Here is a 144179-nt window from a genome sequence, read left to right as displayed (position 1 = left end):
AGACCGCCAAGAGAACTCTTTGGTGGCTGTACCATGGTTCTGACATTTCTATAATCCTGGCATCTCCAGTGCAACCCATGGTTTATCCTCTTGGCTCATTCGGGCTCCATGCAGGGACTCCCAACAACCCTGCTTCAAATCACCAAGTAGCCATCTCTGAAAGACTTACATTGCAAGTCAAGATGATCCTCACTCTCCTGTGTTTGTTATACTTTCCAAGCCAGTAGCAAGTGGACTTTGCTACCAATTTAAAAAAAATATTTATTCGAGAGAGAGAGAGAGAATGGGTGTGCCAGGGCTTCCAACCCTGCAAATGAACTCCAGATGCATGCGTCCCCTTGTGCATCTGGCTTATGTGGGTCCTGGAGAGTGGAACCAAGATCCTTTGGCTTTGAAGGCAAATGCCTTAACCATTAAGCTGTATCTCCAGTCCCACTGCCAAATTGTTAACGGAGGGGGCAGATAAAGCCAATCCGAAGAGCAGGAAAATGCCTTTAGCGTTCTTTGTTCAGGTCACCTCTGTTCAAGAGTCAGTGTCCCTCCTGCTGTCTCAGTGCAGACCAGGTGTCCTCATCTCAATGACACTTGTCTCTCAAACAGTCGCAGCTGAAGTGGCTTGCTGTCTCCTACCCAGCTGTCATTTCTGTCTGTCTGTCTTGCTGTCTCCTACCCAGCTGTCATTTCTGTCTGTCTTGCTGTCTCCTACCCAGCTGTCATTTCTGTCTGTGTCACGTCCATCTGGTCACACCAGCCCATTTCTTCTAAATCCAACCCTGCTCAAGTTCTCATGACATGGGATGAACATCTTAGCTAGCCTCCCACACAAACTAGCTCTAGTCCCGTCCAGACAAAGCCCTTTCTTCCCCTCATAAGCTAAGCCCCATAGTCCACAGTTCTTACTGCATTCTGGTTTTTCAGCTCTGACCAGAATCTCATCAAGCTCTGCTTGCAGCACTGCAAGAAATGTCTCCGGCCCAGGTTTCAAATCCTTTAACATTTCTCCCAGGAATCAGATCCAAAAGCTAAAAGTTACACAGAATCTTAATAGCAATATCTCCACTTCTCTGGTACCAATTTTCTGTTATAGTTACCATCTTGTTGCTGGCACAATCAAAAAGCAGCTGATGGAAGGAGAAGTTTTTATTTGGCTTATAGTCTCAAGAGGACACTTCATGATGGCAGGGAAAAGATGATAGAGCAAAGGCTGGACATCACCTCTTTGCCAGTGGCATGTGGAAAACAGCAAGAGAGTGAGGTGGACACTGCAAGGGGGAGCTGGCTATAACACCCCTAGGCCTATCTCTAATAACACCTCCTCCAGCAAGGTTACACCTCCCAAATTGCTATCACTGGGGACCAAGCATTCAGAAAACAAGAGTTTATGGGGGAGACCTGTTTCAAACTACCAGAAGCGTAATGAGATTAAGAGGAAACAATGACAGAATGATGGGGAGAAAGACAATGAGAGGCAGGATGAGCAGAAAGGAATGGATGTGATTCTGGTACTCAAGGAGGCCGAGGCAGGAGTATTCCTGCAAGTTTGGCATAGGCTTGGGCTGCACAGCAAGACCTCTTTCCATTGCTCCCCCCCCCCAAAAAAAAAAAAAAACAAGCAAGAAAGAGCAAAAGGAAGATGAACACATGGAGCGACAATATTTTAGGTCTTTCCCCACCTCTTCCTGCTATCCAGAGCTCCCTGGATTTGGAAGTATTTGGATGGGTTCTCAGCCTCTCACCAGCTGCTGAGGCCTGGTACACAGGGCATAAGGCTCCTCAATATGCTAAGATTTGGGGTGTGGGAAACCCTCAGCCTCATTCTGGGAGCAGATGGTGATGGCCCTTCTCACTCCATTCTTTCTGGTCCATTCCTCTTGCTGTCTATTTCAGGGGGCAGCAAGCCTCAGGGGTGTAGCTGTGGTGGGATGAGGAGAGGACCAGCGTGGGACTGTGGCTCATGGGACCTAAGGGGAAGGGCCTAGAATTCACAGCAATGGGAGTCTGGGAAGCAGGTGAGCCCGGGAGGGTGGGAGCAGGAAGTGGGTGTGGCTTCACCGGGCTAGGTGAGTACAGCCTCAGCTTCACTCTGAAGGCTGGTCTCCAGCTCCTAATGAGCACATGCCAAGCAATCCCCCTCTTATGAAAACAAGAAGAAACTGGACTGTGGCACTTTAGTTAGTGTTAGCCCTCAGCCAGTCAGGATGTTGGAACCATACCAGAGCAGGCAAGGATGCCATGGATCTGGGCACACATCTGAGTATGGCAGGGTTACGCAGGACATAAGGACGCTCAGGGTGGCTCTGGAGGACTGGCTCCCACGAGCTGTGGGCATGGGTTCTGTGAATACCCTGTCAGCATGGTGGCGGTTCCTCTGGGAGGGGAGCATGTGCAGTTGACCTGAGGTCCTGAGCACTGAGGCCTGGAGCCAGAGCTCAAGATCCACAGAGAGGCAGGGAGGGCCCTGTGGTCTGAAAGGGTGGGGACACCTAACAGTTCTGTGCTCTGTCTAGTGCTCACCAGGTCCTGTTTGGGTCCTGATCTCTGTAAGGGCACTGCTGGACTGCCCTCATTTGGCCTGAGTGTGTGTGCATGTACCCCACATCTGCAAAGACACCAGCCACTCAGCCTCCTAGGATTGGAGCATGTTGGCTCTGACAAGGCAGGCTGGTGGAAGAGAGGTCCAGCAGTGATGTTTAAATGCCTGTCACATATCTAACCCTGTGGCAGTGTCATTTCTGTTTCTCTACCATGTTGTGATGTATCCAAGAAGCTCAAATCAAAGGGGGCCTCCAAATGATTAGATGTAGTTTTCTGTTGCTCTTTTTGAGGTAGGGTCTCCCTCTAGCCCAGGCTTACCTGGAATTCACTTGGTAATCTCAGGGTGGCCTTGAACACATGGCGATCCTCCTATCTCTGTCTCCCAAAAGCTGGGATTAAAGGTGTGTTCCACCACTCCCAGCTTGACATGCATGTTTTTGAGCACCCAGCTTCATGTCTAACCACGTAAAGAAGGGCAAGTCCCAGTCCTCCTCTGGCTGTGCCCCACACCGAGAGAAGCCCCAACACTGCTGCCTGTGCCCCTCCCCACAGCTGCTACAGCACGAGGAACCAGACATGGACTCTTGGAGGCCTTGTGGAGCCAACTCTCATCTTGACAGCTCTCTGTGATGGAGCTGGAAGACCAGCGATGGCCTGAGGACAGACCACGAGGAGACTGATGGGTGCAGGTCTGAGAAAGGACCATGCAGTCAAAACCAAAGGGCAGAGTTATAGGAGGAGCTCTGATGCTCCAGGACCCAGATCCCACTATGTGAACACCCAGTGGCGAACAAGATAAGCCCACAACTGGGTGGTTGGCATTAGGATAAACTGAGGCTTGAGACTGGATTTTTTGGAGCCAGCTAGGTCTAGCTCTTGTCCCTGGGTGCCCTGCTCTCTCTGCGTTATTAGGTGCTTGAATCCTCACACGGCACATATGAGATTCTTTCCTCCATGTAAGTGGCACTCAGAGGCTCAGAGAGGCATTACGGTACAGGCGTCGCTGCACAGCAAGTCTGCGTTCTTGGCAGTGGGCAGAAGAAGCAGACTCTGCTGCCCAGAACCTACATGGTCTCTGAAAGCCGCCATGCCTCGGAACACCCCAGCTGCAAGATGAAGAGGGTTACCCCATCTTTCTAGATATGTGAGGGGTAAAATCTGGGGAGGGATGTATGTGGCCTGTGTCTCCTGGTCCATGAAACTGAGCAGATACTGGCTGTGGTAACTGTGGTCTCCCCATCACCCCGGTGAATTCAGTGGAGGAACAACGATGACAGTGTTACAATGTAGCAGCGGCAGTTGGACGTCCCAATGGAGTCCCTGCCATAGCTCTAACCACAGCGTCCTGTCTCTAGTCCAAGGAATCAGGACTGCCCAGATATTTGCCAGGATTTTATTGCTAGAATGGTGCATTGAGACACTGGGCAGCGTGGTTGCTCAGTCTATATGGAGATCAGGCGAGTGGTTTACTTGGGTCTCCTGGCAAAGACGCATCCACTGAACAGTAACGGCTGGTATATATTTTCTCCTGAAAAGAGAGGGTCAGGAAACTGGTGAGGAGCCAGGGGTCAGAAGACGTTAGCCCCTAATGGCGCATGGGACACTTCCTGCAGCCTTGTTTGCAATTGCTTCTGGGTTTGAGCAGGAATCAAGGTCCACCCAGTCCCCACCAGACCACCCCAAGGTGTGCCGAGATACTCTCATGCAGCTCCCGCCAACAGTGCTAAACAGGAGAGGACCACGCTGTGGGTCGCTGTGGTGCGCGTGAGACAGGACAGACAGAGTGGCTGGGGAGGACCTGCTCTGGCCCCAGGTGGGCCTGTGGGCAGCTGGGGCCCCATGCATGAACTGCTCCTTGTCAGCTTCCCACTTCTGCCCCTCAGACTCGTGTCCCACCAGCTCAAGGGACAGTAGAGAGAAGAGTTACTCAGACTTGGGTGTCAGGCCTAAAGAAGAAATTTTGGAGGTTGCCTCCTCTGCCGGCATGTGACCCACACAGTGGCTCTTTGGGATCCAGGGAACACCACCATCCTCCCCCCCCCATGAGTTTTAGTGGGGTGCAGTAGATCTGAACGGTTAGGATAAAAGATCCAGGTTTGGGGCTGGAGAGATGGCTTAGTGGTTAAGCGTTTGCCTGTAATGCTTAAAGACCCTGGTTTGAGGCTCAGTTCTCCAATACCCACGTTAGCCAGATGCACAAGGGGGCAGGACACGACTGGAGTTTGTTTGTAGTGGCTGGAGGCCCTGGAGCACCCATTCTCTCTCTCTGCCTTTTTCTCTCTGTCTGTCACTCTCAAATAAATAAATAAATTTTTTTTTAAAAGACCCAGGTTTGGAGAAGGGGACAGCTCAATGCCATGGTTTGAAGGAGATCCGGACTCTTGTGCTGCCGTGGCTGAGTCAGGGAGGCTGTTGCTGAGGGTCTGGCAGAGGCAACGTGGTGTCATGGGAACAGGGATCCTAGAGAGTCTAGGCTGGCCCTGCAGAGCTGAACAGCTAGAACCAGCCCAAGTGCTCATAGGCTGCTGGAGTGTCCATTCCTGGTCCTTCCCCAACTGTCCATGCCTGTCCTCCTGACATCCTCATTCATGAGGTTTAATTTTCCTTCTAGACCCCAGGAAAGTGCTGTGGTGGGCAGGAGCATGACTGAGCCCTCCCCACTGTGCTGTGATGAGCAGAACCCCAGGCAGGCTCTGAGGCCAGACCCCCAGAAGACTCACCAGAGCACTGCCCACAAGTGCCTTATCTTCCTCTGTCAGCTTCTCGTCCACACATGTCTTTAGTGTTGCAGCATTGGCCAACACAGCAGGATCATTTACATAGTTCTGTAAATATCCAACATATTCACGTTTGGATCCATCCAAGAACTTACTAACATCTTTCCTCACAGCCGGGCAAATGTCACAATCTGAAAGACAGAGAACTTTCCTTGAAAGACACTTATGAGAACGTGTCCCATATCCATCTCCATCTACTCTTCAGAACAATCCCATATCCATCCCTGTCCTTTCTCCGAAACTGCAACCCCCGGAGATCCACATCTCCAAGTTCCTGAACCCACTTCCGCCCGTGGTCAGGAGCAAGGCAGCTCCGAGCAGCCCGAGGGCACCAGCCAGGCTCATGATGCAGGTGGCAGGCGCTTCTACCCAGCCTGGCCTTTATGGTTGTTCTGGGCCACACAGCGGGCTCCTCCTAAAGCTTTTTGGGGAGGAGGTGCTGTGTGTGTGTGTGTGTGTGTGTGTGTGTGTGTGTGTGTGTGTGTTGGCAAGAGCACAAGATCCTGGTCAACAAAGGACGCTGGCTCAGCCCTTGTTCCCTTCTTAGTGCTTGGCTAAGGTCAGGTGACATGAGATGTCCAAAGGACAAAACCAAAGGAAAACCTGACTAGGGAAAGAGGTAAAGGACTTCCAAATAAAGCTTCCAAAGTGAGGACCCATGTCACCTGGTCACAACAGAATGTGACTGACCTTAACGATAACCTGGATGATACTTTATTGTACTTATGTTAATATTTTTACTTATTTATTTGCTAGGAGAGAGAGGGAATGAATGGGTGCACCAGGGCCTGTAGCTGCTGCAAATGAACTCTAGATGCATGCTCCACTTTGTGCATCTGGCTTTAAATGGGTACTGTGGAATCAAACCCAGACCTGCAGGCTTTGCACAAAGTGCCTTAACCACTGAGCCATCACCTCAGCCCCTTTATATGATAATTTTCCAGAAAACTCAATGCTTAGCTCAAAAGTCTTAAAACTAACTGAGCATGGTGGCGCATGCCTTTAATCCGAGAACTCTAGAATCAATGTGAGGTTGAGGCCACGCTAATTCTTCATAGTGAATTCCAGGTCAGCCTAAACTAGAGTGAGACCCTACTTCAAAAAACCAAATAAATAAATAAAGTCTTACAACTAGTAAGCGTCCTGGCAGCGTAAACCCCTGCCCAGCCTAATTCTACCATGGGCGCTGTCCTTTGGATTCCCAGTGGCTTCTCTTGAGCCACTCTCCTTAACACGCAGTCTTGCCCTGTGAACTCACTGGCCCTACAGTTCCAGCTATCTTTAAGCCTGACTAGATAACTCCAAAGCCCTAGCTGTTTTTTTTGTTTTTTTTTTTCCTGAGTTAAGAGTCTCACTCCAGCTCAGGCTGACTTGAAATTTGCTATGTAGTCTCAGGGTGGCCTTGAACTCATAGCGATCCTCCTGCTTCTGCCTCCCAAGTGCTGGGATTAAAGGCGAGCACCACCATGCCCAGCCCCAGTTTTTGTTTTAACAAGCACACAGCTGTGGACATCTAGTTAATTCCTAACTGGCTAATCTTTCATTCATTCATTCATTCATTCATTTTTTTGAGGTAGGGTTTCAATGTAGCCCAGGCTGGCCTGGAATTCACTATGTAGCCTCTGGGTGGCCTTGAACTCATGGCAATCCTCCTACCTCTGCATGCACCATCATGCCAGGCAAAGCCCTAGTTTTTTTAAAAAAAAATATTTTTATTTATTTATTTAACAGAGAAAGGGGAGAGAGAGAGAGAATGGGTGTGCCAGAGCCTCCAGCCACTGCAAACGACTCCAGACGCATGCACCCCCTTGTGCATCTGGCTAATATGGGTCCTTGGGGAATTGAACCTGGGTCCTTTGGCTTTGCAAGCAAATGCCTCAACTGCTAAGTCATCCCTCCAACCCCTAGTTTTTAAAAAATACTTATTTATGCTGGGTGTGGTGGCACACGCCCTTAATCCCAGCACCTGGGAGGCAGAGGTAGGAGGATCGCCATGAGTTCCAGGTGATTCTGAGACTACATAGTGAATTCCAGGTCAGCTTGAAGTGTAGTGAAACCCTACTTCAAAAAACCAAAGAGTAGGGCTGGAGAGATGGCTTAGCGGTTAAGCGCTTGCCTGTGAAGCCTAAGGACCCCGGTTCGAGGCTCGGTTCCCCAGGTCCCACGTTAGCCAGATGCACAAGGGGGCGCACGCATCTGGAGTTCGGTTGCAGTGGCTGGAAGCCCTGGCGCGCCCATTCTCTCTCTTTCCCTCTACCTGTCTTTCTCTCTCTGTCTGTCGCTCTCAAATAAATAAATAAAAATATTTAAAAAACAAAAAAAAACCAAAGAGTAAAAAAAAAATATTTATTTGCAAGCAGTAAGAGACAGAGAGAGTATAGGAGCATCAAGGCCTCCAGCTTCTGCAAACGAATTCCAGATGCATGTGCCATTTTGTACATCTGGCTTTATGTTTTATGTGGGTACTGGGGAATTGAACCTAGGTCATCAGGCATTGCAAGAAAGCACTTTTAACCTGCTGAACAGTCTCTCCAGCCCAAGTTTGTTCTTAAAAATAATTTTTTTGGGGGGCGGGCTGGTGTGCTCATTCTATCTTTGCTTAAAAAATAACTAAAAAAATGAAAAATTAGGAAAGATAATTTAGCTCTAACAGTTTGCTGGTAGAGTCTTTAAGGTCCTTTATGTATAGAATCATGTCATCTGCAAATAATGATAACCTGATCTCTTCCTTTCAAATTTGTATCCCTTTTATGTGTGTCTCTTGCCTTATTGCTATGGCTAAGACTTCCAGTATTACATTAAATAAAAGTGGGGGCAGTAGGCATCTTTGTCTTGTTCCTGATTTTAGTGGAAAAGCTTCAAGTTTTTCTCCACTTAGTATTATGTTGGCTGCAGGTTTGTCATAAATAGCCTTTATTATGTTGAGATATGCTCCTTCTATTCTCAGTCTCTGTAGGAGTTTTATCATGAAGGGATGTTGGATTTTGACAAATGCTTTTTCTGTATCTAATGAGATGATCATGTGATTTTTGTCCTTAAGTCCCTTTATATAATGTATTACATTTATTGATTTGTGTATGTTGACCCATCCCTGTATCTCTGGGATAAAACCTACTTGGTTGGGGTGAATGATCTTTTTCATATATTCTTGTATTCTGTTTGTCAATATTTTCTTAGGAATTTTTGCATCTATGTTCATGAGAGGGAGATTGGTCTGTAATTTTCTTTTTTTGTTTTATCTTTGTCTGATTTTGGTATCAGGGTGATACTGGATTCATAGGAGTTTGTTAGGATTCCTTTCTTTTCTATTTTTATGGAAAAGTTTAAGAAGCATTGGTGTTAGTTCTTCCATGAAGGTCTAATAACATTCACTAGTGAATCCATCTGGGCCTGGCCTTTTTTTAGTTGGGAGATTTTTAAAAAATGTTTTATTTTATTTACTTACTTAAGAGAGGGAGACAAAGAAAGAAAAGAGGCAGCTAGAAAGAAAGAATAGCTACACTGGGGCCTCCAGCCACTGCAAATGAACTCCAGATGCATGTGCCATCTTGTGCATCTGGCTTGCATGGGCCTTGGGGAATCAAACCTGGGTCCTTGGGCTTTGCCGGCAAGCACCTTAACAGCTAAGCCATCTCTCCAGCCCAGTTAGGAAATTTTTTAAATAGTATTCTTTTTTCCCAATATTTCATTTTTATTTATTTATTTGACAGAGAAAGAGGGAGAGAGAGAGAATGGGCCTGCCAGGCCCTCTAGCCACTACAAATGAACTCCAAACACCTGTGTTCCCTTGTGCATCTGGCTAACATGGGTCCTGGGGAATTGAACCAGGGTCCTTTGGCTTTGCAGGCAAATGCCTTAACCGCTAAGCCATCCCTGCGGCCCTACTTAGGAGATTTTTTGATAACTGCTTGGACCTCCATATTTGTTATAGGTCTACTTAAGTGGTTAATCTCATCTTGATTTAATTTAGGTAGGCCATATAAATCAAGGAAATCATCCTTTTCTTTCAGATTTTCAAAGTTAGTGGAGTATATGTTCTTATAGTATGTCCCTGTGATTTTTGAATTTCTCTGGTATCTGTTGTGATTGAGCTTTTTTCATCTCTAATTTTATTAATCAGTGTCTCTTCTCTCCTTCTTTTGGTTATATTTGCTAAGAGTTTATCAATCTTGTTTATCCTTTCAAAGAACCAACTCTTTGTTTCATTGACTCTTTGGATTGTTTTTTGTTTCTATTTTATTAATTTCTGCCCTAATCTTTATTATTTCTTCTTGTCTACTGATTTTTGGTTTGCCTTGTTCTTCTTTTTCCAAGGTCTTAAGGTGAAGCATTAAGTTGTTTACCTGCGACCTTTCTAATTTCTTTCTTTCTTTCTTTTTTTAATTCTTTTTTGTAAGGCAATGATTTTCTTTGTTTTTTTTTAATTTTTCTTTTTTATTTTATTTTATTTTAATTTTTTTAAATTTTTATTAGCATTTTCCATGATTATAAAAAAATCCCATGTTAATTCCCTTCCCCCCACACTTTCTCCTTTGAAATTCCATTCTCCATCATATTACTCTAATTTCTTAATATAAGCACTTAAAGCTATAAATTTACCTCTTAGAACTGCCTTCATTTTCTCCCAAAGGTTTTGGTATGTTGTGTTCTTATTATCATTCAACTCTACGAATTTTTTGATTTCCTTCTTGATTTCTTCATTGACCCATTCATCATTTAGTGGTGTATTATTTAGTTTCCATGAATTTGTGTATGCTCTATAGCTTTTCTTGCTATTGATTTGTAGTTTGATCCCATTGTGATCTGACAGAGTACAAGGAATTATTTCAATTTTCCTCTATTTCTTAAAATTTGCTTTGTGTCCTAATATATGGTCTACTTTAGAGAATGTTCCATGTGCTGCTGAGAAGAATGTGTATTCTGCAGCATTTGGATGAAATGTCCTGTATATATCTGTTAGGTACATTTGTTCTATGACCTCATTTAATCCGGATGCCTCTCTGTTTATTTTTTTTGCCGGGATGACCTCTCAATTGATGAGTGTGGGGTGTCAAACTCACCCACCACCACTGTGTTTGGTGTTATCTGTGACCTTAGTTCTAATAGTGTTTGTTTGTTGAAGCTGGGAGCCCCCATGTTAGGTGCATATATGTTTAGGATTGTAATGTCCTCCTGTTGGAGTGTTCCTTTAATTAATATAAAGTGCCCTTCCTTATCTTTCTTTACTAATGTTGGTCTGAAGTCTACCCTGTCAGATATTAGGATGTGACCCCTGCTTGTTCCCTAGGCCCATTTGCTTGAAACACTGTTTTCAACCTTTCACCCAAAGATAGTGTCCATCCTTTGTAGAAAGGTGGGTTTCTTGGATTGAAGATCCAATTGAAGGATTCTGCTTCTTTTTTTTTTTAAATTAATTAATTAATTAATTTATTTATTTGAGAGCGACAGGCACAGAGAGAAAGACAGATAGAGGGAGAGAGAGAGAATGGGCGCGCCAGGGCTTCCAGCCTCTGCAAACGAACTCCAGACGCGTGCGCCCCCTTGTGCATCTGGCTAACGTGGGACCTGGGGAACCGAGCCTCGAACCGGGGTCCTTAGGCTTCACAGGCAAGCGCTTAACCGCTAAGCCATCTCTTCAGCCCAGGATCCTGCTTCTTAACCCAGTCTGTGAACCTGCATCTTTTGCTTGGGGTACTGAAGCCATTGATATTAAGAGTTATTATTGGAGCTGAGGAAATGGCCTTAGCAGTTATGGTGCTTGCCTGCAAAGTATAAAGACCCCAGTTTGATTCTCCAGGACCCACATTAGCCAGATGCACAAGGGGGTGCATGCATCTGGAGTTTACTTGCAGTGACTGAAGGCCCTGGTGAGCCCATTCTTTCTTTCTCTCTATCTACCTCTTTCTTTCTCTCTCTCATAAATAAATAAAATATTAAAAAGAGTTATTATTGAAAAGTGTGTATTTATTTTTTGCCATCTTTCTTGTTCATAGTTCTTCCAGTTTTACCTTTGTTCTCTTGTACTAACTAGTATTTGAGTATTGTTTGTTTCTTCCAGGTTCCTTATATGTGTGCTTTTCTTCCTCTTCAGCATGGAGGATCCTTTCAAGTGTTTTCTGTAGAGCTGGTTTTGTCTTCAAATATTCCTTTAGCCTGCTTTTGTTGTGGAATGTCCTTATTTCTCCATCTATTTGAATGGATAGTTTTGCAGGATAAAGTAACCTTGGTTGACGGTTGTTATCTTCCAGGACTTGGAATACATCATTCCAAGCCCTTCTGGCTTGTAAAGTTTGTGTTGAGTAATATGCTGTGATCCTTATGGGCTTGCCTTTGTATGTGACTTGATTTTTCTCTCTACCTGCTTCCAGAATATTTTCTTTGGTTTGTATGTTTGGTAGTTTAACTATAATATGGCTAGGGGATGTGCTGTTTGGTATTCTAAAGGATTCCTGTTTCTGCATTGGCATCTCTTTCACAATTTGGGGGAAGTTTTCTTCCATGATTTTGTTGAAAATGCCTACTATGCCTTTGGAGTGAAGTTCTCCTTCTACTGTAACCTGAATTCTTATGTTTGATCTTTTCATAATGTTCTGGATATCTTGAAATTCCCATTCATACCTTCCTATTAGCTTGTCTTTCTCTTTGTTGGTCTGTATTAGGTCTTCCACCTGGTCTTCTAGTTTAAATATACTGTTCTCTTCTTCATCCATTCTACTGGTGAGATTTTCTACAGAGTTTTTTTTTTTTTTTTTTTTTTAATTTCACTGTGTTCTTCATTGCTAATGTTTCTGACTGGTTTTTATTTATTATTTATATTTCCTTATTTATGTCTTGTATTGACCTCCTTATTTCATTAAATTGGTTTCCTGTGTCTTCTTTGATTCCTTTGGTTTCCTCTTTGATTTCTTTGAATATATTTATTTATTTAATTTAATTAATTAATTTATTTTTTTTTTTTGGTTTTTCGAGGTAGGGTCTCACTCTGGTCCAGGCTGACCTGGAATTAACTCTGTAGTCTCAGGGTGGCCTTGAACTCATGGCGATCCTCCTACCTCTGCCTCCCGAGTGCTGGGATTAAAGGCGTGCGCCACCACACCCGGCTCTTTGAATATATTTATAATCATTGTTTTGAAATATTTCTCAGGTATTTCCTCTAAAATGGTCTCACTGGAGGTAATTACTGATGCATTTATACTTTTTGGTGGATTTATATTGTCTTGATTTTTTGTGTTTCTTGTATTATAATGTAGGGATTTTTGCATCTTGGATTAATTTAATGCTTGGGTTTTCTAATTATCTGCAGTACTATTAGATGTATCGATCAATCTGATGTTATATATCTTCAAGGTAGGAGCTTAAGGTGCTAGGTGTGGCTCTTAAGACTCCCAGATTAAGCACAAAAATAACTCTAGGTGTTGGGTTTGCCTGCTATGAGAGTATTCAAGTAGGCTGAGTGGAACAAAATACAGGCAGATTCTAAAATTTAACTAAGCAATGTACACATTCAATGAAAAACAGCACTGAGTATTTATGCAAGAGTAGGTATTATGACAAACAGATCTGCTTACAAAGTCACAGTCCATAAGGATGTGTGTTGCCCCACACCCTTAATCCTGCCAACTGGAAAGCTAAAATTTCTGTTCTGAAGAGGGTTCCAAGTCAGCTTGTGACCAAGTGAGACCTTTTCCCAGCGAATGGCAGAAGAGGAAACAAAAGCACTATAAATCAGGAAGCAACAAATGACAAGCCCAAAATATAGCTTCTTAAGAATGGCAAATCCGACCATCCATCAGATTTAGCATATAATTTACCCTGGCGTGGAAGGTGCAATTAGCACTTCCAATTCAAGCCTATATACCAGGCTTATTTGGTGGGTACTGACCTGGTGTGATCCCAGTTACCTTTTGGGATGGCTTTGGTCTCAGTTATGTTGCATGCCCACATGGGTCCCTGTTTGCTGTGCTGTAGCCTCAGGGAGGCCGGCTGGGTCAGTTGGTCACTGCTCTGATCACCTGTGCTGGGTGCTGTATAGGTGAACTCCCTCCCCAGGTCTCTGGTGCTTGCTGGCGCTTGTGCTGGTGGTGGGGGCGGGGAGGCTGTGGATAGTGGCTGAAGTTCTCCTACTGGTTCTTGCAATCCTCTTCCTCATGACCTGCTCTGCTGGTAGCCTGCCATCCTTCCTCCACATTTCTTGAGTTTGCAAGGAGGCCAGTGTGAGTGGAGAATCCCTTCACCTGGCTTTTCCTGTGGCTCAGTCTGAGCCTGGTGACTGTAGCCACTCAGACCTGGTGCCACTGCTGCTGGAGCCGCTTCTGCCTGCTTCTGTGGTCTCTATACACTCTGGGTCTCTCCTGCTTCTCTGCTGCAGTTGATAATTTATTATACACCCTCCCTATTTAGTAGAAGAGTGTTAGTTTTCTGTTTTTTGTTTTTTTTTTTAACTTCTCCCCTAGGCTGCTTTGGCGTGGTTCCTAAAGATATCTTTTTTTTTTTTTTTTTTTTTTTTTGGTTTTCTAAGGTAGGGTCTCACTCTAGCTCAGGTTCACCTGGAATTCACTATGTAGTCTCAAACTCTCAGCGATCCTCCTACTCAGCCTCCTGAGTGCTGGGATTAAAGGTGTGCGCCACCACGCCCGGCTCAGAAAAGATATCTTTTTTTTAAATTTGTTTTGGTTTATTTTTATTTATTTATTTGAGAGCGATGGAGAAAGAGGAACAGAGAGAGAGAGAGAGAGAGAATGGGCACGCCAGGGCTTCCAGCCACTGTAGATGAATTCCAGATGCATGCGCCCCCTTGTGCATCTGGGTGACGTGGGTCCTGGGGAACCGAGCCTCGAACCAGGGTCCTTAGGCTTCACAGGCAAACACTTAACCGCTAAGCCATCTCTCCATCCCAGAAAAGATATCTTTAATTCGATATAGGGTCTCATACTAGGCCAGGATAACCTGAAATTCACTTGGTAGTTCCAGGGTGGTCTCAGATCCATAGTGAACCTCTTACCTCTGCCTCCCAAGTAAAAGGACTAAAGGAGAGCATCACCGATACTTGGCTTTTTATTTTTTTTTTCTCTATTGAGGTAAGGTCTCCCTTTAGCCCAGGCTGACCTGGAATTCACTATGTAGTCTCAGGGTAGTCTCAAAGTCACAGCAATCCTACTGCCTCAGCCTCTTGAGTACTGGGATTAAAGAAAGGTGTGTTCCACCTGGATTTGAAAAAGAAATTATTTATTTATTTATTTGAATGAGAGAAAGAAGCAGAAAAATAGAGAGAGAGAGAGAGAGGAAGAATGGGCATGTCAGGGCCTCCAGCCATTGCAAATAACTCCAGATACATGTGCCACCTTGTGAATCTGGCTTACATGGGTACTGAGGACTCAAACCCTGGGTCCTTAACCTTCACAGTCAAACACCTTAGCTGCTGAGACATCTCTCCAGCCATTAAAAATTTGTTTTTTTTTTTCGAGGTAGGGTGTTGTTCTATCTTAGGCTGATGTGGAATTCACTATGTAGTTTCAGTGTGGCCTCGAACTCACAGCAATCTGCTTGCCTCTGCCTCCCAAGTCCTGTGATTAAAGGCATGTGCCATCACACCCAACTAATTTTTTTTTTTTTTTGAGGTAGGGTTTCACTGTAGTCCAGGCTGACCTGGGATTCACTGTGTAGTCTCAGGGTGGCCTGGAACTCACAGAGATCCTTCTACCTCTGCTTCCTGAGTGCTGGGATAAAAGGCGTGTGCCACCATGCCCGGCTAAATTATTTTTAATCAACAATTATTATGTATATATAGAATGCATTGTGATCATAATCTCCTCCCATAACTTTCTTTTCTCTTCTTCCTCCCATTGAACCCCTTCTTCACAATTAGTCCCTTGTCTACTTTTTTTTTTTTTTTCCTGAGGCAGTGTCTCACTCTAGCCCAGACTGACCTGGTAGTTCAGGCTGGCCTGGAATTCACAGTGACTTTCTCCTTCAGTCTCCCCGGTATAGGGATTATAGACTTGTGCCACACACCTGGTGCTCTTCTACTTGGATGTCTGAGGGGGCAGGAGAGATGGCTCAGTGGTTAATGGTGCTTACTTAATGTGTGAGGGCCTCATTGAGACAAGTCCTTTCTTTTCTTAAAAAAAGTATTTTTGTTTATTTTTTTGAGTGAGAAATAGGTAGGAAGGGGGTGGGAACAAAAGAGAGAGAGAATGAGTGCAGCAAACCCTCCATTTGCTGCAAATGAACTTCAGATGTGTAACCCCTTGTGCATCTGGCTTACGTGGGTCCTGGGGAATGGAACCTGTGTCCTTTGGCTTTGCAGGCAAGCACGTTAACTGCTAAGCCATCTCTAGAGCCACCTTTTCTTTCTTTCTTTCTTTCTTTCTTTCTTTCTTTCTTTCTTTCTTTCTTTCTTTCTTTCTTTCTTTCTTTTTTATTATTTATTTGCAAGCAGAGGTTGGGAGAGAGCGCGAGAGAGAGAGATTGAGGGAATGGTATACCAGGGTCTCTAGCTGCTGCAAACTCCAACGCATACACCCCTTTGTGCATCTGGCTTTACATTGATACTGGGGAAACAAGCAAGGTGTCAGGCTTTTCAGACAAGTACCTTAGCTGCTGAGCCATCTCTTCAGCCAAGATAAGTCCTTTCTTATTGTAAGCACTTCTGATCTCCATCTTTCTGTAACTAAGCAAACATATTGCAGGTTGGGGTAATTTGACTCTCCTCACGGGCAGCTGCTGGGCTTCGCTGCCCTTACTGCCCCGAGCCACAGGACTGTCAGCGAAGAAGCCAGCCTGACACCCTTAAGGCGGCTCCGGCCATTTTGAATCCTCCAGGGGCACCTTGCGAATACTTCATGATAATTGCAGCTGACTACAAAGGCTCTTTCAGAGTTTTTGCTATCACAAAGCTGCATGGACTCCAGATAACACTGCAACTATTTCCATCCAGGCCAGAGGGAAGCACTTCTCTAGGTGGTGTAGCCGAGGGACGGCGAAGACTGGAGCTAAAGAGGAAAGGCTGTGATTGGTTCAAACACAAGCCTCCCTGGTGTGTGATTGGTGCTAAGGAGAAAAGCTGTCATTGGTGCCAAAGACCAGGGCTGTGGTTGGCTACAAAGAACTAGGCTGATTGGTGCTAAAGAGCCAGGCTAATTGGTTTAAACATTCCTTCCCTAGTTACGTAAACTGCTGCAAGGGACGCTTATTTAGCTGAGAGATACTCACCTAAGGGATCTTCCTTCCTATTGCAGCATCAGGTCCAATGAGAGGCTTCTGTTAGCTGGGCATGGTGGCGCATGCCTTTACTCCCAGAAGTCCAGAGGCAGAGGTTCGCCATGAATTCGAGGCCACCCTGAGACTACATAGTGAATTTCAGGGTAGCCTCTGGTAGAGAGACACTCTATCTTGAAACCTCTATTACCCCCTCAAAAAAAAAAAAAAGTCTTCTCTTGGGCTGGAGAGATGGCTTAGAGGTTAAGAAAAGCCTAATGGCGCAATTCAATCACCCAGTACCCATGTGAAGCAAGATGTACAAAGTGGCACATGTGTCTGGGATCTGCAGTAGCTGGAGGCGGACACATTCTGTGTGTCTCTCTATGCTTGTAAATAAATAAATAAATAAATAAATAAATAAAGTATTTTTTTTTTTAAAAGGCTTCTCTTGGGCTGGAGAGATGGCTTAGGAGTTAAGATGCTTGCCTGCAAAACCAAGGACCCAGGTTTGATTCCCCAGGACCCACATAAGCAGATCCACAAGGCGGTGCATATGTCTGGAGTTCCTTTGCAGTGGCTGGAGGCTCTGAGGCACCTATTCTCTACTTATCACTTTCTCTCCCTACCCCTCTCTCACTCTCTCAAAATAAATAAGTAGGTAAACAAAATAAAAAATATTTTTAAGAAGTCTTCTCTTGAGTGCTCTTGTGTATTTTCTTTTATTTATTTATTTGAGAGGGAGAAAGAGAGAGAGAGAGAAAGAGAGAGAGAAGAGTGAGAATGGGCATGCCAGGGCCTCCAGCCACTGCAAACACATTCCAGATGCATGTGCCACCATGTGCATCTGGCTTATGTGGGCTCTGGAGAGTCGAACCTGGGTCCTTAGGCTTCACAGGCAAGTGCCTTAACCTCTAAGCCAACTCTCCAGGCTGTCTTGTCTATTTTCAGTGACAGGGAGAAAGAAAGAGCGGTGGCAGCTCAGGAGCAGCCCCAGGGGAAAGGCTGACCTGCTTCTTCAGGTGAAGGAGCCACTGAACCAGGGGGGGAGGTGGCCAGGTCCGGAAGGGGGAGGAACAGAGATGGCAGGCACTAAAAAAGGAAGAAAGTTTCAGGAAGCAGAGGAGAGAAACTGTAGGTCCTGTTCTCCACATTAGCTGCAGAGTGCTGCCAAATTTTAGGGACAGGAATCCCAGACCCAAGGCCAAGACCTGAACACCGGTGGTGTTAAGGGCTCAGGAATCCCACCTTGCAGACCCTGCCCAAGAGCTGGAACACTGGGCCTTGTTAGGGGCTGAGGGATTTTGACACCTAGGCCTTCCTGGAAACTGTGAGACCAGTCATAGGCAAGGGCCAAGGAATCCTGACTTTCTCAGCCTACATAAGAACTGAGACACGTGTAGGGCTAAGGGTCCTGATAGCCAGGACCTCCCTGAGGACCAGAACACTAGAGGACACCAGCTGCTGCTGCTCCCGCCTGCCTGCGGCTGCCCAGAGTGGACGGAAATAGAGCTGCCTGTCAGGCCACAATCAATCTCCTTCTTCCCTCCCTCCCTCCCTCCCTCCCTTCCTTCCTTCCCTCTGTCTTTCTTTTCTTTTCTTTTTTTTTTTTTCAAGTATGGTCTCACTCTAGCCCAGGGTGACCTGGAACTCACGCTGTCACTCTAGTGTCTCAGGGTGACCTCAAACTCACAGCAATCCTGCTACTTCTGCCTCCTGAGTGCTAGGGTTAAAGGCATGCACCGCTCACCCAGCTTTTTTCTTTTTCTTTCCCCTTCTTTTCTTCTTTCTCTCTCTCTCTCTCTCTCTTTTTTTTTTCCCCCAGGGTAGTGTGTTGCAGTAGCCCAGACTGACTTGGTATTCAGTAGGTAGTCTCAGGGTGACCTCAAACTCACTGCATTCCTCCTATCTCTGCCTCCCTAGTGCAGGGATTAAAGGCGTGTACATCACACTTGTCTTTTTTTTTTTTTTAATTTATTTGAGAGAGAAGAGACAAAGAAAAAGAATATGGGCACGCCAGAGCTCCTATCCCTGCAAATGAACTCCAGACACATGACAACTTTGTATGTCTGGCTTTACATGGCCTCTGGGGAATCAAACTCAGGCCATCAGGCTTTGCAAAGCAAGTGACTTTAACTGCTGAGCCACCTTTCCACCCTTTACCCTCAATATTTTTTTAAAATTATTTATTTATTTATTTGAGAGCGACAGACACAGAGAGAAAGACAGATAGAGGGAGAGAGAGAGAGAGAGGGAGAGAGGGAGAGAGAGGGAGAGAGAATGGGTGCGCCAGGGCTTCCAGCCACTGCAAACGAACTCCAGACGCGTGCGCCCCCTTGTGCATCTGGCTAACGTGGGAACTGGGGAACCGAGCCTCGAACCGGGGTCTTTAGGCTTCACAGGCAAGCGCTTAACCGCTAAGCCACCTCTCCAGCCCCTCAGTCTTTATCTAGGTAGAGCACAGACCTCAGACAGCTGCTCGTGGACATAACTTCCTCAGTCTCTGGAGTGCTGGGAGTACTGGAGAGCATGAGCACACCGACCTCCCTAGATCCTTTAGACCATGTCCTGTGATCTGATTACGTTGTGCACAGCTGAAACCTGAGTGAGATTGGTCATTTTACCTAATCTGCTTCTCCTATTGAATTTTCCTATTCTATTTACAACACTTCTTGTCCATACTCTTGAACTGACTAGATGGCATGCTCCTTTCAGTGGCCCATGACCTCTGTGGGATCTGACCGTGCAGACCTCAGTCCTGAATCCTCTGTGAACTCACCCTGCCACTCTCCCATCCCTCACCAACTTACCATTTCTTCCTTTCTCATATTTCTTTCTTTCATTTTTTCCTTTGTTTTTTTCAAGGTAGGTCTCACTCTAGCCCAGGCTGACCTGGAATTCCCTATGTAGTCTCAGGGTAGCCTTGAACTCATAGCCATCCTCCTACCTCTACCTCCTGAACGCTGGGGATTAAAGATATGCATCACCACGCCCTGCTCACGTGCCCACTTTTTGGAGTTGTAGTTCAAAAGTATAATTTCAGGCTGGAGGGATGGCTTAGCAGTTAAGGCGGTTGCCCACAAAGCCAAAGGGCCCTGGTTTGATTCCTCAGGACCCACGTTAGCCAGATGCACAAGGGGTGCATGCATCTGGAGTTCATTTGCAGTGGCTTGAGGCCCTGGTGTGCCCATTCTCTCTCTCTCTCTCTCTGTCTCTGTCAAATAAATAAAAATAAAATATTAAAAAAGTATAATTTCCTGTTTTCCCCTTCCTATCTCTTCTTTGGATACCAGCCAAAATCTTATTATTATTATTATTTTTTTCGAAGCAGGGTTTTACTCTGGCCCAGGCTGACCTGGAACTAAGTATGTAGTCTCAGGGTGGCCTCAAACTCACGGCGATCCTCCTACCTCTGCTTCCCAAGTGCTGGGATTAAAAGCATGCGCCACCATACCCGGCCTTGTTTTTTAAAAAGTATTTTTTATTTTTATTTATTTATTTGAGAGAGAGATACAGCAATAGGCAGGGAGAGAGGGAGAGAATGGGCATGCCAGGGCCTCCAGTCACTGCAAACGAACTCCAGATGCATATGCCCCCTTGTGCATATGTCTTTCCTGGGTTCTGGGGAGTCGAATCTGGGCCTTTGGCCTTTGGCTTTGTAGGCAAGCACCTTAACTGCTAAGCCATCTTTCCAGCCCCTTGTTTTTTTTGTAAATTAAATTCAATTTTTTATTGACAACTTCCATAATTGTAGACAATATCCCATGGTAATTCCCTCTCTCCCCTCACTTTCCCCTTTGAAACTCTGCTCTCCATCATGTCCCCTCCCTCTCTCAATCAGTTTATCTCTTTTATTTTGATGTCATGATCTTTTCCTCCTATTATGGTGGTCTTGTAGATAGTGTAAAGTACTGTGAGGTCATGGATATCCAGGCCATTTTGTGTCTGGAGGAGCACATTGTAAGGAGTCCTACACTTCCTTTGGCCCTTACATTCTTTCTGTCACCTCTTCTGCAATAGACCCTGAGCCTTGGAATATGTGATAGAGATATTTCAGTGCTGATCACTCCTCTGTCATTTCTCAGCACATGGTGCCTTCTGAGTCATCCCAAGGTCACTGCCATCTGAAAAGAAACACTTCTCTAACCAAAAGTGAGAGTAGCATTAATATATGTGTATGGACATTAAGAGAAATGCTTACTGGGCAGTTTTGTGAACATAGTATATACATTTAGCCAGACACCAGCAGACGTTACACCCCTGGGGCTCATGACTACCCCTGTTGTAGGTTTTCAGTATCAGGGATGTCTTCCCTCCCATGGAGTTGGCCTGCAGTTCAATTAGAGAGCAGTTGGCTTCCCCCATAACAGAAGTTCCACTATTGCACCTGTTGGCTCTTTTGGCCTGGATGTCCAAATTTAAGGTCTGCAGTGTCCACTGTTGAGTATCTTTACTGGTGATTTCTCTCTCTTCCATTTGACTGAATGCAGTGTAGCTTTTTCTGGCTTTCTGTCAGCTGACCTACATGGAGGAGGTTTTCAGCTCAGCTCCAGCAGGATTTCTCAGTAGCCTTGCAGCCCAATATGTGGAGTCTTCAGCAATAGGGTCTTACCATCTATTCCTGGTGGAAAACCAAGAGCTTTGGCAATGGCATGTACTGTTTTGGGGGCATCAGGAGCCTCCCTGGCCAACAACTTACTGGAAGGTATCCCATCCCTGGCACTGAAAATTTTCTAACAACAATCTATGGCTTCTGAGTGTTCTATTATTCAAAAAAGTAGGTTTCCATATGACTTATTTATATCCTCTTAGGTTTTGATTAGCCCTTCCTCCACCTTTCCTTTACTCAATCTTTTTCCCTGACCTCACTTAGGCCTTTTCACCCCCATTAATCTGTTCCTATATATATATATACACACACACACATACACAATACCATCCTATCAAGACCCCCTCCCTCCCTTTCTATTCCCTGTACAACCCCTTTCTAGCTTACTGGCCTCTGCTGAGTTTTATTCCTGCTTACACAGAAGTCCAATATTTGTAGCTAGGATCCACATATGAGAGAGAATATGTGATGTTTGGATTTCTGGGCCTGGGTTACCTCAGTAAGTATAATCCTTTCCAGAACCATTCATTTTCTTGCAAATTTAATAATTTCATTTTTCTTTACTGCAGAGTAGAACTCCATTGTGTAATGTGCTACATCTCCATCAACCACTCATCAGTTGAGGGACATCTAGGCTAGTTCCATTTCCCAGCTATTGTGAATAGAGCAGCAGTAAACATGGCTGAGCAAGTATCTCTAAGGTAGTGAGACGAGTCCTTAGGATACATGCCTAGGAGTTCTATAGCTGGGTCATATGGTAGATCTATTTTTACCTGTCTCAGGAACCTCCACACTGGTTTCCACAATGGCTGGACCAGATTGCATTCCCACCAACAATGTAGAAGGGTTCCTCCTTTTCCACATCCTCACCAACATTTATGGTCATTTGTTTTCATGATGGTAGCCAATCTGACAGGAGTGAGATGGAATCTCAATGTAGTTTTAATCTGCATTTCCCTGATTACTAGGGATGTAGAACATTTTTTTTAGATGCTTATATGCCATCTGTATTTCTTCTTTTGAGAACCCTCTATTTAGTTCCACAGCCCATTTTTTAGTTGGGTTTTTGATTGCTTATTATTTATTTTTTTGAGTTCTTTGTATGTCGTATATACCAATCCTCTATCAGATATATAGCTGGCAAAGACTTTTTCCCATTCTGTAGGTTGCCTCTGCTTTATTCACAGTGCCTTTGCTGTACAAAAGCTTTGTAATTTCATGAGATCCCAGTGGTTAATCTGTGGTTTTATTGCTTGAGCAATTGGGGTTGTATTCAGAAAGTCTTTGCCAAGACCAGTATGTTGGAGGGTTTTCCCTACTTTTTCCTCTAGTAGTTTCAGAGTTTCATGTCTGACATTAAGGTCTTTGATCCATTTGGACTTAATTCTTGTGCATGGAGAGAGAGATAAGTATCTATTTTCATCCTTCTACCAATAATATGCAGTTTTCTCAGCACCATTTGCTGAAGAGGCTGTCTTTTCTCCAATGAGTATTTTTGGCATTTTTGTTGAATATCAAGTGGCTATAGCTACTCAGATTTACATCTGGGTCCTCTATTTTTGTGCCAGTACCATGCTGTTTTTGTTACTATGGCTCTGTAATATAGGTTAAAATCAAGTATGGTGATACCACCAGCCTTATTTTTGTTGCTCAAAATTGTCTTAGATATTTGAGATTTTTTTGTGCTTCCAAATGAATTTTTGGATTTTTTAAATATTTCTGTGAAGAATGCCATTGTAATTTTGATGGGGATTGCATTAAATGAGTAGATTGCTTTTGGTAAGATTGCCATTTTCACAATATTGATTCTTCCAATCCAAGAACAAGGGCTATATTTCCATTTCCTAGTGTCTTCTGCCATTTCTCACTTGAGTGTTTTAAAGTTTTCATTGTAGAAATCCTTCACTTCCTTGGTTAGGTTTATTCCAAGGCATTTTATTTAATTTTTTAAATGCAATTGTGAATGGGAGTGCTTCTCTGATTTCATCCTCTGTGTGTTTGTTGTTAGCATATAGGAAGGCTACCAATTTTTCTGTGTTTATTTTGTACCCTGCTACATGGCTATAGGTGTTTATCAGCTCTAACAGTTTGCTCATAGAGTCTTTAGGGTCCTTTATGTATAGAATCATACCACCTGCCAATAATGATAACTTGATCTCTTCCTTTCCAATTTGTATCCCTTTTATGTGTGTCTCTTGCCTTATTGCTATGGCTAAGACTTCCAGTACTATATTAAATAAAAGTGGGGACAGTGGACACCCTTGTTTTGTTCCTGATTTTAGTGGAAAAGCTTCAAGTTTTCTCCACTTAGTATTATGTTGGCTGCAGGTTTGTCATAAATAGCCTTTATTATATATATAATATATTTTATGAGATATATTCCTTCTATTCCCAGACTCTGTAGGACTTTTATCATAAAGGGATGTTGGAATTTATCAAATGCATTTTCTGCATCTAATGAGATGATCATGTGATTTTTGTCCTTCAGTCCATTTGGGACCCAAGGCTTCATACGTGCTGGGCAAGCGTTCCGCACTAAGCCACCCCCTGCCTGGCGCCTGCCTCTTCACCATGCCCGGCTTGCCCCTGCAGCCAGCTCTCTGCACGCATCTCCCTCACAGCCTGACCTGCTCTTCCTGGCGTTGCTTACAGATTTACGCTGTTGCCTGCTCATGTTTCTGAGTTCTAATTCAAAACGTAGAACTTCCTTTTCTCCCCTTCCTATCTCTTCTTTGGATACCATACTCTTAAGCAGTCTTGCTCTCACTCTGACCCTCTAGGTCTTCTCAGTGTTCCTCTGCAGATCCCTCTTCCCATCTCCATGCAGATGCCTGCTGACCTCCATTGCTCAGTCTGTCTGCTTTCTCTCAGACATGTCAAAAGGCATGGCTCTCTCTCTTCTACCCACCTCCCTCCTCCGGGCGCTGCTGACATAAAGCTTGTCTGCCCAATTGTTCTCTGAAAACCCACTGAAATTGTCTCTGAGCTTTCCACTTCTAGATTCTTCAACTAATGAGACCATGAACATACAAAAGGGAACCCCGTGTCTCCAGCGATGTACTTGGCAACATCAAAGGGATGTTTAAAGGAGCTGCTCTGAGGACAGAACCGGGGCTGTGTTCCAGGACTCAGTGCAGCCGTGAGGACGTCCAGCGGGGCATGAAGAAGATATGAATTGAATCATTGTTTATCAAGTTCCCTAAGATGTACATTTTGGATGAACAAAGAATAATGATTAAATAAGCTAGATTTGGAGAAGAAAATCTTCTATTTCATTCCCTCCATGAAATCATCCTGGGTTAATCCAGTCCACTGATAACCTTTTCACTTCCAAGTTTCTGTGGTGATATTAAGTGTGATCATGAAGTCAACAGGGAAGTGTCCCCTACTGACTGCTGACTCTAGCAGGAGACATGATATACTTGGATTACTTAAGCTAACCTTCTAACAGCACAGTGAACCCTGTACATTTCTTTTTTTAGATAATTTTTAATTTTTAGTATTATATTTATTCATTTACTTGAGAGAATGAGGCAGATAGAGAATGGGTGCACCAGGGCCTCTAGCCACTGCAAATAAATTCCAGACACATGTACCACCTTGTGCATCTGGCTTATGTGGATATTGGGAAATCAAACCTAGTTCCTTAGGCTTTGCAGGCAAGCACTTTAACTGCTAAGCCATCTCTCTATCCCTGCTTGACTTTATTTATTTATTTATTTATTTATTTATTTATTTATTTGAGAGCAACAGATAGAGAGAGAAAGGGCGCGCCAGGACCTCCAGCCACTGAAAACGAACTCCAGACACGTGTGCCCCCTTGTGCATCTGGCTAACGTGGGGCTTGGGGAATCGAGCCTCGAACCAGGATCCTTAGGCTTCACAGGCAAGCGCCTAACTGCTAAGCCACCTCTCCAGCCCTTGACTTTTTTTTTTTTTTTTTGTTTGGTTTTTCAAGGTAGAGTCTCTAGCTCAGGCTGACTGGGAACTCACTCTGTAACTCCAGGTTAGCTTTGAATTAATGGAGATCCTCCTACCTCAGCCTCCTGAGAGTTGGGAATGAAAGCTTGCACTACCATACCTGTCCCCTGTTCTTTTTTTCTTCATTTTCTTCATTTATTTGGGAGAGAGAGCGAGGGAGAGCAAGAGAGCGAGAGAGATACTGGCATGTCGGGGCCTCCAGCCATTGCAAATGAACTTCAGGCACATGCACCACCTTGGGCATCTGGCTTAAATGGGTCCTGGGTTCTTTGGCTTTCTAGGCAAGTGCCTTAACTCCTAAACCATCTCTTCAGCTCCCTGTACTTTTTTAAAAAAATATTTTTTATGGGCTGGAGAGATGGCTTACTGGTTAGGGCACTTGCCAGTGAAGCCCAAGGACCCATGTTCTACTCTGCAGATCCCATGTAAGGTCACACATGCCTACTAGGTGGCAGAAGCGTCTGACATTCAATTGAAGTGGTTGAGGCCCTGGTGAACTATTCTCTCTCCCTCTGTCTCTCTCTGTCTCCAAAATAAAAATAAAATAAATTTATTTCTTTGAATGAGAGGGACAGATGAAAGAGGCAGACAGAGAAAATGTGATTGTTGGTGCACCAGGACCTCCTGTCACTGTAAAGAAATTTAAGATGCATGCACAACTTTGTACATCCAGCTTTCCATGAGTACTGACTGGGAATTGACCCCGGGCCATCAGGCCTTGCAATCAAGTGTCCATAGCTGCTGAGCCATCTCTCCAGCCCTGTACATTACATATGACTCGGCCTGTTTAATGGTGGAGTAACTAAGACACACAGAGTTGCCTGTTCACAGTGGCATTATTAGGATCTGTCAGTGCACCCCCGCCCCAATACCCTTCCTCCAATGAGCTACCGGATTTGCTGCCTAATTCCTCGGGTCTCATCAAAACTCTCCTTGTCAGCAGACTGCCTGCCATGGCTTGTCCCTCCCTGGGCCTTGGTCTCCCGTGTGGCAGTGCCGAGAGGGAGGCCGAGCGGGAGGCAGGATCCGTGGCCGTCACATCTATCTCCGCGGTCCTCCCTCTGTGGGCTGGATTCCTTAGGAGGGAGTGGGGTGTTGAACAGGAGGCTGTTGCTCTCGGCTTTCTCCTGCTCTTCCCACGTGCCCGGCTTCCCTTCTGTTTGAAGCGCCATGAGGCCGTCACCAGGTGAGCTTGCTCCGTCCTGCACTTCCAAGACTCCAGACCATGAGTCAAAATCAACTTTCTCATAAGCGACCTGGTCTTGGGTATGTTGTCATAGCAACAGAACATGGACTACAAGACTGCAGTTCTGACTGAACCCCTAGTATAAAACAAACCACAGCCCTGTTCTCCAGGCCCTTCCCTGGCCTCTTGGGCATCTGTTGTCTGTCTTCAGAGCCTCTTAGAGCAAAGCATGCACTGCTCTGTCCCCAGGACGAGGACAGGGACAGCACATGAGAGGGGTTCTGGAAGTGCTGGTTAGATGGATTGAAGGGCATCTCACTCCTCTGGTGTCTATAAGTCAGATCTAAAAAATATATATTTATTCAGAGCCTTCCTACACAGCCCAGGCTAACTTTAAACTTTAAAAAAAAATATTTGTTTATGAGAGAGAGAGAGAGGAAGGGAGAGAGAGAATGAGCAAGTGAGGGCCTGCAGCTACTGCAAACTCTGGACACATGTGCCACCTTGTGCATATGGCTTAAGTGGGTGCATGTGAATTGAACTTGGAGCCTTTGGCTTTGAAGGCAAGCACCTTAATTGCTAAGCCATCCCTCCAGCCCTCACCTTAAACTCTTTTTTTAAAAAAATTAATTAATTTATTTATTTAAGAGAAAGAGGAAGAGAGAGAATAGGTGCACCAGGGCCTCTAGCCATTGCAAACGAATTCCAGATGCTTGCGCCACCTTGTGCATCTGGCTTACGTGGGTGCTGGGGAATTGAACCTAGGTCCTTAAGCTTTGCAAGCAAGTACCTTAACCACTAAGCCATCCCTCCAGCCCTCACCTTAAACTCTTGATCCTTCTGCATCCACTTCCTTGTACTTGATACAGATACTTTTATGTAATTTGGCTGGCATTAATTTCAAAGTTTCAATGTTCTGATAAATAAGAATTAAGTAGTTTATTGCTACAGGCACTTGTCTGTTACTTTCTGTTAATCAGCGGTGACAAAATAAGGTTTGTTGAAGCCTTGAGTGCAAGAGAGGGCACAAGCTTGTGACCATGGTCAGAGTCCTGTGCCAAACCGGATTCACATCTGGTAGGCATTTGTTAAAAAGGTGCCAAGTACTGAGCTGCACTTGTCAGTTGTCCTTTATGTCCTCTGGTCTGTGACAGTCTCCCATCTTTGTTTTTGTGGCCTTGGCAGTCTCAAGGACAGAATACACCCCAGCTGAGGTTTTTCTTTAACTTTCTGTGCAGTGCCAGGGATGAATTTAAATAACTTCTTCCTCCTTTTTTTTTTTTTTTTTTTTGGTGTAGTCCAGATGGCTTCAAACTCCAGATCCTCCTGTCTCTGCCAATTCAGCAACATCCTACCAGTTTGTACCACCACAACTGGCTTTTTAATTTAATTAAAAAAGTTTTTTTTGAGGTAAGGTGTTTCTCTAGCCCAGGCTAACCTTGAATTCACTGTGTAGTCTCAGGTGGCCTCAAACTCAAGGTGATCCTCCTACTTCTGCCTTCCAAATGCTGAGATTAAAGTTGTGCATGACCCGCCAGGCATGGTGTCATATGCATTTAATCCCAGCACTTGGGAGGCTGTAGGACTGATTTGATTGAGAGAATGAGAATGGGCATGCCAGGGCCTCCTGCTACTGTAAACAAACTTCAGATGCATGTGCCACTTTGTGCATCTGGCCTTATGTGGGTACTTGGGAATTGAACCTAGGCCTTCAGGATTTGCAAGCAAGTGTCTTTAACCTCTGAGCCATCTTTCCATCCCTATAGGGCTTCTTATATGCTAGGAGAATGCCCTCCACTGAGTGACACCTTCAGTTCCCAACTTCAGTCTTGGTTTTCCGTTCTGACCCTTCAAGCCCATACCTTCTGCTGGAAGTGTCTCATGGAGAATATGCTGGGTCTAGGATGGCAGTGTCCTTGGGGAGGGCAGGGCTCTGTGTAAGACCAATCAAGACGTTTGGACAAGTCATAGTCTGGAGAGACGGCTCAGTGGTTAAAGGTAAATCCTGCAGGTCTGGGTTTGATTTCCCAGTATCCTCGTAAATCCAGATGCACAAAGGGTGCATGTATCTGTAGTTCATACACAGTGGCAAGGGAACCCGGTGACCCCACTCTCTCTAATAAATAAATTAAAAAATTTCAAAACAATATCTGGACCAGGCATGGTGGCAGATGCCTTTAGTCTCAGCACTTGGGAGGCAAAGGTAGGGGAATCACTGTGAGTTAGAGAAACCTAGGACTGCATAGTGAATTCCAGGTCAACTTGGGCTAGAGCAAGACCCTCGTTGAAAAACCAGAAAAAAAAAAAGGATATCTGGACAGATCATGAAGAGTCATGAGCCTCAAACTCTGATTCCCTTTACTAGGGCTCTTTTTTAAAATTTTTGTTTATTTTTATTTATTTATTTGAAAGTGACAGAGAAAGAGGCGGATAGAGAGAGAATGGGCTCACCAGGGCTTCCAGTCACTGCAAACGAACTCCAGACACGTGTGCCCCCTTGTGCATCTGGCTAACGTGGGACCTGGGGAACTGAGCCTCGAACCAGGGTCCTTAGGCTTCACAGGCAAGCGCTTAACCGCTAAGCCATCTCTCCAGCACACTAGGGCTCTTTTTATGAGTGTTTTCTTATCTGTGTTTTCAGCAGGAACACGTCCTCTGCTCTATGAAGTCTTTACCTGTTTGGTCATTGGGAACAAGTCTATTTTTGTTTTTCCTCACCATATGTTCTGGTGTTGGGCTTTTTGTAGACTTCACAGAGGTCAAGGGCTTTTCAGCCTCCTCTCAGATGATGTGACATCAGCACGTTTCTCGTGCTGGCTATTGCTGATCACGTGACCTAATGTCCTGCTAATGTCCTGCTTGCCCCTTCTCTACTGTTTCCAATCTCCATTCTCACTGCTATGGAAACATGTAGTGCACACTCAAGCAAACTCACCTCCCAGGGGGAGAATCTATATTTATATGCTTCTGGAATTCTTCTGTAAAGAGCATTTGTCTTTCTTTTTAAATTTATTTGCAAAGAAACAGAGAGAGAGAAAGAGAGAGAGAGAGAGGGAGAAAGCGAGAGGGAGAGGGAGAGGGAGAGGGAGAGAGATTGCATGTCAGGGCCTCTTCCCACTGTAAACAACCAACCTAGGGTCTCCAATGCATGAGGTGACCAGCTCTCCACTGCTCACTGATGCGACCCCATGGACGATGCTGTTCCAGCCTCGTAGGTGGCACATCTCTCGATGGAGAAAGGGGAGAAAGCTATAAGGGAAGAGCCTGGAGCCACAGGGAACGCAGTAGGGCAAGGAATGGGCTCCCTTAGGAGCAACAGGGAATCTGGTGGCATGACCCAGATGGTGGGTAAAGTGTGAGCAGTACCAGCCAGTGAAGACACACATGGTGCCATCCTGGGACTTCTCTGGCAGTGAGTCACCAGGATCCCAGAATGAAGCCGACATATCCTTAGGAAGCGAATTTACAGACCCCACAGCTACCATACTGATGGGACCCCAGTCTGTCCCCACCACTTCTCCTGAGACTGTTTTCACTCAGGCAGACAGTTTTCTGGATGATCTCTTGGTCACCTACAGTGACTGAGACTGTCCTCAATGACTCTGCTTCCATCTCTGTGGTCAGAGAGCACTGCATTTGCAGGCAGGAGAGGGGGCAGCAGTGTGACCAGGAAGCAGAGGTGACAGTTGGGACTAGGACAACAGAGCATTTGGCTCAGAATGCAGCCACTCAGAAAGGTCAGCCTTTGGCAAAGTCACAACCACTTTTCTCCAACATATGACAGCAACAGGACGAACGTCTCAGGAGATTTGCTCCTCACAGTGGGAGGGGCTCCCCCTGCTTCCCCTCCATGGGCCTGGGGATCATGGGTACCAGCTCCTTGCCCAGCAGGCATTTGGAGTTGCTGGGGGGGGTGAAGGCTGGGGCCCGGATGCTGTCAGTTTATAATGTAGCAAACACCAAAGCTGAGCAGAGCCATTCTGGCAATCTGCACCATGAAGAGGACACTGCTTGTGCTGGCCTTGCTGGTGACCACAGAGCTGGGCATCCAGACAGGTGAGAGTGGGAGTGAGCATCGTCTTACTGGCCGTGCTCACTCATGTCACTCCCATGGAAACCTCTAACAGCTAAGGTCACAGCCCAAACCCCACAGAACACCCCTGAAGCTCTCCTCTGTCGCTCAGGCTTGTAGTCAGGAGGGCTTGGTGATGGAGGGTCCTTAGTTGTGTGCACAGCAGGGGGGAGTCAGGTAGATAGTTGGGGGAAGGTCAGCAGCATGTGCGGGCTGCTGTGCGCCGAGTGGTTAGGGCAGAGGAGTCCTCAGTCCTGGCCTCTCACAGCCTGTCTGCCTTCTGCAGGGAGTGAGCGTCTCATGGAGAATGTGCTGGGTCTGGAGCGGCAATGTCCTGGGGGAGGGAAGGGCTCCCCTTCAACCTCAACACCTGGGTCTCCTTTAATGAGTGTTTTCCTGTCTGTGTCTCAGCAGAAGCGTGTCTTGTGTTCTATGAAGTCTTTATCAATTTGGCTGTAGGAAAGAGGGAATTACTGAACGCCTCCCTTAATAAGCCCAATGCCACTGCAGAAGAAAAGGCAGCCTTTGGAAAAATCCAAGATTGCTACAATGAGGCCGGAATTCAAGCTAAATTCTTGGATGCAAATGCCATGGTAACATCCTCTCTAAACCTGCACTGCCCCACGCGCAGCACGTGTAGAATGCTGTGCAGCGCAGTCTATGTAACCAGGGCCGCAGGTCAGCTCAGACGGCAGTGCTCCACCCTGCGCGTCACAGGCACCGACATGCCGTGCCCACAGAAGGCCTGTGCTACTGCCACCCAGGTTCCACTACACCAGTTCATTCCCAGAAAATCACATCAGGTCCACCCAGGGTGTCAACTCCGTGATTCTCCCCTTAGGTTAGGGGAGTTAGTGGAGCAAGAGGAGAATTTTTTAAAAATTTTTTTCGAGGTAGGGTCTCACTCAGGTTCAGGTTGTCCTGGCATTCACTATGTAGTCTCAGAGATCCTCCTACCTCTGCCTCCCAAGTACTAGGATTAAAGATGTTCACAAGCTGGGCGTGGTGGTGCATGCCTTTAATCCCAGCACTCAGGAGGCAGAGGTAGGAGGATCACCGTGAGTTGGAGGCCACCCTGAGACTACATAGTGAGTTCTAGGTCAGCCTGAGCTAGAGTGAGACCTTACCTTGAAAAACAAAACAAAAAACAAACAAACAAACAAAAAAAAAGATGTTTGTCACCATGCCAAGCAAGAGCAGAATTTTAACCTTTGGCTACCAAGAAAGAGTCCTTAACATGGCTCCCATGCAGACAGCTCCCCTTAGAGACTGAAGACTCCTGCCTACTGGCTGGCTCACTTCCTCTTGTCTTCCCCAGGTTCATCTGGGTTGTCCAAGGCCTCTGGAGGTTTATGCAGCTGCTCACCACGGCTGCTCAGTGTGTCTCCCCCTCAACTGTTTTGTTTATAGTTCTTTTTTTAAAATTTTTATTAGCATTTTCCATGATTATAAAAAATATCCCATGGTAATTCCCTCCCTCCCCCCCCCCACTTTCCCCTTTGAAATTCCATTCTCCATCATATTACCTCCCCATCTCAATCATTGTACTTACATATATACAATATCAACCTATTAAGTACCCTCCTCCCTTCCTTTCTCTTCCCTTATGTCTCCTTGTTAACTTACTGGCCTCTACTACTAAGTATTTTCATTCTCATGCAGAAGTCCAATTTGTTTATAGTTCTTATTACAGGGATGTAAACTTAAAAAAAAGTATATATTTTTTGGTCTTTTGAGGTAGGGTCTCACTCTAGCTCAGGCTGACCTGGAATTCGCTATGTAGTTTCAGGGTGGCCTAGAAGCGATGCTCCCACCTCTGCTTCCCGAGTGCTGGGATTAAAGGTGTGCACCACCATGCCAGGGAAAAACTATTTTTTATTTATTTTATTTTTTTTTTTTGGCTTTTCAAGGTTGGGTTTCACTCTAGTCCAGGCTGACCTGGAACTCACTATGTAGTCTCAGGGTGGCCTCGAACTCACGGCGATCCTCCCACCTCTGCCTCCCGAGTGCTGGGATTAAAGGCGTACGCCACCACGCCTGGCGAAAAATATTTTATTTTAATTTGTCTACTAGACGGTGGGGGGCAGTTGGGGAGAAGGGGCTCCCCAGGGTCTCTAGCCATTGCAAACTAACGGAAAATGCATGTACAACCATGTGCATCTGGTTTACAAGGGTTCTGGGCAATTGAATCTGGATCCTTAGACTACACAGGCAAGCTCCTTAACTGCTAAGTCATTTCTCCAGCCCTACAGTGATCCATATTGAAAATATTTTTATTGCCGGGCGTGATGGGGCACGTCTTTAGTCCCAGCACTCGGGAGGCAGAGGTAGGAGGATTGCCATGAGTTCGAGGCCACCCTGAGACTCCATAGTGAATTCCAGGTCAGCCTGGGCTAGAGTGAGACCCTACCTCAAAAAAGCAAAAAAAAAAAAATATATATATATATATATGTTATAAATATAAAATATAAATATATATAAATATAAATATATATAAAATATATTTTTTTATTAAAGCCAGGCATGGTGGCGCATGCCTTTAATCCCAGCACTTGGGAGGCAGAGGTAGGATAATCACCATTGAGTTCGAAGCCACCCCAAAACTATATAGTGAATTCCAGGTCAGCCTAAGCTAGAGTGAGACCCTGCCTTGAAAAACCAATATCTATATCTATATCTATATCTATATCTATATCTATATCTATATCTATATCTATATCTACATCTATATCTATATATGTGATCTTTGTTTTTTTGGAGAGAAGGAGAGAGACAGAAAGATTGAAAATGAGTTCACCAGGTCCTCCTGCCACTGCAGGTGAACTCCACACACACTCACTATTTTTTGCACCTGGCTTTAAAAGGCACTGGGGAATCAAACCAGGTAGTCAGGCTTAGTAAGCACATGCCTTTAACCACTGAGCAATTTTTTCCAGCCCAAGTGGGGTATGTTTTGAATCATGTGTGCCTCAATCTTTTTTGTTAAAGTGCTTTTAGTTGGAAGTGTCTGATTCTGCAAAATGAAGACATTTAAAAAAATCAGAAATTCTGCTAACGTGCACACATGAGATTGACTGAAACATACTGATGGCATGTTCACACACCTAACACACCTGAGAGCTGGTCTCATAATAACCCCGCTCAGCCATCTTGTCCCTCTACCAGCCCCAGTCCCTACCACACCTCCCAGAGCCTCCCACCTCCTTCCTGCCTGCCTGGGGTGGTCTTTCAGACACCCCTGACAGCTGTGTAAGGGCGGCAGCTCCCTTTCCAGGGGTGAGGCTCTGGGCCAGTGTTGGGTTGCTGGAGAGGGTGCTCCGTCACGAAGGGAATTTCCTTTCCCTTCACCTGTGGGTGAGGAGTAGTGTCATTCTGGGACCTCTCAGACCTGGCAAAGGTGTCGACCCTGCATCTCCCCTCTCTGTGTCTTTGTCTCCCAGTTAGCCATCACCCTCAGTAAGGACTGCAAGGCATTCTACAGCAAAGAAGTGAGAGAGAAGGTGGTGGCATTGTTTTCCTTAACCAGCCATCTCTGAGAAGATGAACCACTGCCAGAGAATCCAGACTGGAGTGAGCGCCTGCTTACTGTCTCCTGACGCTGGGACCCAGACCCCTCTCCCATTGATTCCTTCCATGAGCCCCAACCTAATAAAGTGCCTGCAGCTCTGTTCTGTGCCTGATGTCTGTGTGCTGTGCTAGAGGAGGGGACACATGTGGTGACTCCGGGGACTCAGGATTGGGCACTGCAGTCAGGCAGAACCAAGACGAATCTCAGTCCTGCCACTGACCAGCTGGAGAGATGATCATGGGAATGTGATGTTAGCCTTTGGAGACTGGAAGAGGCAGACCGTGCGAGGACCCACATGTACCAGCCACAGGCTTCACCTGCCTGGAAGGGCAGAAATGAGGTCACCATATGTTGGGTTCTAGTTCTTACCACAGTTTTTTTTTTTCATTTTGCTTTTTTAAAAAATTTTTATTAACATTTTCCATAATTATAAAATATATCCCATGGTAATTCCCTCCCTCCCCACCCCCACACTTTCCCATTTGAAATTCCATTCTCCATCATATTACCTTCCCATTACAATCATTGTAATTACATATATACAATATCAACCTATTAAGTATCCTCCTCCCTTCCTTTCTCTACGCTTTATGTCTCCTTTTTACCTTACTGGCCTCTGCTACTAAGTATTTTCATTCTCACGCAGAAGCCCAGTCATCTGTAGCTAGGATCCACATATGAGAGAGAACATGAGGCACTTGGCTTTCTGGGCCTGGGTTACCTCACTTAGTATAATCCTTTCCAGGTCCATCCATTTTTCTGCAAATTTCATAACTTCGTTTTTCTTTACCGCTGAGTAGAACTCCATTGTATAAATGTGCCATATCTTCATTATCCACTCATCTGTTGAGGGACATCTAGGCTGGTTCCATTTCCCAGCTATTATAAATTGAGCAGCAATAAACATGGTTCAGCATGTACTTCTAAGGAAATGAGATGAGTCCTTTGGATATATGCCTAGGAATGCTATAGCTGGGTCATATGGTAGATCAATCTTTAGCTGTTTTAGGAACCTCCACACTGTTTTCCACAATGGCTGGACCAGATTTCATTCCCACCAGCAGTGTAGAAGGGTTCCTTTTTTTCCACATCCCCGCCAACATTTATGATCATTTGTTTTCATGATGGTGGCCAATCTGACAGGAGTGAGATGGAATCTCAATGTAGTTTTAATCTGCATTTCCCTGATGACTAGTGACGTAGAACATTTTTTTCATTTTGCTTTTTAATATTTTATTATAATATTATAATATTTAATATTTATTTTTTGAGCCAGGTATGGCACTTGGGAACCAGAGGTAGGAGGATCGCTGTGAGTTCGAGATCACCCTGAGGCTACATAGTGAATTCCAAGGCTGCCTGAGCTAGAGTAGGACCCTACCTTGAAAAGCCAAAAAAGAAAAATAAAGAGCAAGAAAAAATATTTTATTTATTTATGAGAGAGAGAGGGGGAGAGAAAGAGAATAGGCACACGAGGGCCTCTAGCCACTGTAAATGAACTCCAGATGCATGTGCCACCATGGGCATCTGGCTTACATGGGATCTGGAGAATTGAATCTGGGTCCTTAGACTTCACTGCTAAGCACCTTAACCACTAAGCCAGCTCTCCAGCCCTCATTTTTCTTGAACTTAAATTTAAATAGAAACTGGGTATGGTGGCTCATGCTTTTAATCCCAGTATTTAGGAGACCACAGCATGAGTTCCAGGTCAGCTTGGGCTAGAGTGAGACCCAACATCAAAAAACAAAACAAACAACAAATGTATCTAAAGCTGGTCATGGTGGAACATTAAAGAGTTTTAATTAGGCTGGAGGGATGGCTTAGCAGATAAGGCGCTTGCCTGCAAACCCAAGGACGCAGGTTCAATTTCCCAGAACCCATGTAAGCCAGATGCACAAGGCGGCAGATACATCTGGAGTTCGTTTGCAGTGACTGGAGGTCCTGGTGTGCCATTCTCTGTGTTTCAAATAAAGATAAATAAAATAAATAATTTAATGTGCCTTAATCCTAGCACTTGGGAGACTGAGGTAAGTGGATCACTGTGAGTTTGAGGACAGCCTTGGCTAGTGTGAGGCCCTACCTCTGGTCCCCTAAATGACAATCCAGCTGAGTGACTCTGATGACTTGGCAATCTCCCCAAATCCTCCAGGTCTCTTAGAAGCACACACAATTGTCCACTGGTTAGGTTGTGTGCCCCCCTAGGAGGCAGAGATTTCTGCAGGGACACCTTTGTCACTGCTGCTCTGAAGTTCAGTCCTTGTGATGTGGACCCTCACACAGCATAGCCTTGGAAGATGAGATCAAGGGAGTGAATGGCAGCCTCATTGTGAGCAAAGCATAATGTCATTGTGACGTTATTTAACATTCTCAGGCTCTGCAGTGTAACTCAGAGAAGTCAGAGCTTTTAGGTGGTCGTTACTTGGCACTCTTCTCCACAAGGCGACACAGAGAGATAGATGCTAGGTGATAAACAGAAGATCGATGGTAGATGGTAGAGAGATAGATGATGGATAGATAAATAGATGATTGATAGATAGATACATGGAAGGAGAGTAGGAGAGAGAGAACAAGTTATCAAGAGATACATGAAATTCCCAACACTGGTCACCAGAGAGATGCAAGGCAAACCACAGTGAGATATACCCTCACACCTGCTTAATGATTAATTTAAAAGGCCAAGGGCTGGAGGAATGACTAAGCAGTTTAGGCGTTTGCCTGCAAAGTCAAAGGAACCAAATTTGATTCCCCAGGATCCACGTTAGCCAGACGTACAAGTTGGTACATGCATCTGGAGTTTGTTTGCAGTAGCTGGAGGCCCTGGCACACCCGTTCTCTCTCTCCCTCTGTCAAAAAATAAATAAAAGCCAAAAGATGAGTTAGATCATGAATTAGACAAATACACCCGCTCTTGTCACTTTTTTTTTTTGTTTGTTTGTTTTGAGGTAGGGTCTCACTCTAGCCCAGGCTGACCTGGAATTCATTATGTAGTCTCAGGGTGGCCTCAAACTCATGGCAATCCTCCTACCTCTGCCTCCTGAGTGCTGGGATTAACGGCATGCGCCACCATGCCTCGCTAACAACATACTTTTCATGTAAATAGATTGTGTAATCCCAGACCAAGTATAACATATCCATCATCTCCTCCTATACTTGGGAAGCGAACACCAAAAATCAACTCTTTAGCTTCCAAGTGCCTAAGTTATTAACTATAGTCATTGTTTTATACAACAGAATGCACACCCATTCCTCCCGCCTGACATGTCTCTTTTCCAACGCCAACAGCCCATTCCTACCGATTGCCATTTTACTCTGTAAAATTTATGCTCATCATAGCTTCATGAGTTTTTCATTAAGATAATTTTGCAGGCTGGAGGGATAGCTTAGTTGTTAAGGCGCTTACCTGCAAAGTGGAAGGACCCAGGTTTGATTCCCCAGGAGCCAAGTAAGCCAGATGCACAATGTGGTGCATGTGTCTGGAGTTCGTTTGAAGTGGATGAAGGCCCTGACATGCCCATTCTCTCTTTACAAGAAAACAAAGAAAAAGAAAAAAAGACTAAAGTTGCTACTTGAGTCTCCAGCAGGGCTTCCTGCTGGGAGATGTCACTGGGGACAGATCTTGTAGCCCAGCCCTACTAGATGTGTGGAGAGAAGCAGTTTGAGCTCTGGCTGCTTGTGTTTGCTGGCTGTGGGGTGGTGTTTCTCTTCTGGGCATCCATGAAAGCGAGGCAGAGTCTTCTTCCACGGACGGGGTTGCCCCTGGCCTCTGTAAGCCTGAAAGGAACGCTTGTCTCCCATAAGTTGCTTCTGGTGCTTGTTCAGTAATGAGAAATAAATGCAGCAGAGTCCTTGTAGCCTGATATTTGCTAGTATTTGGTGTTTTCAATATTCAGATTTTAGCCATTCTAATGGCACATGCCAGTCTCTTGCTTTATTTGTTTTTGAGGTAGAGTTTTGCTCTAGTCCAGGCTGACCTGGAGTTCACTATGTAGTCTCAGGGTGGCCTTGAACTCACAGTGATCCTCTTAGCCCTGTCTCCCAAGTGCTAGGATTAAAGTCATGGGCCACCACACCCGGCAACTGTTACATTCTTTCTAAAAAAAATATTTTATTCATTTATTTCAAAGGGGAAAGACAGAGAAAGAGAGAGAAAGAATGGATGCACCTAGACTTTCAGCCAAACTCCAGATACATGTGCCACTTTGTGCATCTGGCTCTTCCATGGGTACTGGAAAATCAAACCTGGTTGTTAGGCTTTGAAGGCAAGCACCTTAAATGCTGAGCCATCTCTCCAGCATTCTGTCATTTTCGCAAGCAAGCTACGATCCTCTCTAGATTAGTCAACATGCTGTGTAGGATTGATGTCTAGGACTAGCTTCTTGCATGGGGACCAGAATGTGGCCTCAATGACTGTTAAGTTACTATGTTTTACACTGAACCCCATTGATTCTCTTTTTTTAGTTAAATTTTTATTTTTTACTTATTTGAGAGACAGAGGGGTGGGGATGGGTGTGCCAGGGACTTCAGCCTCTGCAACGAACTCCAAAAGCATGTTCCACCTTGTGGATCTGGCTTATGTGGGTCCTTGGGAATCAAACCTGGGTTCTTTTGCTTTGTTGGTGAGCGCCTTAACTGCTAAGCCATCTCTCCAGCCCCCATCAATTCTTTATCAACAATCAGCTGATTACACAAGGCAGGCCTAAATCAGGATCCCAGTTCGGATTCTTTTCTATTATTTCTCCAACACACATTGTCCTGATTACTGTAATCTTATAGTAAGTATTTAAGGTGGGTAATAGCAGCCCTCTAATTTGAACAGGAGTGGTGAGAGTGGACAGTCTTAGTTTCTTCGTGATTTAAGAAAAATATCTACACATATGGTGGCACACGTGTCTGGAATTTGCTCACAGTGGCATGACGAACTGGTGTACCAATTCTCTCTCTCAAATAAATAAACAAATAAAAATACTGTAGGGCCAAAGATATTTCTCAGTGGCTAAGGCACTTGCCTGCAAAGTCCAATGACCTAGGTTCAGTTCTCCAGTACCCACATAAAGCCAAGGTGGTACATGCATCTTAAGTTCATTTGTGGTGGCTAGAAGCCCTGGTGCTCCCATTCTTTCTCTCTGCCTTTCTCTGCATCTCAAATAAATCAAATATCTACAAAAAATGAGATGGAGGGGGCTGCAGAGATGGCTTAATGTTAAGGCATTTGCCTGCAAAACCAAAGGACCCAGGTTTGTTTCTCCAGGAGCCATATTCAGTAATGAGAAATAAATGCACAAGGGGACGCATGCATCTGGAGTTCATTTGCAGTGGCTGGAGGCCTTGGCGCACCTATTCTCTCTCTCTCCCTCTGTCAAATAAATAAATAAAAATAAATATTAAAAAAATGAGATGGGGTCTAGAGATATGGCTTAGCTACTAAGATGCTTGCCTGTGACACCTAAGGACCCATGTTTGACTCTCCATATCCCATGTAAGCTAGACAGGTAAGGTGACACAAGCATACAAGGTCGCATATGTGCACAAGGTGACGCATGCATCTGGAGTTTGATAGCATTGATTGGAGGCCCCGGCATGCTAATTCTGTTTATCACTGTATCTCTTGTTCAGAAATGAAAGAAAGACAATGAGATGGGGCTGGAGAGACTAATTAGTTAAGGTGCTTGCCTGTAAAGCCTAATAACCCAAGTTTGATTTCCTAGTACCCACTTAGAGCCAGATGCACAAAGTGGTGCAAGTGAGTTTGTTTGCAGAGGTTTGTAGATGTGAGTACACCCACTGTCTCTCTCTGTCGGGCATGGTGGTGCATGCCTTTTATCCCAATATTTGGGAGGCAGAGGTAGGAGGATCACTGTGAATTCAAGGCCAGTCTGAGACTATGTAGTGAATTCCAGGTCAACCTGGGCTACAGTGAGGCAGTACATCAATAAAAAAATAGGACTGGAGAGATGCCTTAGCAGTTAAGGTGCTGGCCAGCAGAGCCAAAGGACCAGGTTCGATTCCCCTATACCCACATAATGCTAGATGCACCAAGTGGCACTGCATCTGGAGTTCATTTGCAGTGGTTAGACGTCCTGGTGCACCCATTCTCTATGTGCTCTTTTTGGTCTCTCAAAAAGAAAAAAGTAAAATATTAAAAAAAGAGAAAAAACAAAACAAAAATGAGGTCGAAGGGTAAGAACTGACCTGGTCATCCTCAGACTCCATGTATGCTGTGGAATACATGTATGTGTGTGCATGCATGTGCATACACACAAACTATAAAAATCCAGTAACTGCATGCTTTTAATTCTGGCACTCAGAAGACAGAAGTAGGAGGATCGCCATCGATTTGAAGGCCAGCCTGATTTCAGAGAGTGCCAGGTTAGTCAGGGCTAAAGTGAAACCCTACATTGTAAAAAGAATTTTAGGGCTGGAGAGATGTGTAGTGGTTAAGGCGCTTGCCTGGGAAGACCAAGGACCTAGGTTTGACTCTCCAAATCCTATGTAAGGCAGACCCACAAAGGTGAGGCAAGAGAAAAGATGCACATGCCCAGTAGGTGGCTCAAGCATCTGGAGCTTGATTTCAGTGGCTGAGGTTCTGGCATGCCAATTCTCGCTCTCTAAAAAAATTTTTTTTTAAAAAGTATTTGAATGGGCAAGATATTTTTAGATTCTTAACTGAAAAGGAGGAACAGAGGCTGGAGAAATGGCTCAGTAGTTAAGGCACTAGTCTGAAAAGCCTGATGACCCAGGTTTGGTTCCTCAGTACCCATGTAAAGCCAAATGCACAGTGGCGTGTTGTGATGGGTTGATTCAGGTGTTCTGAATTCTAGGCCCCCAGCTAATGGCAATTAAGGAATTAAAGTCTCCTGGAGGCAGTGTATTGTTGTGGGCCACTTTACAACTCTTATAACCAGCTTCACTTTGCCAGGGTTTGGCACACTGTCCTGCTGCTGTTGTCCATCTCAAATTGCCCAGGAGGTGATATCCATCTTCCGCTCATGCCATAGTTTTCTCCTACCATCACGGAACTTCCCCTAGGTTCCATAAACCAAAATAAACTTTTTCCCACAAACTTCTCTTGGTCAGGTGTTTTCTGCCAGCAATGTGAACCTGACTGCAACCAACACGTGTGCATCTGGAGTTCCTTTGCAGTAGGGAGAGACCCTGGTGTGCCTATTTTCTCTTTCTCTGCTTGAACATAAATAAGTACAGAGTGAGTTTCAGGTCAGCTGGGGCTAGAGCAAAAACCCCAAAAGAATTATTAAAAAGAGAAATAGCAGTACAAAAACCTCTTTTTGTTTTGGCTTTTTGAGGTAGGGTCTCACTCTGGTCCAGGCCGAACTGGAAATCAGTATGTATGTAGTCTCAGGGTGGCCTTGAACTCAAACAATCCTCCTACCTCTGCCTCTCAAGTGCTGGGATTAAAAGCATGCACCAATATGCCTGGCTACAAATAATTCTTAACAGTACTCATGGGGAGATTCGCAATAGCATCACAGTAATACCAGCATACATTTAATGAGATTGGAAAATTAAAAAGACTAACTGGATGATGCAGGAGAGGTGGCTTAGCAGTTAAGGCACTTGCCTAAGAAGCCTAAGGTACCATGTTTGACTGTCTAGATCCCACATAAGCAAGATGCACATGGTGAGGCAAGCACAAGGTCACACATGCTCCTGAGGTGACACAAGCATGTGGAATTCGATTTCAACAGCCAAGGCCCTGGCACACCAATTCTCTCTTTGTCTCTCTCTAAAATAAAAATAATAATAATAATAATAAAGAGCCGGGTCCTCTGTGGCTCGGATGTCCGGTTGCTGCGGTTGGATGTTCTGATCGATCCCAAAGCGTCCATCTTGGGTTGACGGCCATGCTTCCTCTCCTCCTCCACTGGTTTTTCATCTAACGGTTCTCAGGGAAGAAGAGTGCCGGTGCACTGTTCTAGCACAGCACTGCGCTCTGAACGCACCCTGGCAGCTAACATCACCTTGCTGGTGAACAATCCAGCCAGTGTCCTTTATATTCGTTCTTGCCAAGTCCTGATGCTTTCTGACTGATACACGATGCTGTAAGCCCAAGTCCAGTGTGCTGTACTCATAAAGCCTCACTGGCCTTCTGCTTGGTCCTTACGACGTTGCTGCGTCCCCTGCTGATCAAGAAGATCGCGCGCGGCCTGGGGAAGCCTCATGGCTTCAAAAGCATTTATGCTGCACTTTACTTTCTGATTTTAACCATACTGCAGGCAGTTGGTGGAGGCCTGTTAAATTATGCCTTCCCATACATTATCTTAGTGTTATCTTTGGTTACGTGGGCTGTATACATGTCTGCTTCTGAAAAGAGAGCTGCTGTGATGCTCTGGTCAGAAAGAAAAGACTTATTGTTCTCTTCTGCCATTGGTTACTTCATGCCTGTGGAATCATCTCCATTTCCAGGATGGATAAACCTGGGCAAGATCTACCCCTCTTGGCTTTGGTACCTAGAACCGCTTGTTCACTGCAAAGTTCACCGAACCATCATGGATACTCTCAGAAGGAGCAAATGGACACTGAATATAAAATGCCAAATAGTCCAATAATAAAAAAACTAAAGTGTTGAAATGTGTTAGTACCATTCTGTCATACATGGGAATAAGATTGTCAGTATATTTTAAATTTGGGTTTTTTTAATGTTTTGACCCAATAGTCCTTATGGTTAGACTTGGAAAATACAAAGCATTGCCGGGCATGGTGGCACACGCCTTTAATCCCAGCACTCGGGAGGCAGAGGTAGAAGGATTGCCGAGAGTTCGAGGCCACCCTGAGACTACATAGTGAATTCCAGGTCAGCCTGAGCCAGAGTGAGACCCTACCTCGAAAAACCAAAAAAAAAAGAAAATACAGAGCATCATGGTACTGTATTACACATGATAGTATTAACTATTACATTTGAAGCCTCCTAGGACATTTCAGTTCTTTGGAACACAATCATGTTTCTGTGTACTTACCAATACCATCTCCCATCTCTTTAAGAAGAACCAACAGTCAAAACCCAAAATTCTTAAGAGTGACACAATTGTTCATGCCTGTTTCATTTCTACCTGTTTTTCACTTATAAGGAATTACACAGTCAAATGTACTTGTGACAGAAAATATGAAAATAAATGTTTTATCTATCTATTTTCACCAAAACAGTATTTTAATATAATTATAAAAATAGGGCATAATATATATAAGAAGCTTTCCATTTCTAGATAGTTTGGTTAAAGACATGTTCAAATTATTGTTCCTGTAAAGAAAACAATAAAAAAGTTTAATTGTACAAAAAAAATTAAAAAAGAAAGACTTAACTGGGACAGCTGGGTGTGGTGATGGATGCCTTTACTCCTAGCACTCGAGAGATTGAAGTTGGAGGATTGTTGTGAGCTTGCAGCCAATCTGAGACTACACAGTGAATTCCAGGAGGGATAGAGTGGGACCCTGCCTCAAAATAAAAAAACAAAAACAAACAAACAAAAACCCCAAACAAAAGATTAATTGGGGCTGGAGACATGGCTCAGAGGTTAACATGCTTGTTTGTGATGCCTCTAGCCAGAGGTTGATTCCTGAGTACCCACGTAATGCCAGATGCACCAGGGAGCACATGCATCTGGAGTTCATTTGCAGCAAATGGAGGTCCTGGTGCACCCATTGTCTGTCTCTCTCCCTCTGTGTATTTTTAAATATATATATATTAAAGAAAAGACTAACTGGCCATAGCAAGTATACAGTCTGCCTAGGAACTGAAATTCTCTTTAACTGCTGGTGGGAATATAGAATCACATACTTAGGAACACAGTAGGTCAGCTTATAAACATATAAACACTACTGAATACTGATCTTCATTGGTCTTCTGATGTTTTAGAAAGGTTTCTGGCCAGGAAGGGAACTCTGCCCCTGCCCCCAGACAAACCCTCACTTAGAGACCAAGACTTTCATCAACAACACTCTCACTGGTGTGGTGGCACATGTCTTTATTACCAGCACTCATGAGCTGAGGATTGTTGAGTTCAAGGCCAACCCAAGTATAATACCAGGTCAGCCTGGGCTACAGGACTCTACCTCAAAATTCAAAGACACATCTGTCACATACAATACAAAGCAACCACTACCTCTAACTGAACACCCACCCAAGTCAGTATCTTTCCTAACCAATAGCATCCCAGGGACAGCTATCAATAGAATGCCAAACCAGCTAATCCTAGATTATTTACTCTGCTCATGGAATTCCTGATAAAAAGATGAAGCCTTTCACATTGCTTTTCTGCCTCCAAACATTGGTCTCTCCATGTGGCTCTGTATGGCATAGTGTGCCCTGCTTGTCACTAAGTTCTTCTTACAAGGGTATTGACCTCTGTGTCACCAATCACATCTATAAAGCAAAATCACGTAGTTAGAAATGTGACACTCAGGTCTTTGTGTCCTGGACATTAACTCAAGGGAAAGCCTTGTATATGAGTGTTCACAACAGTGTTAGTTGTAATGGCCCCACATGGGAAGTGATGTAAATGTCTCCTACGTGATGAAAAGACAAGTTGTGGACTAATGATACAACACTGGCTTATAAGAAAACAATGAAATATTCATGTTCTAATGCACACTTCATAGTTGTGTGGGGAAAAAGTCCCTGTACTTTATCTGCATATACTTGTAGACAAGAAAAACAAGTGAGTCAATGGTCACAGGAATAGGCTGTTAGAAGCTAAAAATAATTATTAGTTAAACGGGGATGAGAGACCACTTGGGGTGATTGTGTAATCATTATCACAATGACGACTTCATGAGTTTATACATTAGATAAAAATCTACACATTTCATAGTTTAATTTCTGCATAGTGTACAGAGATCAACCATATATGAATAGAACTTTAAAGTTTTTTCTAGATATTTCAAGGTAGGATCTGGCTCTAGCCCAAGCTGATCTGAAATTCACTATATAGTCTCAGGGTGGCCTCAAACTCATTGCAGTTCTCCTACCTCTCTCTCTCTAGGGCTGGATTAAAGGCATGGACTACGACAACTGACAAGAAGAGCTTTTAAAGATTTTTAAGAAATGATTCAGTGGCTGGAGAGAGGAATTAGCAGTTAAGATGCTTGCCTATGAAGTCTAAGGATGCAGGTTTGATTCCTCAGTATCCACATAAACCAGATGCACAAGGTGGTGCATGTGTCTGGAATTGTTAGCAGTGGCTTGAGGCTCTGGTGTGCCCATTCTCTAGCTCTCTTTCTCATAAATAAATAAATATTTATATTTCAGTACATTAGTTCAGATCTCCTGCTTCTCTTGAAAAACCAGAAAAGTTTTGGATCTAGGGAGATGGGCTCAGCAAGTTAAAGGGACTTGCTTACAAAGCCTGTTGGCCCAGGTTCATTTCCTCAGTACCTGCATAAAGACAGGTGTATAAACTGGCATGCACATCTAGAGTTCATATGCAGCAGCAAGAAGCCCTGGAATGCCATTCTCTCTCTGCTTGCAAACAAATAAATAAGAGAAATCAGCCCCCTGACACAAAGTGCCTCCTGGTCCCCACAAAGAATAAGAAGATACTCTGAATTGGGGAGGTCGAAGAGTACAACCTGTTATTAAGAAAAAAATCATCAAACAAGTCAGGAGTAGTGGCACATGAACAGGAAGAAGGATTGCGGTGAGTTCAAGGTTCACTGAGACTTCAGAGTGAATTCCAGGTCAGCCTATGGTAGAATGAGACCGTACATCGAAAAACAAAACAAAACAAAAAACACCAAAATTAATTAAATTAATAAATCAGCAACCAATAAAGAGAAAAATTAAAAGAAAAACTAGAAAGTTTAGCAAATACATACTGATTGTACCCTAATTATCCTCACTTTTTGGAGGAGGCATCTTGGCTTCAAAGGAAATAAAAGCAATAAAGGTTGCCTCTTGAGTCTTCAGCCTTGAACTTGACTCTCTCCTCTTCTCTCTCTACTCTCTTGCCTACAGAGCTAATGTTTTGTAGTGAATAGCATGTGTACTCTTGGGAATCCAGAAACAATAGAGTATTTGCTAGTTTAGTGACTCGTCTAGAGAGACATTACCGGAAGTCCTGAGAGCTTCTGTCAACCCTCATCTCTCCCAGCTAGTGATCAGAGCATTTCTGGAAATACTTAGAGGGGGACACTCTAGAATTTCCTGTCCACATCTCTACTCATCACATCCGGTGTGTGGATAAAAAGAGACTCTAGTGGCCTCACACTGCTCATACTTCCTCTAGGAAGTTGGGCTTTTCTGAACACATTGTGGCACTTGATAGATGCCAGTGGTTAGAGGTTGGATGGCTCCGGGCCACTGTACTGAGTGACATAACTCAGGCCAAAAAGGCTTCAGGAAGGTTATAAATTACAATAGAGCTCCTGGATCTTCCCACATATCTGGCACCCACAGCCAGTTACCAGTGTGGGTGTCCAGATTGAGTGTCAACTTGTGTTTAATGGCTACTTCACAAAGGCTGCTCTCAGAACTTGTTTGGTGTTTGTCACTCATTATGTTGATTAAACAGGTATCATGTTCCTCACACTCCAAGGCCTTTCTTCCAGGTGAACTTTCTGGTGCCAAAGAAGGGAAATCCATTGGCTCAAAGATTCTTCCAAAGTGATGGCTTTGAGGTGTAAGGAGGCGGGATTTGCGGCTGAAGGATTTCCTACACTTCCCACACTGATGAGGCTTTTCCCCAGTGTGAATTCTCTGATGCAAACTGAGGGAGGATTTTTGGCTAAAACATTTCCCAAGTGAATGCACTCATAAGGCTTTTCACCAGTGTGGATTCTTTGATGTGCAGTAAGGCCAGATCTTGGGCTGAAGAACTTTCCACATTCAGTGCATTTTTAAGGACTTTCTCCAGTGTGGATTCTCTATTGGCAGACAAGTGGGTTTTTATAGCTACAAAATTTTCTGCATCCACTCCATTTAAAAGGTGTTGACCCCATGTGAATTTTCCCATGTCAATTAAGGCCATACCTTTGTCAAAGATTTCCCACATTCATTGCACTGATATGGGCTTCCTTTACTGTGGATTTCATGGTGACCAACAAGCCTCCATCTCTTCAGTTTTCCCACATTCAGTACACTCATGCAGTGTTTTTCCAGTGTGAACTTTCTGATGTTGAACAAGCTGGTGTTTGTAGCTAACCACATTCTGCACAGGTATAAGGTCTTGGTATAATCTGATCTCTATTGTATACAGTAAGGTCTGAATACTGGTCAAAACACTTCCTAGCCACTGCATTCATAAAGCCGTTCTCCATGTGAACTTTCCCATGTACAAGAAGGCTAGAGTCTTGGCTGAACAATTTGCGACATTCACTGCACTCATAGGCTTCTCTCCAGAGTGCTCTCATGCTGAAGCAGCAAGTGTTTGCGTCCACAGGCTTCCCACCTTTGCTGCAGGCATAAGGCCTTTCCCCAGTGTGAGCTTTCTTACTCTGAACAAGATGGGCTCTTCTGGCACATACTCTCAACGCAAAGTGCACTTGTCAGGCCTTTCTCTTTCGTGAACACTTGTGTGCTCAGGAAGCTTATTTCCAGGGCTGGAAGCTTCTCTACATTCACTACATCTGTCATGTCTGTCTCCAGCAACAGAGGACTGCCAGTGCCCAGAGCTTATGGGCAAGCTGCCTTTGTCACACTGGAACAGGCCTGACTTGGATACGCTTTTCCCACACTCCTCATGTATGAAAGGAAGTTGTGGCACGTGACTCTGTCCTTGACACAAGAGGCCCCGCCTTCATAACCACTGAGGTCTTTCCTCTCACAGTGCTCTTTCTGATGTTGGAGATGCTTGTACTGAAGAGAGTTGTGTCCCACATGCTCCACAAGAATGCAGTTTGTCCCTGAAATCTATCCCCTGCTGCTCAGCCAGCATCAAAATGTCTTTCATGGCTGAGCCACACCCCTACAAGGGTGGGTTTTCTGGATGGAGTCTTGACCTCTGATCCTTCTTAATAATGTGCCTCTTCAACCTCCATGCTCAACCAAAAACCTGCAATTAGAAGATGCAGATGAAGTTTATACAAATGTTGGTGGGAGGAAGAAAACCAATTGATAATGTCCATCTTACAAATCTATTTTTGTTTAGTTTTATCTTTTTTTGTTTGTTTGTTTTTGGTATTTCGAGGTGGGGTCTTACTCTAGCACAGGCTGACGTGGAATTCACTATGGAGTCCAGGGTGGCCTCGAACTCAAGTTGACCCACCTACCTCTGCCTCATGAGTGCTGGGATTAAAGGTGTGTGCCACCATGCCTGGCATTTTTCTTTTTTTTCAAAGCAAGGTCTCACTCTAGTCCAGGCTAACCTGGAATTCACTATGTAGTCTCAGGGTGGTCTTGCTCACAACAGTCCTCCTACTTCTGCCTCCTGAGCGCTGGGATTAAAGGTATGGGACACCACTACTGGCTTGTCTTACAAATCTGAACATTAGTACATGAGACTCTTTGGAGAACGGAAGTTACTGTATCAAAGGTTCTGCTGTACTGAGCAAGGGCAAATAATATGACAGTGTGGTAAGGACACACTGATCGGGTCTTTATCAGGAAGGACAGACTACCTCTCAGACTCTTTTCTCTGCAGATGACATGCAGCAGGGCTTGTCTGCTGGAGACACATGAGCACTAGATGTAAGACTGTGTCAAGCACAGAAAAACAAACTGTAGTGAGAAACTGTTCAAAGACTACTTAGGCAAAGCACATCTCATAGCACGTTATGGGACAGCACTGCAGAGGGAGCAGTGAAAAGGAATGGGCCAGAGAGGTTTGGTTGGACTCGGCTAGATGTCAGAGTAGGAATTCCAAGTCAACAAAAAGTAAAGATGGGGATGAAGGAATAAAAACTGACCTGTCCTTGTAAGAAAACACTAATGGAAGCCAGGCATGGTGGAGCACACCTTTAACCCCAACACTCAAGGCAGAGGTTGGAGGATCCCTTTGAGTTCAAGGTCACCCTGAGACTACATAGTGAATTTCAGGTCAGGCTGTACTACAGCAAGACCCTGCCTCAAAAAACCAAAACAACCACCCACAAATGGAGGCCGGGCATGGTGGCAAACACCTCTAATCCCAGCATTCGGGAGGCTGAGGTAGGAGGACCACTGTGAATCATCACCTTGGGCTAAAGTCAGAGCCTACCTCGAAAAACATATACATAAAACACCAATGGGCACTAGAGCTCCAGCTGGACAAGTACATGAATGTGGGAAGACATGAACCCCAAGAAGATGACAGTGCAATGTAAAACCCATGGAAAAATACCAGGAGCCCAAAACAGCCCCCCAGATGCAGACAGGCAGACAACCTTGTGACCATAGCATGACCATTAACCCCGCCTAATGTAGTATAGATAACCCTGTCAGGATGTTTCCGAGAAGAAAACAAAAAAAGGGATCCCCACCGACTCCAAGTCTATTAATAAGTAACCAGTAACCAGTGCTGGGACTGAAATCATGCTTCTGCTTCTGTAAACCTGCTTCTGCTCTCCCTAAACCCTATAAAAAGAGACCCTTCCCCTTGCCCGGCGCGCTCAGCCTCTCGAAGGACTGGAGTGCCCGCAGGCGCCTGTGTAAACAATAAAGCTGCTTCTTGCCTTTGCATCCAGTGGCTCAGTCTTGGTTCTGGGCGTGGGTCTCCCACCACAGAAGATTCCCCCTCCCCCGGGAATCTTACATGCAAGTAAGCAAGATGCAGCAGCTCAGGGTGACCCCCCTCCTCAAAAAGACAGTAGAAAAGGAAGCTAGTTATAAAAAAGAATCTTAGGACTGGAGAAATTTTTCATCAGTTAAGGGTGTTTCCTTGCAAAGGCTGACATTCCAGGTTCCATTCCACAGCAACCAAGTAAAGGCAGACACATAAAATGGCACAGGGATTAGAGTTCATTTGCAGTGCAGGCAGGAGTGTCTGGCACTTCCATACTCTTATTGTTTCTTCCTTGCCAATGAACAAATATTTTTATTTGTCCTTAATTTTATTATTTATTTGAGGGAGAGACAGAAAGAATATGAATAGATAAACAAAGGCATTCAGCTACTGCAAACATACTCCAGACATATTGGCCTTGTGCATCTGAATTTATGTGGGTCGTGGGGAATTAAACCTTGGTCCTCGGTCTTTGCATGTGCCTTAACAGCTAAGCCATCTTTTCAGGCCCCAATAATTTTTTAAAAAAGGATCTTAGGATTTGGCCGCCAGGCCAAATGAGCCAACAGGTGCAATAATAGCACGTCTGTCATGGTGGAAACCAACTGCCCTCTAATTGTACTGGAGGCCTGCTGCATGGGAGGGAATACATCTTTGATACTGAAAACTTAAAACAGGGGTAGTCATGAACACTACGGTTGTAACATCTGCTGCTGTCTGGCTAAATTTACATACTTTGTTTATCAAACTGCCCAGTAAGCACTTCTCTTAATGTTTATACCCTTATATTAATGCTACTCTCACTTTTGGTACAGAACCTTCTCTTTTCAGATGGCAGTGACCTTGGGATGACTCAGAAGGCATCATGGTGCTGGGAAGAAGTGACCAGAGTGCTCAGCACTTCAATATCTCTATCACACCTTCCAAGGCCCAGGGTCTATTGTGAAAGAGGTGGCGGAAAGAATGTAAGAGCCAAAGGAAGGTTAGAACTCCTTACAACGTGCTCTCCCAAGACACAAAATGTCCTGGATATTCATGACTTCACGTTGCCTGACACTACATATACACGACCATTATAACAGGAGGAAAAGATCATGACATCAAAGTAAGAGAGACTGATTGAGATTTGGAGGGAATATGATGGAGAATGGAGTTTCCAAGGGGAAAGTTGAGGGAGGGGGCATTACCATGGAATATTGTTTATGATCATAGAAGTTGTTGCAAAAATTTTTTTTGTAATAATTTATCAGTTGTTTAATTAGGTTCTTAGTAAGAAATTTAGAACACCAATTTGTGAGGATAAACTCCATTGGAGAGAGCAAAAACCAGCTGCAGGTAGCCCTGGAGCTGAGGAACAGCTTTGATCTTTGGCAAAATCCACAGCTTTCTGATCCACTTTGCGTTGCTCTATAATCTCATATTTTTCCTTCTCTGTATCAAAGATCTCCCCTTCCTGATGCCTGGGCTTCTGCAATTTCTTCTTCTTGAAGTAAGCATCAGTGAGGTGTTTAGGAATTTTAACTTTGCTGATATCAATTTTTGTGGAGGTGGCAATGACAAACTTTCGGTGTGTTTTATGCAGAGGAACTCGACTGACAGAAAGAGGTCCCATCACAAGGAGTAAGCCACTTTCCAGCTGGTTCAGGAAAACCACTCTCTTGTCTCTGTGGCATCCTGTGAGGATTATCAGGATGGTCCCAGGAGTGATGCTGGCATGCAGCCTTCTCACATGCTGACTGAAGGGTTTCTTGCCATGGCTCAACAGCTTCTGTGGCACATCTTCAGTAGGATAATACCTGGGCATTTTATGAAGCTTAACCACGCGGGTACCTCCATTCTTGTCACCACCGACTGGTTTTGTGACTGCAGCAAGAACCTCTTTTTCTTTTTCAACCTTGGATTTGGCAGTTGAGTACTTCCTCGTGTATAGAGCCTTTCTGGAACACACTGCTGATTGGGAGTACTTGCCAAGTCCTCTCACCAGGACAGGGTTCCGGCTGCAGTGGGGCTTCCCCTTCTTTGGCTTTGTAACCTTAGGTTCACCCTTTTTAGCCTTGCCTACAGCATCAGCCTTCTTGACTGCAGGTTTCTTCTCCTTAGTATCTGCTTTCTTGGACTTTTCACCTGCCATCTTGTAAGCACCTGGCTTCTGGTCTATCGCAAAAATTATTTTTTGGAAAAGAAAAAAAAAGAATCTTAGGGGGGCTGGAGAGATGACTTAGCTGTTTAGGTCCTTGCTGCCAAGTCAAAGGACCCAGGTTAAATTCTCCAGTACCCATGTAAGCCAGATGCACAATGTAGGACATGTGTCTGGAGTTTGTTTGCAGTGGCTGAATACCCTGGCGTGCCAATTCTTTCTATCTGTCCTTCCTTGACACCCCCACCCCCAATCTCTCTCAAATAAATGCAAAAAAAAAAAATCTTAAACAAGTGGTGCAAGCCTTTAATCCCAGCACTTGGGAGGCAGAGGTAGGAGGATTTCTGTGAGTTCAAGGCCACCCTGAGAATACAGAGTGAATTCCAGGTCAGCCTAGACTAGAGTGAAACCCTATCTTGAAAGACCAAAAAAAAAAAAAAAAAAAAAAAAAACCTTGTAAATAGAGGGCTGACAATGTGGTAGATCGCATGTGCATTATCCCCAGTACTCAAAAAAGAGAATTTTTGCTGTAAAGCTAGGTGATCTCTGAAACGAGCCAAGAGAAAATGTCAGTTGGAGGGAAGGGGGCAGGATCAGAATCTGGAAGTAATCAATCCAGCCAAAGGTTGTGCTAGGGTGCCTATGTGCCTGGTTAGGTTCACTGGATTTACCAGCCTATCAGCAAACTATTCCCTGGAAGACTTCTGGAGAGGGGCTGCATGGTAAGAGGGTGAAGAGAGCATTTATGAAAGAAAACTGAGAAGGAAGCAGATTCACAAATAATTGTAGGAAGCAGAGCAACACCTGGAAAAAAGAGAAAGCGCTCAGCCCAGGAGGTGGCAGAAGTATAAGGGACATACCCAGTGAGGTCACAAGGGCAAAGTTTCCCAGCATCACATCCTGGTAAGGGAGTTTTTGTGTCTCACCCAAAAGCTTCCAATCCTCACAGGAGAAGGATACAGCTACATCCTCAAAGGTCATACTGCCCTACCAGGACAGGAAAGGCAGACTCTCTAAGCATGTGCTACACCTTTAAGTCAACCCATAAAACCCCCTCAAAACAGGCACTCCCTGCTCCCCTTTGCCCAGCTTAACCATCACTAGAAATATGAGGTGTTGTCACAGCTGCCTGCTTTCTTCCTGTTCCCAACCAGTAAGGCATGTGGTTACACAGAAGTCCTTTAAGTTGTGGGCCTGACATGAAGGTCCCTGTCTCTGCTGTTGCCAGCAAATATCCCTAGTGTCTTGCTTCTCAAAACCTGCTTCCCAAGCCAGGTGTAGCAGAGCACACCTTTAATCCCAGCACTTGGAAGGCAGAGGACTGCCATGAGTTTGAGGACACCTTAAGACAACATAGTGAATTCCAGGTCAGCGTGGATGAGAGCAAGACCCTACCTCAAAAAAGCAAAACAAAACAAAAACACCAATAAACCCTGCTACCTGTATCTATAAGCCTAGCCTTGGCTTTTTCTCTTAAAATTCCCAGGACCAAATCCCTGAGAACATCAGTTCACAACTTCTTCTCAAGTACATCACTGTGTAAACCATCCCTCCCTCATCCTTCTCACCTCACACAAAAGTTTTCTTCCTGGCTGGGCGCAGTGGTGCATGCCTTTAATTCCAGGCAGAGGTAGGAGGAATGTCATGAGTTCGAGGCCACCCTGAGAGCTCAAGTCAGCTTGAGCTACAGTGAGACCCTACCTCAAAAACAAACAAACAAACAAACAAACAAACAAAATAACTCATCTCCCTGACCTTTGTGCATCTCATTCTGTATATGGGACACAGGGACATGAATTCTATCCTACCCCAGACCTTTTATGGCTTACATCACCAGTTGAAGCCACTGACCGTACTTCTCCCTATTCCTAAGCCATCCAGAACCACCTGCAGCTAACAAATATCTTAAGCATTTTCCAAATCCATGTTGGGCAGGCTGCCCATCAAAGCCCAGTTTTAAAGGTCCTACAGCCTTCACTAACCCTCTCACTGAACCATAACATGTCCATCATGTAACTTCTTCCACAGTGGAATGTGCCATTCAAGGTCCCTGAATCTGCGTTCCCGCCCACTCATCTCGCTTCAGAATAACCTATGTCACTCCCTTTCCAGCAAGAGCTGTTTAACAAGGACAGTTTCCTTATCTCCACTCTCATCATCCCTCCTTCCTGGGTCCCCAGTCCGTTTTCCTCTAAGCAACCTAGGGGCTCTAAAGCCCCTTGGCCCCAAGGCCACAACCCGTGTTGCAGTTTCTATTGTGCAAACCTTCCTCTGGGGCAGCGTGGCCCTGGCTCTCCTGGTCTAGGCAGCTGCACCCTGCTTACAATGCTATCCGGTCAGTGCAGTCATGGGCGAACTCCCGGAGCTCCTGCCATTTTCTTTTCTCCTCTTCTCTTCTCCCTCCCTCCTCTCGGTCTCTCCGTTTCTGTCTTTGCTTCCGTCATTTTCCGCCGGCAGTCCCCAGTCACGTAGCCCAGAAGTTACGCGTCAATAATGTGAAGTCGAGGTGCCGTCAAAGGTCCGAATAAAGCCCCGACCCCTCGGAGCTGGGCTCTGGAAGATTCCCCCGGGCTCATCATCATCGTCGTCGTCCGTCTTGATTCTCCGCCCGTCTCCGGTGGCCTCGGTTTCCCAGCACATCACGACCGAAAGCCCACGCCTGCGCCTGCGCCTGCCCTCACCGGGCGGCAGCGGGCGCTCCAGACTCGCAAAGCAGAGCGACATCCCATCGCGCAAAGAACACCGGAAGGAGAAACACCTCCTCTCTTGTCATTGGTCAGCGGACCTCGCCTGAGCGCAGAGCCTTCTGGGTAATGTAGTTCCTTGGGGCCAGGCACCTGTGCTGGGCTTTTCAAGACTCTGTAACTGACCAGCCTCAAGCCCACTAGTGACCGGGCTGGGTGTCGCTCCTGCTATAGGGGATACGTCTGGACTTTTTTTCTTTTTTTCTTTCTTCAAATACCTTAAAGCTAGTCTTTCATCCCAGAACTCGGGAGGCAGAGCTAGGAGGATCGCCATAAGTTCAAGGCCAGTTCGAGACTACATAGTGAATTCCAGGTCATCCTTGTCTAGAGCAAGAGCCTACCTTGAAGTCCCTCACCCTGGCCAATTTTTTTTTTTTTCTCTATTGGTCCAGGTGGCGGTGGCGCATACATATAATCCCAGCATTTGGAAGGCAGAACTTTTCAAGTAGGAGAATCACTGAGCTTGAGATCAGCCTGGAACTATAGAGTGAGTTCTAGATCAGCTAGAGTGAGATCTTTCCTTGAGAAAACAAAACTTACATATAACATACATGCATGGAATAAAATACATAAAATTTTATTTATCTGGGAGAAGAGAAAACGACAGTGTGTGTATGAGTGCAACAAGTCCTCCTGCCACTGCATATGACCTCCAGACCTATCAGCCACTTTGTGCATTGGGCTTTACGTCGGTTCTGAGGAATTGCATCGAGACCATCAGGCTTTGCAAGGAAGTGCCTTTAACCCTACGCAGCAGCTCTGTGGTGGCTGGACCATATTTCTGGTATTTCTGTAATCCTGGGGTCTTTACTGCAACCCATAGTTTACCCTCATAGCTCCATCAGGCTCCATGCAGGGACTCCCTCCACCCTGCTTCAAACACCCAGTTGCCATCTCTCAAAGACATATGTTGCAAATCAAGATGATCCTCACTTTACTGTGTTTGTTAGACTTTCCAAACCATGGTGCTCATCTCTGAAACAGTCGCAGCTGAAGTGGCTTTCTGTCTCCTACCCAGCTGTCATTTCTGTCTGTGTCACGTCCATCTGCTCACATCAGCCCATTTCTTCTAAGTTCAACCCTGCTCACATTCTCATGACATGGGACGAACATTTTAGCTAGCCTCCCACACAAACTAGCTCTATCCCTGTCCAGACAAAGCCCTTTCTTCCCCTCATAAGCTAAGCTCCATAGTCCACTGTACTCTGGTCTTTCAGCTCTGACCAGAATGGCCCATCACACACTGCTTTTAGTACTGCAAGGCATCTCTTAGGCCCATGTTTCAAATCCTCCCAGGAATCAGATCCAAACAGCCAAAAGTCAAACAGGTTTCTAACAGCAACTTCTCCACTTCTCTGGCACCAATTTTCTGTAGTAGTTACCTTCTTATTGCTGGCACTAAGCACCCAACCCAAAAGTAGCTGATGATAGGAGAAGTTTTTATTTGGCTCACAGTCTCAAGAGGACACTTCATGATGGCAGGGAAAAGATGATAGAGCAAAGGCTGGACATCACCTCTTTGACAATGGCATGTGGAAAACAGCAAGAGAGTGAGGTGGACACTGCAAGGGGAGCTGGCTATAACACCCCTAGGTCTATCTCTAATAACACCTCCTCCATCAAGGTTACAACTCCCAAATGGCTATCAGCTGGGGACCAAGCATTCAGAGAACAGAGTTTATGGGGGAGACCTGATTCAAGGTACCACAAGCCTTTATGAGATTAAGAGGAAACAATGAGAGAATGATGGGGAGAAAGACAATGAGATGTGACCCTGGTACTCAAGGAGGCAGAGGCAGGAGTATTCCTGCAAGTTTGGCCAGGTCTAGGCTACATAGCAAGACCTTCTCAATCCATTGCTGCCCCTCCCCCATAAAAGCAAAAAGGAGATGAACACATGGAGTGACAATATCTAAAGTCCTTTCCCCACCTCTTCCTGCCATCCAGGGCTTCCTGGATTTGGGAGTATTTGGAAGGGTTCTCAGTCTCTGACCAACTGCTGAGGCCTGGCACATAAGGCAGAAGGCTCCTCAGTATTCCCAGATTTGGGGTGTGAGGCATCCTCAGCTCCATTCTGAGAGTGGCTGGTAATGGCCCTTCCCACCCCATCCTTTTTTATTTTAATTAATTAGTTAATTAATTTATTTAACAGAGAAAGAGGGAGAGAGGGAATGAATGGACGGGCCAGGGCCTCCAGCCAGTGCAAATGAACTCCAGACAGTGTGACCCCTTGTACATCTGGCTAACGTGGGTCCTGGGGAATCAACCCTGGGTCCTTCGGCTTTGCAGGAAAACACCTTAACCACTAAGGCATCCCTCCAGCGCCTCATCCATTCTTTCTGGTCCATTCCTCTTGCTGTGTATTTCAGGGGGCAGCAAGCCTCAGGGGTGTTGCTGTGGTGGGGTGAGGAGAGGACCAGTATGGGGCTGTGGCTCATGGGACCTAAGGGGAAGGGCCTAGAATTCACAGCAATGGGAGTCTGGTGAGCCGGGGAGGGTGGGAGCAGGAAGTGGGTGTGGCTTCACAGGCTGGGTGAGTACAGCCTCAGCTTCACTCTGAAGGCTGGTCTCCAGCTCCTAATGAGCACATGCCAAGCAATCCCCCTCTTATGAAAACAAGAAGAAACTGGACTGTGGCACTTTAGTTAGTGTCAGCCCTCAGCCAGTCAGGATGTTGGAACCATACCAGAGCAGGCAAGGATGCCATGGATCTGGGCACACATCTGAGTATGGCAGGGTTACGCAGGACATAAGGACGCTCAGGGTGGCTCTAGAGGACTGGCTCCTACGAGCTGTGGGCGTGGGTTCTGTGAATACCCTGTCAGCATGGTGGCGGTTCCTCTGGGAGGGGAGCATGTGCAGTTGTCCTGAGGTCCTGAGCACTGAGGCCTGGAGCCAGAGCTCAAGATCCACAGAGAGGCAGGGAGGGCCCTGTGGTCTGAAAGGGTGGGGACACCTAACAGTTCTGGGCTCGACTCTATGCTCCATCTAGTGCTCACCTGGTCCTGTCTGGGTCCTGGTCTCTCTCTCTTTGCCGGAGGGCCCTGCTGGGCTGCCTTCCCCCAGCTGAGTGTGTGTGTGTGTGCATGTACCCCATTTCTGCAAGGACAGCAGCCACTCAGCCTCCCAGGATTGGAGCATGTTGGCTTTGACACAGCAGGCTGGTAGAAGGAGAAGTCCAGCAGTGATGTTTAAATGCCTGTCACATCCTTGTCTCTCTGCCCAACCACCTGTCACTGTATCACTCCACCCAGTCCACACTCAGCCCTGAGTCTGTATACTGAGCTGCCTGCTGTACAGAGCTGTTACTGTCCCCTTAGGGACACCCTAGGCTCATTCCCTTCTTTCTCAACACCTGAGTCAATAGTTTACCTCCTTCTTCCAGCTCCATGAGTGCTGAAATGAGGATTAGAGCTAGAGAGATGCATTGGACAGGCATTGTGTTTACCCAATCTCCTTTCATTCAAACTGTTTTGGGATCTCTGCCATTCACTCAAGACTGTGGTGCTTGTGACTGTCTTTGGGCTCCTTCATTGCCTGTGGCAGAACCCTGTGGTTATCAACTGGGGATTTACTTTTTTTTTTTTTGGTCTACGGGGCCTAATTGGTAATTGCATCTCAACCTGTCTGTGAACAATATCTTTCTATCACCCTGCCCAGCTCAACTCAACTCCCTTCTCAATGCTCAACAACTCTCTACTCTGACACTGGTAATGGGAGAGATTATCACTGTAGGCTGTGGTGGAAGATGAACACACACACGTATGTATGTGTGTATGTATGTATATATATGTTTTGCCTTCCATATATGAAAGAAAACCTTAATTGCTTGTCTTCCTTCCTTCCTTCCTTCTTTCCTTTCTTTTTTTTTTTTTTTTTTTTTTTGATTTTTTGAAGTAGGGTCTCACTCTAGTCCAGGCTGACCCAGAATTCACTATGTAGTTTCAGAGTAGACTTCAACTCATGGCCCTAAAAGTTTCCTCAGATCCTGATCCCATCTTTGCTCCTGTCTTAAAATGGAGTGTTAGGGGTTCAGGAAAGTCCTTGAACCCCAAATTCTGGGTTCATGTCTACTGGATATTTATTTGTAGAAAGATGAAAATGGATTCTTCTCTCTGTGCACAAGAATTAGGTCCAAATGGATTAAAGATCTTAACATCAGACCTGAAACTCTGAAACTGATAGAGGAAAAAGTAGGGAAAACCCTTCAACATATTGGTCTTGGCAAAGACTTTCTGAATATAACCCCAATTGCTCAGGCAATAAAACTACAGATTAACTGCTGGGACCTCATGAAATTACAAAGATTTTGTATGGCAAAGGACACGGTGAATAAAGGAAAGAGGCAACCTACAGAATGGGAAAAAGTCTTTGCCAGTTATACATCTGATAGAGGATTAATATCTAGGATATACAAAGAACTCAAAAAATTAAATCAAATAAGCTAATTGAAAAAGGGGTTATGGAACTAAATAGAGAGTTCTCAAAAGAAGAAATATGGATGTCGTATGAGCATCTAAAAGAATGTTCTACATCCCTAGTCATCAGGGAAATGCAGATTAAAACTGTGTTGAGATTCTATCTCACTCCTGTCAGATTGGCCACCATCATGAAAACAAATGACCATAAATGTTGGCGAGGATGTGGAAAAAGAGGAACCCTTCTACACTGCTGGTGGGAATGCAATTTGGTCTAGCCATTGTGGAAATCAGTGTGGAGGTTCCAAAGACAGCTAAAAATTGATCTACCATATGACCCAGCTATAGCATTCCTAGGCATATATCCTAAGGACTCATCTCATTACCTTAGGAATATGTGCCCAACGATGTTTATTGCCACTCAGTTTACAATATCTGGGAAATGGATCCAGCCTAGATGTCCCTCAACTGATGAGTGGATAATGAAGATATGGCACATTTATACAATGGAGTTCTACTTAGCGGTAAAGGAAAATGAAGTTATGAAATTTGCAGGGAAATGGACGGACCTGGAAAGGATTATACTCAGTGAGGTAACCCAGGCCCAGAAGGCCAAGCGCCACATGTTCTCTCTCATATGTGGATCCCAGCTACAGATGACTGAGCTTCTGTGTGAGAAGGAAAAAATTCAGTAGCAGAGGCCAATAATCTAGAAAAGAGATATAAAAGGAAGAGAAAGGAAGTGGGGGGGTACATAATAGGATGGTATTGTATATATGTAAGTCGAAGAATAAATTAATGGGGGTGAAAAGGCCCAGAATGAGGTCAGAGGAAGAGATTGAGTAAAGGAAAGGTGGAGGGAGGGCTAATCAAAATCCTCCTCCCTCTGCCTCCCGAGTGCTGGGATTAAAGGCGTGCACCACGACACCTGGCCGTGTTGATATATTTTCAATATGGATGGAAGCTTTTCCAACAAAATCTGAGACAGCCGAAATAGTGGCTAAAAAATTGATAGAGGAGATAATTCCCCTCTATGGGTTGCCCCTCAGGATGGGATCAATTAATGGGTCTGCCTTTGTGTCAAAAATCACTAGGGAGGGCTGGAGAGATGGCTTAGTGGTTAAGCGCTTGCCTGTGAAGCCTAAGGACCCCGGTTCGAGGCTCGGTTCCCCAGGTCCCATGTTAGCCAGATGCACAAGGGGGCGCACGCGTCTGGAGTTCGTTTGCAGTGGCTGGAAGCCCTGGCGTGTCCATTCTCTCTCTCTCCCTCTATCTGTCTTTCTCTCTGTGTCTGTCGCTCTCAAATAAATAAATAAAACATTTTTAAAAAATCACTAGGGAATTGACCAAGGTGTTGGGGATTAATTGAAAACTACATTGTGCCCCTCATCCCCAAAGTTCAGGACAGGTAAAAAGAATGAATTGGACCCTAAGGGAGATTTCAACTTAAATTAAATTAACCCTGGAGACCGGCAAAGGATAAATGGGAGTCTTTCTCTTCACCCTGTTAAGAAAACGTGAATATGTAAAAAAAAAGTAAAAGAAATTACTCCATTTAAAATTACGTATGCAACCCCCCCATCCTGCCCCAGATGGATCTTGAACATATTACTGACTTTACTAATGAAAGCTTGTTCATTCTATCCAAGCCTTACAGAAAGCCCAGGAGTCCATTGTTCAGGCAGGCAATGCTGCTTTTCAGACATATCCAGTTTGCTCTCATCCCTTTTAGCCCAGACTGGCTCCAAACTCATGGCAGTCCTCCTACCTCTGCCTCAAAAGTGCTGAGATTAAATGTGCATGTGCATTCTGCCATTCCTTGGGTCCCACTCCTTTTATACATCCTTTTAAAAACTTTTTATTCATTTATTTGCAAGGAGAGAGCCAGAAATTTAATGGGCGTGACAGTGCGTCTAGCCACTGTAAGCAAATTCCAGATACATGTGCTACTTTGTGCATTTGGGTTTACATGGGTACTGGGGAATCTAATTCAGGTTGTTAGGCTTTGCAAGCAAGTGCCTTAACTGCTGAGCCATCTTTTCAACCCTGTTTTTCTTTTTGAGATAGGATCTTGCTGTAGATTCAAGCTTTGTGCCAGGTAGCTCTTGAATTCATGCGCCACCTGCCTCAGCATCTCAATGTGCTTGTATTGCACACTTGCACTACAGCCCCTGGCTGGAACCTCATCGATTAGGCTTCTTTCATCCCTTCATAGAGAGGTGTATGTGGGTCACTAAGTTCCTTTGTGTTTCCACTAAGAGACCCACACTCAGCTGGTCATGGTTGCACATGCCTTTAATCCCAACATCTTGGAGGCGGTGGTAGAAGGATCACTGTGAGGTCAGTGTCACCGTGAGACTACATAGTGAATTCCAGGTCAGCCTGTGCTAGAGTGAAACCCTACCTCGAAAAACCAAATGAAAAAAGTAGGAAGAAATCAACAGGCATACATGGGGCTGAGGAGATGGCTCTGCAGTCAAGAGCACTTGCTGCTGAAACATGAGGGGCTGGAGGGCCTGAGATGGCCTGAGCCTAACTCCCCAGAACCTACATAAAAAGCTTTAAAAAATACAAAAACAAAGCTGGGCATGAGCTGGGCATTGTGGCACATACTTTTAATCCAGGCATTCAGAAGGCCGAGGTCAGAGGATCATCACTCTGAGTTCCAGGTGAACCTGAGAATACGTAATGAATTCCAAGTCATCCTGAGCTAGAGCAAGACCCTACCTCAAAAACAAAACCAAAACAACAACAAAACAAAAAGTAGTTGGGCATGGTCATGTACTTCTGTAAACCCAGACCATGGGGAACAGAGACAAGAGAATTGCCATGACTTGCTGACTGAAAGAATGGCACATCCATGCTGAGGGAGGGACCCTGTCTTAAGGAAGTCCTTGGAGCAATAGAGACAGGCACACAAAGGTGTCCCCTGGCCTCCACACACACGCATATAGCATGCACAGATTTGCACAACACCATACTACTTTACACACATGCACATTAAAAAAGGGGAGGGGCAAGTGTGGTGACACATGCCTTTATCCCAGTGCTTGGGAGGCAAATGTAGGAAGATCACTGTGAGGCCAGCCTGAGGCTACATAGTGAATTCCAGGTCAGCTTTAGCTGGAGTGAGACCCTACCGCAAGAAAAGCATTTATATATATATATATATATATATAAAGGTATGAGAGGAGAAACCAATGAAAGCATGTGGTTTGCTCATACACATGCACAGCAGACATAATTATATATATAATATCATATATCATATATAATATATATTAGATACAAATATATGTATTATTATAATAATATAAAACACGCAAAGCCACATACGGTTGGCCTGTCACCTCAGTGCTGGCCTGGATGTGAGACAGAAAAGGTGTGGACGAGCTTCTGATCTGACCCCATCCTGGATCTGTTCCAGCCCTGGGTTGTTCCTACTCCCAATAGTTTGGGGATGTCACACCTAAAGAGGGAATTTTGGAGGTTGCCTCCCTCTGCTGGCATGTGACCCACACAGTGTCTCTTTGGGCTCCTAGGAACAATAAGAACCCCCCCTCCATGAGTTTTAGTGGGGTGCAGTAGACGTGAACAGTTAGGATAAAAGACCCAGGTTTGGAGAAGGGAACAGCTCAATGCCATGGCTTGAAGGAGATCCGGGCTCTTGTTCTGCAGTGGCTGAGTCAGGGAGGCTGGAGCTGAGGGTCTGATGGAGGCAACATGGTGTCATGGCCTCGAACTCATGGTGATCCTCCTATCTCTGCCTCCCAGGTGCCATGATTAATGATGTGTGCCACCACACCCAGATAATTTTTTTTTTTTTTGTTTTTTTGTTTTTTGAGGTAGGGTTTCACTCTAGTTCAGGCCTACCTGGAATTTACTATGTACTCTCAGGGTGGCCTTGAATTTATGGTTATTTTCCTTTCCCTGCTTCGTGAGCGCTGGACTTAAAGGCATGCACCCCTATGCCCAGCTGCAGCTTTTTTTTTGGTTTTTTGAGGCAAGGTCTCTCTAAAGCTCAGGTTGACTTGGAATTCACTATGTAGTCTCCAGGGTGGCCTCAGACTCATGGTGAGCCCCCTACCTGTGCCCTCTGAGTGCTGGGATTAAAGGCATGTACAACCATGCCTGGCAAATTTTATCAACAATTTTTATACATTTACATAACGTATTTTGACCATAGTCACCTCCCATTACCTTCTTCTTTTCCTTTCTTTCTCCCACTGAACCCATCTTGTTCAAAACTAGTCCATAGTCTACTTTCTTTTCCTTCTGAGGCAGGGTCTCATTCTAGCCTAGACTGACCTGGTAGTTCAGGCTGGCCTCGAACTCATAGTGACTTTTCTACCTCAGCCTCCTGAATATTGGGATTATAGACTCGTGCCACACACCTGGGGCTCGTCTACTTTGATGTTTGTGGAGGCTGGGGAGATGGCTCAGTGGTTAACGGTGCTTGCTTGATGTGTAAGGGTCCATTGACTCAGGTCCTTTTTTTTAAATTAGTTTTCTATTCAGCAAATACAGGCAGTTTGCTACCATTATTAGGCTCATAGGTGACCTAACCCTTCCCCATTGGCCCCTCCTTGTTGAGGTATATGGGTCGTGCATTGTGGAGTTAGCCCACAGTTATTGGTACAATAAATGTTTCTGCATATCGTGATCCAACATATGGCTCTGACCTTCTTTCCGCCCCCTCTACTGCAAAATTTCCCTGAGCCATGTTGGGTTCATTTTTGGTCTGCTTCAGTGAGGTGGTGTTGGGGGGGCCTCTGAGGCTCTGGCTCTCTGATTTGGCAGGAGGTGATTTTTCTCTGTGTTGGTCTCCTTCCCCCTTGTGCTGGTATCCAGTTCATCAGGAAAACAGCACCCTTTCTTGTTTCACCAATTTTCCTTAGTTTCAGCCAGGGCCCTTTTGAGGTATGATGGGGTGGCTCTCTCCTTAGGATCTGCATCTATCTGAAAAAGAGAAGCAGATTCTCCAATGGAGAGTAAGTTAGCACCAGGACAAATGAGATAACCCTTATATTTTTTAATAGAAAGTTTAATAGGTGTAGGCCCTCTTGTAGCCCATGATTGATGGTAGCTTGATATTGGAGAGTGGGCTTATGTTTGGATATGGTTCTGACTTGTTTTCCAGATTTAGCTATGGGTCCTGTACCACTGAGGGGATCAGTTAGCCAAATCAAGAGCAGTTGGTTCCCCACCATGGCTGTGTGCCACTATTGCACTTGTGTGGGCATCACAACAGGTTATTTGTTGCTAAGTAGGTTAGACCATGAGTTGCTTGGACAGATATTGGTTATTTCCCCCAGTGGCCCATGTAGCACCTTCTGGCACTAGACACACTGACTGTCTGGGGACTGACTCTCTCCTGGCTTCCAGCCATGCCATTCCATTTTACATGTCAGCTGTGTATGGTGTCTTCAGCAATAGGGTCTTACCACTAACCTTTGGTGGGTCATCAAGTACTCTGACAGGAAATCTGTCATTCTTTTAGGAAACCTTGTAGGTTTCTCTGATCAAAAGCTCATTGTGGATGATAGTCCCATGCTGGTACTGGGAGTCACATGCCAGTACCCACTAAGAAAATGAGGAAAAAGATAACTAATATATAAGAGTTAGAGAGGGGGGGAGAGAGAGAGAGAGAGAGAGAGAGAGAGAGAGAGAGAGAGAGAGGGAGCGGGAGGGAGGGAGGGAGGGAGGGAGGGAGAGAGAGGGAAGATGTAGAAGATTTAGGTTAGACTTGATCGTATCCTTTCCAGTGACTTGTGGTTCAGGTATTTCCTGTAAGGGCCTGGTGAAGGTTCAGCCATTTGGTCTGCCTTTTAGGAAGTAGAATTTTATGGTACCATTGCTGTTTTGGTCTAGATTGGTGTTTCCCACCCCTTCGATGCCCTCCCCTACCTCCCATCCATCCTAGTGTCTAGTCCATGAGATGCTTGCTGTGTATGTAAGGTATCTTGGGTAGATTCAGGTTAGGTGCTATAGATGAGTGAGACTATGTGGTGATTTTTTTTCTGTGATTGGCTAAGTTCACTGAGAATGATCTGTTCCAGGTTCAACCATTTTTCCTCAAATTTCTTTGTGTCATTTTTTTCTTACTGCTGTATAGAATTCCATTGTGTAGATATACCACATCTTAGTTATCCATTCTTCTAGTGATGGACATCTGGATCGACTCCAGCTCTTAGCTATTACCAATTGAGCTGCTACAAACATGGTTGAGCAAATCTCTCTGGCCTGTGGTTTGACGGTTTTAGGGTAGATGCCCAGTAAGGGAATAACTGGGTCTGTTGGTATCTCTATAGTCAGCTTTTTCAGGAGTCTCCATATTGCTTTCAAATTAACAAAATTCAAAATGAAAAAGGACAGATTGCTTTCCAAAGTGGTTGTATCATCCTACATTCCCACCAACAGTGGATGAGTGTTCCTACTTCTCCACATCCTCGCCAGCATTTATTTTCGTTTGGTTTTTTGATGTTTGCTATCCTTATTGGGGTAAGGTGGAATCTCATCGTTGTTTTAATTTGCATTTCTCTGATGATTAGGGATGATGAACATTTTCTTAAGTGTGTGTTTGTCATTTGTGTTTCTTCCTCTGTGAACTGTCTGTTCATCTCTTGCCCCATTTTGTGAGTGGGGTGTTTGACTTCTTACTGTTTAGATTTTTGAGTTCTTTGTAGATTCTAGAGATTAGGCCTCTATCAGTTGGATAACCTGCAAATATTTTCTCCCATTCTGTGGGTAAGATATTGGCTTTGATTATTGTATGCTTGTCTGTAAAGAAACTCTTCAGCTTCATGTGATCCCATTGGTTGAGTGACTGTTTAAGATCGTGAGCTACTGGGGTTTTGTTCAGGAAGTCTTTTTCCATTCCTATGTCATGTAAAGTACTTCCTAACTTTTATTCCAGTAGTATTCGAGTTTCTGGTCTTACATTGAGGTCTTTGATCCATTTGTATTTGAGTGTAGTGCATGGTGAAATGTGTGGATCAAGTTTCAGTTTCCTGCATATGGTTATCCAGTTTGTCCAGCACAATTTGTTGAAGATGCTGTCTTTTTTCCAACCTATATTGTTCAGGCCTTTGTCGAATATAAAGTAGCTATAGTTGCTTGACCCAAAGTCTGGGTCCTCAAGTCTATTCCATTGGTCTATACTCCTGTTTTTATGCCAGTACTATACTGTTTTTATTACTATGGCTTTGTAATATAGCTTTAGATCAGGTATAGTAATGCCACCTGAGGTATTTATTTTGCTGAGGATATGTTTGGATATGTGAGGCTTTCTGCCTTTCCATATGAAATTTGAGATCATTTTTTTCTATCTCTGTGAAGAACACTGTAAGGATTTTAATTGGTCTTGCATTACATCTATATAATGCTGTTGGTAGGATTGTCATCTTCACAATGTTAATTCTGCCTATCCAGGAGCATGGGAGGTCTTTCCATTTTCCCAAGTTGTCCTCAAGTTCTTTTTTGAGTGTTTTTATGTTTTTTTTTTAATTTTATTTGTTTGTTTATTTATTTATTTATTTATTTGAGAGCGACAGACACAGAGAGAAAGACAGATAGAGGGAGAGAGAGAGAGAGAGTGGGCGCGCCAGGGCTTCCAGCTGCAGAGGTGTGCTTATTTAGCTGGGAGATTCTCTCCTGTAGGATCTCCCTTGGTATTACAGCATCAGGCTCAATAAAAGGCTTCTCTTAGCCAGGCATGGTGGCACACTCCTTTAATCTCAGCACTTGGGAGGCAAAGTATCAGTATCTCCATGAGTTTGAGGTCACCCTGAGACTACGTAGTGAATTCCAGGTTGGCCTGGGCTAGAGAGAGACCCTGCCTCGAAGAAAACAAAAAAAAGTCTTCTATTGGGCTATAGAGATTGCTTAGAGGTTAAGGTGCTTGCCTGAAAAGCCTAATGACCCAAGTTCAATTCCTCAGTACCCATGAAAGCCAGATGCACAAAATAGCACATGCATCTGGAGTATGCAGTAGCTAGTGGCCCTGGCATGCACGTTCTCTCTAACTCTCTGCTTGCTAACAAATAAGTAATTTTTCAAGAGGTTTCTCTTGGGCTGCACAGATGTCTTAGCAGTTAGGATGCTTTCCTGCAAAGCCATGGGGACCAAAGTTCAATTCCCCAGGACCCACATAAGCCAGGTGGCACATTTATCTGGAGTATATTTATCTGGAGTACATTTGCAGCGGGTAGAGGCCTATGGCACCCATTCTTTCTCCATGTACCTCTTTGTCTCTCTCTCTCGAAATAAATAATAAATGAATACATAGGTAAAATAAAATATTTTTTAAAAATGTCTTCTCTTGAGTGGTCTTGTCTATTTTCAGTGAAAGGGAGAAAGAAAGAGTGGTGGCAGCTCAGGAGCAGCCCCAGGGGAAAGGCTGACCTGTTTCTTCAGGTGAAGGAGCCACTGAACCAGTGGGGGAGGCGGCCAGGTCCAGAAGGGGGAGGAACAGAGATGGCAGGCACTAAAGAAGGAAGAAAGTTTCAGGAGGCAGAGGAGAGAAACTTCAGGTCTTGTTCTCCACACTAGCTGCAGGGTGCTGCCAAGTTTTACAGACAGGAGTCTCACACCCAGGGCCAGGCATGAACACTGGTGGGAGTGAAGGGCTCAGGATTCCCAACTTCTAAACCCCGTAAAGAGCTGGAACACTGGGTGTTGTTAGGGGCTGAGGGATTTTGACACTTAGGCCTTCCTGGAAATTGCAAGGCCAGCCATAGGCAAGGGCTAAGGAATCCTGACTTTCTCAGCCTACATAAGAACTGTGACTTGTAGGGCTAAGGGTCCTGATAGCCAGGACCTCCCCGAGGAGCAGAACACTAGAGGACACCGGCTGCTGCTGCTCCCGCCTGCCTGTGGGCGAGCCAATGTAGAAGGGAAATGGAGCTGCCCTTGTCAAGCCACAATTTCTTTCTCTTTCTCTCTCTTCTTCTCCATTTCTTCCTTATTTCTTTGCAGGTAATGTCTCAGTCTAGCCCAAATTGACCTGGAATTCACTCTGTCACTCTGTAGTCCTAGGCTGGCCTCAAACTCACAGCAATCCCCCTATTTCTGCCTTCTGAGTGCTAGGATTAATGGCATGAGCCATCACACCCACCTTCTTTCTATTTCTGTTTTCTTCTCTCTTTTTTCTTTTTCTTTTTCTTTTTTTTGGTTTTTCGAGGTAGGGTCTTACTCTGGTCCAGGCTGACCTGGAATTAACTCTGTCATCTCAGGGTGGCCTTGAACTCATGGCGATCCTCCTACCTCTGCCTCCCGAGTGCTGGGATTAAAGGCGTGCGCCACCACGCCCGGCTTCTCTCTTTTTTACCAAGGTGAATCTTGCTGTAGCCCAGGCTGACCTAGAGTTCACTAAGTAATGTTAGAGTGACCTCAAACTCACTGTGATCCTCCTATCTCTGGCTCCTTAGTGCTGGGTTTAAACCCAGGCCTTCACCATCACACCTGGCCATTATTATTATTATTATTATTTTACGTATTTTAAAGAAGAGAGAGAGAGGGAGAGAGAGCGCAGAAGTATGGGTATACTAGGGCTCCTGTCCCTACAAATGAACCCAGACACATTATCCCTTTTATATCTGGCTTTACATGGCTACTGGGGAATCTTACCCAGGCCATCAGGCTTTACAAAGCAAGTCCCTTTAACTGCTGAACCACCTGTCCACGCTTTACCCACAATCTGTAAAGCAAAGACCTCAGACAGCTGCTTATGAACATAACTTCCCTAGTCTCTGGAGTGCTGGGATTACTGGAGTGCAGGGACACACCGACCACCCTAGATCCTTTAGACCAAGTCCTGTGATCTTATTACTTGTGCACAGCTGAAACGTGAGTGACATTTGTCATTTTACCTAATCTGCTTCTCCTACTGAGTTGTCCTATTCTACTTCCAAGACTTTTTGTCCATAGGTATGAACTGACTAGGTGGCATGCTCCTGTCTATGGCCCGTGACCTCTGTGGGATCTGACCACGCAGACCACACTCCAGAATCCTCTGTGAACTCACCCTGCCACTCTCCCATCTCTTACCAACCTCCATTTTCTTCCTTCCTCATATTTATTTTTTTTTTCTTTCTCGCTTTCTTCCTTTTTTGGTTTTTCAAGGTGGGGGTCATATTGTAGCCCAGGTTGACCTGGAATTCACTATGTAGTCTCAGGGTGGTCTTGTTCTCATGGTGATCCTCCTACTTCTGCCTCCCAAGTGATGGGATTAAAGGCGTGCACCACCACACTCGTTCCTTCCTCATGTTTCTCAATGGTGCTGGTGATGGAGCCCAAGGCCTCATACGTGCTGGGCAAGCGTTCCGCACTAAGCCGCCCCCTGCCTGGCGCCTGCCTCTTCACCATGCCCGGCTTGCCCCTGCAGCCAGCTCTCTGCACGCATCTCCCTCACAGCCTGACCTGCTCTTCCTGGCGTTGCTTATAGATTTACGCTGTTGCCTGCCTACATTTCTGAGTTCTAGTGCAAAAAGTACAACTTCTTTTTCTTTGGATACCAGCTACATTCCTAAGCAAGCTTGCTCTGACCCTTGAGGTCTTCTCACTTTTCCTTTTCCCATCTCCACGCAGATGCTTGCTGACCTCCTCTGCGGAGTGTCTGCTTCCTCTCAGACATTTCCAAAGGCATGGCTCTCTCTCTGCTGCCCGTCTTTCTCCTCTGGGCTGCTGCTGACTTACAGCTTGCCTGCCCACTTGTTCTCTCAAAATGCACTGAAACCATCCCTGAGCTTTCCATTTCTAGATTCTTCTACTAATGAGGCTATGAACACGCAAAAGGGAGCCCTGAGTCCCCAGCAAGTTACTTGGCAACATCAAAGGGATGATTAAAGGAGCTCCTCAGAGGACAGAACCAGGGCTGTGTTCCAAGACTCAGTACAGCCGTGAGGACGTCCAGTGGGGCATGAAGAAGATATGGATTAAATCATTACTGTTTATCAAGTTCCTTGAGATCTACATTTTGGATCAACAAAGAATAATGATTTAATAAGCTAGATTTGGAGAAGATAATCTCGTATTTCATTTCCTTCATGATATTTTCCTGGGTTAATGCAGTCCACTGAACTTTTTCACTTCCAAGTTTTTGTGGTGATATTGAGTGTGATCATGAAGTCAGCAGGGAAGTGTCCCCTTCTGACTGCTGACTCTAGCACGAGACATGCTATACTTATACCACTTAAGCTAACCTTCCAACAGCACAGTGAACCCTGCACATTTCTTTTTTAAAATATTTTTAAATATTTAATATTTTATTTATTCATTTACTTGAGAGAGTAAGGCAGATAGAGAATGGGTGTACCACGTCTTCCATAGATCAGTGTGCTAGGGTGATCAGAATTTAAATCTGTCCCCTTCAACTTGGTCAAGTTCCAATAAACCTCCCCTAGGGTGTTGTACACAGTTCCATGTTGCTGAGATGAACATCCAAACCAGACATAGTTTATAGGAGGAAGAGGTTTTTTTGTGTTTTTTTTTGTTTTTTTTGCTTACAGATCCAGAGGAAGTTCCCTCTATGGCAGCAGAAGCTGCCTCCCATTCATGAACACAACACAGAGAGAAACCACCATCAGCCAGCAACACCAAAAATCGTTAAAACAAAAACTGACAATAAGCAGCAAGGAACCGCAGGAAGCAGGACCCCAGGAGTGAGAGTTCTCAGCATACCTTTGTGTTAGGAACAGATTCACACCCAACACACTTGAGGGCTGGACACCAGGATCCACCCCCAGTGACACCTCCTCTAGCCGGGCAGCTGGAGACCAAAGTTTCAAGCTTTAATAAAACACCTGAGTCGGGCTGGAGAGATGGCTTAGCGGTTAAGCGCTCGCCTGTGAAGCCTAAGGACCCCGGTTCAAGGCTCGGTTCCCCAGGTCCCACGTTAGCCAGATGCACAAGGGGCGCACGCGTCTGGAGTTCGTTTGCAGAGGCTGGAAGCCCTGGCGCGCCCATTCTCTCTCTCTCCCTCTGTCTTTCTCTCTGTGTCTGTCGCTCTCAAATAAATAAATAAAATATTAAAAAAAAAAAACAAAAAAACACCTGAGTCTATGGGGGCCATATGTTCAAACTGCAACACTAGGAAAGAAGTTTGGAGACACAAAAATGAGATTTTCCTTCTGATGTGGTAACACACACAGTAATCTGGGAACTGCACAGAGATTTCTTAAAATTTAAAGAAAATAAAACAATGCACAACTCAAAAACCTAAATAAGGGCTGGAGAAATGGCTTAGTGGTTAAGCCATTTGCCTGTGAAGCCAAAGGACCCAGGTTTGATACCCCACGACCCATGTAAGCCAGATGTACAACTGGTATCAAGTACATTTTGAAGATGATTTTCTCACTTCCTTATCTTCATAAAGTTTTCACCAATATGAATTAATTTACATTGATCTGAGCTAGAATTAAAGGGTTTTTTTAAACAATCTTTGCAATAAAGTGATTTTTCACTGGTGTGAATTTTCTGATGACTTTCCACCTTCCTTACATTTATATGTGTTCTTATCATCGTGAACTTTCTGATTTGAATAAGTTCTGGATCAGGAAGAACGGTGTTCTACATCCCTTATTGTCATAGATTCTTCCACAAGCGTGATGGCCTGATATTGAGTGTGGTCTGGGCCAGAAGAAAAGCCTACTTCACATTTGTCACACTTACTCATTTTATCAATAGTATGAATTTTCTGATGGCAACTTGATGTGAGCCATGCATAAAAGCTTTCCCACAGTCCTCGTACATATAAGCGTTTTGATCAGTGTGAGCTTTCTGATGTGCAATAAGCTGTGATTTTCGAGTAAAGGCTTTTCTACACTCATTACATCCATAGGGTCTCTCAGCAGTGTGAATTCTATAATGACAACAAGGTTTGAACCACAACTAACGGCTTTTCCACATTCCTTACATTCAAAGGGCTTTCCTCCAGTATGAAGTTTCTGATGTCGAGTACATTCTGACCTAAAATTAAAATCCTATCCACATTCCTTACATTTTAAAGATTTCTCTCCACTTTGAGTTCTCTTAAAAATTTCCTGACAGCAAATTTATGACTTTCCACATTCCTTATGCTCATATGTTTTTTTTTTTTTGTTTTTTTTTTAATCATTGCGTACTTTCTGATATTAGTAAGTTCTGGATCATGAAGAACAGTTTTTCCACATCCATTATCTTCATAGATTTCCTCACAAGTATGAATTAGTGGATATTGAGTGTGGTCTTGGCCAGAAGAAAAGTCTACTTCAATTTGTCACAGTTGTGCAATTTATCAATAGTATGAATTTTCTGATGCCAACCATGAGTAAAAGGCCACCCTGAGACTACATAGTGAATTCCAGGTCAGCCTTGACTGGGCTGTATAGCTACCTTAAAAGACCAAGTATATATATTTGGACTGCAGAGATGTCTTAGCAGTTAAGGCACTTGCCTTCAAATGCAAAGAACCCAGGCTTGATTCTCCAGAACTCATGTAAGCCAGATGCACAAGGTGGCACATGCATCTGGAGTTCACTTGCAAATGGTTAGAGGCCCTCGTGCAGCCATTTTCTCTCCCTCTCCCTCTCTCTCAAATAAACAAATATAATGTTAAAAATTATTCAGTTGTAAATAGGTTTATATATATGGAGAGAGAGATAGAGATAGAGAGAAAGTGTGTGTGTGTGTGTTTGAGCATACGAGTGCCTCTAGGCACTGCAAATGAACTGTAGATACACGCGCCACTTTGTGCCTTTGGCTTATGTGGGTACTGGGTAATCAAACCCCAGTTGTTAGGCTCTGGAGGCAAGTGGCTTAACCGCTGAGCAATATCTCCAGCCCAAAAACTGTTTTTGTGATAAAGAAGTTACTGATCTTAGCCGGGCATGGTGGTGCACGCCTTTAATCCCGGCACTCGGGAGGCAGAGGTAGGAGGATCACCGGGAGTTCAAGGCCACCCTGAGACTACATAGTGAATTCCAGGTCAGCCTGGGCTAGAGTGAGACTGTACTTCAAATAACCAAAAGAAAAAAAAAAAGAAATTACTCATCTTGACAGTGCTTTGACTTTTCAGCATAACAACTAAGAATAAAATATATCAGAAGTTTGTTAACAAGACTGAGAATATTACATTGTTTCTGGAAAGCACCTGGCAGAGTGAGTGCTGTATAATTACATAATAACCATCACCATCACTTGAGCTGAAAGTGGGGGATGGAGAATGAGGTAATACATTGATTGTCCTTCAGCATATCCCATTCTCTTGTTGCTTCATTCATCCGCAACCTTTGATTCTACCTCGTGTTCACGTTGGGTAGAAAATTCAGCTACTACCCAGATTTTCAACTAAGCAGCCTATTATGACTTAATGCAGAACCTGTTATGTGAAAATTATGGCCATGCTTTAGAAATTCACAGAAGAGGAAAAAGAAGTTTCATACTACAGTGCATTTTTTCCAGTTTTTCAAAATTTATTTTTATTTATTTATTAGACACAGAGAGAGGGAGCGAGAGACAGAGAGTGAGAATGGGTGTGCTAGGGCCTGTAGCCACTGTAAACGAGCTCCAGACGCATGTATACCTGGCTTATATGGGACCTGGAGAATCAAACGTGGTCCTTGGGCTTCACAGGCATGTCCCTTAACCGCTAAGCCATCTCTCCAACCCTCCATTGTATATTCTTTATGAATTCTTTTAAACATAAATTGAAACTAAAAAAAGAATCACCGATGATTGATTAATTAATGAATCTAGGAAATACAAGTAAGGAGGAGAAAGCAGATAAAATTTAAAAAACGCAAGGGATGAAGAAATTTATAAATATCTAAATCAAAATTACAGAGAGGGGCAAGAAATGTATCTAAACCACCCAGTAAATAGCACCCTGGGGAAAAAAAGAATAGCACTTATCTCTGTATTGGAGGCCAAATGAGCACAGAAAGAGTGGTGTTTGGAGGAAAAAGAAAGTTCATTTGGAAAGATTCTTTTAAAATCTCACACCATGGTCCAAGGCCTTTGGATCATGTGAAAGGATATTCTTCCCAGACTGACATGTCACACAGTTCTTGCCTCATTGCCTGAGCGATGGTGCTATAATTGCTAATGATGACCAGATCCCAGAGCAAGTTACCCCCCAGTTACCTGAGCAAAGTCTCTTCTCATCCTTCATAAACATCCTGGGCTGTTGTCCTTTCTCAATATGGAGAACACATGTTGTTGATAAATGTAAAGACCTATCCAGAAGATAAAATACAGGAAATTACCACATGAGTGAGAGCTCCAAAATTACCACCTGTTTCCTTGGTTATTAAGGAAGAGAGACAATCATAGGCAGGTTAAGTAAAACCACAAAGTGTTTTTGGGGTATAAGGAACATGGAAAACCTTAATGATGATGAGTTCTGCTAACTCTGTGAAACAAAATTTCACAAAAATTCCCCCTACATTTCTGAAAAAGAACTAAGTATTTGATGCTGGAGTTCTAGGATTAAATCTTAAATTTTATTTATTTATTTATTTATTTATTTATTTATTTATTTGAGAGAGACAGACACAGAGAGAAAGACAGATAGAGGGAGAGAGAGAGAATGGGCGCGCCAGGGCTTCCAGCCTCTGCAAACGAACTCCAGATGCGTGCGCCCCCTTGTGCATCTGGCTAACGTGGGACCTGGGGAACTGAGCCTCGAACCAGGGTCCTTAGGCTTCACAGGCAAGCGCTTAACCGCTAAGCCATCTCTCCAGCCCTAGGATTAAATCTTAAACACTGGGACCAGGTGTCTGTAGTTTTTCAGAATTATGTCTGTGTACAAATTTCTATGCTCCTGGTTCAGACACTTCCCCTCTTCCAGAGAAGTCTACAGCCACATCCCTGAATGTCATCAACTGCTAAAAAACACATCAAAATATTAATGTTGAAATTTAAGGAATTGTTTTGATGGAAGGAGACACTATGAAAAGAACACATGGGGGAATGGAACACAGGATGAGCCAACAGGAGAGCTGATAGTCTGTGGTGTGGGAGTGAAGATATGGAAATAGATGTGACTGATAAGAAAAAGTACCTACAGGGCTTCAAGCTGTTCTTGCTCACTCACAACTTCCTTGCACCCTTCACATAAAAAACAATAATACCGGGAATGAAGGGACCAACCATGCGCGCTAGGTCTGGGTGAGGGCCCGGGAAGCGCTCAGCAGGGTGCAGCGCTTCACTTCTGTTCGACAATGCTATTGTAGGACAGATCAGACATTTTGTCACAGTGCCTGAAATAAATACCAACCATCTTGATGAGCAGCAAGTTCAACTTCTGGCAGAGATGTGTATTCTGACTGATGAAAATGACAATAAAATTGGGGCTGACACCAAGAAGAATTGTCATCTAAATGAAAACACTGACAAAGGATTATTCCGTCGAGCTTTCAGTGTCTTTTTATTTAACACTGAAAATAAGCTTTTGCTACAGCAGAGATAAGATGCTAACATTACCTTTCCAGGTTGTTTTACCAACAGTTGCTGTAGTCATCCAGGCGAGCTTGAAGAAAACGATGTAAGAGGAGCACACAGAGGCGTTTAAAAGCTGAACTGCGAGTACCCTTGGGAGAGGTTCATCCAGATGAAATGAAGTACTTAACGCGAATTTACGACGAGGCACAATCAGATGGTATCTGGGGTGAACATGAAATTGATTATATTTTATTTTTGAGGAAGAATGTAACCTTGAATCCAGATCCCAATGAGATCAAAAGCTATTGCTATGTGTCAAAGGAAGAACTGAAAGAAATTATGAAAAAAGCAGCCAATGGTGAAATTAAGTTAACTCCATGGTTTAAAATTATTGTAGATACTTTTCTCTTTAAATGGTGGGATAACTTGAACCATTTAAATCAGTTTGTTGACCGTGAGAAAATACATAGGATGTGTGTGCATAAGTGAATGATTACTGAACAATTTCTTTACCTAGTAAGAATGGGATTTTTTGTTTTTTTTTTGTTTTAAATTGGGCTCCCTCTTATGATACAGATACTTTTCAGTGAGAATTTGTGTGGGTGAGAAAAGAAAACAACTGACTTACAATTTTTTACTAACTTATATGTGCTCTGCTGTTTGTAAAACATTTATGAGGTTATTGTAAAATGGATACAGCAAATAAAACAATTTAAACAGTAGAAAATTAGAAAATTAATTGATAAAACAAACTTGAAGAAATAAGTAAAACTATTTACATTTTGACATTTTCAGAACACTTTGCCATTTTCCAGGTGCTTTATATATTATTAAATTTTAGCATAGCCTAGAAAATGAGCAAAGGAAACAGTTTATAAAACAGTCCTCATTCTCTGATTAAACTGTCAGAGCAGGGCTCTATACGTAGCTCAGTGATGGTTGATTGCCTAGCAGGCATGAGGCGGTGGGTTGTTGGATGCCCCTAGTGCCCTTGCCCCCACCAAAGAAGAAAAAAATGCAGAGCAGCATCAAAGGAAAGTAAGTGGTACACAGTCCCCATTCTCAGTCTTCATACATTCTTCCACAAACCGATCCCAGAGGCCTGTGAGACACACGCTCTAGTTTAACAGAGAAATATCTCTACTTCTTTTCTTTTTTTGATTTCTTTTTTCATGTAAGGTCTCTAGCCCAGGCTGGCTTCAAACTCACTGTGTAGTCCCAGAATGGCCCCAAACTCATGGCAATCCTCCTACCTTTGCTTCCCAAGTGCTGAGATTAAAGGTGTATGCCACCATGCCTTGGGTCCCACACCTCTTCCATATTGTTTTGTTAAAATTGTTTTATTTATTTAAATATTTGCAAGGAGAGAGATACAGAGGTGGTGTGACAAAGTGTCTAGCCACTGCAAACAAACTCCAGATACACGTGCCACATTGTGCATTTGGCTTTACATGGGTACTGGGAAATCTGACTCAGGTTGTTAGGCTTTGCAAGCAAATGCCTTAACTGCTGAGCCATCTTTTCAGCCCTATTTTTATTTTTGAGACCGGATCTTGCTATAGATTCAAGCTTTGTGCCAGGTAGATCTTGAATTTATGCACCTCCTGCCCCAGCATCTCAATGTGCTTGGATTGCACACTTGCACCATAGCCCCTAGTTGGTGCCTCATTGATTAGGTTTCTTTCATCCCTTCATAGAGAGGTGGACTTGGGTCACTGAGTTCGTTTGTGTTCCCACCAAGAGACCCACACACAGCTGGGCATGGTGGCACATGCCTTTAATCCCAGCACCTGGGAGGCGGAGGAAGAAGGATCGTTGTGAGATCAGGGTCACCGTGAGACTACATAGTGAATTCCAGGTCAGCCTGGACTAGAGTAAGACCCAACCTCAAAACACTACAAAGAAAACAAAAGTAAGAAATAAACAGGCACACATGGGGCTGAGGAGATGGCTCTGCAGTCAAGAGTACTTGCTGCTGAAGCATGAGGGGCTGGAGGGCCTGAGATGGCTCAAGGCCAACTCCAGAACCTACATAAAAAGCTAAAAAAATATAAAAACTAAGCTGGGCTGTATGGCACATGCTTTTAATCCCAGCACTCAGGAGGCCGAGGTCAGAGGATCATCACTGTGAGTTCTGGGCCAACCTGAGACTACATAGTGAATTTCAGGTCATCCCCGGGATAGAGCAAGCCCCTAACTCAAAAAAAAGTAGTTGGACATGGTCATGCACCTCTGTAACCCCAGACCATGGAGACCAGAGACCAGAGAATTGCCATGACTTTCTGACTGAAAGAATGGCAAATTTATGTTGAGGGAGATGCCCTGTCTTAGGAAGTCCTTGGAGCAATAGAGATGGGCACACAAAGTTGTCCTCTGGCCTCCACAGGCATGCACAGATCTGCACAACACCATAATACTCTATACACGTGCACATTAAAAGGGGAGGGGCGGGCATGAAGATTTATGCCTTTAACATAGGCTTGGGAGGCAGAGGTCAGAAGATCACTGTGAGTTGGAGGCCAGCCTGAGGCTACGCAGTGAATTCCAGGTCAGCTTGGCTAGAGTGAGACCCTACCACACACACACACACACACACACACACACACACACACACACACAAATAAATAAATAAATAAATAAATAAATAAATAAATAAATAAATAAATAAAAAGGAAGGTATGAGAGGAGAAACACCACAAGGCTGTCCTCAGATCCATGCATGCCTTGGCAAGCATGTGGTATGCCCATACACATGCACAGTAGATTATATATATCTGTATGTATGTACATATAATCATTATGATAATATTATACACACAAAGAGACTTACTAAAATAAGCAACTAGAAAAAAAATCAAAGCCACACACGGTTGGCCTGTCACCTGAACGTTGGCCTGGATGCCAGACAGAAAAGATGTGGAAGAGCTTCTGATCTGACCCCATCCTGGTTCTGTTCCAGCCCTGGTTGTTCCTCCTCCAGTGGTTTGGGGAAGGGAATGGGGGCAGGGCACCGGGACTATCAAAATGTCACCTTAGATTGGTCAGCTCTGTGCAAGGTGTACAGCAGCCAAGGGACGTGCGGTCCTCCATGAGGACAAACTGCCATCACTCATGTCCCTCTCAGCTTTGCCCCAGGCACTCCAACGCCTGTGCACGCACTGCCTGCCAAGGGAGCCTTACCCAAGTCACAGTGAGACCAGCCCACCCGGTGCATCTGGGGCCTGCTCTCCCTTTAGAAGCCTTGGAGCACTATTGGTTTTGCAGAGCTGGGATGCAATGAGAGCTTTGTGCATGCTGGGCAGCTGCGGTGCTACTGAACCACACGCCAGCATAGAAGCCCTAGACCGTTTCAGTCTGTAGGATGAGGTGTGCTGAAACAGCTCTGCTGGGTCCCACGTGTGGGGTGAAGAGTCTGACCCCAGCTTCTTCAATCCCTCTGTGCTCCCTTAGCACCCAGAGAAGTGGCAGTCCCTCATTTCAGACGCAGCCTCGAGCCAGACCCTGGGAGTTGGAGCAGGGGTCCAAGTCATGGCTCTGGGGTTGGTAGTCTTTTCCTGTGTTGTTTGGTTTGAATATGGTCTCAGTGTGTTCCCAAGGTTCATATGCTGGTAGCCAGGTCCCTAGTGTGATGATGTGAGAGGGAGGGGACCTTTAAGAAGAGAGGCAATTGGGTGGTGATGAGGTCCTGGGGGATGTTGGCCCAAGCTCCTGGTGTATGGAGGGATTAACTCGGCTGAGGGTGAGTTGTCCTCAAGCGAGAACACCCCACACATTACGGGGCCCTGTGGCAGTGCCATCTCTGTTCCTCTACCATGTTGTAATGCATCCAAGAGGCTCTCACCTGAGGCTTAGCAGAGGGGGCCTTCAAATGACTACATGTAGCTTCCTGCTGTTGCTGGTTTTGAGGTAGAGTCCTGCTCTAGTCCAGTGACCTGGAATTCACTATGTAGACTCAAGCTGGCCTCAAACTCACATACCTGTGACTGCTGGGATTAAAGGTGTGCTCCACCACGCCCAACATGACATGCATGTTTTTGAGCGCCCAGCTTCATGTCCAACCACGTAAAGAAGGGCAAGTCCCAGTCCTCCTCTGGCTGTGCCCCACACCGAGAGAAGCCCCAACACTGCTGCCTGTGCCCTCACCCGTAGACTCTACAGCACAAGGAACCAGGCGTGGAGCCGACTCTCATCTTGACAGCTCTCAGTGATGGAGCTGGAAGACCAAGGATGGCCTGAGGACAGACCACGAGCAGCTCATGGGTGCAGGTCTGAGAAAGGACCATGCAGTCGTGGCCATAGGCCAGAGTTATAGGAGGGGCTCTGATGCTCTAGGACCCGGATCCTCTATGTGAACACCCAATGGAAAACAAGAATAGCCCACAACTTGGTGGTTTGCATTAGGATAAACTGAGGCCTGAGACTGGATTTCTTGGGTCCAGCCAGGCCCAGCACTTGTGCCTGGGTGCCCTGTTCTTTCTGTCTTACTAGGTGCTCCAAGCCTCACTGCAGATAGGAGAGTCTTTCCTCCATGTAAGTGGGACTCAGAGGCCCAGAGAGGCATTATGGTACAGGCGTCGCTGCACAGCAAGTCTGCGTTCATGGCAGTGGGCAGAAGAAGCAGACTCTGCTGCCCAGAACCTACGTGGTCTCTGGCAGCCGCCATGTCTCTGAGCTCCCCCAGCTACAAGAGGGTTACTCCCATCTTTCCAGGTACATGAGGGGTAAAATCTGGGGAGGGATGTGTGTGATCTATGTCTCTTAGTCCATGGAACTGAGCGGACACTGGCTGTGGTGACTGTGGTCTCCCCATTGCACCCAGTGAATTCAGTGGAGAAACAATGATGACAGCATTACAATGCAGCAGTGGCAGTTGGACGTCCCACTGGAGTCCCTGCCATAGCTCTGACCACAGCGTCCTGTCTCTAGTCCAAGGAGTCAATATTGCCAAGTTATTTATAAGGACTTTATTGCTAGAATCATGCATGGAGACACTGGGCAATGTGGGTTGCTCAGCCTATGTAGTGATCAGGCGAATGATTTCCTTGGGTCTCTCTGCAAAGCCACGTCCACTAATAAGCACTGGAATACATTTTCTCCTGCAAAGACAGGGTCAGGAAGCTGGTGAGGAGCCAGGTGTCAAAAGACCTCAAGCCCACTTATGGCTCATGGGACACTTCCTGCAGCCTTGTTTGCAATAGCTTCTGGGTTTGAGCAGGTATCATGAGATTCTGCCCAGTCCCTACCAGAGCACCCCAAGGTGTGCCAAGATACTCTCACAAAGTATGGTGGTTTGATGCATGTGTCCCTCATAAACTTAGGTGTTCTGAATGCTAGGTTCCCAGCTGATGGAGATTTAGATATTAACACTTCTAGGAGACAGTGTATTGTTGGTGGCAAGCTTATGGGTGTTCTAGCCAGTTTGCCCTTGCCAGATGCACAAAATGGCACATGTCCCTGGAGGATGCAGTAGCTGGAGGCCCTGGCATGCACATCCTCTCTATCTTTCTCTGCTTGCTAACAAATAAATAATAAAGTATTTTTCAAAAGTTTTCTCTTAGGCTGGACAGATGGCTTAGCAGTTAAGGCACTTTTTTGCAAAGCCAAGGGACCAAGGTTCACCTCCCCAGGACCTGCATAATCCAGATGCACAAGGTGGTACTTTTGTCTGGAGTTCAGTTGCAGCAGCTGGAGGTCATGAGACACCCATTCTTTCTGTATATATATATCTCTTTCTGTCTCACTCTCCCCCTTTCTCAAAATAAATAATAAATAAATACATAGGAAAAATAAAATATTTTTTTAAAACTTCTTCTCTTGAGTGGTCTTGTCTATTTTCAGTGACAGGGAGAAAGAAAGAGCAGTGGCAGCTCAGGAGCAGCCCCAGGGGAAAGGCTGACCTGCTTCTTCAGGTGAAGGAGCCACTGAACCAGGGGGGGAGGCGGCCAGGTCCGGAAGGGGGTGGAACAGAAATGGCAGACACTAAGAAAGGAAGAAAGTTTCAGGAATCAGAGGAGAGAAACCGCAGGTCCTGTTCTCCACATTAGCTGCAGAGAGCTGCCAAATTTTAGAGATACGATTCTCACACCCAGGACCAAGACGTTAACATTGGTGGGTGTTAAGGGCTCAGGAATCCCAGCTTCTAAACTCTGCAGAATAGCTGGAACACTGGGCATTGTAGAGGGATGAGGGATTTTGACACCTGGGCCTTCCTGGAAATTGCAAGGCCAGCCATAGGCAAGGGCCAAGGAATCCTGACTTCTCATCCTACATAAGAACTGTGACACGTGTAGGGTAAAGGTTCGGGTAGCCAGGATGTCCCTGAGGACCAGAACACTAGAGAACACCAGCTGCTGCTGCTCCCGCCTGCCTGCGGCTGCCCAACGTGGAGGGAAATGGAGCTGCCCTTGTCAAGCCACAATTTCTTTCCCTCCTTTCCTTGCTTCCTTGCTTCCTTGCTTCCTTCCTTCCTTCCTTCCTTCCTTCCTTCCTTCCTTCCTTCCTTCCTTCCTTCCTTCCTTCCTTCCTTCCCTCCTTCCTTCCCTCCTTCCTTCCTTCCATCCGCTCTCTCTCTCACTCTCTCTTTGTTCCTTCTTTCTTTTTTATTTTCAGGTAGTGTCTCACTCTAGCTCAAGCTGACCTGAAACTCACTCTGTCACTCTGTAGTCCCAGGGTGGTCTCAAACTCAGTGCAATCCTCTTACTTCTGCCTCCTGAGTGCTGGGATTGAAGGCATGAGTCACCACACTCACCTTCTTTCTCTTTCTGTTTTCTCCTCTCTCTCTCTCTCTCTCTTTTTTCCTGATGTATATAGTCTTGCTGTACACAGGCTGACTTGACCTCAAACTCACTGCGATCCTCCTATCTCTGGCTCCCTAGCGTTGGGCTTAAAGGCATGTACGATCACACCTGGCCTTTTATTATTATTATTATTATTATTATTATTATTATTATTACTACTTATTTGATAGAAGAGAGAGAGAGAGAGAGAGAGAGAGAGAGAGAGAGAGAGAGAGAGAGAGAGCATGGGTACACTACGGCTCCTACTCCTGCAAATGAACTCCAAACACATTACCACTTTGTCTGGCTTTACGTGGCTACTGGGGAATCTTACCCAGGCCATCAGGCTTTACAAAGCAAGTGCCTTTAACTGCTGAACCACCTTTCCACCCTTTACCTTCAATCTTTATCTAGGTAGAGAAAAAAACTCAGGAAGCTGCTTGTGAACAAAACTTCCTCAGTCTCTGGAGTGCTGGGATTACTGGAGTGCAGGGACACACCGACCACCCTAGATCCTTTAGACCAAGTCCTGTGATCTTATTACTTGTGCACAGCTGAAACGTGAGTGACATTTGTCATTTTACCTAATCTGCTTCTCCTACTGAGTTGTCCTATTCTACTTCCAAGACTTTTTGTCCATAGGTATGAACTGACTAGGTGGCATGCTCCTGTCTATGGCCCGTGACCTCTGTGGGATCTGACCACGCAGACCACACTCCAGAATCCTCTGTGAACTCACCCTGCCACTCTCCCATCTCTTACCAACCTCCATTTTCTTTCTTCCTTGTATTTATTTTACTTACTTACTTTCTTTCTTTTTGCTTTTTGTTTTTCAGTGTAGGGTTGCGCTGTAGCCCAGGAATTCACTCTGTAGTCTCAGGGTGGCCGTGTACTCATGGTGATCCTCTTACTTCTGCCTCCCTAATGAAGGGGTTAAAGGTGTGTGCTCCACATTCATCCCTTCTTCATATTTCTTAGTGGTGGTGGAGATGGGACCCAAGTTCTTGTATGTGCTGGGCAAGCATTCACAACTAGGCCACCCTGTCTGGTGCCTGCTTCTTCACCATGCCCTGCTTGCCCCTGCATCCAGGACTTTGCACGCATCTCCCTCACAGCTTGACGTACTCTTCCTGGCTTTGCTTACAGATTTATGCTGTAGCCTGCCTGCTTTTTGAGTTCTGGTTCAAAAAGTAGAACTTCCTTTTCTCTCCTTCCTATCTCTTCTTTGGATACCAGCCAAAATCTGAAGCAACCTTGCTCTGACCCTCGAGGTGTTCTCACCGTTTCTCCTCAGTTACCCTCTTCCCATCTCCATGCAGATGCCTGCTGACCTCCACTGCTGAGACTGTCTGCTTCCTCTCAGACATGTCAAAAAGCATGGCTCTCACTCTTCTACCCACCTCCCTCCTCTGGGCGGCTACTGACATATAGCTTGTCTGCCCAGTTCTTCTCTCAAAACCCACTGAAATGGTCCCTGAGCTTTCTGCTTCTAGATTCTTCTACTAATGTGACTATGAACACACAAAAGGGAACACCGAGCCTCCAGCAACGTACTTGGAAACATCAGCAGGATGATTAAAGGAGCTCCTAAGAGGACAGAACCAGGGCCTGTATTCCAAGACTCAGTGCAGCCGTGAGGACTTCCAGTGGGGCATGAAGAAGATGGGAATTAAATCATTATTGATTATCAAGTCCCCTAAGATGTACATTTTGGATCAACAAAAAGTAATGATTTTATGAGCTAGATTTGGAGAAGATAATCTTGTTATTTCATTCCCCCCATGAAATCTTCCTGGGCTAATCCAGTCCACTGATCATTTTCACTTCCAAGCTTTTGTGGTGATATTAAGTGTGATCATGAATTCAGCAGAGAAGTGTCCCCTACTGACTGCTGACTCTAGCAGGAGACATGGTATACTTAGATTACTTAAGCTAATCTTCCACCAGTACAGAGAACTGTGTACATTTCTTTTTAAAATAATTTTTAAATATTTAATATTTTATTTATTCATTTACTTGAGAGAGTGAGGCAGATAGAGAATGGGTGCACCAGGGCCTCTAGCCACTGCATATGAACTCCAGATGCATGTAAAACCTTGTGCATCTGGCTTATGTGGGTGTTCTGGAATCAAGGCTGGTTCCTTAGGCTTGAAGCACTTTAACTGCTAAGCCATCTCTCCATCTCTGTTTGTTTTTTTTTTTTTCTTTTCATTTTTTCAAGGTAGGGTCACTAGCTCAGGGTGACCAGGACTCACTCTGTAGCTCTAGGCTGACCTTGATTTCATAGAGATCCCCTACCTCAGCCTCCTGAGATTTGGGAATAAAAGTTTGTATAATCTCACCTGTCCCCTGTATTTTTTTCTTTATTTTATCCATTTATTTATCTGGGCAAAAGAGAGGGAGGGAGTGGAAAGGAGGGCGGGAGCGGGGGAGAGAGAGGGACAGAGAATGGGCATGCCAGGGCTTCCAGCCACTGCAAATGAACTTCAGGCACATGTGCAACCTTTTGCATCTGGCTTATGTTGGTTCGGGGTCTTTGGCTTTGAAGAAAAGTGCCTTAACTGGTAAGCCATCTCTTCAACCTCCTGTACTTTTTTTTAAGAAACATTTTTTATTTCTTTGAGTGAGAGATAAAGAGGCAGACAGAGAGTGTGAGTGTGGATGCACCAGGGCCTCTTGCCACTGTAAATGAACTTCAGATGCATGCACAACTTTGTGCATCTGGTGAACATTTCCATGAGTACTGGGGAATTGGTACTGGGAAATCATATATTGCAATCAAGTGCCCATAACTGCTGAGCCATCTCTCCAACCCTGTACTTTACATTATATATGACTCGGCCTGTTTAATGGTGGAGTAACTAAGACACACAGAGTTGCCTGTTCACAGTGGCATTATTAGGATCTGTCAGTGCACCCCCGCCCCAATACCCTTCCTCCAATGAGCTACCGGATTTGCTGCCTAATTCCTCAGGTCTCATCAAAACTCTCCTTGTCAGCAGACTACCGGCCATGGCTTGTCCCTCCCTGGGCCTTGGTCTCCCGTGTGGCAGTGCCGAGAGGGAGGCCGAGCGGGAGGCAGGATCCGTGGCCGTCACATCTATCTCCGCGGTCCTCCCTCTGTGGGCTGGATTCCTTAGGAGGGAGTGGGGTGTTGAACAGGAGGCTGTTGCTCTCGGCTTTCTCCTGCTCTTCCCACGTGCCCGGCTTCCCTTCTGTTTGAAGCGCCATGAGGCCGTCACCAGGTGAGCTTGCTCCGTCCTGCACTTCCAAGACTCCAGACCATGAATCAAAATCAACTTTCTCATAAGCAACCTGGTCTTGGGTATGTTGTCATAGCAATAAAACACAGACTAAAACACTGCAGTACTGACTGAACTCCTAGTATAAAACAAACCACGGCCCACTTCTCCAGGCCTTTCGCTGGCCTCTAGTGAATCTGTTGTCTGTCTTCAGAGCCTCTTACAGCCAAGCATGCACTGCTGTGTCCCCAGGACGAGGACAGGGACAGTACATGAGAGGGGTTCTGGAAGTGTTGGTTAGATGGATTGAAGGGCATCTCACTCCTCTGGTATCTATAAGTCAGATCTAAAAAATATATATTTAACCAGAGCCTTCCTGCACAACTCAGGCTAACCTTACCTTAAACTCTGGTTTTATCTATTTATTTATTTATTAGAGAGAGAGTGACAGAGAGACAGAGAGAATGGGTGAGTGAGGGCCTCCAGCTGCTGAGAACAGACTCCACCTTGTGCATCTGGCTTATGTGGGTCCTGGGGAATCAAACCTGGGTCCTTTTGCTTTGTAGGCAAATGACTTAAGTGCTAAGCCATTCCTCCAGCCCTCACCTTAAACTCTTGATCATTTACATCCACTTTCTCATACTTGATACAGATGTGTTTATGTAATTTGGGTGGTATTAATTTTAAAGTTTAAATGTTCCAATAAATAAGAATTAAGTAGTTTATTGCTGCAGGAACTTGTCTGTCACTTTCTCTACATCAGCAATGACAGAAGAAGGTTTGTTGAAGTGTTGAGTGCAAGGCAGTGGTGGAGGGAAAGTCACTCCTGCTTCTTGACATGGTCCTGGCTAGGAGGAGGTTTCTGCAAGGCTGGAATTCATGATGGCGCTGAAACAATTCAGGTCCCTGTGTTTGGTCTTCTTATTGGCAATAATACTCCTGTTCTTTGTTAGGCTTCCAAGAAAAGGAAACTCAAACTCTTCCCTGCTGTACAGAAATTAGAGGGCTGAAAGAAAATAAAAGTAAAACCACTTGTACAGACTTATGCTCCCTAGATAATATAAAAATATGACTAATGAGTTCTTTGCAAAGTTATGGAAAAAAAGAATGACTTGATTCTCCCATTACAACAAAAGAAATTCCAAAGTCGACCTGGAGGAGCTAAGACCAATGAATTTATGTTTCCTCACTTACTGACCTACCTCTACTCTATATTGGACTTTATGATGAAAACCTAGGTCACCCCCACCCCCCAAGAGATCTTGTCTTTCCGTTTTACCCTAGTATCTGCAAAGCAACAATATTGTTGTTATGCTTTAAAAATGTACATAGATAGCAAATGGTTCAGGTCTTTATTCATCCATTGTATTTGGAACACTATTTGGGAATGTATGAATCTATTTAATTATAACTACTATATTCTATTGAATAAACACAGTTTATTATTATAAAAAAAACCTAGGTTACACAGTGAATAAGAATGGAAAATGGGTACGCTATAGCTCATTGACCTTCTTGGAAAGGCTTGCTCCATCAGGCCCTGCTTGGTGTTTGTAATCCAGAGAACAAGAGAACTCTTTAATCAAACAAGTTAACAAGTACTTTGCTAAGCGGGGTTACAAGGAATGGATAAGAAAGTTAGAAGAATGGCCTTTCTGTATGAAACAGTCTGTCTAGTACTTTGCTAACCTTTTGTTTGTTTTGCTGAGAATTGAGTGCTTTGATATTTCCCAGAAAATAAGCCTGTTTTGTTCTGTATTAGTATAGATAAAACACAGGTTTGGGGAAAGCAGAGACTCCTGAATGAACTGAAACAGCAACGTGGTGTCTCTCATTCTTCCCCCATCGACTCCACATTTCCCTCGAGGACCTCACTCCAGCTGGCTCCCAGCAAGACAGGGCACAAGCTTGTGACAAACCCTGGTCAGATTCCTGTGCCAAACAGGAATCACATCCAGTAAGCGTTTGGTAAAGAGGTGCCAAGTTCTGAGCTGCACTTGTCAGTTGTCCTTTATGTCCTTGGGTCTGTGACAATCTCCCCATCTTTTGTGACCTTGGTTGTCTTGAGGATAAAACGCGCCCCACATGACGTTTCTCTTTTACTTTCTGTGCAGTGGCAGGGATGAACTTAAAAGGATTTTTAAAAACAATGTGTAAAAAAAAAAAAACAAAAAACAATGTGTAGCCCAAGCTGGCCTCAAACTCCAGATCCTCCTGCCTGTGCCAATTCAGCAATATCCTACCAGTGTGTGGCACCACAACTGGCTTTCTAATTAAATTTAATTTGTTTTAGTAAGGTGTTTCTCTAGCCCAATCTGACCTGAATTCACTATGTAGTCTCAGTCTGGACTCAAACTCGAGGTGTTTCCCTTACCTCTGCTTCCCAAGAGCTGGTATTAAAGATGTGCATCACTGCATCTGGCTCTGGCTTCTTTAAAACAAAATTTACTTATTTGATTGACAGAATGAGAACAGGCATGCCAGGGCCTCTGGCTACTGCAAACAAACTCTAGATGCATGCGCCACTTTGTTCATCTGGCCTTACATGGGTACTTGGGAATCAAACCTAGGCCTTCAGGATTTGCAAGAAAGTGTCTTTAATCTCTGAGGCATCTTTCCATTTCTATAGGGCTTCTGATATGATAGGGAAATGCCCTCCACTGAGTGACACCTTCTGACCTTTCAAGCCCCTACCTTCTGCTTGAAGTGTCTCACGGAGAATATGCTGTGTCTAGAATGGCAGTGTCCTTGGGGAGGGCAGGGTCCTGTGGAAGATCAATGAAGACGTTTGGACAAGTCATGGGCTGGAGAGGTGGTTCAGGGTTAAAGGAAAAGCCTGAAGGTCTGGGTTTCATTTTCCAGTACCCATGGAATTCCAGATGCCCAAAGGTGCATGTATCTGGAGTTCATATACAGTGGCAAGAGAACCTTGCGACTCTACTCTCTCTCACTAGTAAATAAATTAATACCAGCACTTGTAGGGCAGAGCTAGGAGAATCATTGTGAGTTACAGGCCAGCCGGGGAATACTTAGTGAGTTCAAGTTCAGCTTGGGCCAGGGCAAGACCCTACCTCAAAAAACCAAAAATAAATCAATAAATAAAAAGGAAAAGATATTTGGACAAGTCACAAATTGTCATGAACCTCAAACCCTGATACCCTATGATGGGCTCTTTTAATGAGTGTTTTCCTATCTCTGTTTTCAGCAGTAACATGTCCTGTGTTCTATAAAGTCTTTACCTGTTTGGTCATTGGGAACAAGTCTATTTTTGTTTGGCCTCACCATATGTTCTGGTGTTGGGCTTTTTGTAAACTTCATAGAGGCCAAGGTCCTTGCTGCATTGTATCCAATGACATGTGACATCATCAATTATCTTGTGCTGTTTATCACTGGTCATGTGATCTAATGTCCTGCTTGCCCTTTCTCTACTGTCTTCCCAATCTCCATTCTCATTGCTTTGGGAACATGTAGTGCACACTCAAGCAAACTCACCTCCCAGGGGGAGAATCTATATTTATATGCTTCTGGAATTCTTCTGTAAAGAGCATTTGTCTTTCTTTTTAAATTTATTTGCAAAGAAACAGAGAGAGAGAGAGAGAGAGAGAGAGAGAGAGAGAGAAAGCGAGAGGGAGAGGGAGAGGGAGAGAGAATGCATGCCAGGGCCTCTTCCCACTGTAAACAACCAACCTAGGGTCTCCAATGCATGAGGTGACCAGCTCTCCACTGCTCACTGATGCGACCCCATGGACGATGCTGTTCCAGCCTCATAGGCGGCACGTCTCTCGATGGAGAAAGGGGAGAAACCTATAATGGAAGAGCCTGGAGCCACAGGGAATGCAGTAGGGCCAGGAATGAGCTCCCTTAGGAGCAATAGGGAATCTGGTGGCATGATCCAAAAGGTGGGTAAAATGTGAGCAGTACCAGCCAGTGAAAACACACACATGATGCCATCCTGGGACTTCTTGCTGTGAGTCACCGGGAGCACCTGAATAATGCTGACATATTGTTAGGAGCAGCATTTACAGACCCCACAGCTACGATACTCATGGGACCCCAGTCTGTCCCCATCACTTCTGAGACGGTTTTCACTCAGGCAAACAGTTTTCTGGATGATCTCTTGGTCACCTACAGTGACTGAGACTGTCCTCAATGACTCTGCTTCCATCTCTGTGGTCAGAGAGCACTGCATTTGGAGGCGGTGTGACCAGGAAGCAGAGGTGACCATTGGGACTAGGACAACAGAGCATTAGGCTCAGAATGCAGCCACTCAGAAAGGGCAGCCTTAGGCAAAGTTACAACCACTTTTCTCCAACATATGACAGCAACAGGATGAACGTCTCAGGAGATTTGCTCCTTACAGTGGGAGGGGCTCCCCCTGCTTCCCCTCCATGGGCCTGACAGCGTGGGTACCAGCAGGCACTTGGAGTTGTTGGGAGGGGTGATGGCTGGGGCCTGGAAGTTGTCAGTTTATAAAGCAGCAAACACCAAAGCTGAGCAGAGCCATTCTGGCAATCTGCACCATGAAGAGGACACTGCTTGTGCTGGCCTTGCTGGTGACCACAGGGCTGGGCGGCCAGACAGGTGAGAGTGGGAACGAGTATCGTCTTACTGGCCGTGCTCACTCATGTCACTTGCATGGAAACCTCCAAAAACTGATGAGACTGACTGAGTCCCACAAAACACCCCTGAAGCTCTCCTCCATCTCTCAGGCTTGCAGTCAGGAGGGCTTGATGATGGAGGGTCCTAGCTGTGTGCAGAGCAGCCGGGAGTCGGGTAGATAGTTGGGGGAAGGTCAGAAGCATGTGCGGCCTGCTGTGCGCCGAGTGGTCAGGGCAGAGGAGTCCTCAGTCCTGGCCCCTCACAGCCTGTCTGCCTTCTGCAGGGAGTGAGCGTCTCATGGAGAATGTGCTGGGTCTGGAGCGGCAATGTCCTGGGGGAGGGAAGGGCTCCCCTTCAACCTCAACACCTGGGTCTCCTTTAATGAGTGTTTTCCTGTCTGTGTCTCAGCAGAAGAGCGGCCTGTGTTCAGTGAAGCCCGCAGTTTGGACCTTGGAAACAGCACATTACTGAATGCCTCCTTTAAGATGCCCAATGCCACTGCAGAGGAAAAGGTAGCCTTTGGACAAATCCAACATGACTACAATGAGGATGGAATCACAGCTAAAGAAATGGCAAAGGCCATGGTAACATCCTCTCTAAACCTGCACTGCCCCACGCGCAGCACGTGTAGAATGCTGTGCAGCGCAGTCTATGTAACCAGGGCCGCAGGTCAGCTCAGACGGCAGTGCTCCACCCTGCGCGTCACAGGCACCGACATGCCGTGCCCACAGAAGGCCTGTGCTGCTGCCACCCAGGTTCCACTACACCAGTTCATTCCCAGAAAATCACATCAGGTCCACCCAGGGTGTCAACTCCGTGATTCTCCCCTTAGGTTAGGGGAGTTAGAGGAGCAAGAGGAGAATTTTAACCTTTGGCTACAAAGGAAAAGTCCTTAGCATGGCTTCCATGCAGGCAGCTCCTCTTAGAGACTGAAGACTCCTCTCCTGCCTATTGGCTGGCTCACTTCCTCCAGACTTCTGCAGTCCCTGATGGAGCCTTGCACGTGCATTGACTCAGTGCCCAGCAGACCCTCACTCCACGGCTGGCAGGCCTCTGAAGTTTTGTGCAGCTACTCACCATGGCTACTCAGCTGGTGTCCCCTTCATCTGTTTGATTTATAGTTCTTACTACAGTGATGTTTATTTGTAAAATATTTTATTTTTATTTAGCTATTAGACAGAGGGGGAAGATAAGGCCTCTACCCACTGCAAACGAACTTGAGATGAATGTACCACCATGTGCATCTGGCTTACAAGGATACTGCACAATTGAGCCTGGGTACTTAGGCATTGCAGGGAAGCACCTTAACTGATAACTCATCTCTCCAGCCCAACAATCTTGTGTATTTTTAAAATATTTTGATTTCTAGACAGAGAGAGAGAGAGAGAGAGAGAGAGAGAGAGAGAGAATATAAGCACATCAGGGATTCATGCCACTGCAAGTGAACTCCACACACATGCACCACTTTGTGCACCTGGCTTTACATGGGTGCTGGGGAACCAAAACAGGTAGTCAGGCTTAATAAGCAAGTGTCTTTAACTGCTGGGCCATCTCTCCAGCCCAAGTGGTGTATGTTCTGAATCATGTGTCCCTTAGTCTTTTTTCCTAAAGTGCTTTTAGTTGGAAGTGTTTAATTCTGCAAAATGAAAATATTTTCAAAAATCAGAAATTCTGCTTTCATGTGCACGCAGGGTACATGTGACTGACTGAAACATACTGATGGCGTGTTCACACACCTAACACACCCGAGAGCTGGTCTCATAATAACCCCGCTCAGCCATCTTGTCCCTCTACCAGCCCCAGCCCCTACCACACCTCCCAGAGCCTCCCACCTCCTTCCTGCCTGCCTGGGGTGGTCTTTCAGACACCTCCTGACAGCTGTGTAAGGGCGGTAGCTCCCTCTCCTGGGGTGAGGCTCTGGGCCAGTGTTGGGTGCTGGAGAGGGCGCTCCGTCACGGAGGGAATTTCCTTTCCCTTCACCTGTGGGTGAGGAGTAGTGTCATTCTGGGACTGCTCAGACCTGGCAAAGGTGTCAACCCTGCATCTCCCCTCCATTTGTCTGTTTTTGTCTCCCAGTGTGCCATCGCCTCCAGCAATGACTCCAAAGAACTCCCCAAGGACAAAGATATTTTGAAATTTCTAACAAAAGTTTTACGTTGGTGGTGGCTGTGATCTTGAAGAAGATGAAACATTGCTACAGAATCCTGACCAGTTCAAGCACCTGCTTACTGCTGGGACCCAGACTCCTCACCCATTGATTCCTTCCGTGAGGTTCAACATAATAAAGTAACCGCAGCTCTTCTATGTGTCTGATGTCTCTGTGCTGTGCAAAAGGAGAGGACATGTGTGGTGACTTGGGTGACTCAGGATTGGGGACTTCAGTGATGCAGAACCAGGATGACTCTCAGCTCTGTCATTGACCAGCTAGAGAGAGGGTCATGGGAATGCAATGTTAGCCTTCTGATACTGTAGGATGGAGACTGTGTGAGGACCAACAATATGAACCAGCCATGGTGGCACATGCTTTGAATCCCAGTGCTCAGGAGGCAGAGGTAGGAGATCACTGTGAGTCCAAGGCCTGCCTGAGACTAGAGTCAGCTCAAGGTCAGCCTGGGCTAGACCAGACCTAAAAAAACAAATCAAGCCAGCCACGGTGATGCATGCCTTTAATCGAAGCACTTGGGAGGCAGAGGAATGACAATCAGCGTAGGATCGAGGTCACCGGGAGAGCACATAGTGAATTCCAGGTCAGCCTGGGTAGAGTGAGACCCTACTTCAAAAAAACCAACCAAACAAACAAACAAAGTACCTAAAGCCAGGCATCGTGGAACGTGAAGGTGCTTTAATTGAGCTGGAGAAATAGTTTAGTGGCTAAGGTGTTTGCCTGCAAAGCCATAGGATCCAGGTTTATTTCCCCAGGACCCATGTAACCCAGTTGCACAAGGCTGTGCAGGCATCTAGAATTCATTTGCAGCAGCTGGAGGTACTGAAGTGTCCATTCTCTCTGTCTCTCTGCTTACAAATAAATAAATAGTTAAAAAGAAAGCAATAGGGGGAAGACATTCATCTCCTTATTCAGAGACCCGAGGTTGCACATAGCCTTATGGGCCACTGTGCTGGACTTCCATAGAGCACAGTGCTGGGCTGACCGGAATTTACTTCTGTCCCCTTCAACTTGGTCAAGGTGAAATCAAACTACCCGAGGTGTTGCAGACAGTTCCACGTTGCTGGGATGAACAACCAAACAAAACATAGTCTACAGGAAGAAGGGTTTGTTTCCTGCTTACAGATCCAGAGGCAGGTCCACTTATGGCAGCAGCAGCTGCCTCCCATTCCTAAACCCAAGCACAGAGAGAAGCCACCATCAGCCAGCAACACCAAAATCAAAATGAAAACCAACAATAAGCAGCAAGGAAATGCAAGAAGCAGGACCACAGGGCTCACACCTCTCAGCATGCCTTTGGGTCAGAATCAGATTCATACCCAACACACCTGAGGGCAGGACACCATGTCCAACCCCAGTGACACCTCCCCCGCCCAGGCGGCTGGAGACCAAAGTTTCAAGCCTCAATAAAAACACCTGAGGCCACTTCAGACGCGGGTGCTCGCTTCAGGGTCCGGGGCGCCGCCTCGCTCGGGAGCGGCCTGGGGCGCTGGAGGTGGGAAGGGAAGGGGAGGGGGGGAGGGGAGGGGGGGAGGGGGGAGGGGAGGGGGGGAGGGGAGGGGTGGGTGGGTGGGTGGGGTTTGGGGAGGTACGGAAGCGCGGAGTTCGTCCGGGATGGACGAGTCCGGTGAGGCCGAGCTGAACTGGTCCGGTCTCAGCGTGTCCACCGGGCCCGGCCGTCGCCGCTCTGCCGCAGCCGGCAGGTGCTCACCCCGAGCGGGGACTGCTTCCCCAGGAGCCCGCCGCGCCGGAGCTGCGGGCGCTGCGCGCAGAAATGTTTCCTGCACTCCCTGCGATCTTCCTGGGAAGCTTCTCAAATACTGGGGTTCAGCCACCAGTGGCCCCAACCCAAATTGTGGCGGAGTCTCCTTGGCCGGCGGTGCCAGGCAGGTCCGGTTCGTGGACGCCGCGGGAAGCGCCGCCTGCCGCGCCCAGGGCTCCTCGCCGCCCGCGGCGCAGACGGGCTTCTGGGCTGAGCAGCAGCGGTGCTGCGAGGCATTCAATCAAAACCGGGCCCGGGGGACCACAGGGGACCAGCTTGCAGCTCCCCGCAGCGCGGGGCGCAACGCGAGGGGTTCTGCGTTTCAGCTTCTCGCTCAGCGGAAACGAGTGCACTCCGGGTTTGGAGCCTTTGCATATTATTTACTCAGATTGGCAGTTCAGACCAGCAGAGTTTAATTTCTACCCAAGGTTTTTTCTTTTTCTTTTGCTCCCCTCAGACTGCGTTCTCTCTCCCTGCAGCCCTCCCAAAGGAGAGCAGTGACGGTCCGTGATGGCCTTGGCAGCTGCAGCGGAGCAGCTTCGGGCTCCGGGGCGCCACGCCGCCTCCTGCGGGGTCCGCTGCTCTGCAGAGAAACTGCCCCAGAAATGATCCCTGAAATAAGTGTTGTCTTTTTTACTCAAGCATGGAAAAATGGTATGTTTTTAAGAACAGGGCTATGAGAGGCCGTAAGTGTAACACGTGGCAGTTGTGATGAAGAAAGTAAGGAGATTGTCAAAGCTCTACTGTAATGACGCCAGGGCTGTCCTGGCTCAGCTTGAACACTGTACACACCATGGGTAAGAATAAGACCCTCACCTCCTGTCTCCCCTGTGTCCAGTGCAGGCCTACTCACACAACTCACAGGTGTTCCCTGGGACTCAGCCTCTTACCAACGACCGGTGATAGGAAGGTGTATAACTTAAGTGGGGTGTTTAGCTTTTCAGCCCTTCGTTCTGCGTGATTATTGTAATCTTATGCAAACCATCAATGACTTAGTGCCTTAGTCCTAGTGAGGATGCGGAAGCTTACTCAAGAAGCAATTTCAAAGCAGCTTACAACCTGATGTACTATGCAAAATACTTTAAACCAGGCTTTAGCAGAGCTGAGTCCATGGCTGCCGTCATCTTCTGGTTTTGGTTTAACCATGTCGTGATCCCTTGTAGGCAGAGCACTTGATCTATCTTTATATCTTAAATTCACTGAATGAGAAAAATGTCCAGACATGGTGGTCCATGCTGTAATCTTAACACTTGGAGGTAGAGGCAGGAAAGTCAGAAGTTCAAGGTCAGCCACCTAGTTCGTTTGGGGCCAGCCTGGGCTACATGAGACACAATCACAAAAAAAGGAGGAAAAATTTTAGTTAACAGATATGTCTTCTGTGCTGCTATTATGTACTGAAGTGTGACTCTGTCTACAACTACTGAAAACCAAGTATAATTAGAGAAACATGATAGTGAAACCAAGTGTAATGGTGGTCATTATGTTCATGGGTACAATAGAATATGTGCAGTAGAATGATTCCTAGAGCTAGCTTAACTGTAGAACACTTTCAAAGTAGTGTATTGATAAAATAAGAAAAAAGCATTAAATACATTGTATGCTTAAAGCGTAGGAGAAAAATGGTTATACAAATTACCATTAGAAATTCCAAATTTTTATTAACTAGTTGGATATACAATAACAATTGAATACTATTGCAACTATAACTTTATTAGAAAATATATATTTTTCTAGTACTTAATAGATTAACCAGCTATAATATGAAGGCTATTGATAGATGTTAAATGTAGGCTCTTAGGTAGTATTAGAATATGTGATGATCTCTTAAAGGGCACACTTTTTTTTTTTAACGGCACACTTTCTTAAAAGCCAATTGTACTATATTTGTGTGTGTTGGGTTTTTTTTTTTTGTTTGTTTATGTATGTGAGTTTTTATTGTAGAGGAAGATAGAGTATAGGGTAGTTCAGGGTATGTCTGTGTTTATTTGTGTTAATTCATGAAACATGAGAGTTTCATGACTGCAGTTGTGAAACGCTGCTATAGTGAATCGCCTAACCTTCCCCTTGTAATAGTGTAGTAAGACGATTTTTTTTTGATTTTTACTTTTTTCATCTATCAACTTGATCTGTTTCTTGTACTTAACATGATAGAAGTAATAAAGCCTGTGCTTACTTCTTCAAGTGAGCAGCAAGCTACTCTTGTAAAACTAGGACAGATGACTTAGGCAGTAACTATGTGTCAAACTTAAATACTTTGTAATTTAGTAACTTAGTCAATGTTATGTACTTTGTAATTGAGTAACTTAGCTAATGACACACATAAAATATTTTCACTGGAGGGTTTACATGGTTCTACTTCTTGACTATCCATGTGACTTTATAGCCTGAATGATCTTTTAAGAAATTAGTCTTTGTAAAGGAAATAGGTAGGAGTGTTAAGTATAGCACTTAATCTAACATATCCTTTCCTGCTTCCTAGAAAGGAGGTATATTGCTTGATCTTTTACACATGTAAATAATTTCAGCCAGAGACGTTTTCTTACCTGTGCCAGGTAGATGTATAGTATAGTGTTAGCAAAATGTTTGTCATGGTCTTTATATGTATAGGTAAAACAAAGTCTCTGTGAGCATTTCTTTTTTTTTTTAACTTTTTTGGGGGGGTGTTGTTGAAGAAGGTGGGTGCTGGGATAGAACCCAGGGCCTTAGCACATGCTAGGCAAGCACTCTGCCACTGATCTTCACAGTGCCAACCTATTATTAGTAGATTTTAATGAAATCTATGTTTTAGCTATTTTGTCTTCATTGTTTTATTTTACTTTTTTTTTTTTTTTTCTGAGGTAGGGTCTCACTCTAGCTCAGACTGACCTGGGACTCACTCTGTAGTCCTAGACTGGCCTTGAATTCACAGTGATCCTCCTACCTCTGCCTCCCAAGTGCTGGGATTAAAGGCATGTGCTGCCACTCCTGGCTTTTTTTTTTCTTTTAATATAATCTTTGACTCCAGTAACTTCTAAGATTGTCCTTGTTCCTTTCTGTACTTCTTTCATAGTGACTATAGAAATTAACCAGATGAGACAGGCATGGTAGCACATGCCTTTAATCCCAGAGGTAGGAGGAGACCCTACCTGGAAAAACCAAAACAGGGGAAAAAAGAAAGAAAGAAAGAAAGAAATCAATCAATCAATCAATCAATCAATCAACCAGATGAAGTAAGATATAACCACCTACAAAGACTGATCAGCTCTGAATGTCAGAGAGCAGACCATGTATTTAAATTGCTAATGTGTTTATCTAGCTAAAGAACTTTCATTGTTCTTTGTTTGGTTGGTTATTTTTTAAGATTTGATTTAAAAGCATCACTGAGAAGATTAAAGCAGGAGAACTGCTGTAAGTTCAAAGCTAGCTTGAGCTAGGAGTCCCAGGCCACATAGCAAAACCCTGTCTCAAAAAGGGGGTGGGGCTGGGGAAATGGCTCAGCGATTAAGGCATTTGCCTGGGAAGCCAAAGGACCCAGGTTTGATTCCCCAGGACCCACGTTAGCCAGATGCACAAGGTGGTACATGTGTCTGGAGTTTGTTTGCAGTGGCTGGAGGCCCTGGTGTGGCCATTCTTTCTCTCCCTCTTCCTCTCCCTTTCTATCAGATAAATATATATTTTTAAAATCCAAAAATAAAATAAAATAAAATAAAATACCTGAGTCTATGGGGGCCATACGTTCAAACTACAACACTAGGAAAGAAGTCTGTTGACACAAAATGATATTTTCCTTCTGATGTGACACACACAGTAGTCTGGGAGCTGCACAGAGGTATCTTAAAATTGCAAGAAAACAAAACAACACACAACTCAAAAAACAAATTAGGAAAGATGTATTAGTGGTTAAGATGTTTGCCTGTGAAGCCAAAGGATCGAGGTTTGATTTCCCCAGGACCCATGTAAGCCACATGCACAAGGGGCACAGGCATCTGGAGCTCATTTGCAGTGGCTGGAGGCCCTGGAGTGCCCATTCTGTCCTCTCTCTCTCTCTTCTCTCTTCTCTCTCTCTTTTTCTCCCTTTCCTTGCAAACAAATAAATTAATTTAAAAACACAAATTAAAGAGCAAAAAAGCAGGCTGGGGAGATGGCTTACCTGTTAAGCGCTTGCCTGTGAAGCCTAAGGACCCCAGCTGAAGGCTCAATTCCCCAGGACCCACGTTAGCCAGATGCACAAGGGGGCGCACGCTTCTGGAGGTCATTTGCAGTGGCTGGAGGCTCTGGGACACCCATTCTCTCTCTTCTCTATCTCTCTCTCTCTCTGCCTCTTCCTCTCTCTCTCTGTCGCTCTCAAATAAATAAATAAAAATAAAAAAATTAAAAACAAGCAAAAAAGCAAGGGATGATAATGTAGCTCAGAGTTCATGGTATACCTAGCATATCCAAGGTTTTAGGATTAGTCACAGCAACACACACACACATACACACGCACACTCACACTTAGAAGCAAACTCACCAACATTAGAACTCTGGCAGAAGGAAGTCTGAAACAGCTTCCAGTGGTCTAAATATGGAGCAATTTGAGCAACAAAGTAAATAATATGCCTTGAATTAGAATACAAACATGAAATGACATAGTGATAAGAACCAGATGAATAAATATTATATCAATAGGGAAAGTCAAATTCTCCTTAAAGAAGAATTTCAGAAGCATATGTATAGATACTCCCTCACAGCCTTGAGTGTGGGCTGCATGTTTCCAAAGCAAAGGGTAAAGAGACTAGAGAACAATAGAAAGGCTGGCAAGCAGGACTCAGAAAAGAGATCACATGATCAGAGATAAACATGCTGACATCACATGTCTTCTGATAGAATGCAGCAAGGCCCTTGACCCTCTGTCTACAAAATCTCTAACCGCAGATTCTATGTGAAGAAACACCAGGCTCAGGGCTTGTACTGGAGACGTCGCTCCGGGAGGATGCTTGCCTGGAGTACGAGAAGCCTCTAGTTCCTGCCCGACACTGCACAGAAAGAAAAAGGAAAACCTCAGCTGGGGCAGATTCTATCCTCAGACTGCCAAGCCACAAAACAAAGATGGGGAAATTGTCACAGACCCTGGGACATAATGGAAAACTGACCCATGCAGTTCAGTACTTGGCACCTCTTTACCAAATGCTTAATGGATGTGAATCCTGTTTGGCACAGTACTCTGACCATGGTCACAAGCTTGTGCCCTCTCTTGCAAAAACCTAATTCTGTCACTGCTGACTTAGAGAAAGTGACAGACAAGTGTCTGTATCAATAAACTGATTAATTCTTATCTATCAGAACATTTAAACTTACTTTTTAAAATTAATACCAGCCAAATTATATAAAACACATGTAACAAGTATAGGTAATTTTTTTTTTGAGGTAGGGTCTCATTCTAGCCCAGGCTAGACCTGGAAATCACTGTATCCGTAGGCTGGCCTCAAGCTCATGGCAATCCTCCTACCTCAGCCTGCCAAATTCTGGGTTTAAAGGCATATGCCCTTTTTTTTTTTTTTCCCCCAGGGAGACACACAGAATGGTAGAAGGGGATTATGAACAGGGTGTATTGTGTATATGTATAGAGGTTCTCAATAAAAGACTTAAAATTAATTTTAAAAGTAAATGGGAAAATGTTCTTTTAAAAAAACATTTCCAGATGACCTCATTTTTGTTTTTGATGTCATTTCTTGTTTGTTTAAGATAGTCTCATGTATTCCAGGCTGGCCTCAAACTCACGATGTAGTCAAGGATGACTTTGAACTCCTGATCCTGATGCCTTCATCTCTCAAGTGCTGGGAATATGGGTATGTGCCACTATTACTGGTTTATGTGGTGGTAGGAATTGAACTCAGGGTTTTGTGCATGCTAAATAAGCACTCTACCAACTTGAGCTACAGCCCAACCCTAAAAATTATTCTTGCTAAGCCTAGTGGCACTCATTTGGGAAGCAGAGGCAGGAAAATTAGGAGTTCGAGGGCAGCCCAGACTAGATAGGAAGATTGCCCTCCCTGTTTCAATTTTTTTTTTTATACTTTTTCAAGGTAGGGTTTTGCACTTGACCAGGCTGACCTGGAATTCACTATGCAGTTTCAGGGTGGTGTGAAACTTACAAGATCCTCCTGCCTCTACCTCCAGGGTAGAGGGCAAAGGTGTGCACCACCACACTGGGCTCAATTTTTGTGTGTGTGTGGTGTTAGTGTGTGTGTGTTCATGTGTATGTGCATATTTGTGTGTACATGTGCATATGTTTTCAAGTGTATATGCAGTCTAGAAATCAATATTTGATGTTGTGGCAGACACTTCAGGTTGCTGGGATGAACTTCCACACCAGACACACTTTATGGAAGAGGGGATTTATGTGAAGCTTACAGATCAAGGGGAAGCTCCATAATGCCAGAAGAAGCTGGGCTCCCTTTCACAGGCCCATGCCAAGAGAGAAACACCACCACCAAAAAGCAAGCACGGGGTGGATGAGCAAAGGTCAGGTCCAGGGAGTCTTGCTGCTTACTGCCCAAGACATGTCTTCGCTTTCAGAATATGCATTGCATATGTCTCGTCTGAGCGCCCGGCTCTTTGGTGAAGTGACCAGGCCTACTGATTCGAAGTCCATGAAAGTGGTGAAGCTATTCAGTGAACAGCCCTTGGCCAAGAGGAACGAGACTTACGACTGGTATCCGAATCACAACACTTACTATGTGCTCATGGGCACACTCTGTTTTTTTGGCCTCTACAGAGATGAGCATCAGGATTTTAAGAATGAGCAAAGGCATCTAAAGAAACTCCATGGAATCTTGGAAACAGCACATTACTGAACACCTCCTTTAAGATGCCCAATGCCACCGCAGAGGAAGAGGTAGCCTTTGGACAAATCCAACATGACTACAATGAGGATGGAATCACAGCTAAAGAAATGGCAAAGGCCATGGTAACATCCTCTCTAAACCTGCACTGCCCCACGCGCAGCACGTGTAGAATGCTGTGCAGCGCAGTCTATGTAACCAGGGCCGCAGGTCAGCTCAGACGGCAGTGCTCCACCCTGCGCGTCACAGGCACCGACATGCCGTGCCCACAGAAGGCCTGTGCTGCTGCCACCCAGGTTCCACTACACCAGTTCATTCCCAGAAAATCACATCAGGGCCACCCAGGGTGTCAACTCGGTGATTCTCCCCTTAGGTTAGGGGAGTTAGAGGAGCAAGAGGAGAATTTTAACCTTTGGCTACAAAGGAAAAGTCCTTAGCATGGCTTCCATGCAGGCAGCTCCTCTTAGAGACTGAAGACTCCTGCCTATTGGCTGGCTCACTTCCTGTAGCCTCAGCAGGCTCAGATGGAGCCTTCCTGTGCAATGTCTCAGTGCCCAGCAGACCCTCCCTCCATGGCTGGCAGGCCCAGCACCTCTGGAGGTTTATGCAGCTGCTCGCCACGGCTGCTCAGTGTGTCTCCCTCTCATCTGTTTTACTTATAGTTCTTACTACAGTGATGTATGTTTTAGAATATTTTATTTTTATTTATTTATTAGACAGATGGGGTAGAGAATGGGCACACTAGGGCCTCTAGCCAAAGCAAACAAACGCGAGATGAACGCACCACCATGTGCACTCGGCTTACAAGGATTCTGCGCAATTGAACCTGGGTCCTTAGGCTTTGCAGGGAAGCATCTTAACCGATAAGTCATCTGTCCAGCCCTACAGTGATGTGTATTTAAAAAAAATATTTCTTGAGAGAGAGAGAGAATATAAGCACCCCAGGGCCTCTGGCCAGTGCAAATGAACCCCAAACACATGAACCACTTTGTGCACCTGGCTATAAATGGGTACTGGGGAATCAAACCAGGTAGTCAGGCTTTGTAAGCAAGTTCCTTTAACTACTGAGCCATCTCTCCAGCTCAAGTGGTGTATATTTTGAATCATGTGTCCCTTAGTCTTTTTTCCTAAAGTGCTTTTAGTTGGAAGTGTCTGATTCTGCAAAATGAAAACATTTTCAAAATCAGAAATTCTGCTTTCATGTGCACGCAGGGTACATGCGACGGACTGAAACATACTGATGGCGTGTTCACACACCTAACACACCTGAGAGCTGGTCTCATAATAACCCAGCTCAGCCATCTTGTCCCTCTACCAGCCCCAGCCCCTACCACACCTCCCAGAGCCTCCCACTTCCTTCCTGCCTGCCTGGGGTGGTCTTTCAGACACCCCCTGACAGCTGTGTAAGGGCCGCAGCTCCCTCTCCAGGGGTGAGGCTCTGGGCCAGTGTTGGTTGCTGGAGAGGGCGCCATCCCAGAGGGAATTTCCTTTCCTTCACCCGTGGGTGGAGTAGGGTCATCCCGGGACTGCTTAGTCCTGGCAAAGGTGTCGACCCTACTTCTCCCCTCTATTTGTTTGCTTTTGTCTCCCAGTTGGCCATGACCCACAGAAATGTGTCCAAAGAACTCCCCCAGATCAAAATGGATCTGAATCAGGTAAGAATTTTACAATTGTGGGAGTTCAGGATCTTGGAGAGGATACAATATTACTGCAAAATCCGGATCGGTGTGAGCACCTGCTTACTGCAAGGACCAAGACCCTTCTTCTATTGATTCCTTCTGTGAGGCTCAACCTAACAAAGTAACTGCAGTTCTGCTATGTGTTTGATGTCTCTGCTGTCCGAAGGGAGGGGATATGTGTGGTGACTCGGTGACTCAGGATTGGAGATTTTAGTGATGCAGAACCAGGATGACTCTCAGTCCTGTCACTGACCAGCTAGAGAGATGGTCATGAGAAGGGGATGTTAGCCTTCTGATACTGTAGGATGGAGACTGTGTGAGGACCAACAGCATGTGCCAGCCATGATGGCACATGCTTCGAATCCCAGTGCTCATGAGGCAGAGGTAGGAGATCACTGTGAGTCCAAGGCCAGCCTGAGACTAGAGTGGGTTCCAGGTCAGCCTGGGCTAGAATGAGACCAGACCTCAAAAAACAAAACAAGCCAGCCATGGTGGTGCACGCCTTTAATCGAAGCACTTGGGAGGCAGAGGAATGAGAATCAGCATGGGTTTGAGGCCACCCTAAGATTACATAGTGAATTCCAGGTCAGGCTGGGCTAGAGTGAGACCCTACCTCGAAAAACCAACCAACAACATAAACAAACTACCTAATGCTGGGCATGGTGGAACATTAAAGTACTTTACTTGGGCAGGAGGGATAACTTAGTGGCTAAGGTGATTGCCTGCAAAGCCAAAGGACCCAGCTGCATGCATCTAGAGTTCATTGGCAGTGGCTGGAGATCCTGATTGTCCATTCTGTCTCTCTGCTTACAAATAAATAAATATTTTAAAAATCAATAGGGGGAAGACATTCATCTCCTCATTCAGAGACCCTAGGTTGTGTCTGTGTCAATAGTGACTATAAACAACTTTCTAAGGGTGTATAGAACCTCCAAATCATAGAAATGTAAGAAGAAAACTTGATAAGTAGGCCAGTTCCTTGTAAATTGAAGGGGGAAAAAAGCACAGGTGATTTTATAAATATTGTAGAATTGGTTCCATAACTGGCAAGAAGCTGAATGCTATTTCTAAGGCAAAACCTTGTGTAAGGTTTTAATTTTGGATAATGTCTCCAATTCCACTATCACAAAGAACGTGAAAACAAATACCTTAATGTAGGTGTTCTTTTATTCTCCAGAATGTTGTTGTCATCTAAGTTCTCATCCAAAGCACAATTAAAAGCTTACATGTGTTTCAATACCAGGGAGCTGTATAGCCAGGCTCAAAAGGCTCTCAACACCCACAAGGGGCTGCCAGGTAGACTTCTGGGAGCAAATCATGATTAACACATCATGCTGGCACAGGCTGGGGTAGTGTGAACTACTATCAATGACTATTGGAAGTATATTTGACCAGACAGCATGTAAAATCCTGAAGACACTGGGTGTGGTGGTGCACGCCTTTAATCCAGCACTTGGGAGGCAGAGGTAGGATCACTGTGAGTTCAAAGCCAGCCTGAGACTACATAGTGAATTCCAGGTCAGCCTAGGCTAAAGCAAGACCCTACCTCGAAAAAACAAAAATATCCTGAAGGCTTGGAAAGAATGACAGAAAATGTAAAGAGCCCTGTCAGACACAACACACTGCATGACAAGTAAGTAGTAAGGGTTCCAAGTCATGAAATGGGGGGATTTGGGCACTTAGGACACTCCATCTCACTAATGAAGAACTAGATGAAAGGCAAAATGAGGCCCTGGAACCAGTAAGAATGGATAGTGGCAAGACAGCCTGGCTCCCCATGTTTTCTCTCACTGACACCAATTACCAGAATGGAATTCTGACTTGGAAATTTTTTCAGCGACAAGTTACAGTGTGTGAACTCATGAATGAATGCAGTATCTAACTTATGCTCCTCACCTCACTTTAATACTTAAAACATTTCAGGTCAAAAGCAAACAGAATGGCTGAGGGAAACTTTCCTACTAGTATAGTAAGGAAAGCTGATGACACTGTAAACAAGTGGTGACAAATTCCTGAGGCAGCACTATCAGATGTGAGCATATCACCTTCATATCTTCCTCCTGTGCAGAACAGGTTGCATGAGCAAGCCAAGGTGAAGAGGTCGAACCACAATTAGTGCTTTTCAATCACACTCACTGGAGCAGCACCAATTAGAATTTTACACAGTTAACTTTAGTGCAGCTTCAATTGTTTTAGGTCAACATTTATTTTTATGCTTGTATTGTCCTCTACAACCTATGTGTTTACAGTCCTGTTCATGAGTGTTACATGTGTATTGTGAATGTATACAAGTTAAAAAAGTAGTCACTGTACCATGGAATACACTAAAATAATACCAATTATCTTTATTATAAAGAATAATTATAGAGCCGGGTGTGGTGGCGCATGCCTTTAATCCCAGCACTCGGGAGGCAGAGGTAGGAGGATCTCTGAGAGTTCAAGGCCACCCTGAGACTACATAGTGAATTCCAGGTCAGCCTGAGCCAGAGTGAGACCCTACCTCAAAAAAACAAAAAAAAAAAAAAAAGAATAATTATAGTATGAGTTCTCATGTGTCTAATTAATGCAAAGGTATCATAAAAAGCCTCACAAACTGTGCACTCAAATGGTTTTTCTCCAATGTGGATCTTACTATGCTGAAGAAAGTTTGCAGGTTGGGTAAAGGCCTTTCCACTTTCTCTGCAAACATAGGGCTTCTCTCCAGTGTGAATCCTCATGTGTCGAATGTAGGAAGAGCTGTAGTAAAAGGCTTTTGTACATTCTTCACATTGCAAGGGTTTTACTCCACTGTGGGTCCCAGTATGTCAGATGAAAACAGAATAGTGTGTAAAGGCCTTTCCACATTCATCACACTCATAGGGCTTCTCACCAGTGTGAAGCCTCATGTGTTGAATTAAAGAAGAGGTATCACAAAAGGCCCTCCCACATTCCTTGCACTCAAAAGGCTTCTCTCCAGTATGGGTTCTCTTATGCCTGATAAAGGTGGAGCGCTGAGTGAAGGCCATTCCACACACACTGCACTCATATGGTTTCTCACCAGTGTGGATTCTCATGTGCTGAGTGAAGGATGAATTATCACAGAAACCTTTCCCACATTCTTTGCACAGAAAAGGCTTTTCTCCTCTGTGGGTCATACGATGGTGGAGAAAAGTGGAGTGGTGAGTGAAAGCTTTGCCACATTCCTTGCACTCATATGCAAAGTTTCTCCCCATTATGTGTCCTCTTATGTTTGACAAAAATACAAGAGTGAGTGAAGGCCTTTCCACACTCACTGCACTCATACAGCTTCTTCCAGTATGAATCCTCATGTGTTGAGCAAATGAAGAACTGTAGTAAAAAGCCTTCCCACATTCTTTGCATAGAAAAGGCTTTTTGGTAGAGGGGTCATCTTGTGCTGGATGAAAGTAGAGTGACGGGAGAAAGTTTTCCCACATTCTTTGCATTCATAGGGCTTGTCTCCAGTGTGAATACGCTGGTGTTCAGTGAGGTGAGAACTACGTTTGACGGTCTTCCCTCACTGAATGCACTTGAACCATTTCTCACCAGAATGAACCATCATATGCTGAATAGAGTCAGCCATATGATGACAGGTTTTCCTATGTTCGCTGCACTCACAGGGCCTGACACCAGCATGATTCTGCTGATGCCACACTAATGACCAGTTCTGTGTAAACACTTTTCCACACTGATAAGCACTGTTCCTTGCCTCAATCACATGATCTTCCCCTTGTCCATGGAAATCAGGTAGATGGACAGCACCCTGTGGAGAGTCTTGCTCCTGTAAGACTCTTAAACACAGACTATCATTCAGCTCCAAACCAACCTGTTTATGACTCAACTTCTCAGGGCATGCCTTCTTGACAGGGTCTGTTGTTGGCCTGGCATTCCCATCCTGCACTTCTGGGTGGTTTTCTTCATCCTTGGCCTGCCCCAAACTAGAATTTCCTGAGGCTCTCTGCGCCAGTTGTTCTTGGAAAGAGGATTCCTCAGAGAAAGCAAGCTGGGCTCTGATGTATCACTAGGTTGTACCTTTGCACCTAAAGGAATACCAACATGAAAAGATGTCTATTAAGGAAGTGAACAGAATAAATGAAATCACTAGCTTAGCTGAACAATGAAAATGAAAATATTCCTTCTGAAGCTTATTACTGAGTTTGACCATGACTTAAAACAAGGTTTCAAGTTCTTTGTTCATCATTAGACTCTTAACATCTTTCAACAGAACCCCAGGAGGAACAGCTGGGACAAGGGAGAGAGAACCTTGAGTAGATTCCTTCCCATTCTCCAGAATGGGGCTGGTGGGCAGAACACTGAGTGTACTGTGTACAGTTAATGTGTCCTACGACAAGAGGTTTCAGCTTATAAACAATACAGAGATGGCACACCTAACTTGCCTCATAGAGAAGACCAAAAGAGATCAGCAAAAAGTATATAAATGTTGGTATGTGAGCCTATTTCTAAGGAAGAATAAGCGTTATCAGCTGGAGGAATTAGGAAAGACTGACGGATGAAGACCAAGAGCAAAGGTTCAGAGTCTTGAGAGAATGCTGACTTTCAAGTAAAGGTAAGGGCTATGGAGTGGAGGAGGGAAACAGGTGACAAGAGAGCAAAAGCACATGGTCAGGATCATGGCATGTGCAGTGTGAAGGAGTGAGCCCCTGACCCTGGAGATCAGAACAGACTTGCTAAACAGAACAGATCCTCAGTAGGTAACATCTAGATGAACTGAAGTAGAAAACAGGTACACAGAACTAGGTATTAGGAACAAAATTAAGGATCTATATGAAAATAGGTTAGTAATATAATGTTAATTTTTTCTGTAAGCAGAAAGAGACAAAGAATGGGCACTTAAGGACCTCGATATATGTGTCACTTTGTGCACCTGGCTCTATGTGGGTACTGGGGAGTCAAACTAGGGTTCTTGGGCTTACAGGATGCACTAACTGCTGACCCAGCTCTCTCGTCCTGTTGTTAATTTTCTATATATTTATCTGTAAGTTCAAAACACCAGATAAGACCCCAGAAGAGTTCCTTGGACACTGAAAAGCCAAAGCATAACCACAATGCCTTGGTGGAAACAGAATGGCAGTCCTAACACAGTGCAAGGTATATCTCACAAGTCTCAGGACGTGCAGGTAGAGGATAGGGTTCAAGGTTATCCTTGCCTACATATCAAGTTTAAAGCCATCCTTGGATATATCAGATCCTGCTAAAAATATATCGAGAAAAACAGTAAAATGACACAAACATAAATGTGTGTGTGTGTGTGCATGTATGTATGTATATATATACATACACACACACATACACATACACACACATTTATATATGTATATATATACATATATATATGTTGGGAGCTGCAGGTACTCTTTGACTGTGGGAAAAGAAGCTGGTCTTAAGAACTTCAGGCACAGAGCCCTTATCGTACAGCCTTGGTAAAGCAGACTTCAGACACAGAGGCATTAACGGCCTTGGTGGAACAGACTTCAGACATAAATGCATTGTTTTGAGAAAGTTTCATTTTCTGTATATAAGCCTGTGCCTGCCTGAATTAACTTGAGCCTTGATTTGAACTTGTCTTGGCTCCATTCCTTGTGTTCTTGTCTCAGGAACATTCCCACTCCCTCCTCGGGGTCTGCTTAGACTCTAATGCCACAGGCCGGCAAATATATATACATATTCAAACACAAAGAAACATGCACACACTCTCACACACATTTTAATATAACCTTAAATGTAAATGGTCTAAACTCTCCAATGAAAACATGCAGATTATCTTATTGGCTTAAAAAAATGAGATGGGCCAGGCATGGTGCACATATGTTTAATCCCAGCACTTGGGAGGCAGAGGCAGGAAGATCACCATCAGTTTGATGCTATCCTGAGACTACATAGTGAATTCCAGATCAGCTTGGGCTACAGCGAAACCCTACCTCAAAAAAACAAACAAAAAATTAGATGAGGGTCGGGAGGCAGAGGTAGGAGGATCGCTGTGAGTTCGAGGCCATCCTGAGACTCCATAGTGAATTCCAGGTCAGCCTGGGCTACAGTGAGACCCTACCTCAGAAAACCAAAAAAAAAAAAAAAATTAGATGAGGGGCTGGGAGATGACTCAGTAGTTAAGGTGCTTGCTTGTAAAGCTGTGAGCCTGGATTTATTACTCCAAACCTATGTAAACTTGGGTACAAAAGGTGATACATGGGCTAGAGAGATGGCTTAGTCATAAAGGTCCTTGCCTGCAAAACTTAAGGACCTATGTTTAATTCTGAAGTACCCTTCTAAGCCAGAAGCACAAGGCAGTGCATGTGTCTGGAGTTTGTTTGCAGTGGCTAGAGGCCATGGCGTGCCCATTCCCTGTATCTACCTTCCTCTTTCTCTGCCTCTCTCAGATAAATAAATAAGATATTTTTTATACATCATACATGTATCTGGTGTTCCCTTGCAGTAGAAATACACTCTGGCGCACCCATGTATGTGTGCATGTATGCCCAGGCACACACACAAATACACGCAAGCATGTATGTGAAAATAAATAAACAAAGCCTTAAGCATATCTTCCACAAAAAGAGAAATTATTATTTGTTGTCTTGAAGAAATATACTTCACTGGTTAAAAAAAAAAATACATGGCTAGAGAAATGGCTTAGTGGTTAAGGAATTTGCCTGCAAAACCAAAGGATCCCAGCTGTATTCTCCAGGACCCATATAAGCCAGATGCCAAGGGGGTGCATGCATCTGATATTTGTTTACAGTGGCTGGAAGCTCTGGTGTACCTGTTCTCTCCCTCTCTTTCCCCCTCCTTCTATCTCTCAAATAAATAAATACATATTAAAAAAATTTTTTAAAACATACAACCTGAAAGTAAGTAAATGGAAAACGATATTTAAATCAATTAGAAGCCAAAATCAAAAAGGAGTTGATAAACATATCTGAAAAAGTAAAATTCAAGCCAAAATTTATCATTAAAGACTAAGGGCCATCACTGCATATTAACAAAAGGAAGAGCCCTCCATGAAAATACAATTGTGAATACACATACAGTGAATGTAGTTGCAGCTCAAATCATAAGAAAAACAGTACTGGGGCTGGAGAGATGGCTTAGCAGTTAAGGTGTTTTGCCTGTAAAGCCTAAGGACCCAGATTCAATTGTCCAGGTCCCACATAAGGCAGAGGCACAAGGTGGCACATACGCCTGAAGTTCGTATGCAGTGGCTAGAGGCCCTAGCGTGCCCATTCTCAGTCACTCTCTATCTCTCTCTCCCTCTCTCTGTCTCTAATAAATAAATAAAAATAAATCTTAAAAAAATTGTCAAGGCCAGGCATGGTGGTGCACACCTTTAATCCCAGCACTCGGGAGACAGAGGTAGGAGGATCACCTTGAATTCAAGGCCACCCTGAGACTACAGAGTGAATTCCAGGTCAGCCTGGGCTAGACTTAGACCCTACCTTGAAAAAAAACAACAAAAATAACTGGCAAGAAAAACAGTACTGAACATAACAGGGGCAGCTAAGTCTGGATACAATGTTGGGTGACTTCAATACCCTACTCTTATCCCAACAAGCCAGACAAGAGACTGTACCATAGATCAAAGTAACAAACATCTAGAGAGTATTCTATCCAACATCTACAGACCACATACTCTTCTGTCTCATGGAACATTCTCGGGAATAGATCAGCGAGATAGCTCTTTAAAAAAACAAACAAGATTGACAAACTGAACAAAAGTAACAACACACAAAATGATTAATGGAATTCAAAGAGTTATTACAGAATACTTTGAAAAAGTACCTTCCAATAAATTGGATAACCTAGAAGAAATAGAAAAATTACAAGTCATGCAAGACTATATAAACAACATCTTCTGCATAATGAGCAATGAAACAAAAGCAGTCAGATAGCCACTCTTTTTAGAAAATATTTCATTTTTAGAGAGAGAGAAAAAACAGAGGGAGAAAGAATGGGCACACCAGGGCCTTCAGGCACTGCAAACAAACTCCAGATTCATGTACCACCTTGTGCATCTAGAAAAAGCCACTCTTAATATACAACTAGATACTTTTACCTCACATTCCTACTTCATTTTTTCTTCCTGTTGTCCCCCATCCCTATCTTCTCAATGAATGGACGACTGAGATGAATTGACAGTTCTCAAAAGATGAAGTATAAGTGGCCATTAAATACAAGAGAAGATGTTCAACATTACTAGTCACGAGGTAAGTGCAAATTAAAGCCACACAGATTCCATCTCACCCTAGTCAGAATGGCAATTATTAAGAAAACAATAAATTCAGGGATGGAAGCAGAGAAAAGAGAACCCTTATACACTGCTGGTGGGAGTCAGTCAAACCGCTATTAAAATCAACATGGAAGTTACTCAAGACTAAAAATAGCTGAGCATGGCGGTGCACGCCTTTAATCCCAGCACTCAGGAGGTAGAGGTAGGCGGGGTCACCGTGAGTTTGATGCCAGCCTGAGACTACATAGTGAATTCCAGGTTAGCCTGGGCTAGAGAGTGAGACCCTACCTTGAAAAACAAAAACAATACCTGAAAACAAACTAAAAACAGACCTACCATATGACCTATCTATATCTGTTTACCCAGATGACTCTTAAATCAGCATATGAGAGAGAGACTTGTACATCAATGCTGATTACAGAACTATTCACAATAGATGAGCTAGAATCCTCACAGGTGTCCAGCAAGAGAGGAAGCGGTAAGAAATTAAGACACTTCTACACCATCAAATTTTACTTAGCCATAAAGACCAAAGTCATATTGCTTGCAGGAAAATGGATGCAACTCTGATAAATACTGAATGTTTACTCTCATTTGTACCTCCTAGTATTTACATAGAGGAAGAGACAGATAGAGAGAGAGAAAGAGAGAGAGAGAGATATTGGTAGGGAGGGAGGGAGAGAGAGAAAGAGGGAGAGAGAGAGAGAGAGAGAGAGAGAGAGAGAGAGAGAGAGAGAGAGTGATGAAAGCAAAACTGAACTGTCCAGGGGTTAGAGAGGGGAGAGAAAGAGGAAAGTAGGAGACATGGTCAAAGTACATTATATATCAGTATAACAATAACTTATGAAACTCAGTATTATGAGTATTAAACACACCCTTATAAAAAGGAGAAAGGGCACTATTGGGGGAGAAGAAAGGGATTCAACAAAGAAGTGTACCAAAGAGGGTAAATGGTGAATATGAACAAAGCACACAATATATATGTATAAAATCTCAATAAGGGCTGGAGAGATGGCTTAGCGATCAAGGTGCATGCCTGTTAAGCCTAAAGACCCAGGTTCGATTCTCCAGATCCCACATAAGCCAGATGCACAAGGGGGTGCACACGCCTGGAGTTCGTTTACAGTGGCTGGAGGCCCTGGCACACCCATTCTCTGTCTCTCAAATAAATAAGTAAAACAGAGACAGACATCACAGAGTACTTGCTATGGAATTCTGTTTGTATTCCATAAACTAAAGTATTGAGCTGTTGTGATGGCACACAGGACAATAGGTGGGTAAATGGCAAATAAGTTATAGCCAAAACCTTTCTCATACCCAATATTCCACCTTCTAACCCAAGTAAGGACAGAATGCTAAAGAGATGGGAAATCATGCCATCACAGTTCAGAGAACTCCATGACCACTTGAGATCCCAGGAAGGCCACAAAAGAAGCTGCACGTTGGATCTCAAACACAGTGACTCCTTGTGCCCCAGGGCCAGCTCTCAGTCACCTACCTGCACAGGTGCCTTGGGAGAAGACTCTCTTCACTGCCCATGCTCCTTGCTCATGCTTCAGGAGGTGGATCATCTCTGGCTCAGGAACATGATGTCCTGGTATAAAAAGTGAATGAAGTCGTATTTACAGAAAGAACAGAGGAAAAGCTTCATATTTACAAGACTGCATACCTTTAACACACTGACACACAGGAAAACTCAGAAAAGACATGTTCCACCTGGGCTGTTCTACTAATCAAGTCAGTAGGATTCCATCTCCTGGTAACAGAACTTCCTGGCAATGCCTGATTCCAATACCAGAAAAAAGTGAAAGGACTGAGCACTGGCACATCTCAAAGCTCCCATGTAAGTATGGTGCCCAGAAATGACTGGCACTCGCAGGTGCAATCAACTCATGAATGGCATCTCTGGAGAGATGTCTCAGCCGGGCATGTGAGCTACACCACACCCATTCTGAAGAAACAGCTATTAATGCAGGTGGGGAGGCTAGAAATGGACACAGAGCTTCTGCTGTAGTTGGTCCACATAATCCTACACCACAACAGAGGCACGGGCCCAGTGACCTGGGCCAAAACAGACACCGAGCAAAGACTTCCTGATACAGCCACACGCCTGTATGGAGCTTAGTGACAGGGTCATGGCAAAGGTACATCAGGACTCTCTTACTCAGGCACTCTGCCTGCGCTGGTCCCCTAGCTTGGAATGCCATTGCCAGGACACATGCTTCCAATCATCATAGAACAACACTGTGTTCACTTTCCTGATGACTGAGCTTCTGAAAGAGACTGAGGACGCAGCATGGTAGAGCTCTGTCCAAGGTAATTACCTGGATGTGAGGGAGAAGGGAGAACTTGGCCTATTCAAGATAAAATGGTCATAAGGTAGAATAACTCTGTAAAACAAACACTGCTGCAGCACTTGCTACATTCCTGGTTCTATTCTAAACACATTGTAGATATTAATTAACTCATTTTATAGTTATTTCTAAAAAGTTAAAGTAAAAACAATATTGGCATGATGGATGGTGGGATATTATGCAGTGGCTAAAGGCACGTGCTTGCAAAGCCCACCTCCCAGGTTTAATTCCTCAGTACACACATAAGGCCAAATGCACAATGTGGCACATGCATCTGGAATTCATTTGCAGTGGCAAGAGGCCCTAGCACATTCATGGTATCTCTCTCATGCAAATAAATGATAAACTTAAAAAACAAAAACCCAAAATAATGACATTCAGTGTCCACAAGTTCACGCTTCCCAGTCATGGGAATCTGAGGCTATTTCTCTGGCTGAGGGTACGATTTCCCAACAGTTATAGAATTGTGGAATGCTAAGCACTGAGCTAAGACTTAGCATACAACAGACAGGAACGAGAAAGGAAGAAAACAGTTTTGTTAGATACCCATTAATGCCATTTGATTATGTTTCTAGTCCTCTGGAATCACCTTGGAAGAGTAAGATACAGACCTTGGGAAATAAAGGTCAACTGAGGAAGGCAGGGCAAAGAAGCCTGTTAGCTATGACAGTGCTAAGTAGAATGACACCACTATCACTGAGGACAAACATATTCTCGTCACAAATACGAGTCATGCTCTTGGAGAACCCTGATAGGGGCAGTCCTGCTAACTGGGCTGTGAAGACATCTGACTTAACTATGCTAAGCCAGTTACCTTCGCTCCTGGGGGGACCTGAAATAAGGATGCCTGGTTGTTGAAAAGTGTTGAGAAGGACTATGTTTCTTATATAGCAATCCCTTCTACAGACACAGGGGAAGCAAGCAAGAGGGACATCAGATCACAGTTAAGATGAGGCTGTAGGAAGAGGGACTGTACCCTCAAGTAGCAATGCCTACAGAATGAAGATGGCTTCAGGTACCCTACCTAGAAGAGAAATGAGGGGCCTTACCCAGTGAGAGCAGAAGGCTGCAGGTCTCCAGCATAACCTCTCAGTACAACATTCTCTGAGACAGATCTAGATGCCCCATTCCTCCCCGGTGAAGGTCATGGCCACATCTTCAAATGACACCAAAGTCTGGAACATTAAAGATACATAGTGGCATGATTGTGCAGCTAAATATGAGATTAGAGCTGGTTACTTGGTTACTAGCAAGAGTTTGGAGACGGCCTGGAAACATGGCTCAGCCACTAAGAGTGTTTCCCACAGAGGCTGAAAGTGCCTTAGCTTAATTCCTTAGCACCCACATAAGTAGCTGGGCATGATGACATACATCCGTAACCCCAGTGCTATGGGTAGCAGAGAGTGGGGAATACCTGGGGCTTGCAAAGACACCAAACTCCAAAACCAGTGAGAGATTGCCTAAAGGAACCATGTGGTAGGGGGATACCTAAAGTTCTCCTCTGGCCTCTACTGTGTGCATATGTCTGCATGTGCATACACACACATGCATATGGCATGCACACAACACATACACATGAAGAAAGAAGAGCCTCAAGTCTGAACCACTGACTATTTCACAAGAATCTTCCACGGTGCTGAGCAGATGGTGTCTTTGCAGAATACAAAGGTGAGGAAGAAAAGCTTCCTCTGTGGGAAACCACTGGGGAATGACAAGACAATGATGATCTCATGCGGACTGTAAGGAACAGTAAGTGACCTAGGACGGGGAAGAGGGAAGAGGGGTGGCTATGACTCAATAGCTCAGCAATGGTGACAGCAGCAGCTGAGCCTTGGTCTGTGCTGCCTTCTTCCCACAGCCGTTCACATGTTCAATTACCTAAAACCCTCCGGGCCTCTTAGGCCACTGTGCCAGATGTGTTGACACTGGGGGCAGGAACCTCAATTTCTACATCAATAGAACAGTTCTACTTCGGCAGACTTTTGTGGGAATTAAAGAGATGATGTTCACAAACCATTTCTGTAGTGCATGCCATGTCAGAGATAGATTTGCATGTTTAAGAGTTTTATAAATCATCTTAAAGCCCATGAGGTTAAAAGCCACCACCACCCATCCTCTGAATGCTAATCAGCAACTGAGGCTGAGAATCAAGTCACAGGTGCTGTATGCCTAAGAGCAAGAGGCAAGATTTGAGGCCAAGTCTCCCTGATCCAGGGTCTATGGATATAATCCTCTCCCGGTCAACACAGTGAATCAATCAACAGTAACATGCTCAAGAACATCTGCAGTAATTTTTTACATTGAAAAGTATTTCAGAGCTGCGCATGGTGGCACACACCTTTAATCCAAAACTTGGGAGGCAGAGGTAGGAGGATCACCAAGAGTTTGAGGCCACCCTGAGACTACATAGTGAAATTCAGGTCAGCCTGAAGTAGAGTGAGACCCTACGTCGGGAAGAAAAAAAACAAAAAAGCATTTCAGGGCTAGAGAGATGGGTCAGTGGTTAAGGTGCTTGACTGTAAAGCCTAACCACCTTGGTTTGATTCCCTAGTACTCATGTAAAGTCAGATACAGAAGATGATGCATGCATCTGGAGTATGTTTGCAATGGCTCGAAACCCTCCAGACCGTATTTTCTCTCTCCTTGAAAATAAATAAATACTACAAAGCATTTCAAGTCAGGCATGGTGGTGCATGCAGAGTTAGGAGGACTGCCATGAGTTTGAGACCACCTTGAGACTACATAGTGACTTCCAGGTCAGCCTGGGCTAGAGTGAAAGCCTACCTCGAAAAACAAACAAAATTACTTTAGACACTTCTGAAAATATTTGCTGCTGCAAATGAACTCCAGATGCATGGTTCCTCTTGTGCACATGTGTGACATTGTGTGTTTGCATCACTGTGTGTCTGGCTATGTGGGACCTGGAGATTCAAACATGGCTTATTAGGCTTTGCAGCCCTGAAATCTTCATTTTAAAAATTATTTATTTTCAAGTGGGGCAGAGGGGAAAGAGTAGTTGTACCAGGGGTTGTAGGCACTGGAAATACACTCCAGATGCATGCGCTCCCTTTGTGCAGCTGGCTTTATATGGGTACTGGGAAATGGAACCCAGGTTTTAGGATTTGCAGGCAAGAAAGAGCCTTATCCTCTGAGCCATGTCTCCAGCCCATTATCTCCATTGTTACAAATGAAATCCTGAATGTCAGAAAGTAAAATAGATCTTCAAGAAATAGAGCCAGAGTTCATAACAGAACTGGGATTTGGTCAAGTCTATGAGACTCAGCATCCAGTGGTAGGTAAGAGGATCACCTTATGCCAAGTGCAAAAAGGCTAATCTCAAAAAGTGATTTTCTGGGGCTGGAGAGATAGCTCAGCTGTGGATCTCTCTTTACCCCCCACCCCTCTCTCAAATAAACATATAAAAATTAAAATAAAATATTTTAAAGTGATTTTCTGGGGCTGGAGAGATGGCTTAGTAGTTAAGGAACTTACCTGCAAGCCTAAGGACCTCGGTTTGCTTACCCAGTACCCACGTAAGCCAGATGCACAAGGTGGCACATGCATGTGTGTGGAGTTTGTTTGCAGTGGCCGGAGGCCCTGGCATGCCCATTCTCCCATTCTCTCTCTCTATCTCTGTCTCAAATAGATAGATAGATAAATAAATAAATAGAAAATATAAAAAACTGATTTTCTGCTGGGGCTGGCAGTGCATTCCCACAATCTCAGTACCCAAAGGGAAGAGACAGGAGGACCCCAAGACTGAGGCCAGTCTAGATGATAGAGTGAGAGGATACTTATTCCCTCAGGCTTCTTGACTACCTCAAGTCACAGGAAGAGATTAAAGGGGTCACTCCTGAAAGAGACACTGACCATTCTCTGGAAGACTAGTTAGTCATTTTGCTTGACTAGTCTCTGGAAGACTAGTTATTCACTCTGTTTGACTAGTCTGTGGGAAACCAATACTTTTCCAAATCAAACAACCAAATGAGAATTGCCAATTGTATAAATATATGGTGATTTTGGTACACTTTTCTGTTTTAATATTTTATTAATTCATATTTAAGAGCAAGAATGGACATGCCAGGCATGCCACTGACAATGAACGCTAGACACATGTGTTACCTTGTGCATCTGGTTTTACATTGCCCCTGGGGAATGGAACCTGGGTCCTTAGACTTTGCAGGCAAGTGCCTTAACTACTAAGCCATTTCTCCAGCTCTAGACTTTTCTCAGTTCAGTCAAATTAAGTTGTGCTTACTTGTAGAATGTCTCTGCTGTGTGGAGTAAAGGTGTGGTGGTTTGAATATGACAGTTTGCATGGGTGGCCTCATAGACACAGTCATTTTTGGTTAAACTTCTTACTTGAGCCCCTATCAGGCAGATCGCTGCTACAAGGCTGTGTGTCACTGGGGATGGATCTTGGAGTCCAGCCTGAAGGTGAATTGGGGGCACATTTGAGTCCAGCCATACTAGGTGTGATCAGAGCAGTGTGAACTCTGGCTATTCATGCTTGCTGGTGTTGCTTTTCTCTCTCTGCAATGCTGACATGTGGCAAGCAAAGTGCATTAGGTTGAAAAGGACAAAGTAATGAACTTTTATGTTTTGGTTTTAGGTTTTTGAGTCAGGGTGATGTATGTAGCTCCTGGTTCTTACTATGCAGAGTAGGCTGGTATTGAAATCACTGCAATCCTCCTGCCTCAGCCCCACTGGTACTAGGATTATAAGCATAGCCATCGAATCTAGTTTTGAGTTTTAAGGAGAATTTCCTTTATGTCTATTTCATTTTGTATAGCAAGTACATATTTACTCACCATGTATTTGTTTTTTTTTTAAAATTTTTTTAAATTAATTATTTATTTATTTGAGAGCGACAGACACAGAGAGAAAGACAGTTAGAGGGAGAGAGAGAGAATGGGCGCGCCAGGGCTTCCAGCCTCTGCAAACGAACTCCAGACGCGTGCGCCCCCTTATGCATCTGGCTAACGTGGGACCTGGGGAACCGAGCCTCGAACCAGTGTATTTAGGCTTCACAGGCAAGCGCTTAACCGCTAAGCCATCTCTCCAGCCCTCACCATGTATTTGTAAAGTACTCTTGACATTCAGTTTTCAAACTTAAAATCAAGATTGGATTTCCTTCACGATATTTCATCCATCTTGCAAATATATACTGAGTATCTACTTTGGTGCATGAGTTTGTATGACTCCTCAAGAAGAAAGACATAAAATGGTCCTGTGGGTAAATGAAGAAAAACTTGCAATTTTTTTTGTAGATATAAATGGATGGATATATCTATCTCTATCTATCTCTATATCTATCTCTAAATCTATATCTAAATATATCTCTATATCTATACCTATATCTATATCTAAATCTAAATCTATCTCTGTCTCTACCTATACCTATACCTATACCTATACCTATACCTATACCTATACCTATACCTATACCTATACCTATATCTATATCTATATCTATATCTATATCTATATCTATATCTATATCTATATCTATATGGAGAGAGAGAGCACACCAAGGTCTCCAGCCACTGAAAAAGGACACTTAGATGCATGCGCCACCTTGTGCATCTGGCTTACATGGGTCCAGGGAAATCAAATCTGGGTCCTTTGGCTTTGCAGGCAAGTGCCTTAACTGCTAAGCCATCTCTCCTGCCCCAAACTCCCAATTTTTGTCAAGCAGATAACACGGGCCAGTGGGCACATGCCACCTTGGTGCCCCCTGTGGACCTCCATGGGCTAGGTGCACCTCCCCCTCCTGCCTGCTTGGCCACGAGGCCTGGTGGAGCCTCAAAAAAAATTATAAATTATTTGTAACTAATTTACTTATAACAGTTGTTGAAAGTCTGTTATAACAGCCATATAATCATGAAATTTGAACACTGGCTTTTTTCTTTTATTTATTTGAGAGAAAGGTAGGGAGAGAGAGAGAGGAAGAGGCAGGTAGAGAAAATGGGCACTGCTAAGGCCTTCAGCCACTGCAAAGAAACTCCAGACACAAATGCCACCTTGTCCATATGGTTTACGTGGGTCCTGGGGAATAGAACCTGGGTCCTTTGGCTTTGCAGGCAAATGCCTTAAGTGCTAAGCAATCTCTTCAGCCATAACTTTCTACTTTTGAGCATCCTCATGAAGATCATAGATAAGATGATAAACTATGCTAACCCCTGTCCCTAGTTGACCTGGGTTAGGACATGCATTAATGAAGACAGTTCATGTGTTCTATGGAATAGATTTCTAGTTTACACACACTCGGAATGATATATCTTACAGGAATGTGCTGACTGGAGTCTGAGGCCTTTCTGAAGCAGTGTGAGATGAACTGATTCTGAAAAATCTTTTTCTGAGGATGATTTCTTGCTGTGTTTTGTGAACAGCGCTTCAACAGTAAGCCTTGTACTTCAGAGTATGTGCAAAAGTAAAGGACAGAACAGTGAGGAAGCCATGACACCTTCACACACATTTGACCCTTCTGAACATGACATGTAAGCTGACCAGGAAAAGTGTGTGGCAGCTAACTGAGAGGACATCTGCTTACCACCTCACACTGACCATCCTGGAGTGAGCATGAGTCAGGGAGTAAGATAAATATCATCAGACCCACTTAATTCATCTCATTCAGAGACAAAAATTGTTCAAAGCAATGACTGGCTCAATTCAGATGATTACAAACCTATGATCTTATGCTTCCCTTGTAGTTAAGACGATGCGATTTTGATAAGTTCTCTCTCAAAGTGGAAATAATTGAACATTCTATTAAAAATGAGCATATTAACCAGGCAGGGTGGCACAGACCTTTAATCTCAGCACTTGGGAGGCAGAGGTAGGCGGATTGTTATGAGTTCAAGGCCAACCTGAGACTACAAAGTGAATTCCAAGTCAGCTTGAGCTAGAGTGAGACTCTTCCTTGAAAAACCAAAAAGAAAAAAACTGAGCATATGAGTGTTGGAAACTTCACACATGAAATTTTTTCTTCCTCCTTTGACATTATGTTCCATCATTTTTTTTTTTTTGCTAATGGATAAGTATTTAATAAAATTAAGGTGTTTTTTCTGGGGTTCTTTGAGGTATGGTCTCGCTGTAGCCCAGGATGACCTGGAATTCACTATGTTGTCTCAGGCTAGCCTCAAACTCTCAGCGATCCTCCTACCCTGCCTCCGAGTGCTGAAATTAAAGGCATGCACCACCACACCTGGCAAGTTTATCTATGTTTTTAACCTTTTGATGGAAAAGACAGCAGGACTCTCTGCCTCTCTTTCCTCACACATGTGACAAACTTTCCTGTACTACCTGAACATGGACCCAGTCTCATTTCCAGCTTCCTAGTTCCTTGATGTCTCCAAGGTCTTCAAGGCTGCTCACAGAGATGAATGTGCACGCAGGCATGGAGGTCTGGGAGAGGGCCACCCTCTCATCCCCTTAAACCAGGCTGTGGGTCTGTGCCCCTCATAGGAGCCTCCTTCATGACCACACACAACTTTCCACTCTGCTGCCTCTTCTTGCTGGACTCAGGTCTTTGCAGTTGAATTAGGCCAGCTTCATCCATGCCCAGGATCCTGCCCAGGCCTATGTACAGATTACTTAGGGCCCAAAGAGATTGTCTATAAGTGTCCTGGTGTAGTTTTCAGGGGTCACTGACTCTTGCGTAGCTGAACCATGATTGAGGCCCTCTGAAGGGATGGAAGGTTGACCTCTGCTCTTTACTAACTGCAGAAGTGCTCCGTGTGGCTCTTCCCTCTGCTTTAACCTCGAGTCCCTGGAATTGAGGACTCCCAGTTTGCAGGCAGGGCGCCAAATTCCTGATCAGAGTGGTAAGGGTGTGCCAGCTTGACATCCTGCTCAGGTAGGAACAGGAGAGGTAGGGTCCAGTATAGGCTGAGGTGGGCTCTTTGTCATTCTGAGTTTCTGGCATGGAGGCCTTTGTCTTCCCCTTCCTGAGCCAAGCTGGTAGATGAAATGTGTGACCATTTAGAGAACCAGTGGCAGGTCAGCCTCAGGTAACATCAGGTCACATTGGCACAAGGCACATCCAGTTCTTGTAGGCGGCATTGTTGAAAGTGCGCACATGTGTGTGTATCTGTGCTCCTGTTTCCGTATGTGTGCCTGTGTGTGGAGGCCCAAGGACAACCTTGCCTGTACTTTCACCCATGATGCCATCCACCATTTTTGAAACAAAGCTATCCATAGCTTGGAGCTCTCCAACGGGCCTAAGACTGGTAAACCATTGAGTCCCAAGGATTTGCCAATTTGCTGAGTCAGAGGCACTCTGCGCATGCCTGGGCTGTGTGTCTGCAAGGAGGGGATTGGAGGAGGGGTGTTGGGAGGAGCTGCGCATGTGCACAGGGTTCTTGCTCCTCCTTATAAGGCAGTGGTGCGCGGGCTTGGGCACTCGCGAGGCTGCGCTCCTGCGGGAACGGCTGTTGGGTAGCCTCCCGTGCTGGGGTCCCTCAGGAGAAGTGGGACCAAGGAGCAAGACAGTCGGGGGTCTCCTCGCAGGTGAGCCCCTCCCCCAGCAGGTGGCGCCCTGCGCTGTGGCCTTCTTCCCGCACAGCTCCGGCTCCTTGGGCTGAGCGCTCGGGTTCAGGCATCCGCATCCCGGCGCCTCGACGAAGGCAGATGGCCGAGTCGTCCTCCTCACTGTGCGGGAGTGGGGGCTGGTTCCACGGCTGGACCCAGTCCTGGGAATGGACAACCCGGCACCGCTTTAGAAGCGAAGGCTGAACCATGGTTTGTTGTTAGAGCCGGAGCATGCAGCTCAAGGGTGGTGCGATTACAGGCTGCAAGAGCAGATGGGGCACTGCCCGGCTTCCTGGTGAAGGTGTGGAGAAATAATTCATATTTACTTGGCCTGGGGAGATGCCTTAGTGGTTAAAGCACTTGACTGTGAACCCTGAGAACCCATGTTCTACTCTGCAGATCCCACGTTAGCCGTTAGCCAGACGCACAAAGTTGAGGAAAGCCCAAGGTCGCACATGCCCACTAGGTGGTGCAAACCTCTGGAGTTTGATTTCAGTGGCTGAGGCCCTAGCAGGCCAATTCTCTCTCTCTAAAAAAAATAAGTTATATTAACCCCAACAAATATGGGGAAATGAATGTTAGTCTGTGTATCTTCTATCACATAGCTTGTAAAATAAGGGAAACTGAAGGAGCTACAAGAGCAAATACTGGGCCCATAGGTGGGATGCGGTGGAAATGTGCAACATGATGTGTATCCCGTGATGAAATAGAACAACGCCGTCGTAGAGCAGGGCTCGCTTAATGTTGCCCCATGTAGGCTAATATTCAGCTGAGCACTTGTTCCCGTAGGAGTAACAATAGTTATGGTAGTGGATGAAGTAGGTTCCTGTGTCTACATCTTAAACCTATAGTGCATGTGTGGTGGGCTAATGCAGTAAACTCTAAGAATCCAATTTAGCAATATAGAATCCAATATTGCTCACACTATTGCCATGTTACCAAATGGTCCTGTTTCTCCTGAATGTGTAAGGATATGGGAAATAATTCCAATTCTAGGTACAATAAGAGTAGGTACTTTTGGGTTATCAGAAAATAAAATAGATGTTATTATAAAATTGAGGCTTCTGGGACTGGAGAGATGGCTTAGCAGTGAAGGTGCTTTCCTGCAAAGCTTACTGACCAGGGTTGGATTCCCCAGTACCTACATAAAGTCAAATGTATAAAGTGGTACATGCATCTGGAGTTCATTTGCATCAGCTAGAGACCCTGACCCATGAATCCCAGCATTCAGGAGGCTGAGTAAGGAAGTAGAAGAATTGCTGTGAGTTTAAGGCCGTCATGAGGCATGAATTTCAGGTTAGCCAGAGTTAGAGCAAGACCCTACCTTGAAGAAAAAAAACAACAACAAAAATTGTGGCTCCTCCTGCAGCAGAGTCCCAGGATGTAGTGTGTAGATTTCGGTCAGGTAAGTAGAGTGATATTTGCAGGATAAACACAAATGATGGCAGTAGTAAGGCAGGTGTAATTAAAATGCATCAGGGTTTATATTAATAATAAAATTGATAGCACCTAAAATTGAAGACCCTCTAGCATGGTGGAAAGAAAACATGGCCAGATCAGCTGATGCACCTGCATGGGCTAGCTTTCTGGCTAAAGGAGGATAGACAGTCATCCTGTTCCAGTTCTGGCTTCAACCATAGATGATGCCAGAAGATGGAAAGACGGTGGTAGAAGTTAGAAGATTAGGTTATTTACTCAGGAAAATGTTATAGACCAAATAGTTTCCAAAGCCACCAATAATTATTGACTTCACTATAAAGAAACTTATGGGGACTGGAGAGGTAGCTCAGTATTTAAGGCACGTGCCTACAAAACCTGGTTTGATTCCCCAGTACCCACATAAGCAAGATGCACACAGTGGTGCATATGTCTAGAATTCACTTGCAGTGGCTAGCAGTCCGGGCATGCTCATATTCTCCCTCCCACTGTCTCTTTTTCTCTCTACTTGAAAATAAGTAAGTAAAAATAAACTTAACGGGCTGGAGAGATGACTTAGTGGTTAAGCGCTTGCCTGTGAAGCCTAAGGTCCCTGGTTCAAGGTTCAATCCCCCAGGACTCACATAAGTCAGATGTACAAGGTGGCACATGCATCTGTAGTTTGTCTGCAGTGGATGGAGGCCCTGGGGTGCCCATTCTCTCTCTCTCTCTCAAATAAATAAATAAATATAATTATCACAAAAGCATGTGAGTTATGATTTACATTGTAGATTTAATTATTTCATGATAAAGTTTTTGGCTTTCCCAGTTCAGCTTGAACTAATAGACAAGGCTGAATCCACTATGTCAGCTCATGCATCACTACCTGTAGATAAAGTAGTGGTTTGTTGAGAATAATCAGTGGGTAAATATAGGTAAATTGGCCAAGGAACATAAAACGATAGATCTATCTAAGACAGAGATGAAAACCCTCTGCATACCACAGTCCTGAGCTGAATATTAATAACGAATTGCAAACTCAAGGAAGCAGTTTCATCCTGCCGGGCCTTCTGCCTGGAAGAAATAGACTGAAGTCAATTGAATAGACCTTTTAGCTATTGCCTAATGTTTCCTGGGATTGGATCCCATCAATCCATTGAGGATTTAGCTTAATTAAAGTTTTGTGTTCATTAGGTAGAGGTAAATTTTTTCACTCTTCACAGCAGAAGCACTTATTACTTTTTTATTAGAGTTTGGAGGCTTTCAGTCTAATTAACCTGAACTTGTCGTTGACGGTGTATACGAGGAGATGGCTGGCAAAACAACAGCTTGGTGTGAGATAGATACTGCTTACGGTTTTGTGTGTCATTGCAGTGTCATACTGTTACAGGATGGAGTAAAGTTACGGGTGTGGAGTCAGCTGTATACAGAAATATAAGGTTTTTTTTTTTAAATTTTTATTTATTTATTTGAGAGCAACAGACACAGAGAGAAAGACAGATAGAGGAAGAGAGAGAATGGGCGCGCCAGGGCTTCCAGCCTCTGCAAACGAACTCCAGACGCGTGCGCCCCCTTGTGCATCTGGCTAACGTGGGACCTGGGGAACCGAGCCTCGAACCGGGGTCCTTAGGCTTCACAGGCAAGCGCTTAACCGCTAAGCCATCTCTCCAGCCCCAGAAATATAAGTTTAATAGAGCTAGAAAGGCTAAAAGTATGGGTGTTAAATGTTATTTTTAGTTATTTATTTGGATACTTATTCACGTTGGTATAAATGCTATAATCCATAAATGATAATAAAATTGATAATGGATATTACAATGTCCAATTTATTTCATGTCTGCCTTTGATGAGATGGGTTTCTTGAAGAGCAAAAAGATGGATCCTGTTTCTGATCAAGTCTGTTTTGTAACTTTGGTTGGGCAATGAGACCATTTATATTCAGACTTACCATTGAAAAGCATGAGTAAACACAAGAGCAGTGGTTGAGCAAAGAAAAAGTAAGAAAATACTAAGTTACACAAAAGTGTCAACATGTTCGGGATTCACTTGCGCTTTTTAAAAAATATATTTTGCTGGCACTTGGGAGCCAGGGGTAGGAACATTGTCATGAGTTAAGGCCATCCTGAGAGTACATAGTGAATTCCAGGTCAGCTTGGGCTAGAGTGAGACTTTACTTCAAATAAACCGTGTGCGTGTGTGTAGGTAAATAATTTTATTTATTTGAGAGAGGTAAAGAGACAGAGTGTGAGTGTGGACCAGGGCTTCCTGCCAGTGCAAACAAAATCCAGATGCATGTGTCATTTTAAAAAAAAAATGTATTTATTTATTTGTTTTGCTTGTTTGTTTATTTACTTAGGAGAGGACAGAGAGAGGAAGAGTTGGATAGAGAGAATGGGCATGCCAGGGCCTCTAGCCATTGCAAACGAACTCAGACACATGCGCCACCTTGTGCATCTGGCTTACTTGGGTGCTAGGGAATCAAATCCCAGATCCTTAGTCTTTGCAGGCAAGTGCCGTCATTGCTAAGTCATCTCTCCAGCCTTCATGAGCCATTTTGTACATCTGGCTCTTCCTGGATACTGGGCCATCAGGCTTTGCAAGCAAGCACCTTTAACTGCTGAGCTATCTTCCCAGTCCCCCCCCCCTCTTTTTTTCTCAAAAATGGCTTAAATGGTGGGCTTATGCTTCCCTGGGTCCTGGTTCCTCAAGTCCCAGTTCCCCTGCACTGAGTCCTGGTTCCCCTGTGCTGGTGGATGCAAGCATGCAGCGAGGCAACAAGAGCCAAGGAGATGAACCACCCCTTGCCCCCTTGCACGTCAGCCAGGGCCCAGGCGAGACCACAGAGGAATTGGCAAGCTGAGCAAGAGTGCTGCTTCATTGGTGAGCCTGTCAGTCAGTGCCAGGGTGATGGGGACAGAGCCTGCAGAGAACACACTAAAACAGACTTACAGCACACCACCACAGCTCAGGGCATCTGCAGAAGGGGCAGCAGAATGATTGCACAAGCCACAAAGTTGGAGGGACTATCCAGAGGCACTGCCTCCCCCACTTACAACGACTGTTGCTCTCACATCTCATAACCTACAACCCCAGGGGGTTACCAGCAATCCCACTGAGGAGGGCCTTCAGAGGAATGGGGTCAGGGAGGAGGTCAATGATGGTACTGACACATAATGTGTTCATACAAAGTTTCCACTTAAAACAAAAAAGCTGGGTGTAGTGGCACATGCCTTTAATACCAGCAATTTTGAGGCTGAGGTAGGAGGATCATTATGAGGTCAAGGTCACCCTGAGACTACATTGTGATTCCAGGTCAGCCTGGGCTAGAGTGAAACCGTAACTCAAAAAACAAAAGAAGCCGGGCGTGGTGGCGCACGCCTTTAATCCCAGCACTTGGGAGGCAGAGGTAGGAGGATCGCCATGAGTTCGAGGCCACCCTGAGACTACAGAGTTAATTCCAGGTCAGCCTGGACCAGAGTGAGACCCTACCTTGAAAAACCAAAAAAAAAGAAAGAAAGAAAGAAAGAAAAGAAAAGGTTTAGGGCTGGAGAGATGGTTTAGTGGTTAAGGTGCTTGTCTGTGAAGTCTAAGGACCCATGTTCAACTCTCCAGATCCCACATAAGCCAGACACACAGAGGTGAGGCAAGTGCAAGGTCACACATGCTCACTAGGTGGCAAAAGTGTCTGGAGTTTGATTCAGTGGCTGAGGCCCTGGCATACCAATTCTTTCTCTCTCTCTGTCTCTCTACAAAATGGCTTAATGAATTTTCTATGTTGCATCATAACATTCTTTATTTTTTATTTCATTGCTTTGAGAGAGGCTCTTTCTGTGTATACCTGAGTAGTTTCAAAGTTTTGGCCTTGAACTCCAAATCCTCCTGCCTTAGCCACCTGCACACTGGGATTACAGATATGCACCATCAGGTCCAGACTTGAAACACTCTATCCTTGTTAATGTAACATCTCTCTAGGTCTCACAGACGTTATTGGACATAAGCCAGTAGAAGGAATTATCATTAAGTATACAAGAGGATTCTGGGCAGATGGAGTAGACACCCAGTTGGGAGATTTCCGTTGTCTTGATGTTCGTGTCAGTACAGTTTCAGGAACATCTTAGGGCAAATGAGAATGCTCGCTCTCATCCTGACCCCGTCATCATTCTAGTGCAACTGATTGGATTGAAACTCCAGTTTGCTTTAGTTGCATCTTCCTATTTTTTAATAGAGCCAGGATTTTACTTTTTTTTTTTTTTTTGAGGTAGGGTGTTGCTCTAGTCTGGGCTGATCTGGAGTTCACTATGTAGTCTTCGAGTAGCCCCAGACTCACAGCAATCCTCCTTTCTCTGTCTCCTGAGCCCTGGAATGAAAGGTGTGTGCCACCATGGACAGCTAGAGCCAGGATTCTTTTAGATTCCCTTTGGCTTTTGCAAGGCAATGAAGGCTTTCTCATTTGTTAACTAGAAAGACCCCAGCAGGGCTGGAAAGATCACTTAGTGGTTAAGCCACTTGCCTGCACAGCCAAAGGACCTCAGTTCAATTCCCCAGGACCCATGTCAGTTAGATGCACAAGGTGGCACATGCATCTGGTGTTCGTTTGCAGTGGCTGGAAGCCCTGGTGTGTCCATTCTCTCTCCCCCTCTCTCAAATAAATAAATAAAAATATAAATATATAAAAAAAGAAAGACCGCCGGGCGTGGTGGCACACACCTTTAATCCCAGCACTCGGGAGGCAGAGATAGGAGGATCGCCATGAGTTCAAGGGCACCCTGAGACTACATAGTGAATTCCAGGTCAGCCTGAGCTAGAGTGAGACCCTACTTTAGAAAACCAAAACCAAAAACAAACCAGAAAGACCACAGCAAATCCTATGTAATCTTTGCTGATTTTTTCTGTGTAGATCTACATTCTCAGAAGTCTGCTCCATCAAGTGAGGAATCCAAAAGAGGATTGGTCAGCTCTTGGAATTTTAAGCCATGGCTAATGTGAGTTGGAATTGTCTCCTGAAACAACCATTTATTAATTACATTGTATGAATATTGCTCTCTCTCCTTTTCCTTTTTCTTTTTTCTTTTCTTTTCTTTCTTTTTTTGAGGCAAGCTCAACAGACTGGACTTCTTTCATGAGAGAGCTAGCGCCAGGGAGAGAATTGGCGCAGCCACTGTAATCACACTCGAGACGCCTGTGTCACCTTGTGCGCATGTGCCGCCTTTTGTGCTTGTGCACCTTGTGTGTGTGGCTTATGTGGGATCTTGAGATTGAACATGGGTCCTTGGGCTTCATAGGCAAGCGCCTTAACTGCTGAGCTATCTCTCCAACCCATATATTTCTCTCTTATTCTTAAGTTCCATACCCGAGTCAGGTCAGCGTGGAAAGCGGTTGTTGTGAAACTTAACACTTCTGTGTGAACATGAACTATCTGTAAACAAATGATGTGAACAAATGGTCTCTGAGTTGGGAAATCACTAACAGGCCAGTGCATGATTTCTATAAGTACAGCTTGCTGAGGGAATGGGTGTCACTGTGCATTTTTACAGAGACATGAGTGACACAGGGAGCTGTCCCACTGAAACCCCACCACCTTGATTCTGTGCATCTATTTTTTTTTTTTGAGGTAGGGTTTCACTGTAGTCCAGGGCGACCTGGAACTCACTTTGTAGTCCCAGGCTTGCCTCAAACTCACAGTGATCCTCCTATCCTCTGCCTCCCCAGTGCTGTGATTAAAGTTGTATGCCACCATGCCCAGCTTGTGTGTGCATCTTGCATCTATAGGTAGCAAGAACAGGTGGAGTGGTGCACAAGCAGGGAGGTAACAGTGATTAGTGATATCACTAGGAGAGAATTAAAACATTTAATTTATTTGCAAGCAGATAGAGAGAGGGAAAGAATGGGTGTGTGAAGACCCGCCACCTGCTGCAAATGGACGCCAGATACAAGTGCCTCTTTGTGCATCTGGGTTTAAGTGAATACTGGAGAATCAAACCTGGGTCCCTAGGCTTTGAAGACAAGCACCTTAACTGATAAGCCATCTCTCCAGCCCACTGGGAGATACAGTTTTTAGAGTAATCCTGTGTTTGTTTCTGAGAGGCAGTGTTAAGTCTCTATGTAAGTTATACCACAGTTTTGGTAGCAGTTTTGTTTATGTTCTTGTTTCTGTTGTAGGCCAGTGTCTCCGGTCATCATAGCAGCTCCTGCCCAAGAATGGTAAAAATTTTGTCAAACCCAGAAAACCAGTTTTTTCCTTTACCTAGATTTCCCTTTTTCTCCAAACTGCATTCCCAAATCAGTCCCACTTGGCATTCAGTAGCTCCTGCTCCCTAATCTTCTGACAGAGTACTCAAGGAAGAAAAGTACATTTCTGGGGTTGGAGAGGTGGTGTAGTGGTTAAAGCACTTGTTTGTGAACCCTAAGGACCCAGATTTGTTTCCCTAGACCCACATAAGCCACAGGCACAAGGTAGCGCATGCATGTGGAGTTCATTTGCAATGGCTGGAGGCTCTGGCACGCCCATTCTCTCCCTTTCCCTGCTTCTCTCTCTCTCTCTCTGTCTCTCTCTCAAATACGAAAAAAGAAAAAAGCCAGGCATGGTGGCACATGCCTTTAATCTCAGCACTCAGGAGGCAGAGGTAGGAGGATGGCTGAGATTTGAGGCCACCCTCAAATGTAGTGAATTCAGGTCAGCCTGGGATAGACTAAGACCGTACCTCAAACACACACACACACACACACACACACACACACACACACACACACACAGGGCTGGAAGGATGGCTTAGCAGTTAAGGCATTTGCCTGCTAAGCCAAAGGACCCAGGTTCAATACCCCAGGACCCACGTAAGCCAGATGCACAAGTAGGTGCACGTGTCTGGAGTTCATTTGCAGTGGCTAGAGGCCCTGTTGTACCCATTCTCTCTTGCTCTCTCTCTCTCTCCCTCTTTCTTGGTCAAATAAATTATATATATATATATGTATATATACATATATATAAAGAAGCTGGGCATGGTGGCACAGCACTCGGGAGGCAGAGGTAGGAGGATCACTATGAGTTCAAGGCCACCCTGAGACTACATAGTGAATTCTAGGTCAGCCTGGGCTAGAGGGAAACCTTACCTTGAAAAACAAACCACATTTCTGCAGAATAAAGAGGAGATTTTTTTTAAACCACAGCTGACTTTGCAAGGTGGAGTGCCTTAACTGCTTAGCTATCTCTCCAACCCATATATTTCTCTCTTATTCTTAAGTTCCATACCCGAGTCAGGTCAGCATGAAAAGTGGTTGTTGTGAAACTTAACACTTCTGTGTGAAAGGGCACATAGTACGTGACAAGCTTTTATTTTTTATATAAAATGGATTAATTTCCTCAGCTAAGGTTGGTATGTTATTTTATGATGTTTTATTTTGAGATTACAATGGGACATAAAAACCATAGAGATCTTCAGTCTTGCCAGGAAATGAGTGAGGCATGAATATTACTCAGAAAACTACATGGGCTGGGAATGTGGCTGAGTTGGTAATGTTTGCATAGCATCCCCTCAGGTCTGGGTTTGATTCCAGTACCAAGTAAACATGGCTGTTGGTGCACACTTGTAACCCTAGCACTCAGGAGGTGGAGACAGGAAGATTAGAAGATCAAGGCCATCTGCAGCAACATAGCAACTTGTAGGCCAGCCTGGGGTACATGAGACCTTGTTTGAAAAACATAAAGTAAATGGAAGGGGGAAGGGAAGGAAAACTGAATGAAGAAAGAAAGAAAATGATAGGAGACATGAAGGAAACTAAATGATTGACAGCTACTTAGCAAAGAACCTTAGGTCCTACACATTCTGAACAAAAAAATAGTATTGTTAGGGTGTGCATCTCAGGAATTCTTTCCATTTAAATGGATAGAAAATCCAACAATGTGTGTTATTCTGGGCTGCCATCGTACTGCCTAGTGTTCCTCGTGTAAGGATAGTGTGAGTGAGCAGGAGGTGTCTCTGAGAGCCTGGAGGCGATCGCTACTCATCACGCTGTCTTCTTTGTAAGCCCGTCCCTACTTCAGTCACCTCTAGTTCTGCTCACTACTGCTCCATGACTTGCTGGGCCCTTTTCCATGTTTTCTTCCTCCATCTCAACATTTTCCTTAAATTTCACCATTAATATTTCGATGTGTCCTTTAGCAGCTGGTGACATTCAAGGATGTGGCTATATATTTCTCTGAAGAGGAGTGGGAATGTCTAAACCCGAAGCAGAGGCGTTTGTACACAGAGGTGATGCTGGAGAACTACAGCCACATTGTCTCAGTGGGTAAGAGTCAAAATCTGACCCTCGGAATTCCTGCATTCTAGACTGTCAAATTTATTGGGTTGTCTTTCAAAAGTGTACGGTTTTATCTGTAGGACAGTTTGCATTTTGCCAAGTCGGCATCAGTGACTATCATTGGGGATTTCCATTTTCTCCTATAGAAATGCTTTATAGCTTCTTGCCCTTCTGTTAATGTCCCTTTTCCTTAATAAATGAGGCCAAATGGAAAAGTTAGGAACCCTTTCCTATGTAATCAAATCCTGTTTTATCTTCTGGGAAGAACTTGAGATTCAGCGGCTCCACGTGCTCTCCTTACTGGAAAAAGGACATAACCCTGGGATGATTTTCAGAGATGAGATGAAAGTCTTGCCGCCAGGTGAGTGAAGGCTAAGACGGCACAACGCAGCCGTCGCTCAAGATGACGTCCAGTGGCTTAGAGGCCACACCACCTCTCAGATACCAGGCTGGATTACCCTCTTAACCGTCCAAAGCCTGACACCCAGAGACAAAGAATTCTTTTTTAAATTTAATTTATTTGTTAGAGAGAAAGAGGCAAATAGAAAGAGAGAGTGAGAGTGGGCACCCCAGGGCCTCTATAGGCACTGCAGGAGAACTCCAGGAGCAGGTACCACCTTGTACATTTGGACTGACTTGGGCCTGGGGAATTGAACTCGGATCCTTAACACTTCCCAGGCAAATGCCTTGATCACTGAACCATCTCTCTAGCCCGAGACTAAGAATTCTAAGAAAATCCTAGGGAAAAAGGATATCAGATAAGTGCTTTTTATTCCTATCTTATGCCAGACACAGTTTCCCTTGACATATATATTCAAAGTAGTATCTCCTATAATTGAATACAGTTATTCCTTGAGTTCCTTATATATTGGTGACTCTGAGCTAGATTTCCCATACACCACACTGAGGCTGTACCATATCTCAGTCGTTTGAGATATCCAACATCCTGCCTTACACTATACTTGCAAATTTGTAGCTGTTTTCTGTGATATGGTCATTGGTCTCTGAAGGAAAGAAATGAGAAGGTCCTAGAAAGAATATGCAAAAATACATAAACTGCTTCTGTAGAGTAGATCAGATTATATGTCAAGAACTCATAAGCATCAGCACCTTGAGATTATGTGAGAAAAACTGCCTGGGCTGTGCAAAGCAGAGGAAATGGGGAAGAGGAAATATTTATATACACATAGGGAAATGGGAGAAGTAAACGTTTAGTGACATTATTTCATCTTTGTCATTTTCTTTTGTTTGTTTTATTTAATTAATTTATTTTTTGAGTTAGGGTCTCAGTCTCTAGTCCAGGCTGACCTGTAATTTACTGTGTAGTGTCAGGGTGGCCTTGAACTCATGTTGATCCTCCTACCTCTGCCTTCTAAATGCTGGGATTAAAAGCATGTGCAACCATACCCAGGTCCTTTTAAAAAATATTTCATCTATTTGAAAGAGGGAGGGGGGAAGCAAGAATGGGTACACCATGGCCTCTTAGTCACTGCAAATTAATTCCAGATGCATGTGCCACCTGTGTGTCTAGCTTTACCTGGACACTGAGGAATCCAACGTGGGTCCTTTGGCTTTTCTGGAAAGCACCTTAACTTCTAAGCCAGCTCTCCAGCCCCGCCATCTTTGTCTTTAATTAAACTGGATGGACAAGTTTTATCTTCTGTTTTACAAAGTCTTGCAGATGCAGTATGTGTAATCATTTTAGTGGAGATGGAAGGATTAAGCAGTGAGATGTGATTATTTATATATGATTAAATCATTTGTGCTTCTGAGTCCCCAGTTTTTGTAATTTTTTATTAAATCCTGGATACTAACATCCCTTTTTACTTGTATTTATCTCAGAGTTATAACTTAGTGCTTATCTTGTGCTTAGGATTGGATATATCCTGCCAAGCCAACTCCCTAAAGCCTTGAATCAAGGTAATATTTGTACAGTTGTCTTTATTGTTCTTGGATTTATGTGATCAAAACAAAACTTTGTTTCATCACCTGACTTAAACTTTTTGCTTTACCATCTTTCAATTTATTTCTTGTCCTGTTTTTTTAAGTATTTATTTAACAGAGAATGGGCACACTAGGGCATCTAGCCTTACTAAATGAATGCCAGATGCATGTACCACCTTTTGCATCTGCCTTATATGGGTACTGGAGAATCAAACATGGGTCCTTAGGCCTTGAAGGCAAGTGCTCTAACCGCTAAGCTGTCTCTCCAGCCATAAAGTTTTATTAATTTATTTAAGAAAGAGTATGGGCATGCCAGAGTCTCCTACTGCTGCAGATGAATTTCAGTCGCATGTGCCACTTTGTGCATATGGCTTTATGTGGGTACTGGAGAACCAAACCCAGCCCATCAGGCTTTGGAAGAATGTACATTTAACAGCTGAACCCTCTACTCAGTCCTTGTCCTGGTTTTTTTGGTTGTTGTTTGTTTTCTTTTTTTTCTATTTCCAGAACTGAAGAGAGTAAAGCAATCTTAGGTACATTTTAGGATTTTCTTTTTGTTTGTTTGTTTGTTGGCTAGGCTGGCTCACTCTGTAGTTCCAGAATGGCCTTGAGCTCATAGTGATCCTACTACCTTTGCCTCCCACATGGTAGGATTAAAGGTGTGCCACTGTGCCAGGCTGTATTTACTCCTTTTTTGTTTTTGTTTTTGAGGTAGGGTTTTACTGTAGTTTAGGCTGACTTGGATTCACTGTGTAGTCTCAGGGTGGCCTTGAACTCATGGCTATTCTCTTGCATCCACCTCCTGAGTGCTGGGATTAAAGGTGTGCTCCACTACACCCAGCTTTGGATTTACTCTTCACATGTACATTGGGTGGTCTTTTTTTTTTTTGTAAAACAAAACAATATATATTACCTTCTTATCTTTCAGGCTTACAGTCCATGTGGCAGACCAAGAAGTTGGTCCCAGGAAGCTCCACTTTCCAAAGACAATTAATGTCAATCAGAAAAAATAAATGTGTACAACCAGTAGCTGCCGTGGCCATTTTTGCATTAGAGGTGACAGGGAAAGCAAAGTCAACTGCAAACGCAGCATGAGAATCCGAAGGAACTTTCCAAGCTGGTGGTCGTACCCTGTGATAACATGCATACAGTTTTTATCACTCCCAGACATTCGATGTGGGAGAATGCATGAATTTAAATGTGAAAGTGCCTTCAGTTTTGGTTTGCACAACATTCAACATCAGTTAACTGCCATTGGTGACAAATTCTGTGACAATCAAAAACCATTTGGTCTTTTGTTGTTAATTTATAGCTAACTTATTACCAGGAAGCTTATACTGATATGAGCCCATATGAGTGTGAAAAATGTGGCAGGATCTTTAGTTTTTGTTCAAATCTTGATCATCCCATGAGAATTCATACTGATGTAAAGTCCTGTGACCGGAGAATGTTGGGAAGGTTGTTAATTGTAGCCCACCCCAGACTAGCCGTGTGAGAATTCACAATGGTAAAAAAAAAAAAAAAAAAAAAAAAGAATGTTAGTAATGTGGGAAATGTTTTCCCAATCACTCATCCTTAATTGAATATCAGAGAATTCATACTATTGCAAAGTCACCCAAATTCCCATATAAAAAGTCCTTTATTCATTTAGCAAGTATTTGCACATCAAAAATTCACAGTATGGGCTGGAGAGATGGCTTAGCGGTTAAGCACTTGCCTGTGAAGCCTGAGGACCCCGGTTTGAGGCTCTATTCCCCAGGACCCATGTTAAGCCAGATGCACAAGGGGGCGCACGCATCTGGAGTTTGTTTGCAGTGGCTGGAGGCCCTGGCGCGCCCATTCTCTCTCTCTCTCTCTCTCTCTCTCTCACTCTCAAATAAATAAATAAAAAATGAACAAAAAAAAGATTGTTATTTAAAAAAAAATTCACAGTAGTGAAACACCTTACAAATGTGAAGAGTTAATAAGAAGGAATGAAAAAAATCCTCATGTTTTGATATAATGGGAGGCTAGGAAATACACAACACAGACTATGGAGTTTCTTGTAGTTTAGGTAAAAATTTGATCTGAAAGTGACCAATTCTGTATATATAAATGTTTTCAAATATATGGAAATTAAAAAAAAAATTGGGAGGAGTGCTGGAGAGATGGCTTAGTGGTTAAGCGCTTGCCTGTAAAGCCTAAGGACCCCAGTTCAAGGCTCCATTCCCCAGGACCCGCGTTAGCCAGATGCACAGGGGGGCGCATGTGTCTGGAGCTCATTTGCAGCAGCTGAAGGCCCTGGCGTGCCCATGCTCACTCTCTCTTTGTCACTCAAATAAATAAATTAAAATGAACAAAACTTATTAAAATTAAAAAAATTTTGGTTTTTCGAGGTAGGGTCTTGCCCTAGCCCTGGCTTACCTGGAATTTACTCTGTACTCTCAGGCTATCCTTGAACTCTTGGCAATTCTACTTCTGCCTTCCAAGTGCTGGGATTAAAGGCATATGCCACCACTCCCAGCTGGAATTTACTTTTAGACATTTCAAGGAAGCAATTAGCCAAAAAAAATATGGAGTAGACTATAGGACAAATGATCTAGCTTTTCTGCTAACCAGTGGCACCAGGTGAATCCAAGCAAGAGAGAACTTGTAGATTGGAGAAGATTAAAAAGATTTGGCAATTAATATATGTGGGGAATCTTATCTGGATCCTGATTTGACCAGAGTTGTTGAGTAAAAATCTGAAACAAATCTTTCAAATCTTTGAAACAAATGGAGAAATTTGTTTATGGACTTAATATACTGAACTAATGTTAGTTTTTATGTTACAACAGCATTTTGGCTATTTAGAAATAAGACATTATTTAAGCTACAGATGTGACTCAGTGGCAGAACACTTACCTAGCATACACAAGGCCCTGAATTTGATCCCCAGTACTGCAAAAACATAACTATGGCTTTTTAATTATATATGCACACTGTGGATAAAGTATGGTTGAAGTACTATAGAAAAGGGAGAAGACTGACAGATGGTTATTTGTAAATGTTAATTGTAAGTTAGTATTGGGGATATTGACGTTCTTATTTTGGGGCTGGGAAGATGGCTCACTGGTTAAGGTACTTGTGTGAAGTTCATATTTTCTGTTTCACTTGAAAAATTAAAAATTTAAAAGTTATTCAATTTTTTCTCTGGCATATCTTCTAGAAAGTATAGGTACTGTTAATGTAAGAGTGTCATTGTAGAGATGACAAGCCCAAGGTGTGAGGATGAAAGCATTTACTAGATATGATGGATATAGTTTATGTACGTGGTGTGTGTGCATGTCTGTTCATGTGTTTGTGAGTGTGCATGCACACGTGCACTAGCATGTGGTGCTCAGAGGTTGGATTTTGGGTATCTTTCTCAGTCACTCTTCACCTTTCTTTTGAAACAGGGTTTCTCACTAAACCTGGACCTCGAGGCTAGTTGGCAAGCAAACCCCAGTGACAGTACTGTCCGACACCCCAGCGCTAGATTATGCACCACCACTGACAGCTCTTCTGTAGGTGAAGGTCCGAAATCGGGTCCTTGAGCTTGCACAGAAGCACCGAGCCATCTCCCCAGCCTCCATAAACACTGGGCAGACACACTGGGCATCTTTTGAGAAGGAATCACACACCCAGAGAGGGAACATTGTCCTTTCTTGCAATTAAGAGGCATTATCTAGGGCTGGAGAGATGGCTTAGCAGTTAAGGTGCTTTCCTGCAAAGCCTAAGGACCCAGGTTTGATTCACCAGTACCCATGTAAGCCAGATACACAGGGTAGGCCTGTGTCTGGAGTTTGTTTGAAGTGGCTTGAGTCCCTGGCATACCCATTCTCTCTACCTGCCCCCCCCCTCTCTCCCTCTGTGTCTCTCAAATAAATAAAATCCTTAGACAATATCTAGCCTTGACTCCTGGGCCAGTTATTTAAGGTTAGGTTTGTATCGAGTTCAAGAGGACAACTAGGTACGTGGAGGTCGTAACTTGTACAGCGCCGCTTGTCAGCCCCGCAGCTGCCCATGTGGGGCGAGGTGCCAGGGGCCATTAGAATGAGGCTTTGTGTGTGGCATCACAAGTCACTGGGTCAGACTACTGCTAGAGAAGAGGTGATTTTTATTATCTTTTTGGCCTTTTTTTTTTTAAACTGTTTTTCAAGGTAGGATCTCACTCTAGACCACATTGGCCTGATACTCTAGTCCCAGGGTGGCCTCAAACTCACAGCAATCCTCCTACCTCTGTCTCCTGAGTGCGTGTACCACCACATCCAGCTCTTTTTGCCTTTTTGTCTCTATAAAACCAGAAAAAAAGTAGTAGGGAGGAAGTGAGAAGGGCAGTTTCATGTTGCTAGGGAGTAGAATCATATACTTAAAAGTCAATTACTGAGCACGTGGTTCCTCCTTATGAAGAGGGTAGTAGGTGGGCAGAGGGGGAAAAGTTACCTTGAAAAGAAGAAATTTAAGGGAAGAAAGAAAATGGGAACTCTGTTTATGGTAGCTTTGCAGATGTGTGCTTCATGGTCAGAGCTCACAGGGCTTTAACGACAGAAGGGCTGTGGTGGTCCTTTTCCTTCCTGTGATGCTTCCAGACCTAAGTTTGCATTGAAAGTATCTTCAAAGAAGCCTCTCTCTGGCTGAAGAGATGGCTCAGCAGTTAAAGGCACCTGCTTGCAAAGCCTGACAGTCTGGGTTTGATTACCCTATGCCCATGTAAAGCCAGATGAACCAAGTGATGCATACATTTGGAGTTCTTGGAAGTGGCTGGAGCTGTCACACACTGTCCGTCTGTCTGTCTCATTCTCTCTGCCTTTCTAAATAAAGTATTTTTGAAAAAGCCTCTGTCCCTGCAAAGTGAAGGGACTGCAGCAGCTGTCAGCACAAGGCTCTTAGCTGTTAGAGATTCCTATCCCTGTCACATGAAGGGCCCAACCAACCATGTAAAGCATCAGAAACTATGACAGAAGCATCCAAGTTTATACAAACGAAATTGAGTGTAGGTCCTTTGGATTTGCAGGCAAACATCTTAACCACTCAGCAATCTCCCAGCCCCCATTCATGGCTTTTCTTACCAGTGTACTTTTGATTTTGAGTAAGTTCTGGGACAGAACGAAGGTTTTCCTTATTGTCTCAGGATTTCTCACTACTATAAATTAACTAATGTTGAGTATGATGTGCACTAGAAATAAAGGATTCTTCACAATACTTAGAGCCATACAATTCCTCGTCAGTATGAATTCTGTGATGTTAAGTTTGACCCACAAGTAAAGGTTTTCCCACAGTCCTTACTTGCAGGTTTTTCACCTGTATGGCTTCTTTGGCACTGAATGATGTCTGAGTCACAACTAAATGTGGTGGTTTGATACAGGTGTCCCCATAAACTTAGGTGTTCTGAATTCTAGGTTCCCAGACGATGGAGATTTGAAAATTAAGACCTCCAGGGGGCAGTGTATTGTTGGGGGTGGGCTTCTGAGTGTTATAGCCAGCTTCCCCTTGCCAGTGTTTGGCACACTCTCCTGTTCCTGTTGTCCAGCTGATGTTGGCCATGGGGTGATGTCCAGCTTCCACTCATGCCATCATGGAGCAAATTTTTTTTATCAACAGTTTTTATACATGTAAATAACATATTTTGACCATAGTCACCTCCCATTACCTTCTCCTTTTGCCTTCTTCCACCCACTGAACCTCTTGTTCAAAATTAGTCCATAGTCTACTTTTTTCTTTTTCTGAGGCAGGTCTCACTGTAGCACAGACTGACTGATAGTTCAGGCTGGCCTTGAGCTCATAGTGACTTTTCTACCTCAGTCTCCTGAATATTGGCATTACAGACTCGTGCCACACTCCTGGCACTCTTCTAATTGATGCCTGAGGAGTCTGGGGAGATTTCTCAGTGGTTAACAGTGCTTGCTTGATGTGTGAGGGTCCCATTGAGACAAGTCCTTTTTAAAAAAATATTTTATTTTTATTTATTTATTTGAGAGAGAGAAATAGGCATGAAGTGTGTGTGTGGCGGGGGGGGGGGGAATAGTTGCATAAAGGCCTCCAGTGGCTGAAAAGGAACTCTAGATGCATGTGCCCCTTGTGCATATGGTTTACGTTAGTCCTGGTGAATCGATCCTGGGTCCTTTGGCTCACAGGCAAACACCTTGACTGCTAAGTCATCTGTCAAACCTCCCCAATATACTTTTTTAAATTATTTATTTATTTGCAAGCAGAAGTGGGAGGAGAGAGGGAGAGATTGATAGAATTGTGCACCAGGGCCTCTAGCTGCTGCAAACAAACTCCAGGTGTGTGCATCACCTTGTGCATCTGGCTTTACATTGATATTGGGGAATCCAGCAAAGGTCATTAGGCTTTTCTGGCAATTGCCTTAAGTGCTGAGCCATCTCTCCAGCAGAGATAAGTCCTTTCTTATTGTAAGCACTTCTGATCTCCACCTTCCTGTAACTAAGCAAACATATTGCAGGTTGGGGCAATTTGACTCTCTGAACTGGCAGTGGCTGGGATTTCTTCACTGCCCTAACTGTCCAAAGGACTGTCAGGGAAAAACCCAGCCTATCTGTATGCCAGCCTGACACCCTTATGCCAGCTCCAGCCGTTTTGAATACTCCAGGGGCGCCTTGCGAATACTTCAGGGCAATTGCAGCTGACTACCCTGGCTCCTGAAGGTGAGGCCTCAGCAAAGGCTCTTTCAGAGTTTTTGCTATCACAAAGATGCATGGACTCTAGATAACCCTGCAACTATTTCTACCCAGGCCAGAGGGTGGTGAAGCAGAGGGACTGCTGAGACTGGTGCTAAAGAGGAAAGGCTGTGATTGGTTCAAACACAAGCTTCACTGGTGTGTGATTGTTGCTAAAGAGATAGGCTGTGGTTGGTGCTAAAGAGACAGGCTGTAATTGGTTCAAACATCTCTTTCCTGGTTATATAAGCAGCTGCAGAGGCACTCATATTTAGCTGGGAGATTCTCTACTGTAGGATCTCCCTTTGTCCTGCAGCATCAGGCTCAATTAAAGGCTTCTCTTAGCCAGGCACGGTGGCAGATGCTTTTAATCCCAGCACTCGGGAGGCAGAGGTATGAAGATCTCCATGAGTTCGAAACTCTGAGACTATGTAGAGAATTCCAGGTTAGCCTGGGCTAGAGAGAGACCCTCTATCCAAAAAAAAAAAAAAAAGTCTTCTAGGGCTGGAGAGATGGCTTAGTGGTTAAGCGCTTGCCTGTGAAGCCTCAGGACCCCGGTTGGAGGCTCGATTCCCCAGGACCAAGGTTAGCCAGATGCACAAGGGGGCACAAGCGTCTGGAGTTTGTTTACAGTGACTGGAGGCCCTGGCGTGTCCATTCTCTCTCTCTCTCTCTCTCTGCCTCTTTCTCTCTCTTTCTGTTGCATTTAAATAAATAAGAATAAACAAAAAAATTTAAAACGCCTTACTGTTGGCTTGGAGAGATGGCTTAGAGGTTAATGTGCTTGCCTAAAAAGCCTAATGACTCAAGTTCAATTCCCAGTACCCATGAAAGCCAGAGGCACAAAATGGCAAATGTCCCTGGAGTATGCAGTAGCTGGAGGCCCTGGCATGCACATTCTCTCTCTCTCTCTCTCTGCTTGCTAACAAATAAATAAAGTATTTTTCAAAAGGTTTCTATTAGGCTGGAGAGATGGCTTAGCAGTTAAGGCGCTTTTCTGCAAAGCCAAGGGACCAAGGTTCAACTCCCCAAAACCCACATAAGCCTGATGCACAAGGTGGCACATTTGTCTAGAGGTCATTTGCAGTGGGTGAAGGCCCTATGAGACCCATTCTTTCTCTATGCACCCCTTGATCTCCCCCCTCTCAAAATAAATAATAAATACATAGGTAAAATAAAATACATTTTAAAAAACATTCTCATGAGTGGTCTTTTCTATTTTCAGTGACAGAGAGAAAGAAAGAGCGGTGGCAGCTCAGGAGCAGCCCCAGGGGAAAGGCTGACCTGCTTCTTCAGGTGAAGGAGCCACTGAACCAGGGGGGGAGGTGGCCAGGTCCGGAAGGGGGAGGAACAGAGATGGCAGGCACTAAAAAAGGAAGAAAGTTTCAGGAAGCAGAGGAGAGAAACTGTAGGTCCTGTTCTCCACATTAGCTGCAGAGTGCTGCCAAATTTTAGGGACAGGAATCCCAGACCCAAGGCCAAGACCTGAACACCGGTGGTGTTAAGAGCTCAGGAATCCCACCTTGCAGACCCTGCACAAGAGCTGGAACACTGGGCCTTGTTAGGGGCTGAGGGATTTTGACACCTAGGCCTTCCTGGAAACTGTGAGACCAGTCATAGGCAAGGGCCAAGGAATCCTGACTTTCTCAGCCTACATAAGAACCGAGACACGTGTAGGGCTAAGGGTCCTGATAGCCAGGACCTCCCTGAGGACCAGAACACTAGAGGACACCAGCTGCTGCTGCTCCCGCCTGCCTGCGGCTGCCCAGCGTGGACGGAAATAGAGCTGCCTGTCAGGCCACAATCAATCTCCTCCCTCCCTCCCTCCCTCCCTCCCTCCCTTCCTTCCTTCCTTCCTCTTCCTCTCTCTCTCCCTTTGTTAACTTTCTTCTTTGTTTCTTTTCAGGTAGTGTTTCACTCTAGCCCATGGCTGACCTGGAAGTCACTCTGTCACTCTGTAGTCCCAGGCTGGCCTCAAACTCACAGCAATCCTCCTACTTCTGTCTTGTGAGTGTTAGGATTAAAGGCATGAGCCACTACACCACCTTCTTTCTCTTTTCTTCTCCTTTGTTTTTCCGAGGTATAGTCCTGCTGTAGCCCAGGCTGACCTGAAATTCACTAAGCAGCCTTAGGGTGACCAGAAACTCACTGTGATCCTCCCATCTCTGGTTCCCTAGTGCTGGGTTTAAAGGCATGCACCATCACACATGGCCTTTATTATTATTGTTGTTGTTGTTATTTTACTTATTTGATAGAAGAGAGAGAGAGCGAGCGAGTGAGCATGGGTACACTAGAGCTCCTGCCCCTGCAAATGAACTCCAAACACATTACCACTCTGTATGTCTGGCTTTACACAAGGTTTTGAGGAAGGCAGAGACTCCTGAATCACCTGGAACAGCAACCTGGTGTCTCTCATTCTTTCCCCGCTGACTTCTGCATTTCCCTTGAGGACCTCACTCCAGCTGTGGCTGGCTCCCAGCAAGACAGGGCACAAGCTTGTGACTATGCCAAACAGGATTCACATCCGGTAAGCATTTGGTAAAGAGGAGCCAAGTTCTGAGCTGCACTTGTCAGTTGACCTTTATGTCCTTGGGTTGTGAAAATCTTCCCATCTTTGTTTTTGTGACCATGGTAGTCTTGAGGATAGAATATGCCCCAGGTGAGGATTTTCTTTTACTTTCTGTGCAGTTCCAGGGATGAACCTAAAAGGCTTTTTAAAAATGTGTAGCCGGGCGTGGTGGCACACACCTTTAATCCCAGCACTAGTGAGGCAGAGGTAGGAGGATCGCCGTGAGTTCAAGGCCACCCTGAGACTACCTAGTGAATTCCAGGTCAGCCTGAGCTAGAGTGAAACCCTACCTTGAAAAAAAAAAAGTTTACTCCAGGAACTCCAGAACCTCCTGCCTCTGCCAATTCAGCAATATCCTACCACTGTGTGCCACCACAACTGTCTTTTTAATTAGATTAATTCTTTTTTTTAATTAGATTAATTCTTTTAGTAAGGTGTTGCTCTAGCCCAAGCTGACCTGAATCCACTATGCCGTCTCAGCCAGGCCTCAAACTCAAGGTGTCCCCCCACCTCTGCCTCCCAACACCCAGGGAGTAAAGATGTGCGTCACTGCATCCGGCTCAAAGTGAACAGACACGCCAGTGCTACTGCAAACAAACTCTAGATGCATGTGCCAGTTTGTTCATCTGCCTTACATGTGTACTTAGGAATCAAACCTAGGCCTTCAGAAAAAGGAGACATAAATGGAAGAGAAAGGAAGGGAGGAGGGTACTTAATAGGTTGATATTGTATATATGTAAGTACAATGATTGTGATGGGGAGGTAATATGATGGAGAATGGAATTTCAAAGGAGAAAGTGTGGGAGGCAGGGAATTAACATGGGATTTTTTTTATAATCATGGAAAATGCTAATACAAATTAATAAAAAACCTAGACCTTCAGGATTTGCAAGCAAGCATCTTTAGCCTCTGGCCATCTTTCCACCCCTATAGTGCTTCTCATAGGCTAGGAAAATGCCCTCCACTGAGTGACACCTTCAGTTCCCAAGCTGAAGTCTTGGTTTTCCATTCTGACCCTTTAAGCCCCTGTCTTCTGTGGAAGTGTCTCATGGGGAACATGTTGTTTCTAGGATGCCAGTGTCCTTGGGAGGGCAGGGCTCTGTGGAAGATCAAACAAGACATTTGGACAAGTCATGGGCTAAAGTGGTTAAAGGTAAAGCCTGCAGGTCTGGGTTTGATTTCCCAGTACCCAAGTAAATTCAGATGCATGTATCTGGAGCTCATATACAGTGGCAAGAGAACCCTGTGACCCTACTCTCTCTCACTAATAGATAAATTAAGTAATCCCAGCACTTGGGAGGCAGAGCTAGAAAAATCGTTGTGAGTTAGAGGCCAGCCTGGAACTACATAGTGAATTCAGGTTCAGCTTGGGCTATGGCAAGACCCTGCCTCAAAAAACAAACAAACAAAAAATGCATAAAAATAAAAATATATCTGGACAAGTCATGAAAGATCATAAACTTCAAACCCTGATACCCTCTAATTGTGTTTTTCTATTAATTTATTTTTTATTAACATCTTCCATTGTTGTAAACAATATCCCATAGTAATACCCTCCCTCCCCTGACTTTCCCCTTTGAAACTCCATCTCCACCATATCCCCCCTCTCTCTCAATCAATCTCTTTTGTTTTGATATCATGATCTTTTACCTCCTAAGCAATCCTCCTACCTTAGTCTGCCAACTTCTGGGGTTAAAGGCATATGCCACCAGGTCCAGCTGAATTTTATTTTCAGGGAGACACTCAGAGTGGTAGAAGGGGATTATAAACAGGATACATTGAGTATATGTATGGAGGTTGTCAATAAAAGGCTGAAAATTAATTTAAAAAGTAAATACA

The 144179-nt window shown here is 44.6% G+C and overlaps 3 protein-coding genes, 1 long non-coding RNA gene and 3 pseudogenes across 4 annotated transcripts; 4 read left to right on the top strand and 3 right to left on the bottom strand.

Moving 5' to 3' along the window:
- The first annotated feature begins 30279 nt into the window (after nucleotides 1-30279).
- Nucleotides 30280-33983, top strand: LOC101600939 (androgen-binding protein homolog). The gene is made up of 3 exons (XM_045154428.1): nucleotides 30280-30340; nucleotides 30768-30949; nucleotides 33797-33983. Exons 1-3 carry the CDS (start codon nucleotides 30280-30282, stop codon nucleotides 33890-33892), a joined length of 339 nt encoding a protein of 112 aa, XP_045010363.1. The 3' UTR covers nucleotides 33893-33983.
- Nucleotides 33897-43294, top strand: LOC101600643 (annotated as a pseudogene).
- Nucleotides 43295-43884: 590 nt separating this feature from the next.
- On the bottom strand, nucleotides 43885-54384 carry LOC123462151. Its single transcript, XR_006638126.1, has 2 exons — nucleotides 53277-54384; nucleotides 43885-47924 (listed from the first exon to the last, which is right to left on the bottom strand). It is a non-coding gene; the product is annotated as an uncharacterized LOC123462151 (long non-coding RNA).
- LOC101593803 lies at nucleotides 50835-51717 on the bottom strand (annotated as a pseudogene).
- A 17155-nt stretch (nucleotides 54385-71539) lies between the features above and the next one.
- Nucleotides 71540-121196, bottom strand: Znf599 (zinc finger protein 599). The gene is given in 8 exon segments (XM_012949056.2): nucleotides 71540-71726; nucleotides 104859-105534; nucleotides 105598-105696; nucleotides 105699-106321; nucleotides 112009-112147; nucleotides 113957-114031; nucleotides 114034-114082; nucleotides 121062-121196. Coding segments are annotated over 8 exon segments (1983 nt in total).
- Nucleotides 72018-75778, top strand: LOC105944106 (annotated as a pseudogene).
- LOC105944105 (28S ribosomal protein S33, mitochondrial-like) lies at nucleotides 100354-100647 on the top strand. The gene has a single exon (XM_012949058.2). It carries the CDS (start codon nucleotides 100354-100356, stop codon nucleotides 100645-100647), a length of 294 nt encoding a protein of 97 aa, XP_012804512.2.
- Nucleotides 121197-144179: the final 22983 nt, after the last annotated feature.

The sequence above is a fragment of the Jaculus jaculus genome, chromosome 7, assembly GCF_020740685.1.
Source record: "Jaculus jaculus isolate mJacJac1 chromosome 7, mJacJac1.mat.Y.cur, whole genome shotgun sequence".
In the NCBI taxonomy this organism is placed as follows: Eukaryota; Metazoa; Chordata; class Mammalia; order Rodentia; family Dipodidae; genus Jaculus; species Jaculus jaculus.
The sequence above is the reverse complement of the archived record's forward strand: the minus strand, read 5'-3'. Positions and strand labels throughout refer to the sequence as shown.

Bases quoted from the DNA above. Each gene is read 5' to 3' on its own strand.
- LOC101600939 (XM_045154428.1), top strand. From the start codon at position 30,280: ATGAAGAGGACACTGCTTGTGCTGGCCTTGCTGGTGACCACAGAGCTG. The intron at 30,341-30,767 runs GTGAGAGTGGGA...TCTGTGTCTCAG, and splicing joins AGAGCTGGGCATCCAGACAG to CAGAAGCGTGTCTTGTGTTC. The intron at 30,950-33,796 runs GTAACATCCTCT...TTTGTCTCCCAG, and splicing joins TCTTGGATGCAAATGCCATG to TTAGCCATCACCCTCAGTAA.
- LOC105944105 (XM_012949058.2), top strand. From the start codon at position 100,354: ATGTCTTCGCTTTCAGAATATGCATTGCATATGTCTCGTCTGAGCGCC.